Here is a 127,304-nt window from a genome sequence, read left to right as displayed (position 1 = left end):
CGGGTTCAACAACCCGTTTCATCTTATTATTTTAAGTTACCTTATGTAGGATCCTTTTCTGCAGAAGCTCGGAAGAGATTGCGTAAACTTGTCTACCGTTATTGTAGTATTAAAGTTGTTGTTCATTTTTTAAAAATAGTAATTTGTCTGCTTTTATCCAGACAACTTGCTATTTCCTAAAACATTGTGCACGTGAGTGATTATCCGACCTATTCGGTGAAATAAAATAATTACAACTTATTCCTCGACAGATCCTCATTACACCGCTGACATAAAATACAGCCGTCCGACAAAAGTCATTTTCACCAGCGCCATGCTGTTCACCTTCCTGGTGTCTGTGATCGGCAACTCTCTTGTGATCTACGTCATAACCAAACATCACTCCATGAGAACATCAACGAATTGTCTCATAATGAACTTGGCGGTTTGCGATCTTTTGACAACCATGTTTCTGACCCCTTCTTTTATTAAACATCTTTTCGCCGGAGACACGTGGTTTGGAGGGATGGCAGGGAGCCTCACTTGCAAAATATTTGCGGCGTTTGGGCTCTCTGTGTTGCTTTTCTGCTCTGTTTTCAACTTCATTGCCATTGCAGTTGATCGATTTCTTGCCGTCACTCGACCACTAACGTATAAATTGCAATCAAGATGGCTGGTAAAAATAGGAATTCCAGTTATATGGCTGATTTCAGCTCTTTTATCTATCAAATCGATAATGTCAGCAAAAATTGACTACTACGGCGAAGACGTAACGCCGAGATGTACAAATGTTGAAAGCCACTCTGAAGAAGCGTATATGTCTGTGTCTTGTTTAGTCGCATCGCTTGTCGTTTTGATTGTTCTGTATTCCATAATTGCTTTTCGTCTTTGGAGAAGAAACATTCCTGGCGAAGTTTCCAGCAATCAGCATGCCCTTGCTTTTCGTACAGCACGAAAGGTCACTGTTTTAATGATATCAGTTGTACTAGTGTTTGTTGTTTCATGGGCGCCAGCTTTTGCTTACATAATCTTATACTACATAAATGGCAATCCTATTTCTATTACAGCCATGCAATATCCCTTTTTATTTACCTTCACCTATTGGTTGGTTTCAAACAGTAGCGCTTGTAACCCAGTCATTTATTTTATATTTATCGAAAGCTTCCGTAAACGTCTGAAAACTGCTTGTTCAAGATGCTGTGCACCTCAGTTAAGACTGTCCCGTATTGGACAAGAAAGGCGATTTGAAACTGCAGAATCAATCGGAAACAGACAACCTTCGAACGTTTTCACTAAGGAAGAAGGAAATATTGAGTTGACAACTTACCGGCCTATCAACCATAGGTTTGCACCGCTATAGGTTTGCGCACAAAATGAGAATCGACATCTGCTACTAATGAGTCACATTTTTCCGCTAAATGGTCTCGGGTGCGAATGTACATGGTGTAAATTTTCACGAGCATTTTCAGTGACGTTAGAGATGGCTTATAAATCAAACAAGATACTTTTGGAAAAACTAAGGAATTATATTGCAAGAGGTTGAAAGAACTGGAAGATGGCGAATTTTCCCGTCATGCTTGGCTACGCTGTGTCACGCAAAAGAAAGCAAGAAAGACTGGAGACCAATCAGGAAATTATAATTTGATTACTTATAGTTACTTAACAAACTTCTTGAGCGTAGAACACTTGTTGTGTATGTATTGTAAGATATTCTGTGATCATTTTAGTCCATCACACAATACCAGCACTCGCACATGATTATCTTAGTCTCTACAAATACAAATACAACAACTTTATTTAAACACGGTAAAAAAGTTTAAAGCTAAAAGCTTGTGGGGCCGTGTACAAATTAAAAATTTAAAAAGACATATAAAGAGACATCCTATTAAATATTGAGAAGATAGAAAAAATTCACTATTATAATAACAATTTAAAAATTCAATAAAATTTGAAAACATCATCGTTCAGTCTGACAGTCTGCGTGGATAACGCCTCGAAGCTAATATTTTTAAGAATGTTCTTGCCTTTTACTATGTTAAAAAACGACTTAAAATTACTAGTTTTACCGCGTAGTCGTTGTGACAGGGCGTTCCAAATAACGGATCCCCTGTAAGCGATTGAGTTTTTCATAAAGTTGGTGAAAAAGCGCGGTACCACTACCTTGTAACCGTTCCTTAGTCCATGCTTGTTTTCCGCTTTTACAATGATATGGCGCATATCTGGTGGTGTTAAATCGTTGTAGACCTTGTATACTAATTTCGCTAAAAACCGAGCTTGTACTTATAAAAGATAGAGTCCCATTTCGCCTTTTCTAAAACTTCCTCAGAGGGCATATCACGCAGGAAATTAAAAATAATACGTGCGGCTCTATAATGTAAAGATTCAAGTGACTTAAAGCCGTCTTTGTTACAGTGACCACCCCAGATGGGCACTGCATAGGTCACGCCGGGCAAAATGATCTTAAAATACAGGTCTAAAAGCATGTAATGTCAGTCACAAAAAAGGTGGTAATCCTAGTCTGAAATTCAGCCGTCCTCTCGACCCAACCCCCCAACGAAGCCCCCCCCCCCCCCCCGTTGGGTCGAGAGGACTGCTGAATTTCAGACTACCGTAATGATTCGATTTAGCGCCCGAGGCGCTTATTTACTTTTGGCACCTCAAGGAGGGCGCTTATTCGAGACAGGGCGCTTATTCGGGACAGGGCGCCTATTTAATTTTTCGAGAAACAACTAAATCTTCAAAACAAAACTTTAATAAATATTAAGATAACTAACAATGACAGAAACTGTAACAGTAGCAAATTGTTGAAAGTTCACTTACTTTTAAAAGAATTGTTCGTTTTCGCAGTAAATATATGACGTCAATGACTTCAGTAGGGGCAGTTATCCACAATAGGAGGCGCGTATTGGAATAGGTGCACTTATAAGAATGGGGGCGCTTACTAGAATGGGGGCGCTTATTGGAATAGGGGCGCTTATTGACAAAAACACATTCGAATGGGGGCGTTTATTCGGAAGGGGGCGCTTATTGGAAGGAGGGCGCTAAATCGAATCATTACGGTAGTGGTAATCCAAGCAACCGAAAACATGCGGTAGTCGAAGAAATTAACAAACTATGCAACCTTTACGACCTAAATGACATTTGGCGTTCTGTAAACCCAGATGCAGAGGAATATACGTGGAGAAATAAATCATTTAAAATTCAATGCCGCCTTGAGTTTTTCCTAATTTCTAAAAAACTAAATGATCTAACCGAAAATTGCAAAATTTTATACGCACCCGAAACAGATCATTCAGCAACACTGATACACGTAAAATCCGATGAGCTGAGACATAAGAAAGGTCCCGGTTTCTGGAAATTTAACCAATCGCTTCTTAAGGTGATTCCACTGAAATAGAAGGAGTATTACAAAATTTCTGAAACTTGGTCAAGGTTACAATTATGATATGAGCATTAAAAAAATGAAATAAAAAATGGGGGTCACCGCGCTAGTTTTTGTGTAAAATGGATGGACATTATAGTAAATATACGACCTGCGAGGTATATATTAGGAACCCCAGTAATCCGAATGGGGAACTAACGTTTCTAGAAAAAAGTCATTATAACATTACAGTATTACTCTAGCTCAACAAAATAGACTTTGTTCTTATATTAAAAACTATTTTTAATGTACAGGAATTAAGATAATGAAAGAAATTAAAGATTTTGCTTCGTGCGCATGTAAACAGCACTACCTGAAAACGTGTTTTTAACGGCATTAAAATTAAAATATCTCAATGTAGAATTTTAAACTTTTCTTTAAATCGCGATATATTGTAGACAGCCGTATGAAAATTAAATTAATGCATTAACAAAAGGGGGTCACCGTGCTCGTTTAAGATAAAACGACCACTTATTTCCCTACGGACCTTAGCCTGAAGGGAATCTCGTAGTGTTCTGTGTGCGCGCGCGCTCGTGCGCGCACTAAATGACGTGAAAACGTATGCGCAGCAAGGATGCGCAATGCAATTCAGTGGAATCACCTTAAAGACGAAATCTATGTCTCCAGATTGCGTACAGAAATTCCCAACTTCAGAGAAAAATAAAGCAACGTCGAGGACTTAACCCTCAAATGGGATTTAATTAAGATGGAAATAAGAGGTTTTACGATTAATACTCCAAAAATAAAGCAAAAAAAAGAAAATTAGCAGAAATTCACCTCCAAAATGAAATCAATGAACTCTACAAAAAGGCTGAAAAACAACCAAATAACAAGCAAGTTATTAACGAGATCTATCATATCAGATCCCGCTTAAAAAATATCATGCATCATAAGACAAATGGGACGATTCTTAGAAGCAAAGTCAGGTGGCATGAGCACGGGGAACGAAATACGAGATATTTCTATGGTTTAGAAAAACGAAATTATGAAAAAAAGACAACCACAAAATTGAAACTTTCAGATGGCAGTTTCACCAACGACCAATCCAAAATTCTACAGGAACAAATGCACTTTTATAAAGAAAACATCATTCCATTAGAGAATGACGACATGTTATCGTGCGAAGGAAAAGTGACTCAAGTGGAATGCTTAAAAGCTTTAAACGAGTTAAAAATGAAAAATCCCCAGGTACAGATGGGCTACAAGCAGAATTCTACAAACACTACTGGAAAGAACTGCACACCGATATGTTACAATGTTTTGATTACGCCTACGATAGCGGTAAACTATCGATATCTCAAAGACGGGGAATTATAACACTCATCCCAAAACCGAACAAAGACACTACTGTACTCGATAACCTAAGACCAATTTCGCTTCTTAATACTGATTATAAAATATTAAAGAAAGTCATTGCAAAACGGCTAGAAAAAGTACTTCGAAAAGTTATTAATCCCGATCAGACCGGCTACATTAAAAATTGGTGAAAATGTTCGTTTAATTTCCGACATCATGAACTACACAGAAGAGAATAATATTCCTGGAATCGCTCTTTTTATAGACTTCAGAAAAGCCTTCGATACCATTGAAAGGGATTTTATTGACAACTGCCTTGAAAAATTCAATTTTGGGCCGAACATCAAAAACTGGGTTAAAATTTTATACAACAATGTTTCCAGCTGTGTTCTTAACAATGGATTTGCATCGGAATTCTTTTTAGTAGAACGAGGTGTTAGACAAGGGTGTCCGTTGTCCGGACTTTTGTTCGTCATTGGCATAGAAATACTCGCAAGAGAAATTAAAAATGATACCGGCATAAAAGGCATTAATGTAGGTGAGAAAGAAATTAAAGTCTCTCTATACGCAGATGATACCACTGTTTTTGTTCGTGACCTGGATTCTGTTGACCACTTACTAACTCTACTTGATAAGTTCAAAAACCTCTCCGGTCTAGAAATTAACACAACAAAGTCTGAGGGAATGTGGCTTGGTCCATGGAAAAAGAAAGCAGGTTGATATGATACCAGGCAGTTAAAAGCGAACGTAAAAACATAGATATTTCCGGAACTTTTTAATTTCAATGCAAAATGGCGGATGTTTAGTTTATTAAAGATTTTCAAGCCAAAGGAGATGGAAAATACTGGCTTGATGTTATCTTTGTCAACGAAAACGATATTTGCTACCACAATTTGTGTTGGTCTATTGGACAAACGGATCATTTTCAAACTACATGCACTAATAAGCGAATTGGAGTACATACAAGCCATTTTTGGGTTGTAAGCCTGTTCAAAACTTCACGCGAGTGCGGTGGGGGAGGAGGGGTCAAGAGTTGGCTTATGAATTAAAAAAAAAACGTTTTTTTAAAATGCTTCAGTTATTCGATGGCTTATATATAAGATAAAACACTTTACATTTTATTAAGTATCCTCACATCTTAAAATTCTCTGCAGCTAAATGCAACTTGATTTCAAGTTGGAACGGACTGTTACTATAAGGTTAATGTTGGAAGTTCTATGGAAATCCGCCTTTCTGTCAATGCAGCAAAGCGAGAGCCTTGAATCGTTCTCAGTATTTTTATTGTTGCACGCAGATGGGTCAGGACTCTGCGCTTTGCGCTGAAAGAGCGTACGCAGGTTGCAGTTGAAACAGGTATTGTGAGGAGGATCGTGAGGATTGCATTTACGTTTGGATAAAGACTTGCATTAGTACACTCGAGGGTTTCAGCCAGAGTCACGGGGCTTTCTCCGGAGGAATGCAACCACTCTGTTTGCCACTTTAAAATTTCGTTGTCGTACACTCTCATCAGCAATGAAGACACTGAAGACTGCAAAGCGCGCGAAAAAAATGCGTTCAGCCACATTTAATGGCACCAATGCTTTTAAGCAGTTGCACAAATGAACGATTTCTGTAATTTACTCTCTTTCTACAATAAACATGTCAGAAAAGTTTGTAAGCCCGGGCTTACTGGCTTACCCAAACGTAACAGAGCTCTTAGAGAAAGGGGCCATGACTTCATACTCCCTAAAATAATCAAAGGGTCTATGAGCCACTCGCGAATGCGTTACCTAATTTGCATAATGTTTACAACACATCGATGGAAGGATGGAAGAAAGGAAGGAAGGCTAAACTTCCCCACTATACTCGTTTATTACGCATTCACGAGTAAAAACGGAATGATTCAAACGGGCTTTTTTAAATAGATGCCTTTTTGAGAGGTGTGAAAGCCAAGATGGCCGACGGACGCGTTGTACGAGCTGCGTAAATTTTCACTCCGGGGAAGCCCAGAAAGGCTTCGACATTCAAAAAAAAGCGCCGCCGAAAACTGAAATAACTCAGTAAAGCCTAATATGGAAAATATCGTGTGCGTTATCCTGGCCTTTTGATGTCGAAACGGCAGGTTCGCTCGCCGAGTTGTGTAGAAGACCCGACTCCGAAGAGAAGACTAAAAAACCAAGAAAAACCCGACATGACTTCGAGCAAGGATCCCGAAGACCAAGTCTCTTTGAGGATGATTATGGACAAGCTAACCTCTTTAGTATCAAGAATGGAAGACAACTTTTCACAAATGCACTCCCAAATGTCCGAACTAAGATGCGAATTCAAAGAACAAATTGACGGTGTCAAAGTCAATATCAAAGAGATCGAAAAATCCCTCGAGCACGCGTGGGCAGTGATCGAAGACGTCCAGCAGGAGGCGAAAACGAATAAAGATTCAAAAAGATCTCACCAGGACATGCTGGACAAGCACACATCGACCATCCAAGAACTCCAAGCGGAGATAAAGCAAATGCGTGCTGAGAACGATCAAATGCGACCATCACTCAAAGAGACCCAAGAAAAACTTATCGCTTTAGAGAACTACACCAGAAGAGAAAATCTGAGAATCATGAACATTCCAGAAGCAAGAGAGGAAAATTGTTGGGACATAGTTTATGACATTATAGAGAACGAGCTAAAGTTAAGCACCGAAGATATCAAGTTTCATGCAGTACACCGTGTCGGTAAAACAGCGTCCCAAACTGATCAAGACAACTCTACTCCACCGCGCCCGCGACCGATAATAGCTAGATTCGTTAGCCGAGAACACACAGAACAAGTTCTATTAGTAAAAAATCGGCTAAAAAGATCAGAAAGGTATGAAAACGCCTACATCACCAAAGATTATGCACGGGCAATACAGGAGGAAAGAAGATCTTTAATTAAAGCTATGTTTGCCGCAAAGGAAAAGGGACGAGAAGCTAAAGTCATCAACCGAAGCCTGTTTATTGACAACCAAATGTATGACATTAACTCTATTCCGGCCGAATTTAGACCAGTAGTCGTTTGAAATCCGTGCCAACCAAGGTATGTTTTGTTTTTCCCTTTAATTCCATCGCCGAACGGCGAAAGATTCCATACAGCCAAACGAAGTCGCTGGGTATTCCCTGGACTTCCAACCTCCGCGAAGAAAATGTACGTAAATGTATTTGTGTTTATGTGTAGTTTTTTAAGTTTGCATATTTTGTGTTTATTTAGCGATGTTTCTGTACCAACTTATTTTCGAAATGTTTTTTTTTTGTTTACCCACAATGTATTCCTCGGATCTCTCAGCTCAGAGTAATAACAATGTATTTACGCTTTCCAAGTTGCAAAGGGTAATTGCTCTGTACTGACGTTAAAGGAATCAGATAAAAAGAAGAAGCATCTTTAGCTATCTTAAAGACCAAAACTGTCATTTTTATTTTTTGCAGGAAATTTACTCCGAGCCAAACGATGAAAAAATTTGGAAAAGCGAGTGGGGTGGTGACATTTTCTTTTCACACGGTTCTACACATAGCAAAGGGGTCTGTATTCTTATAAATCCTTCACTCAGATTAGCTTCACCAATCAAAAAGTCCAGCAAAGACCAAGAGGGAAGGATTGTTTCAATCAATCTAACCCTGGAAAAAGTCAATTTCTCGCTGTGCAACATCTATGCTCCGAACAATTCACAACAACAACAAGTGTTTTTGCATAACCTGAATGAATATTTAATGAACAACACGGATTTAGAGAATCTCATTATAGGTGGGGACTGGAATGTCACACTGCAATCACTAGACAAAAGAGGTGGCATCTCATGGAAAGCATCTACCTATAGAGACAGCCTAATTTCAATGATGGAAGAATTAGAACTAATCGATGTCTTTAGGAAACAATACCCGCGCAAACCGTGTTTTTCCTATATGAATCAAAAGCGTTGAAAGTAAGTTCAAGGATAGATTTTTTCCTTGTCGCACGACCCTTGGCCAATTGGGTTTTGAACATTGAAACCAAGGCGTCTATTGCGCCGGATCATAAAGCAATAAAACTCACTTTAAAACCTCTAGGAGTGAAGCGAGGACCCGGATTATGGAAGTTTAATAATTCGCTTGTTGAAGATGAAGAATGCGTAAAACTGATAAAAGAAAATTATCCTATTATAGGTGAAAAATACCGACAACTGGAAGATAAAAGATTATGCTGGAAGCTCATTAAAATGGAAATAAGAGGCCTTACCATTGCTTTCTCGAAGAACAAGGCTAAAAAGCAACGCAAAAGCGAATCAGACCTTCAAATCCGTCTAGAAGAGCTAGACAAACAGATTGCCGATAGCACCGACTCAGCGCTTACGAACAATGCACTAACCGAAAAGGAAATCTTAAAACAAAAACTTCAACTCTTCTACGAGAGAAAAGCGAACGGTTTAATACTGCGTTCCAAAGCAAGATGGACCGAAAAAGGTGAAAAACCAACCAAGTATTTCTTTAATTTGGAAAAGAGAAATTACATCAGAAAAAAGATATCAGAATTAGAACTTTCGGACGGGAAACCTTCATGTAAGGAGGATGAAATATTGAAGGAAATCGAACGTTTTTATGAAAAACTGTACACATCCAAAGGGAATATTGATGGCAATCGGTTCGAAAATTTCGTTCGAAACTTAGAATTACCTAAGCTGCGAGATTCAGACAAAGAAGAGCTAGAGGGTGAAATTACCATGGATGATGCAAAGAAGTTCTGAAGTCGTTTTCTAGCGGAAAATCGCCAGGAGAGGATGGTTTTACCTGGGAATTTTACAATTGTTTCTTTGAATTATTGGGCGAGGATTTAATCAATTGCTACAATGCAGCATATAAAACGGGCGAAATGTCAATCTCCCAGCGTAGAGGTACCATCACTCTTATACCAAAAGAAGACTCAAATTTACTTAATCTCGCAAATTGGAGGCCGATCACTCTATTAAATTTGGACTATAAAATCGCGTCAAAAGCCATAGCTAAAAGAATAGAAAAAGTACTGACACTTCTCGTCAATCCAGATCAAACTGGATTTATAAAACGAAGATACATCGGTCAAAATATTAGACTGCTTAACGACATCTTAGAGCAAACAGAATCCCAGAACATCCCTGGGATACTCCTTCAATTAGATTTCCGTAAGGCATTCGACACCATTGAATGGGAATTCATACAGAAGACGCTAGCTCTTTTTAACTTCGGTGAGAGTATCCAACGATGGATCTCTATTTTTTACACTAATCCGGAGAGCTCTGTTTTAAACAACGGATTTTGCACCAATTCCTTTAAACTGTCAAGAGGAGTGAGGCAAGGTTGTCCCCTGTCTCCTTATTCCTTATTTATTTTGTCGGTAGCATTATTAGCATGCAAAATAAGACAAGACAAAGAAATAGAGGGGATTCGAATCTTCAAAAAAGAAATCAAAATAAGCCAGTTCGCCGACGACACCTCACTATTATGCAGTTCAGTCCTGCAAATCGGTTCAAAGAGCGATTGAAGTGCTAAATGACTTCGGTGACGTTTCCGGTCTGAGACTGAACCCAACTAAAACTAAAGCTTTGTGGCTGGGGCCATGGAGAGACATCGACGATGAGCCTTTTGAATTCCAGTGGCCAAAAGATCCAATTAGAGCGTTAGGAATATTTATATCCTACCATCAAAAACAAAACGAAAAAAAGAATTTTAAAGCGAAAATCGACAAGTTAAGTACTATTCTCGATCTCTGGCAGTCCAGGAGTCTTACTTTATTCGGCAGAAGTCTTATATCTAAAAGTCTCGGAATTTCACAACTGGTGCACTCCATTTCGATTCTTGATACACCCCCTGAATATATCAAAGATATTAACTTTCTTATCTTTAGGTTTATTTGGAAAAAAAAGCAAGATAAAATAAAACGTAAACTAATGGCCCTCGACTATAAGAATGGAGGTCTGCGTGCACCCAGTATTGAGGTTATGGTCAAATCACTTAAACTAGCATGGATCTCAAGACTGTTAAAAAATGAGCAATCAGGCGACGAATCCTGGAAGGTGATCCCTAACTACTTCTTGAACAAATATGGCGGTCTTAACTTTTTGTTAAGATGCAACTACAATGAAAAATTTCTGAAAGGTACCACGTTACCTCTATTTTATAGGTCTATCCTGCAGTATTTTTCGGAACTTAAAGCAGTCCACAAATGTATGAACGGGCAAGAACTAGTATTATTCAACAACAAAGACATTTTAATTGGAAACCAAACCATATTTTACAAAGACTGGTTCCAAAAAGAAATTTTTCTCATACAAGATCTTTTAAAAGAAAATGGCAAATTTTTTACTTATCCGGAATTTGTCCGAAGATACGAGCTTAAATGCAATTTTCTAACCTATATGCAAGTTGTCTCAGCAATCCCAAAACATTTAGTCAAAAAGGCAAGGGAAAAACCTCTAGACAAGAGCACCTTTCTAGCCGTAGATGCTTTCCAACTCTCGCCCAATACTGTAATAGACCTACTCAAAATGAAAAACAAAGATTATTACTGGCTCCTAATTAACAAAGACAATCACGAGATAAAAGCTGAAGTGAAATGGTCTCGAGACTTACATTCGCAAGAATTTAGACTAGATGATCTCTTCAGCCGTGTTAAAAATGTTTGCAAAGAAAACAAAATGAGAGCATTTTATTTCAAACCTATTCATAGAATAGTGGTGACCAAAAAAGAGCTTTTTTCTTCGGTATAGAAGACGACATGTTTTGTTTATTTTGTCAAGAACCTGACTCAATAAGTCACACTTTCTTAAATTGCCGCTGGTCAATTCAGTTCTATTCGGAGGTTATCAAGTGGTTTAACAAAGAAAATGACACCACCTTCTCGCCAAGCCCCTTAGAAATTCTGCTTGGGAAAAAATCAAGCAATTGCTCTCAAGGCTCGTTTAAATTGTTAAGGAAATTTAATTATACACTCCTGTTCGCCAAATACTATCTATATACACAAAAACTACTCAAAAAAGAAATAAACACGAAAGAGTATATTAGGAAACTCACTTTCAAATATCAAATTGAAAAGCTATTTTGAACAGTTATCGACGCTGTTCTCCAGCCCTCCCCACTACTCTTACTGTTAGTCATAAGAGGAATACTGTGTGAACACTCCCTTTTTGTCTTTCGTTAAGGTGTTCATGTATGTATTCTTATTTTAGTGACGTAGGTGATACTTTAACTGGCTATCTCTTAGAACGCAGTAATTTTTGCATTAGAATTTTAAAAACATTGTCAATTAATCAATGGTTGTAAAACAAAAAATAAAATAAAAAATAAATAAAAACAAGTAAATAAATAATTACTGTAAATACTAGTGTAAACCGCTGCTGTTAATGTAATTCCGCTCCAAGTATGTAATTTTATCTTATGTAATTATGCATCGACGCCAGATACCGCTAGAAATGTATTAAGTAATTCTACTGTAAATAGTGTCACTGTATTGTATTTTAACAACCGTGTTGTCTTGTAATTTAAGAAGTATTGTTAATGTATTTATAGGTTTTCTTTTCTTTGTTTTGTCTTTGTGTGTACTGAAATGAATAAAAAAAATAGATGCCTTTTTAAATTTATTTCTTAAAATCTTTCTTGTAATACAAATGATAGGTTTTCTTTTGCTAGTTTACCTTTAATAGTTTGTAAAGCCACACGTATGTTGTTACTGATTTCTTAATAAAGACTTCTACTAAAGGCAGCAACACGCCTGCAAGATTTTCTTCTTCTTCTTCTTTCCTTTAAGCCATCGGTAAACAATTGATTTACTTTCACGGTCATGGAGGGGGAATTGCGAGCGCATCCGTCGCACCTCCCCTTCCCCTTCCTACGGGCATGCGTCAATTAAAAAAATCACCGAGGGAAAAGCCCTGGGAACGATCGCGAGGTCTACAACAAGAACAAAATAATTCGATTGAGGTGCTGCTGCTGAGATATTTTTTACATCGTCTACAGAAGTTCAGATCAACAATGAATTTATTCTAGGCTTTCTAGAGTTCGCATAGAATTAAATGGTCCCGAACATTTTATTTAACGGCAGGAGAAGTTTCGAAAAATACTCATGTTCCACACATTTTTCTTATAAGCTTTGTTAGACTTTTTTAAATATCAAAATTGAATTATAACTGGAACATCACAGACATTTTCATGATTTTTACGGTTAAGTGTGAAATCCGAATATTCATTTATACCGAACATTAATTTACTCCTAGGGGAAACATACAGTAGATCGGCTATCTACACTCAGTGTGATAAAAGTCATAAACTGAACACCTCATGATCATGATTTATTTTTTTAAATGGCAATGCCGAAAAATTTGGGATGGCACATAAAAATAGTTAAATCCGCGCCCTAATGATCTTTGTTTGCCAATATGACCAGAAGACATGTTTTGTCAGTTCAAAATTTATCACTCCTTGGCGAGTAAGGTCGGTATAAAAATGATCAAAGGCTCTTCGTGCAACCTTATGGTAATTCGATGAAGTGCCGACCGTCGCATTTTGTTCCAAATATTTAGGTGTCTAATTAAGTAATGCAATCTCACTTTATTTGCGTTGAATGTTTTATTTTTCCACATGAGTTGCGTCATTGATGGTTCGTGCTCTCACGTGTCGTAGCGCTATTCAGTTTTCACCACCAAAATATTTACTGATTAGACCCTTTTCAGCATTAAGCAAACTTGTTTTGTGAATATGTTTACTTTTCTGTCAGCACGTATAGCGTTATTTTTGAACAGCGGATAAAATTTGAAAGAAAGATACGCCAGAGCACTTCGTGTTTCTGCTCGACTCAAAAAGATAGAAAAGGGAGGACGTGACACGAGATGACGTGACGCGAAACAAAAACGTGCTGTGGATGTGGTGTTAACTAGAACACGTCACATGGCGAGCTAATAATTTTTGAAGCGTAACTACATGTAGCTCATAGCTGATATCAGTAATGTCACAATCTCACTTACTTTGCCTTTGAATGTTTTCTTGAATGGGTCATTGATAGTTTTTTCTTCAAATAAGCGTTCAATAATGTAACACAGTCTCACTTTATTTGCCTTTGAATGTTTTATTTTTCCATGGGAATTGCGTCATTGATGGTTCGTGCTCTCAGGCTTCGTAGCGCGAATTCTATTTCATCACAAAAATATTTAAGTGTAACCTTTGATCCTTTTTAGCATTAGGTAAATTTGTTTTGTGAATATGTTTACTTTTCTGTCAGCAAGTATAGCGTTATTTTGAGCAGCGAATAAAATTCAGGAGAAAGATGCGCGTTTCTGTCCAGGGGGGTACTCCGGCTTGTAAATGACGGGGATGATCGAATGGAGGCAAAACTCAGGACCCAAAAAATCCTTCAGTCTTCCGACATTACCCAAAAAAATCCCTGGACCAAAACTAACCCCCCAAAAAATCCCTTGTCAAATTACCCCTAAATTGCCAGAAGGGCAATAATATAACACAAAGAAAATCATAAAAAATTGAACGCTCGTGTTTGTTTATTCATCATACCATAAATACGCCAGGGCCGCACCAAGACACATTAGTTCATTTTTAATACACAACAAAATCCCCTATTTAAATCAAGTCACCCAAAAAAATACTTGCCAAATTTTCCTACCCAAAAAAATCCCGGAATCGAAAATTTCAAACCCAAAAAAATCCTTCGATCATCCCCGTCATTTACAAACCGGAGTACCCCCCCCCCCCCCCCCCTGGGCGTTTCTGCTCGACTCAAAAAGATGAAAAACGGATGACGTGATACGAAGATAATGTGACGCGAAACAAAATCGTGCAGCATGAATGTTGTGTTTACTAAAACGCGTCACATGGCAAGCGTAACTACATGAAGCTTATAGCTGCTATCAGTAATGTCACAATCTCACTTCATTTGCTTTTGAATGTTTTCTTACGTGAGTGGGTCATTGATATCGCATGCTCTAAGGCACCGTAGAGCGAATTCTATTCTCTTTTATCATCAGAGGATAAATTCATGCATTTAACGGTGAACGTGCATTTTTATCTTGTTGAAGAAGGCAACAGTAGTGGCCGAAACGTCCAAAAATAATATTTTTAGCCAGTGTCAACTTATTAATTCGAATTTTTAACATGCATGGCTACAACCCGAACATTTTTAGGTGCATGTGATCGTCTTTCGTTTTGTTTTGTGAAAATTCAACCTTGTTCCCTGAAAGAGAGAGACCCTGGGAACGAGGTTGTAGAGTAATTTGTTTTTGATTGACATGTGCTGAATGGCGTTTTAAGGAACCTTTCTGTCAGCACGTTCACCGTTAAATGAATGAATTAATTGCGGTTTAATATCAGAATGGAGTGAGTGAGTGAGTGAGTAAGTGAGTGAGTGAGTGAGTGAGTGAGTGGTCGAGTGAGGGAAACACGTGACTTCGCGAATGATCACTACAACCTCATTACCATGAGGTAAAAATTGCGAATAGTGGAAACTTTTTCGTCTGGCCACAATGAAACAGACTCAACACAGGTATGTATTAATTCCGCATTCTGTCTCTGAATAAACAACAAGAATGGTTATTCAAAATAAAAACTCTTTGCCTTCACTGAGAGGAATCGAAAGAAGATGACACTGAATAATTTGCGGAATATTATTGCTTTCTATTTCTGTTTAAGTTGGAGGTTTTTGACACGTTATTAATTGTTATTCAAGCTTGTGAGAAGTATATATACTTCAGTACAAAATGTTTCTAAACGACTTTTGGGATTTTTTTAATATAAAACAAGACAGAGGCTGAGCTTTTCCTCGAGTACTTTTCAATTTGCATAACAGTTGATCAAAACAAAGTCTCACAACAAAGACAGAGAGAAAGCTATTTTGTTAACTTTTTGGAGCCGTGGAGGCCTCAACTTACCTCTAGAAACGTTCGGAAATCATCATGTTTTTTTTTTCATTTTGTTCGAAATGCTGAAAGCAACAACGAGTATCATCATCCTCTGCTTATAAATCTTGCACAAAAAATATCGTTAACCTTTTCAAAACTGTCTCCAAAGGAAGTAAATTGCCATAAGCTTATTTTTCAGAAATATATACGAAATCGCTGAAGCTCAAGAAAATGACGTTGATATCATCAGTTGTAATCGTTTGTTTTTTATCATGATATTCCGTACGACTTTCAATAGAGACTACTACACCTTCAGTTTGTGTACTTGGTGTCTCTTTGGTCTGAAATTAAAAAGAAATGTTAACTATTTAGGAACAGTATCTTGTAATCTTGAAAGCTTCAGAAATCCTTATTCCTTTTACATCGTTTGCTTGTAATTTCAAGGTTTCCTGTGCTCGCGTCAAAAAAGGCCCGATAAGAAATACCAGTACTGAGGGTGAATAAGCTCTTATAGAGAATATTATTTTCTCTTTCAAGTGTTTAATTATATTACGTTTTTCATTGGTTATATATTCTGCTACGTTAATTTTCAAATTCTCAACCTGAGAGAGTTAGCCAGTGCGGTTCATCCTTCATTCGTGCTCAACCGAAATGTTGCGCAGTAAATCACTCAACGAGAGATCCGCACATCATGCAACGCGCAAGGAAAATCTACGTGGGGCACTGGTAACGATAAAATATAATCTAAATAAATATAGAGGAATTCGATGGCACCGACATAGATTGTTTATCCCTAGTTACTTTATCTTCTCAATAGTGTGACGACCGTAGAAAGCCGGGCACTGATTTCCACATATTGTTGTAACTAATTGCAATTCATCTCAACAGATCCTCAGGACACCGCTGACCTAAAATACAGCCGTCCCACCAAAGTGATTTTCACCAGCGCCATGTTGTTCACCTTCCTGGTGTCTGTGATCGGCAACTCTCTTGTGATCTACGTCATAGCCAAACATCGCTCCATGAGAACATCAACGAATTGTATCATAATGAACTTGGCGGTTTGTGATCTTTCGATCACTGTACTCAGACTCCCTCGTTAATTGCAGCGCTCCACACAGGAGACACGTGGTTTGGGGGTACCGTGGGGAACTTTACTTGTAAAATGATCGCTTATGCAGATTCTCTTTTGCTCTACTGTTCTGTTTTCAACTTGGTTTCCATCACCATCGATCGATTTCTTGCCGTCACTCGACCACTACAGTATGTGGTCCTTGGTCCGTGAGGTCCTTGGTCCGCGACTTTTTCGAATATGATTTAATATTTCCTCGATAACTAAACTTCGGCAAAAAATGAATGTTTCCAATGATTTTTTGACTATTCTTCTTTGGTATGTCAAATTTTCAGCTTTTGTACTGTCGATTACGGTGCGAAATCCACGCTTGTCAACAGACAGGTAAATTTGCCTTTCTTGAAATTTCAACTTTTCGCGGGTCCGTGAATTACATGGTCGCGTTTACTAAGCTAGTGCGTAGATAAAACGCAACGGGAAAACGTGTTTTTTTGGAGAACAGGTTAATAGATCAACTGATTTCAGCAGCTGTGAAGAGATTTGCTGCAGAGTTGCAAATTTTCGATTTAGCGACTAATGAAAGTTATAAACAATTTTCGCACATGGGTCCTTGGTCCGTGACCTTTGACTGTGAATAAAAAAAATTGTTTTAAAACAACGATAATTCAGTAAAGTAATAAGCACCGGCTGCACACATTGGTCCTACGGCATTTATCCTCGCGTCGAATGTTTCAAAATAAATTTGGAAAGTTTTAAAATGAAGAAATAAATACGCGGGTTTGTGTCGGAGACTTCTGTCTGAAAGAAATCTCAAGAATATACGGGTGGTTTTATACTCGCACCTCACAACGACTTCCAACAAGACTGAAGCTTAAAAATGTCAAAAATAGTAAAGAATAGATTAAATATTGCTAAAATGTTGTATCTTTTTTGAAAATTATCGCGATTCATAGTAATTTTCAGGCTGTTTACGTGACTCGCGGAACAAGGACCACATCTGCGGACCAAGGACCTGCGAGCACGTTCACTGTTTTTTGAATTACACGAAAACTATTTTAGTTAAGACGTTGTCACTTTGTAATTATAAAGACAGACATAAAATCTATCTTCAAGAAAAATTTCAGCCCATCGGGCTTTGATTCAGGTAAGATATTCAAGTTTATAACTTTTACTCGCGGACCAAGGGCCACATACTGTAACGTATAAATTGTCATCAAAATGGGTCGTAAAAATAGGAATCCCAGTTATTTGGCTAATGTCAGCTCTGTTATCGATTAACTCGGTATTGATAACAAAAATTGTTCATGACAGAACGCCGAAATGCATTATGTCTGAAGACAGCTATCAAGAACATTATATATCGACGCCTTGTTTCATTGTCTCGCTTCTAGTTTTGATCGTGCTTTATTCTATAATTGCTTATCGTCTTTGGAGACGAAAAATTCCAGGCGAAGTTTCCAGCAATCAGCATGTCCTTGCTATTCGTACAGCACGAAAGGTCACTGTTTTGATGATATCAGTTGTAATAGTGTTTTTTGTTTCATGGGCGCCAGCCTTTGCTCTTGTATTCTTTAACTTCATTGATTCAATGTTCGCTGAAATGTTGGCAATGAAATACCCCTTTTTGTTTGCTGTCAGTTATTGGTTAATATTAAACAGCAGCGCGTGTAATCCGTATTTGTATTTTATTTTTATTGAAAGCTTCCGTCAGAGCCTAAAAAGTGCTTGTTTCAGATGTCGTGCTCCCGAATTAAGACAAGAAAGGCGAATTGAAACTGAACAACCAATGAATAAAGGGCAAACTTTGAACAATTTCACTCGGAAGGAAAGAGCTATTGAGTTGACGGCCTACACCACTGTATAACCGTCCTAAGTTGCGCCCCTCAAAGAATCCCCGGCTTATTTGTAGTCATAAATAGACGGTGGCAACTATTGCTGTCAGACACGCTGCTCTCGATTCAAGGTCACACACAGACCTCTGAGCTTGATTCCTCACATATCAAGAGTCGATCAAATCCTGGTCGAGTAGTCGTAGCCAGACGCATGGACCCCAGATTTCTAAACTCGCTTTTTGTCTTGTGACGTCATGACTACGTCATGACGACACAAGATAATACTACAGGGGACAAGGTGCATTCCATGCGTATTTGCTTTCTGAGGCCGCGGAATTTTCCCGCCATGTCAATATTTTTCCCGCCATGTCAAAATTTTCTTTTTTTAGTAAATGCCGAAAAATGCGATCATCAGATTTAAACAAAACAGATGCAGACTTCTCAACCTCAAAGCACTGGAAATCGGACAAAAATAACTGAAAGAGTCCTTAAACCAGGCGCTAATCAAATGACTTGTTACTCTGTTTTTTCGTGAGATTTCTGTTTCTCGTCGTGAGATTGAAGTGAAAACCGTGAGTCTCAAGACAAAATCGTGAGACTTGAGAGGTCTGCAGATGCTGTTTACACTGACAGTTGCGTTTTTTTTAAGCTTTTTGTTTGTTTTTCTTAGTGATAAAAGCAATCACACGAGATTCCCACCATTCTAGTCATATTAGTCAATCTGATAATAGCTACCGTTTCGTGAGAACAATGTGTTTTATGATTTTGATACAGCAATAGGGGAAAAGCATGTCTTAAACAGGATTGCGCCTTACAGAACTGTAGGTATGTCGACCGACAATATGTCAGGAAAACCTTTTTTTGCCGTTTCCATTTTTGATTAGATCCTATTTCAAAGATGTAATCCGTAGTAGTCGAACCACATGTGTGCTAGCTTAGGCAAGTTAGAATTTGTGCTGATTAAACTAGTTCAAAACAACTGATCCCGTGGACATTATTTTCCTTGTGTGTCTTCAATTTGAGTATTACTCGAAGACACACGCGAAAGGTCAACCATGAAACTTTGCTTGGTAGTGTGCGTAAGTTTATTGAAACGTGAGGCTGAAAACGTTCTTATCAGTCACAGACACAAAACAACAAAGGAGAATATGTGACTTTGTTGACCTTTTTAAGATATTTAAGAATTATCTGTGACAGATAAATGCTTATGAATCTGTGTGTGTCTGTATTCTTTTTGTGCTGTTATCGGAGTCCTATAACTGTTCAACGGCTACATGCTGGAGTGTACTTTGAATTTAAGTCAAGCCTACTTTCGGCTGCTTGGAAAAATCGCTTTTGATAAGGTGTCGGAAACAAGTCGCGTGACAATAATAAGTACAAACATTATCCGCCTGACAGAAATAGCAACGATCAATTAGTATGAATCAAAATGGACGCTTAATTACCGTAATTGTGATCGGAATGGATACTATTAAGTCATCGATTTCAAAACTTTAAGCATGTAATCTTATACAATAATTAAAGATAGAAACTTCATGGACAGTTACTCAGAGTTTCACGCACGAAGCGATCATCAGACTGTGTCGTTAGATGTGGTGAAATACAATTTAAACTACGTTCATGGAGGACGGTTGGAACGATCCTGTCTCTGATTGGCTGTGTAGTACTTGTTTTCGTGCCTGCACTTGGTAACAAGCTCAGATCTTTTGTTCAAGAAGGTGGATCTGTCAGCTGATAGTATGCAGAGCTTCTCCGTCAGACACAAATTGCAGCGTGACGGGTTTCCCCTGTAAGCGCTTGCTCTCGTGACAATGGACCACTTGATCGAAAATTCGGTGTTGTTGTCTTTCAGGTCCCAAATCTTATATATATTTTTTAGTTGGATTTTAAGCCTTTCGCGTGAGAACCTTTTGTAGTTGGAATAAACCTTTGTTTTTATCTTTAGCTGTGGAATCGTGAAGTTCAGCGCAAGCATTCACGACAAAGGTTTCTGAATTGACAAGTGAATCAAGAGTTTCGTATATCGTGTTGTGAATGTCACAACTTTTATCGAGCGACAAAAGTAGCTTTAGTTTTAGTTTAAATTTTAGGGGTGAGGAGTCTAAATGTTTCTTTATTTTAGATGCACGCTTTTTAATTTTCGATATCTTTACAAGCAATAAATAGACGTGAAAAGCGGTCTATTTTCAAATAAATTAAACTCTGAAAAGAGTCACAAGACACTAAGCCCAGAGGGCTTTTGATTATCTTGTTGGTGATCAACTTTGCTCAAGTTTGAGCGAGCGTTACACCACATACAGCACAAACTGCGCAAACTATAATAAATATAAAATAATATCTGTAATATATAAATATAATATCTGTAACTACTAAAATGTTACAACTTTATTTAAACTGAAAGCGAATTGTAATAAATCCCTTTACCCACAATGTAATAAAGATTTGACGCAAAATGTAGTCTGAAGAAGGGTAACGCACTCATTTCTAGTACTAATATCGTTTTACTTGGACTCTTTCTTTTTTTTTGATAAGAAGTGTAAGAATGCCAATCTTGCTTTGCTTTGCTAGGCCTGTTTCTGGTTGTTATTGAATTAAGTATTAAATAGTTTTTGCTAAAAAAAAAAAAGGAAAACGGGGTTACACACACACACATTTTTTTGATATTGCTTTGGTCTAAAAGAGTGCTGTTATTTCTAAGAAGGCTAAGAATCCACTAAGAATCCACTAAGACCACTTACAAAACACACCGTGATACATATCTGCGTTTTTGTCAGTACATGGGATACAGCCCTGTACCTGCCCAGCCTGATCACTTGCTGCAATATGCCGCTTTTCTCGCCAGGAGCCTCAAGGCTGCTTCTATCCGGAACTACCTTAATATTATGGGCTTACTACATAAAGAATTTGGCCTTCCTAACCCGCTACTTAATAACTGGCCTCTTAAATCGCTGCTAACTGGTATTAACAGGGTCAAAGGACTAATGCCTAACCAAAAACTACCTATAACACCTGATTTATTGCTACGCCTTCACAGCAAGTTAGATTTTACCGCTAGCCTTGATGCCTCATTTTGGGCTATCTGTCTAGCTGCTTTTTACGGCATGTTTCGCAAATCTCACCTCCTACCTTCAGCCGCTAATAAATTTAATCCTTCTAAGCAATTAACAAAGGCCAATTTTAAGATCTTCCCTTGGGGTGCACTTATCACTATTCGATGGAGCAAAACTATTCAATTTCGAGAACGAATAGTGGAAATCCCGCTACCATACATACCAGGTTCAGCGCTATGTCCAACCACAGCCATTATCAATGCCTTTCGGTTTACATCGTCTTTCTCTACTGCGTCTTCGCAAGCATTCAACTGGGTTGACGACTCTCGCATGATCCATAATTTTACCTATAGCCCCTTCATCTCCAAGTTGCGGCTCCACCTCTCCTCGCTGGGGTTCGACCCTAAACTTTACGCTGGTCATTCATTTCGCAGGGGGGGTGCTTCCTTTGCCTATCAGTCAGGCGTCCCCATAGAACTAATTAAGGCTCTTGGCGACTGGCGTTCCGACACTATTCTAATCTATTTAACCATGCCTTTAACAGTTCGTTTACATTCCGCTAACATGCTCTGCAAAGCTATTTTACAACATAACTCACATCACTAACTAATTTTATTTTATTTTATTATTATTATTATTATTATTATTATTATTATTTTTTAACCTTTCACATTCCACTCACCCTCCACCTTGGGTTTGGGCCTTTAGTTATCTTATTTAACAGTGATTGTAATATAGTTAAGTGAAGTTATGTATAATTATAATAAACTGCCTTATAGCGAAAATAGCGAAGTAAAAGCGAAACTGGAAACTGCTAAAGGCCGAGCTCTACGGCACTGCTGCTACGATAGTTAGAAATGTACAATACACTAGTCACAAGAGCTTTGTAAAGTACAAGTATGTCGACATAACATTGTGTAATCATGCTCGTGGATCTATTTTATTGGCTAGTTTAATGTCTTGTGATTTTCATGACATTTACAAAACTATTGCTCAATAGAACTGCATGGTCCGACCAGTGAAACTACTGAGCCGTCTCTTACTGTCTAGATTTATATTAATGGTATTAATATCCATTATAATTCTCGGCGGCTACCAAAGTCCAACCCCTCGTCCTCGCCGTGGTAGCTGGTAACAGGAAAGTAGGGGATTGCCGTCCAGGGCGAAGTATGGTGGAGGATTCGTTCCTCCGGGCCGCTACGGTAGCCATGAAGGCCTGCACGGAACCCTGAAAACCCCTGGCTAACGGGGCTCTGGTGAAGTTTGAAGGGCTAATCACCCATCAAATGGATATTAATGATTACAGAAACCATGGGAAACATGCACAAAATCACATCTGTCTTTGGAGGAGAGAATGCCCCTTCGGGGGCTAGTATGACGCATCGCTGTGAAAGCCGAAGGGAAGCAGCGATGCCGACCCCTCTCCTTACCCCGAAGACAACCACACTATTTGGCACGTGGAACGTCAGGACCATGTACGAAGCAGGTAAAGCTGCCCAGATTGCTGCTGAGATGACCACTTACAACTTGTCAATCTTGGGCCTTTGTGAGACAAGATGGATCGAGTCAGGCTGCATAAGGCTGTCAACAGAGCAGACTGTCCTATACTCAGGTCATGAGGATGCAAATGCTCCCCACACAGAGGGTGTTGGATTTATGCTGACTCCACAAGCTGCGAAGTCACTCATAGGATGGAACCCAGTATCATCCAGGATAATAACAGCAAGGTTTCACACTAAGATCGGAAAAGCCACCTTCATTCAGTGCTACGCGCCGACGAACGAAGCTGATGATGAGGCAAAGACTGACTTCTATGAGAGGCTGCAAGGTGTCATAGACAGAATAGCTAGAAAGGACTTGATAGTGTTGCTCGGGGATTTTAACGCAAAGGTGGGGAGCAACAATACAAGTTTTGAGACAGTTATGGGAAAGCAAGGTCTTGGTGAAATGAACGAGAGCGGAGAGCTGTTTGCCGACTTTTGCTCCTTCAACAAGTTTGTCATCGGCGGAAGCGTTTTTCCGCACAAGAGGGTACACAAGGCGACTTGGGTCTCTCCAGACGGCAGAACTGAGAACCAGATTGACCATATCTGCATATCATCTAAGTTCAGAAGGTCATTGCTTGATGTTAGAGCAAAGAGAGGGGCCGATGTTGCTTCAGACCACCACCTTCTTGTAGGCAAATGCCGTTTGAAGCTGAAGAGCTATAACACTGGCATGCAGAAAATAAGCCATAAGTACAACATCAGGATGCTGAAGGACGATGAGATAAAGAACAGATTCCAACTCACCATCTCCAACAAGTACCAAGTGTTGGCAAGCCTTCAAGAAAATGAAGAGCATCGGGAGGAAAGGGAGAACCAAAGCACAGTCAACGAAATGTGGCAGGCCATGAAAAATGCATGGAAGGAGACGTGTGAGGAAACGCTGGGAAGAGAGCGCAAACAGCATAAGACCTTTTTGAGTCTAGACACCCTGAAGAAGATAGAAGCCAGGAAGAAGGTGAAGGAGACGTTGAATCACAGCAGAACACGAGCTAAGAAAGCAGAAGCTCGCATCAGATACTCGGAAGTCAACAAGGAAGTTAAACGTAGCATCAGAAACGACCGAAGGAACTTTGTGGAAGACCTCGCGCGACAGGCAGAGGAGGCATCAGGCAGAGGCGATGCAAAAGAGCTGTATTCCATCACAAGGAAACTGGCAGGTGATAGAAAGATCCCGGAAAGACCTGTCAGAGACAAGAGCGGAGAGTTGCTCACTGACCAAGAAGAACAGCGAAAAAGGTGGGCAGATCATTTCAAAGAACTACTCAATAGACCTCCGCCAAGCGAGCTGCCTGACATACAACCAGCCAACACACCTTTGCAGGTCAGCGAGAGTAAGCCAAGTGAAGCAGAGATCAAGAGAGCCATCAGACAACTGAAGAATGGAAAAGCAGCTGGTCCCGATGGCATACCATCAGAAGCCATCAAGGCAGATCTAAACACCTCGACCAAAATGCTGTATGAACTGTTTGGCAAGATCTGGGAAACGAACGAGATACCAGATGATTGGAAAGAAGGCTACCTAATCAAACTTCCAAAGAAGGGAGATCTGAAGGAATGTAAGAACTGGAGAGGAATCATGCTGCTGTCAACGGCCGGAAAAGTACTGAATAGGATAATTCTGGAGAGGTTGAAAGTAGAGGTGGACAAACGGTTGAGAGAAGAACAGGCTGGGTTCAGGAAAGATAGGTCATGCACAGATCAAATTGCTACCCTGAGGATCATCTTGGAACAGTCTTTAGAGTGGAACTCTCCTGTTTATGCGACCTTTGTGGACTATGAGAAGGCATTCGATAGCGTTGATAGGGAAGTGTTGTGGAAGCTGCTACGCCACTATGGCATCCCAGAGAAATACATCACTCTTATACAGAAGACCTATGAGAAGTGCACCTGTAGAGTCATCCACAACGGAGTTCTTTCAGAACTGTTTGAGATGCTCACTGGAGTGCGCCAGGGTTGCTTGCTGTCGCCCTTCTTGTTCCTGCTTGTCATCGACTGGATAATGCGGAGGACGACAGAAAAACATCAGGATGGCATACAGTGGACACTCACGACCCGGTTAGAAGATCTTGACTTCGCCGACGACATTGCCCTTCTTTCACATAACCACAGGAGCATGCAATCCAAGCTAACAAGACTGGCAAAGATCTCAATGCAGACGGGCCTTAGGATCAGCAAATCCAAGACGAAGGTGATGAGGGTTAACACCAAGAATGCAGATAGGATAGAACTAGATGAGGATGAAATCGACGAGGTGGAGGACTTTGCGTACCTTGGAAGTAACATCAGCAAGGACGGTGGATCTGATCAGGACATACGAGTGAGGATCGGAAAGGCAAGAACTGCATTCACCATCTTGACACCTGTTTGGAGATCAAAAGTGATTTCCAGAAAGACCAAACTACGGTTATTTAATACCAACGTAAAGTCAGTCCTCCTTTACGGCTCTGAAACGTGGAGAGTAACAAAAGCGAACTCCACCAAACTGCAGACCTTTATCAACAAATGCCTGAGATCCATCATGGGCATCCACTGGCCAGAGGTCATAACAAATGAAGAGCTTTGGACAACAACTGAGCAGGAAAGGATCAACATCCAGATAAGAAGGCGAAAGTGGGGTTGGATTGGGCACACCCTCAGGAAAACAAACTGCAATGTCACCAAGCAGGCACTGAGATGGAACCCACAGGGGAAGAGGAGCCGAGGCCGTCCCAGAAACAGCTGGAGGAGGACGGTAGATGACGAGGCGAGCAAAGCAGGCTACACCTGGACGCAGATTGAAAGGATAGCCCAAAACAGAACACGATGGCGAGCAGTGGTTTCCGTGGACCTATGCTCCATGGGGAGCGAAAGGGTTTAAGTCAAGTCATAATTCTCGGCAGGAGAGCGCATTTCACTGCTTGTTGAGAGCTCTCGTCACTTCAGTGTTCACTGACTCCCTTACGCCTTTTGAGAGCAAAAGCAAAAACTCAGTTGCCTCTGTGTAACTGGGCAGTTACGTTTATCCAATAAAACAGAGAACATCCACACAGAAAGTAAAGTAATTAAGTTTGAGGAAGTTTTTTTTGTGATCAAGTTTTGAGTTGATGTGCGTGTAAGTTACTGTTTTGACATTTAATAAGGTCCCCGCACACATCGTATATATCTTATTATCCTCTTCCCTAGAGCTTTTCAGGGTTTACAACACTGGTTTTTACTTTGCAGTTTACAAGTAATGAAGGAATAAGTAATGATGCCCCCTTTGTGAGCGTGAAATTGAGATAGACTCCACTACACCGAGGACTACGTCCCCTGTTCTTTACGAAGAGTGCGTGGGTTCTTCGACGTCCCACAGAATTTAGTACATGTGCAAGGCTTGTGAGGTGGGGCTATGGTTTATTGTCCTTATCTGAGAAGACTATATCTAACCATTTGCAGATGTCATTGCAAAGGCAGCATATTGTTTTCAATTATTTTAAGACCCTTAGTGTTGGTCCAGTCTGTGAGCTAAAAAGGAAGGACTGAGGAACATGTCGCAGGGACATGTGGCAGCAACATGTAGCAGGGACGTGTAGCGGGGACATGTAGCAGCAACAAAATCACAATGTGTACACATGCAAAGAAGAAATGTAGCGGGGACATGTCCCAGAGACATGTCGCAGCGACACGACAAAAAAAGGCACGTCTCCTCATGTGTGCTGATAACTTTTGGCTCTTGCAAAGACTGTTGCAAAGTTCGTGTTGCATGAGCCAAAATTATCAGCACACAAGAGGGGACGTGTCGCCGCGACATGTCCCTGGAACATGTCCCCGCCTAACCTGAATTTCAGACATCCCTCTCTGGTCGCCTACTCCCAGAGAGGGATGTCTGAAATTCAGGCTAGTCCCCGCCACATTTTCTTGCGTGTGTACATATTGTGTTTGTTGTTGCTGCTACATGTCCCCGCTATAATAATACGTCCCTGCTACATGTCCCCGCTATAATAATACGTCCCTGCTACATGTCCCCGTTATAATAATACGTCCCTGCTACATGTCCCCGCTATAATTATACGTCCCTGCTACATGTCACCGTTATAATAATACGTCCCTGCTACATGTCCCCGTTATAATAATACGTCCCTGCTACATGTCCCCGTTATAATAATACGTCCCTGCTACATGTCCCCGTTATAATAATACGTCCCTGCTACATGTCCCTGCTATAATAATACGTCCCTGCTACATGTCACCGTTATAATAATACGTCCCTGCTACATGTCACCGTTATAATAATGCGTCCCTGCTACATGTCCCCGTTATAATAATACGTCCCTGCTACATGTCCCCGTTATAATAATGCGTCCCTGCTACATGTCCCCGCTACACGTCCCTGCTACATGTCCCCGTTATAATAATACGTCCCTGCTACATGTCCCCGTTATAATAATACGTCCCTGCTACATGTCACCGTTATAATAATGCGTCCCTGCTACATGTCACCGTTATAATAATACGTCCCTGCTACATGTCCCCGCTACACGTCCCTGCTACATGTCCCCGTTATAATAATACGTCCCTGCTACATGTCCCCGTTATAATAATGCGTCCCTGCTACATGTCACCGTTATAATAATGCGTCCCTGCTACATGTCCCCGCTACACGTCCCTGCTACATGTCCCCGTTATAATAATACGTCCCTGCTACATGTCCCCGCTATAATAATACGTCCCTGCTACATGTCACCGTTATAATAATACGTCCCTGCTACATGTCACCGTTATAATAATACGTCCCTGCTACATGTCACCGTTATAATAATACGTCCCTGCTACATGTCCCTGCTATAATAATACGTCCCTGCTACATGTCCCCGTTATAATAATACGTCCCTGCTACATGTCACCGCTACACGTCCCTGCTACATGTCCCCGCTACACGTCCCTGCTACATGTCCCCGTTATAATAATACGTCCCTGCTACATGTCCCCGTTATAATAATGCGTCCCTGCTACATGTCCCCGCTACACGTCCCTGCTACATGTCCCCGTTATAATAATACGTCCCTGCTACATGTCACCGTTATAATAATACGTCCCTGCTACATGTCCCCGTTATAATAATGCGTCCCTGCTACATGTCCCCGCTACACGTCCCTGCTACATGTCCCCGTTATAATAATACGTCCCTGCTACATGTCCCCGTTATAATAATGCGTCCCTGCTACATGTCCCCGCTACACGTCCCTGCTACATGTCCCCGTTATAATAATACGTCCCTGCTACATGTCCCCGTTATAATAATGCGTCCCTGCTACATGTCACCGCTATAATAATACGTCCCTGCTACATGTCACCGTTATAATAATGCGTCCCTGCTACATGTCCCCGTTATAATAATGCGTCCCTGCTACATGTCCCCGCTACACGTCCCTGCTACATGTCACCGTTATAATAATGCGTCCCTGCTACATGTCACCGTTATAATAATACGTCCCTGCTACATGTCCCCGTTATAATAATGCGTCCCTGCTACATGTCCCCGCTACACGTCCCTGCTACATGTCACCGCTATAATAATGCGTCCCTGCTACATGTCACCGTTATAATAATACGTCCCTGCTACATGTCCCCGTTATAATAATGCGTCCCTGCTACATGTCCCCGTTATAATAATGCGTCCCTGCTACATGTCCCCGTTATAATAATGCGTCCCTGCTACATGTCCCCGTTATAATAATGCGTCCCTGCTACATGTCCCCGCTACACGTCCCTGCTACATGTCACCGCTATAATAATGCGTCCCTGCTACATGTCACCGTTATAATAATACGTCCCTGCTACATGTCCCCGTTATAATAATGCGTCCCTGCTACATGTCCCCGCTACACGTCCCTGCTACATGTCCCCGTTATAATAATACGTCCCTGCTACATGTCCCCGTTATAATAATGCGTCCCTGCTACATGTCCCCGCTATAATAATACGTCCCTGCTACATGTCCCCGTTATAATAATACGTCCCTGCTACATGTCACCGCTATAATAATACGTCCCTGCTACATGTCACCGTTATAATAATACGTCCCTGCTACATGTCACCGTTATAATAATACGTCCCTGCTACATGTCCCCGCTATAATAATACGTCCCTGCTACATGTCACCGTTATAATAATACGTCCCTGCTACATGTCACCGTTATAATAATACGTCCCTGCTACATGTCACCGTTATAATAATACGTCCCTGCTACATGTCCCCGTTATAATAATACGTCCCTGCTACATGTCACCGTTATAATAATACGTCCCTGCTACATGTCCCCGTTATAATAATGCGTCCCTGCTACATGTCACCGTTATAATAATACGTCCCTGCTACATGTCACCGTTATAATAATACGTCCCTGCTACATGTCCCCGTTATAATAATACGTCCCTGCTACATGTCCCCGTTATAATAATACGTCCCTGCTACATGTCACCGTTATAATAATACGTCCCTGCTACATGTCACCGTTATAATAATACGTCCCTGCTACATGTCCCCGCTATAATAATACGTCCCTGCTACATGTCACCGTTATAATAATACGTCCCTGCTACATGTCACCGTTATAATAATACGTCCCTGCTACATGTCCCCGCTATAATAATACGTCCCTGCTACATGTCACCGTTATAATAATACGTCCCTGCTACATGTCACCGCTATAATAATACGTCCCTGCTACATGTCACCGTTATAATAATACGTCCCTGCTACATGTCACCGCTATAATAATGCGTCCCTGCTACATGTCCCCGTTATAATAATACGTCCCTGCTACATGTCACCGTTATAATAATACGTCCCTGCTACATGTCCCCGTTATAATAATACGTCCCCGCTACACGTCCCTGCTACATGTCACCGCTATAATAATACGTCCCTGCTACATGTCCCCGTTATAATAATACGTCCCTGCTACATGTCACCGTTATAATAATACGTCCCTGCTACATGTCCCCGTTATAATAATACGTCCCTGCTACATGTCCCCGTTATAATAATGCGTCCCTGCTACATGTCCCCGTTATAATAATGCGTCCCTGCTACATGTCCCCGTTATAATAATACGTCCCCGCTACACGTCCCTGCTACATGTCACCGCTATAATAATACGTCCCTGCTACATGTCCCCGTTATAATAATACGTCCCTGCTACATGTCACCGTTATAATAATACGTCCCTGCTACATGTCCCCGTTATAATAATGCGTCCCTGCTACATGTCCCCGTTATAATAATGCGTCCCTGCTACATGTCACCGTTATAATAATGCGTCCCTGCTACATGTCCCCGCTACACGTCCCTGCTACATGTCCCCGCTATAATAATACGTCCCTGCTACATGTCACCGTTATAATAATACGTCCCTGCTACATGTCCCCGTTATAATAATACGTCCCTGCTACATGTCCCCGTTATAATAATACGTCCCTGCTACATGTCCCCGCTATAATAATACGTCCCTGCTACATGTCCCCGTTATAATAATACGTCCCTGCTACATGTCCCCGTTATAATAATACGTCCCTGCTACATGTCACCGTTATAATAATACGTCCCTGCTACATGTCCCCGTTATAATAATACGTCCCTGCTACATGTCACCGTTATAATAATACGTCCCTGCTACATGTCCCCGCTACACGTCCCTGCTACATGTCCCCGTTATAATAATACGTCCCTGCTACATGTCCCCGTTATAATAATACGTCCCTGCTACATGTCCCCGTTATAATAATGCGTCCCTGCTACATGTCACCGTTATAATAATACGTCCCTGCTACATGTCCCCGCTACACGTCCCTGCTACATGTCCCCGTTATAATAATACGTCCCTGCTACATGTCCCCGTTATAATAATACGTCCCTGCTACATGTCCCCGCTACACGTCCCTGCTAGTAGCTGCTACTTGTCCCCTCGATCAGTCCAGTGTGAACAACACATGATTTTGTCGCTGCTGACCGCTGCTACATTACTGCTAGGCCGGGATCTATCCGGGCCCTGGGTAAGAGAGAGGAGAAACAAACATGGCGGCGGATTCTAGGGAATCTCCGTTGACGTTTATTTCTCGTCGATCTCCAGTCGTTTCACTGCATGGAGCGGTAGCTTCAAGTCAACCACTAGCGACGGAAGTAGGAGTAAGGATTCTAAAAGCTGGTGGAAATGCAGCTGATGCGGCAGTCGCTGTTGCTGCGTGTTTGAACGTCACGGAACCTTGCAGCACTGGAATAGGAGGTGATGCTTTCTGCATGTTCTTTGATGCTGAAAAAAAGACTGTCAAAGGGATCAACGGAAGGTAATGATTTACAAGCACAGTGACTTTGCAAAGTTAAACCACATTGCTATTGAATGCCCCCCCCCCCTCCCCCACTACCACCACCACCAACTACCACCACCCCCGGGCAACCCCGGGCATGTTAACTTTTAAAGTTTTAATTGTTCAAATTCCCATCCCGGATCAAAAATGGTTCAAATGCCCCACCTATTGGTCACAAAAGAACATGATTGATCCTTTTTAAGCTAGCAGTCCTCTAGCTCCTTGATCTCCAACATGATAACGATCAGGAGCCACAAATTTGTGGATTATAATTTATAATTTATTTATAAACACAAAATCGAGGCAATTTGTTCAAATTTCCCCACCCCATATGGTTTCAAATTCCTCACCCCAATTATAACCACCAAATGTCAAATTCTGCCAGTTCATTATCGTGATTGCTCATGCAAAGCATTGTCTGATATTCCTTCAAACTTGAGTTTTGATAACCAGTTATGCAACATTATTTTTATACCCACCAGAACATGTTTTTATCAGGTTGCAACAGGCAATACAGGCAGGGTGTTTAGAAAATTTCCTCCAGCCTGCACTCGATGCATAACATTGCAACATGAATTACATGTGTTGCAAGATGTGCATAAACAATATTAGTGTGAACGTCCTTAAATACAAAGCATGTTTATGATGCAAGACACTATTCCAAAGAGCAACTGAGCTTATTTTTTCGACTTTTTTGCTTGTTTACAAGCGAAAGTAGGAGAATAGCAGTTATGTTGGGCAAAATTCACATTCTTGTTAACTCTCAAGGGACTTTTTTAATTTATCAAGGGACTGTTTTAATTTCTCAAGGGATTACTTTCCGCTGTGGGTGATCACTTGCGATCTCGTGGAAAAAACGTGACTTGTCACATTTACAAACATTATATAACAATTTTAAAAGTGACATGTCAGCTTTCTTATCTCAACGCATGTGTGTCTGAAAGGCGATCTATAAAAAGCGGTGGACAAACAATGGATTGCGTAACTAACGCTAAAACACGAATAAATAATCACTAGCACTTACATCGTTTAAAAATTACAAACGTCAAAAATAAACCATACCAAAAAAACTCGCTCTTTTCAAAGATATTATTATTGAAGTTAAAACAAATGCAAGAGATGGGGGCTTCTTTCAGCTTAGGAGCGGTTAAAAATTAGGCCAAATTTAGTCACTACAAGCGCCATTCTATTTCGTCATCAGCCTAGGTCGTTGGGGACGTGACCTCGCGTTGACATCAATGTTGCATGAATCGGCTTTACAACATGCGATCGTATCTACGCAGTTTGAGTGGAATTTCAGTCAAAGACAGCAAAATTCTTTCGTATTTCATCTTCAAATATAATTCGAAATCATTCACTGTATATATGGCTTTTGTTTAATTCTTCTTAAGCCCACGAAGAAGCTGTCTTGATATCCGACCCTCGCAGAGCCTAGACAAAACTCAGCTTGAGTGTATCGATTTGTTTACGCCACAATTATATGCGCAATGTTTTCTCCGACAGTAGTTGGAATTATCCGTATTTTTTTCGTGCTTTTTCGTGGAGCAATCGTAACGATACGGCATTGAACAGCGGTCTACCTATAACAATTCAAATATGGCGTCGCAAAACAAAGCATTGAACGCATATTTTGCTGTTTCATTTTCTAATTTCGCTGCCGTAATCGACTGCCTCGAAAGGTCCTTGCAATTTTAAAGTATAGAATTGTCAGATCTCTGTGAAATTTGCACTGTTTGTTTGTGTAATGTTGAGGAATATGTGTATAAATACCCGGCACGGACGAGCCATTTTTGACAAAATTATATGGCTGCATTTCCTCCGCGAAGATAGGAAATTGTTAAACTAAACTACAAAGCAACTGAATGATAAGTTTGAAGAACAATGCACAGGATAAACCTTCGACTCATACTTCATGCAAAAAAGTCGGTATCTCGAAGAGACTTTGATTAAATTTGTAATGCCTTTCTAGTGGGCGTGCTCCATCTAACCTGACACTGGATCTTCTAAAGAATAAAGGTGTTGTGAAGCCTGGAGATAATCACCTCCCGTACAACTCTGCTCACTCAGTCACTGTTCCAGGAGCTGCTGCTGCTTGGTGCGATACAGTGGAACATTTTGGCAATGGAAAGGTCAGTGTACTGTACATAGTGGGAAGTCATGGAGGCCTATGAGGGGTATCATGGTCTTTGCGAGCATTTGCGAGCATGTGAGCACAGCGTTTTTCTGTGCGAGCACGAGCATTGACAAAAATTAGCCTTGAGAGCAATGAGCACTTTTCAAAAACCTACCTCCACTAAAAACCGAGCATGCGAGCACTTGTAAAAATGTCGAGCACAAGCAAACAAGCACCTACTAAAATTTTGCGAGCATTGCGAGCACTGCGACATTTTGAGGAACCATTCTTGACTCCTCCTATGGACTCTAAATAAAAGGGCTGGTTTCTTGAACCTAGGCTCCCAGGCCTAGGCTCAAGTGTACAAATAAAGAAAGCTGTTTGTATTGTCTGTGTTTTGTTTACTAGTTATCAATGAGGGATATCCTGCAACCAGCTATTGATCTAGCAAAACATGGCTTCCCTGTTCACCCTGTTGCTGCATACTTTTGGCAGAAGTGTTGTTCTTGTCTTAAAGATCCTGCAAATAAACATGGTTCAGATATGCTGTTGAATGGACAACCTCCTAGAGCTGGTGATGTAATGGTGATGCCACTTTTAGCTGAAACATTTGAGGTAAACATGTGAAACAAATTATTTTCTTCAAGATTAAGCTACATATAATACATTTTTTCTTACGTCCCTGACTGCTGACTTTTTAAAAGGTTCTGCTAACTTAGCTTGTGTTGAGTATTTTTAGTACTAATTGCCCCATACATGTATATCATCTTGATCCTTCTCTAAAGGACCATCTTTGCCTTTTAAAAGACCTTTAAAGGATTTAAAGGAGCTTTCTTGTTCACGTTTACAGGGCATTTAAAATAGTCCTGTCCAGTTGCCTAGGCAAGTATAATTTCCTCTGGTGCGAGTAACTTTCCGAGCCTCTCTTTCCTCTTGCCAAGGCAAGTCATCTGCTGACTAAAATTAATCATAAAAAAATTAAATTTAGATTAGTATTCAACTGCCCCGTGGGCAAGCAAAATGTGCGAGCTGCCAGAATTCAAAGTTCATTTAAGCCTTGTGTTTAACAATGACCTACAAGTACAGTCAGAAAAGGCTACAAACAATAAAGGTCAATTTTTTTTTTAAAATTAGATCATATTTATTATGTGATTTTCATTTTCCCTTTTCAGGGGCACCCAGACCAATTCAGTGAATATCTGTTCGGAAGACCTATAATCACCTACGATTTTCGGATTAAAGTGTGATAAAAAAAGGAGATTTCTTTAGCTTCAACTTTCGTGACATGAGAAAAGTGATGCCTGTTGTTTTCGGAGAGAGAACATGTCGTTTTGGGAACGAAAAAAGGCCAACTACGATTTTCAAGAAAGCATCAGCAGCTCGTAAATTTGGTTAATAATATTTCGTTCCCTAAAATTTTCTGAAGTTTGAAAGTTCAGCTAGCGTATCCGAAAAGATATACTTTTCTTAGCATTTCAAATTAAGGCTTTAAATAGCATGAAAAGGCCACTTACAACATATTTCTTGCTGGGTGCCCCTGCTTTTTGTCCCAATTGAAGATCATGCACAATTTTCTGCTACCTATTATTAATATCTATAGGAATTGTGTTCAAAAGGCAAAGATGGGTTCTACAAAGGACGCATAGCCAAGGCTGTTGTTGATGTTGTGCAAGAACATGGTGGAATGCTATGTCTTGAAGACTTAGAGCAACATCGCAGCACTTTTGACCAACCTATCTGTACTTCTTATCATGGAATCAATGTTTGGGAAATGCCACCAAATGGACAGGGAATCACTGCACTCCTGGCACTGAATATCCTGGAGGGCTTTGATATCAAAGGTAATAGATTCTATTGATAAAATTAAAGATGTTATTAAAACAACACTGCAAATTTGAATCACTTTTTTTGTTACGTGTAATAGCTGAAGTAGCAGTATCATTAGCAGTAGCAGTAGCAGCAGTAGTAGTAGCAGTAGCAGCAGCAGTAGCAGTAGCAGCAGCAGTCGGCTGAGCAGTAGTAGCAGTAGTAGTAGCAGCAGCAGCAGCAGCAGAAGTAGCAGTATTAGTAGCAGTAGCAATATGAGTAGCAGTAGTAGTAGCAATAGAGGTACCCGAATAAGTGCGGTAATTACTATTATTGTTGAGAAAAAGTTTATATTTTAAAAAGACTTTCAGAGGTAATGCAAACCGTTGGTTTAATACTGCAAAGCCAGTTTGGCCATCCAGAACAACTGCGTTTGGGCAAGTAACTTTCTCTGCCCAATTAGCTTGCTTAATGAGCAATTTATCTGCCGACTGACTTCTTAACATATGATGATCAACAAAGTTTGGTACATATCATATAACCAAGGGTTGGTGAGCTTGGGGGTGACAGTAAACGTACTTACTACATGGACATTAACCATTGTGCTGGAATTCAAAGCCGAAATTTTTTTTAAGCATTATATTTGACCATTAATTGTCAAAAGTGTGGTCAGCCGCCTTATGGTGAGTTTGCTGGTCTCTCAATCATTATGTCGTCTGGTTTCTACCATCTATCTTTCTGGCCAGGGCCATTGGCACCTCATGCTACTGGAAATGTCTGAACATAGTGGCCTTGTGGGCAGCTAGGCTTGAATGCATACTTTACCTTTAGCAAAATAATGTGTAGATTAGGAGTTCTGAATTTGCATAGAGAACTTACACCATTTGGAGTTAATAAGAGAACAAAAAAAAAATGATTGTGAGCCAGTTCCATGTAGTGCAGATTTTAAATGTAATTATTTAACATTATTTTCTTTTCTCCTTGTTAGGAATGGCACACAACTCTAGTGAATACCTTCACACTGTGATTGAAGCGCTGTCATTAAGCTTTGCTGACACTTTCTGGTATAATGCCGACCCAAGCAAAGTCAGTGTACCAGTGAATGGGTTGTTGTCCAAGGAATATGCCACAATACGTCGAGCTCTTATCAAGCCAGACAGGTTTGTTATTATAATAGGTTCTTCTTTGGGGGAGAGGAGGGCACTTTTAACTAGTTAAGCGCCATGCAAAACAACTTCTACAGAATACATAACTTTAGTTCACATTTGGGTATATACAGTGTTATCACTCAACTCTCACTATAACGGACACCTTCGGTACCACAATTTGCTGTTCGCCGGGAATGAAGGTTTCTGTTACTATCATGCATAGGTTTCTCTCTAACAAAATAATTACCCATTGGGAAATAGTTGTAGTTACTACCAGTTGATCACTGCCTCTTATGTAAAGTGTACATTTACGGCACAGGGTATTTTAGTCCTAAACTGTATTAGAAACTCATTGAATTGCCGACTCTGTAATTGCATTAACTGTCCTTAGAAAAAAATTCCACTAATCACTGAGTCTTTTCCATGGAGAGACAGATTCAGCCAAAAACTTCCATATTAATGACATATCACCACTCTCTCTGTAACCTGGTCAGAACTCAGTAAGTCGCTTTTTGCTAGAATTTCAGAAGTCTTTTTGCAAGGTGAAGTGAGTCGGTGTTGGGAGATGTGCAAACACAGAGAAACGTTACATTGTATGCAAAACCTGCAAAAGAGGGTGTCTTCCCGTCGCTACTTGTCAGGGTCTTAAACGGGGAGAGGGGCAAGGGGGGTGGAACCTGGAGCACTATCGGTTTGCTGCTTGGAGCCCTACTATGATTATTTTGCCACCGAGCATGGAGCCCTGAAAACTTTTGTCGTACAGCATGCGGGACCTTTTTTGCAGAAAGGGGGAGCTTTTTGCTCTCCCTGGAGCCCTTATTCCATTTTGCACCCTGAATGGTATTTTTCTATTGACGAGTTTTTGTGTATTTGGTTTACAGTGCATTAGAAATCTATCAGCGAGGATCACCTTTCAGTGGAAGTGACACTGTGTATTTCAGTGTGGTTGATGATCATGGTAATGCGTGTTCATTCATCAACAGTAATTACGCAAATTTTGGAACAGGCCTGGTTCCTGAGGGATGTGGATTCACTCTTCAGGTACAGTACCGCCTAAAATCACTTCAGCCGTGAGTTCCACGTGGTGAAAACGTGTGTAGTGCACGAGGTTTGCACGTGCGTCAACCTTGAAGGGATAAACTAATCGCGAGCAAGGCGAAACCGAGACGTTCCTCCTATTGCTGTACGTCATTGTTTTATACGTGTGGGTGTTTTTTTATTGTTAAAGAGATATTAACGGTAACGTGAACAAACACAAAGAAATGTAGCGAGCATGTAACCTGAACTACATATAGCGTTTAAGCGCACGACTTACGATACGTTATTAAATCTTTTCTTGTACTTTATGTCTTAAATTTGATTTAACTTCAGCGGTGTAAAACATATTCCATTTCGCTTGTCTTGGTAATAACAGTTTGTCCGGTGTTACTGCACATCTTATTCCTGGCTAACTAAAGGTCTCCTATATTAAAAATCTTAAACGCTTAATAATCCTGGCTACCAAGTCTAAATTTGTTGCAAAATGGAACGCCCCTTTTCAGCAACGTTCCCTGTTTATACTAATATATAATGTTCTTTTTGTAACAGAATCGTGGAGCTAACTTTTCACTCCGTCCTGAGCACCCGAATGTTGTGGAGGCAAGGAAGAGACCGTACCACACTATCATCCCAGGAATGGCCACACAGGGAGATACTGGGGAGTTATATGCTTGTTTTGGTGTCATGGGAGGCTTCATGCAACCACAGGGACATGTTCAGGTAATTCTCTCACGTTTAATAACCTTAAGTTTTTTTTGAATATTATAAAAATAATGAAAAGTAAATCCTAACTTCCGTTTTACCAAATATTGAAGAAAAACAAACAGCACCGCGTAAAGTTATTACCCAGACGTACAGCATGAACAGAATAATAAAGATGTGGTAGTCAACGTGAGACAGTTTTGTTCAAAGTTGAATAAAACGATGGACAAAGCGACAAACTAAAACAGGAAAGTGATCGCCTTTAGTCCCTTGAGAATAAACTGATTTTTATTAGCATTTCTGAACCAGACAAAGAACTCTGCAAATTCACGTGTTTTTCCTGCTTTTTCTTCTGCTTTTTGAAGGAGCGTGAAGACATTGATTACTCAAGAGTAACCCAGAGAAAGGCCTCAGCAATGTAACTCCAGGCTCAAGCAGACAAGAGTCACGAGACTTGTCAATTCAGTTCTTTTGATTGTAATTTTGTTGTCCTTACACCAGGTCCTGCTCAATATGATTGATTTTGGAATGGATCCTCAACAAGCCTTGGATGTGCCTCGGTTTTGTATCAATAACGAAGGGCAGGAACTTGGGACCGTTTTCTTGGAGGAAGGCATTTCAGAAGTCGTCGCGAGAGAGCTCGCGGAGCTTGGGCACAATTTTCTTTACCCTGTATCTGGACATAATAGGAGTGTCTTTGGCCGGGGGCAAATAATTGCTCGCAGAAGTGCACCTGGCAAAAGTGGTCCTAGCAGAGACGTTTACTGGTCTGGGTCTGATCCCAGAGCAGATGGTTTAGCCATTGGATATTGACAAAACAGAAATATCTTTAAGATCTAGTCAATTATAAAGGAAATCAAGAATAAATCCTGTTTAAACGGTGATAAAGGCGTCTGGACATTTATGTCCATGAGTTGCTATTTACTTCAAAGCAGTGCAACTAGTACGACATAAAAAACAACTGACACTAAAGGGTTTGTTGATTAATAAATAGCCTTTCAAGCTTAAGAGGAATGAATGTTTGTTAGATAGAACAAAAATAAAACAGTGAGTTTATGATCCATTTAATCCTTCCTATTATTCCAAAAGCAACCATTGACCATAGCTCGCGTTGTATTCCCAAACTACTATTCCAGACATGCTAGTCCCGAAAGCCGGTAACCATGCATACTCCCCGAAATTTATTTATTTTACCGGGCGCACAAGGAAACAACAGGTGAGGATAAGAGCATCAAAGCACACTAACAATACAGTCTCAGGACAAACAACAACCAGGGGACCTCAGCTAATTGACGTATAATGCCAAAATTAAAAGAAATCATAACAATCTTCAAAATCTCACAAACAAACTGAATGATTCTATTCACCCATATCTGTAGTGTTAGGTCTTTCTCAAGCCCAGAATAAACTGCAGCATAACCCCCCTTTCCCCATTACTGTAATACCAACCGCGATCGAAGTGAGAATTCATTGGCTTTTTCTTTTCACTTCGTTTGTACACAACTTCCAAGAGTTTCTTGGGCAATAAATTATTTTAAGCCTCGTCTTTATAATAAAGAAAACAATTAAAATTGCTTATCACACAGAGGAAGATGAGTGATGTTACATTTATTGATTTTTTCCTTACGAAAGCACAGAGAATTTAGCCCGAGTTAATTCGAACACAGTAATAAATACGTCCTGGATTCGTTTCGTAATAAATAAAGGACATCTTAACTTGATGACACTGCAACACGCCTTTCATTGTGCTAAGCTGGATACATTTGATTCACCTCGAGAGAAGTTCGTATATTATGTTTCTCTTTCGATCTGTTTGCGTGGCCTAACTAAAAGCACATATACAACGTATTTTGCAGTTCCAGCGTTCTATTCCGTCGATTTCTACATTCGGATGCTGACACGCGAATGGATAATTCACAAGCAGGGACAAAATCACGTACACAAGAGAATGTAGCGGGGACATGTTGCAGCGGCACGTACATGTCGTGAATGTTTCTGCTACATGTCGCTGATGTACCGGCGACATAATAATGTCCATTCGTGTGTCGGCACCTTTAAACTTGTGTGTGTATTTCGTTCAACGAAATTCAGTTTGACGTCTGAATTTATAAAGCACGGATCATGTCCACAGTGGGTTTAAAAGTTAGGTTTAGCTCATAACAGGTTTGACATTTGAACCGAGTCTGACTGAAGACTGAACCATGCAGTGCTGACATTAATCTTGACCAATATTAGGGAAATGGTCAAAACTATTGTACTCAGACAGGACCCACCACTCTGCAAAAAGACAGGTGGTCTCTTTGTGTACCCCTCCTAGATTCAAACCTCCTTGTGCCATTTCTGCAGCAAGGCAAGCTTCATGCACACCTAATATGAAAGTCTTAACTCAAATTTTAAGGCCAATAGATTTTGTCCATTTGGCTAATCAGACAGGTGGTATCTTGCATAGCCCCCTACCCCTACACAAGGAGGGTCCTCGTCGAGTACACTTGTTATGACCACTTCCTTAACAGTATCCATAACCAATACCTTCATGTATCACTTGGCGTAAGCTACCATGACAACATTATCTCCTCTGATAAACAACTGGTTTACATGACGATGCCTAAATACCAAACGCTTGTTATGACCAATAAAAAGCGTCTTTGAAAGAGTTCGGTCTATTTCGTTAGAGTTTTTCTTGGAATTATCCAAACAAGTATGTTCATCTGCGCTTTTCAGTTTCTTATCACTAGCTGGGATGATTTTATTTTCAGAAATATTGAGCTTGTAGGGAGGTGGTTGATTCTCTCTGTTGCTGTTAAGCTCGCCAAGTTTCGCCGAAGGTTTAGAAATTTCTTTCTTTTGGCAACCTTGAACAGGAATCATTTTCTTCCTCGAGTCGCAATCTTTTAGCTTCCCTCACTGCTGTGATGCCTACGGCTCTGGGACGCTTTCTAGGGTTCCCTGTCCGATCCTTGTTACCAAGTTGAGGCTGTACTTTCGCCTTGAAAGTATCATTGGAAGGCAACTTTTTGATAGCTTTTCTTGGCGTAATTCGTGGAGATACTTTGATTGTAGTCTTGGCCTTGGAAGTAACGTTGGAAGGCAACTTTTTTAGAGCTTTTCTTGGCGTAATTCGTGGAGAGACTTTGATTGCAGTCTTGGCCCGCATCGGTTTACCTTTAGCACTACAGCCACGTTTCAATACAACTCTACCATCCATTGTTTTTGTTTCATCTTTCGCTTTGGGACGTTTTCCAGCCTTGTTTTGCACTTTGCCTTGTGAAATAGCCATTTTACTTTCTTTGTCATTTTTGTTGTCGCCTTTCGAATGATTAGTAAGAACGGCGGCTTCCTTCGCCGTTGTCTCGTTTTCAGAGTGAGGTTGTTGACTGCTCCCAATTGACGACTTACTTGGGTGTTTATTTGTTTTGTTGCCACAGAGAGATACCTTTGCTGACGGGTTAAGTTTTATCTTCTCTTCTGTATCACGTGAAGGCGCATTTGCCTTTGCCCTCGATACAGTGTGCGAGTCTTTTGCCGTTTTCTTGTCTTCGCCGTTACAACTACTTGTCGATTTTGTAACTGAAGTGTCAAGTTCGAGTTTTGATTCCATGCCCTTGATATTTGTTTCATGATCCTGAAGACTGCGTGTCTTTGTGTTTTTCTTGTCTTCAGTCATACGAACATCTGTAGATTTTTTCGTTATTTTCTTGGGGACAAGAGGAGATTTATCGGTATGATCTTCTACCTTGTGTCTCGAGCTTACTGGGTTTGTTTTCGTGACCTTAGCATCACCTCCTCGCAGAGAACTGTGAGACTTTCCTTTTACTTTGTTTGCAGTCTTAAGACTATTTCCTTTTGTCTCATCCCTTCCCTGGTTGCTTCCAGGTTTGCCTTCATCAGAGGTTTCAGTCACTCGCTGTCGTGTCTCCCTTCTTTTTACTTTAGAACTATCCTGTAGTTTACTGCCCTTAACCTTCGTTTTGTTCTCATCTTTCTTGGTATCACGCACAACTTTTTTATGACGAAGCCCTTTTTCGTTCTCACTAGCAGCAGAACACTTCTCCGCAATATCATTTCTCTTCATACGCTTTTCAACTGGTCGTGTTTCACGAACACGGCCATCTCTCGTGTCGCGTATGCCAGCAGATCTGCCTTTCAGTGATGGTCGCGTTTTACGTGCTTCACTAAGCTTTGTCCGCAAATCTGTGTTGTTAAAAGAAGCTCTTCTATCACTTCTTGAACTTTCAGAGACCCTCCCTCTTTCCTTAGGTACATTTTGAAGTAGTCCACTTGAAGAAGAATGTCTTTTAGGGCACGGACTTTTTTCCTTGCTACTGCAAACATTTTTGCCGCCCGTGAGCTTACTTCTGAGAAGACTTATTCCTCCTTGTTGTTCTTGTGATGATACTTCATCATGAGCCTCTACATCGGAATCAGATGAAGACAATTCACCTTCCTCCCTTTCCTTCTTGACTGGCTTTTGGGTCTTTAAAGTGGCGTCTTCGTCTGAGCTAATTTCACCTTCTTCTTTCTCGTCATCTACCCTCTGTTGTGATTCATCGACTCTGTTTGTCAGTGGAACACCTGCCTTATCTTTTGTTTGTTTATCGGTTTTTAAGTTGTCACAGGTTAGCTCTGTTTCATGCATAGGAGGGATGCCTTTTTCTTCGTGTTTCATGGACGAGTCTTCTGATGTTGAGTTAGAGGCTAACGTTTCCGAAACAATGCTCAGGCCATTCTCTTTTTCTGGGAGATTTCCCACCTCACAAGGAGAAGTGATAGTATCTCTTTTATTATCCACGTGTGCAAAGTTTCGAGCGCTGTCTTTATGAGTCGAAGAACTCCTGCAGTGATTCTGCTGTGAATCAAGTGATTCATCGCCATCAGGTTTGATCTCTTTGTTTCGACCTGAACAATCATGTACAACTTCTGCTTCATTAAACCGTGTTTCGATTTGACCTGTTTGTGACGTCTTTATTTGCTCTTTTGCTAATATTTCCTCTGATTCCTCTAATATTTCCTCTGATTGTTCGTGTACAGGCTTTTGTTCTAAATCGTATTGTCCAAACTCGTTGCTAACGATTAGCTGACATTTGTTTTCCTCTTGGTTTTTCATTGATGTGTGTCCACTGAGGCTGACTTCTTCATCTTTGTCAAGTACTTTATCAGAATTTAGATCCAAAACTAAACATTGCGGATCACTTGGTACTGCTTGATAGTCAATGGATGAAGTTTCAGTGGTCTTAACGTGTTCTCCAGAAACAGAAGCAGAATGTTTTAAAGAAATACATGTATGATCCGAGCGTTTACCTTCTTCAGATGGAATGCCATAGTTGGTCGTGGCGATAACGGGTGCTTGTTGAGTGCTAACAACTGCATCTTCTGTCGCGTGTTGATTGATATCAACATCCTCGCTTACTTCATCTAAACTACTGTTACTCATATGTTTTTTGACACAACTTTCTAAAGCAACATCTAAAGCCAAAGAGGTAGATTTTGTCTCTTCCCTTGGACAAAAGGGGAGGTCTTGCTTGTTACAAATGAGCGAGAAACTCGAGTCAGTTTGCAGATCTATGGAAGACAAAGTCGAGAATGATGGCAAGTGCATCTTAGCTGTCCCGCTAGTTTCTGCAGTGGCACAACTGGATGAATGCGTATCCACTTTCTCGCAACTTACGCTAACTTGTCTGCCTTCTCTAAAACGGAACGCTGGAGAGGTTTCTTGGAAATTGGATAAGCTAGTTTCTTTATCAGCTAAGCCATCGTCAACTTTTGCGGAATTTGAAAGTTCACTCACTGCTATTTCGGTAGCTTCATGTTCCCTACCTTCCAGACGTTCCAAAGTTCGAGTGTTTCCGGAACTGTTCTCGACACATGCATCCATACTTCCCATTTTCTCTTCAACATCACACGTCATCCTCTCACTTTGTAACTGCGTCATGCCGTGCACGTTAAGTGTTTGATTTCCATTCTTTACTTTCTCTTCTGTGCAATCACTTTTCACCTCAACGTGTCTCGCCACTTCATTCTTCTCCTCTTCCTCCAATGTACATTTCACCCGGAAACGTTTGTCGACCTTGGACAAAACTGGTTCACCTTCAATCAAACTTGATACATCGTCTACTGCTCCTTCACCGCCTGACCCATCCAGGCTTTCTTCAACCTCCTTTACACGTGTTATGCATTCATCGTTATTGTGAGTTTGTTCGTTGACGTACTTTTCACTCTCTCCAAATTCCAAACCTTCAAGTGCTATCAAATGGGAAATGTTGTTAGATCCAACAGTATGTTCACTCTGTTCTCTTTCATTTTGCAACTGATTTTGTTCCTCCGCGAGTCTAGTGTCACTATTTTCGTTAACCAACCGACTGTCATCTACAGTAACAACAATGTTCTCCTCAACTGATAGCTCTGCTGATTTACTACAGGGAGTTACTCCTTCACTGCCGCATTGCTCTACTTTTGATGATTCGTGAAATGTCTTCACGATATTATAGGTGGGAAAAGAAAAACTACTTTCATCCGACAGATTGAACTCCCTTTCTTTAGCAGACGTTACAAAAGATGGTTCAACGGTCTTAGACAAAGATACATTCAGATACATGAAGTTTTCAAATCTTTCACCGTTATTCTCTCCGTCTGTATGACACAAGAGCATGCTTTCATTAACAGCTTCCTGTTTGTTTGCTTTTACCGAGCCACAGTGTTGAGTTTGTGTGGCCTCTTTCTCATCCAATACCTCAAATTCGCCAACCGGAACATTACACTCGCTAACGCCTTTTCCATCATCAAACTCACTTGTGCAAGTCGGATGTATCGATTCAGGTTTCATAGTTTGAGAATCAGAATCACTCGTCTCCAACACTGGACCAATGTTTACCTTTGAATCTCTGATATCAAGATAGCATTTATCAGCAACAACTGTTTCTTCCTCTGAAAGAAGCGAGCCCTCAGCGTCGCCAAAAGGAATGATAGAAGTTTGTAAAGCTACACTAAGAGCCCTTGCGGAAGGCATCGATGATTCTTCATCGGAAGTGTCTATAGGAAAGTCACAAACGGAATTGCCTTCAGGAATGTTATGGTCTGTAGAGGTGACATTCTTACATACCGTGGCAAGTAAAACCTGCGGCTTAACATCCTGGGAATCAGTTACGGGCTGAGTAGTAGACGCCATATGAAGGCCATTACTGTCGATTTCCATACTATCAGTTCCTTCTTTGTCACATGATTTATTTGCTGGTGAATTGAAGACTTCGTTTGATGACGTTAACGAAGAGGAATTTTTGTCAATAGTTATACGGTCGCTCATTTTGTCTTTTGTTTCGTTCTCTACTGGTGGTTTCGCCTTTTTCTTCTTCTTTTTCTTCTTTGTTTCTAGAGACTCATCTTTTACCTCTGGTTGTTCAACTCGTTCTTCCAAAGTGTAAACTTCATCGACATCGAAAAGAGCCTAGGAAATAGAAGTAACAATTTCTTTATTAACAGTTTCACGTTGACCACTATTCTAAGCGATTCTCCCACAAATAAACTGGTTTTAAATAAATTAGAATCTCAACATTACGTAAGACTGTACTAGCACGACATAAGGGAAATAAAGATGGGCAGAACTGGAAAGAGATTGAAAATCCTCTGATTCCTATCAATACTCAGAAATTCTCTTACATGTAGTTTGAGATATACAAATGTGCAACATTTTTTCCTTAAAGATGTATGATTCAGTATCTATTACTTGTACGTAATGTCATGTAATTTGATAATGTTAATGAAACAACAAGTACATTAATAAATATGTATTTTTCAAAAATGACATGAGCATGGGACAAAGAAAAATTCTGAGTCCCCAAGGGGAATCAAACCCATGGCCTCCCAGATACCAGTTGGGCACTCTAACCAACTGAGCTACGAGAGACTTGTGGTGGGCTGGGCCAACAAGTACATTTTTGTAACAAATGATTGACAAGAAATTTTAAAATATTAAAAATAATTGTAAAACTTGATTACTGTCGTGACACTCACCAGATTCATATGCTTGTCAAAAGCAACCAGGTATCCAGCTAAGACACTGCGCAGTCCCTTGTATCTCCTTGTCCACACTTTGACTCTGCGCCTCTCGGTAAGACAAGTGTGAAGTATACTAAATGGTCCTTCAGCAAGAACTTACGAAACATAAAAGAGCAGCAACTAAGTCAATATTACAAGCAGGAATTATAAATAAATTCTATTTTTAAAAACATAATGGATAATGATTTGATTGGCTTAGTGCCCACTGGATGTCTGCATTATACCATGCCAGACAAAATGGTTGACAAAACTTGTGTTCGGTCTTTCTTTTTTTATCTTTTTTATAATATAAAATTAGCAGCCAAGAGTTACCAATATTTTGTGGTTATTTTAAATAAAATGATTATTCTTTATTGGATACTTGTTGAGATGATTACAGCCAACTACATCCTCCTTGGCTATCTACATGAACCATATCTCACTATCCAATGGGTGCTCCTTGCGTGACTATTAGTTAAACCAGAAACCCATTAGCGTTGATATGTGTTACTTCCTATGATTCATATTGTATATTTGAACCGTTTGCAGCACATTTGTTTTCATTAAGAACCATATTTGGAAAATCATGAGAAAAAATTAACCTATCAAAATTACAATATTTGGATAAATTCACAGTATGCACTAGCTTAATTTCGAACAAGCTTGGTTAACTAAAGTTAAATTTGGTTAACCTCTCCTGTTTTATCATCAATAAGTAGTCTGGAAAACTCTACTTGGAAACACTTAATGAATTTCTTTAGTTTCTGTAAGAAAATTATGGCGCTTAGGTCAGAATTCAAGTAGCCTGCAGAACAGGTGGATTATTTTGCGGGTTGCGCAAAGCGCGACATGGCGACTGCAAAGCACAAATGAAAAATAAACCACCTGTAGACTGAGATATTCTATTTACAAGATATCCTTGTAGGCTTCAGAATTTTCTCTCTGGAAGGACAAAGTCTGATAGACATTCTGTGAAAATGTAGATGTAACTTGCATTTAATTGATGTCATGCCCAGATGATAATAAATATCTGTTGCAAGGTGTGATCTTATCACAGATGACACATTTATCTTTATACGGCTTTGCCAAAGGCTGTTGTTGGTTTTAGAGTGACATTCTGTGTTGTAAAGGTTATGCTTCTCGTAATTATTTGAATGAGCGCTTTGTCTATTAAGCTTGATGATTAGGTTTTACTGTCTACCTCATCTGTTTCGTGTTACGTTGGCACCACAATATTCAAATGTATATTTGAAATTTCATGGCATTTATCGCCACTGTTCACTAACACGTGGATTCTCAAAAAGAGCTGATAAATCAAGCTTTTACCGAAGCCTGTCGGTTGCAGACCCAAAACATCCTTCTTTTCTTTTCCTTTAAATCTTCAACATGCAGAAGCGGAAACAAATTGAGTGTGGAAGGGAACGCTTTGATCCCCTTTTTGTTTTTTCACACATTTAACATCACGTGGCTTAAAGCAACTAATCACCGAAAACCGTTCCTCAGGCGAACAGTTGGAAGAGCAGTATCAATGGTGTGCCTACAGGCGGTTTACTTTTCCTTCCTGCTTTGCACTCTTTTTTTTTTAATAAAAAAGATAAGGAGTTCTGGCAACCCGAAATTAACCACTAGGTTAAAAAAGCCGGGTTGTCAGTTTACAAATTGAGTAGTCGCCCTCACGCTTAGTGTGACCCGCAAAATAAAGCGCTTGTTCTGCAGGCTAGGATTCAAGTAACTCACTGCAAACCCGAAAATGTTTTTACATGTGTCATTATGCATATAAAGCATCTGCATACAAACTCTTCGTGTTTCCAAATATGATACTTGGCAAAACTGAATATTCAAATGCTGCACATGAACGTGTGTTACCCATTCAATCCCTTATGAGTTTCTGTTAAAACAAATTCGAGTGGAGCAATCAAATTCAAAAACAAAATCAGTAGGTCATGGGAATTGAGGATCTGATCATTTCAGAAACATCTTGACCAAGAACTAAATTCTCCCAAGGAGAATTATAGAAAATATGAGAAACTGCTAGAAAAATTAATATCTGAGTTAAGATGAAAAGGATCAAATGACTAGCTCGAATGACTAGCTCTGTTGAAGTCCTATAGATTACATGTATAAGCTACACTGTATATACTATAGAAGTATATTAATTAATTATTCCAGGAGTGTGCATTGGATATGAGTTGGTAGATAGTCAACAAGGCATGTAGTGCCAAGTTGACTATAACTATCTCATATCCAACAAGCACGAGTGAATTTTTTTTTATTAATTATTAAAAACACAGAGTTTGGGCTAGAATTTGATTACTAAGGGTCAATTTATCCTTTTGGGCATTTTTCATTTTAGAGGGTGGCTCAATTTTAAACAGGTATGGCCTCTTCCTGAAGAGCATCTTCGTGATCCTTGAAATCTTTATGCCTCTGAAGAGTTGATGTTTGGAAATTTGTTCAGCCTTCTGATGCAAATGGATTTGTCTTCTGTAATTTGCGACAAAAATCAAAACAAAACCTTGTTCCATTTTCAAAGTGCAACCATGTGTGGTTGCGCAACCAACATGTCTGAAATGACTGCGCATTTGTAGTTTTTGTTTCACTGCTTTCATAAGTCACTTCCTTTTCTTTGATCTGTTCTCCATCGGTTAAACTAACTTCCGTATAATTTTGTAAAACCTCTGCCTTTGAGGGGCTACGTGCTACGCTTGAGTGAGCATGTGACATGTTCACCAGACCACGGTGAGAGCAAGACCTGGTGCACAAAATGCTTTGGTGACAACTTCAGGGGGAAAAACACAACTTTTTTTACACAACTTCAGGGGAAAAAGCCACAATTTTGAACATTTTGCATGCTTTGTAATTCATAATTTGGTCTGAAAATTTGTAATTTTTGAGGTCTTTTTTAAATGCTGAAAAATGCTAAATTTCATTGGTGATTGCGGGATTGGTGCAATGGAAAGCAATGGCTCAAACCCTGAAAACACCCAAAAATTGCAATATTTGAGCTCCATGGCTGTTCTCACTGATGCATACACCTACCATTTTTGTATTATAGCCTGTAAACCAATCAAAACCAAGAAATTGTAATATACCATGGCCAGTTTTTAATATTAAAGTAAGCTTATAATAATATATAATTAATTAAAAAAGTGTCCTTTACTTTGGGAAGCTGTATAAGTGCTAATTAAAAGTTAACTAAGAAGTGAAGGGCTTCAGGGTCAGCCCTTACCTTCCATCCTCTGTACAACATCCATCCGTTTCTTCTTTCTTTGTTGTGCTTTGAAGGCTTCCTCGACCAAAATAAATTCCTGCAGTTTTGAATCATCCATTCTGACATCACTCTTTTTCTCTGATTTTGTGTTCTCTATGTTGCTTGCTTTAGACTCGGCGATGGCCTGGAGTCTTTCTTGTAAACCCTCTTTCTCGGCTGGTTTGTATTCTGGTTTTAGATTTCTTGTTCTAGAGGCAGCGTGCCGCGATGAATCTTTAGGCTTCACGGGTTCACTCGACTTCGTCTTTCCCTCTTTGATTGCAAGTGCATATTCTGCGAGGTTGTTAAATATCTGTATATTGGGTACTGGTGGCTGAAGGTCTGTGGCGTATAGAGCCTTTAATGCGTCGAAATTTGGAGATAAAAAATCCAATGTTCCATCCATCTTTTTTGAAGTTCTGGCCGCCATCTTGATAGCTGCATTAGTTACCAGGCCTTTCCCCTCATCTGGGAAAAAAGCGTGACCGGCAGCGTGACCGGTCAGCGTGACCCCGACGCTTGACTACAGTTTGACTCTCGGTGTACGGTGGGTTATGGGATAGCCGCCAAGAGCCAGCGAAAACGTTCGAAAATAATTTTACTAACGAGATAAAAACGTTTTCTAGGTCTCATTGAAAAAAATAATTTTGGATTTTCCCAAAGAAACCACCCTAATCTTTTCATCTATCACTGGCCAAGCTCAGCTACCAAAGAGCAAGGGAATTCAAATACTGCGATTGTTCCTTTTTTCTGGTACCTTTTTCCATAAATGTTATATGAAAGGGTTGCCCCTTTTGTCAAAAGTCGTAAATATATGAGCAAGGGTTTGGAACTCGGGGCGGAGGTTTTCCAATTTCCAGTAATGAACCTTTGTTGAGTAGCACCCTCCCCCTCCCCTATCACCGGGGTGTTGCTATGCTCTGTCTCTTTGCTGTCGCAATTGCTATGAAGCGACTTCAGCAACCATACTTCAATCAAAATTTTGTAACAATCACCGGATCTGTCTTGTGGGAGGCACCGTGGTGCATTAGATATCTAAGTTTCGGGAGTATACTCATTGTAGGTACCGGGAAATGACAAGTTCTGTTACCTACAGTAGCTTACAGTTGTTTACAATAAACAAAGAAAAAAATAAAACTTTAGACCTAATAGCAAATAAATATCTAGTATATATGTCACGATTTTTCATTGTAGTTATTTGTAATCTAGGGTAAACTCTGTCCCTTGGCAAAACTTGTCAAGATTGCCTTGTGTTGAAAGTTGAAACAATAGAGAACTATTTAGGTTGATGCATAATTCATGTTTAAACATATTATTGTTTCTTTGTCGAAAGCAGTCATCATGGGTTTCTTGTCCTTCCGCTGGTTAAAACGAGTTGCTTCATCGCTTGTATTGCTTGGTTTGGCAGTGGCCATCATCATTTTATTGCTTCCTGGAGAACACGAAAAGCATCGCATTCAGAGAGATTTAAACAACACTCTGGTAAATTCATTTATCAAGGATGGAGGACTTCAAGACAAGAACATTACTGTGGCAGTACGTCATTACGTAGCTTAGCCCCGCCATAAAGATATGAAGTCGATTGCGGTCAGTTTCAAGTCGGTTACCTGGCCTCTGGAAGAGTCGAACGATTCCTTCCATGGCATTTTGTGATCGCCCAGAAATGAATACAAAGGACTACTCATCAACAAGAGTCACAGAAACTGAATTATAGACCATGTGCGAGATCAACAGACGGTTGGATGCCACCATCTTACATATAAGTGCGAAAGAAACTTTACCCGCACATCAGTTAAGTAAGAAAATGTCACCTCACTCGTTGGCTCGTTCTTTAAATCTTTATTCTGCATTGTATATTCATCGGTCGACTGGAATTGGATTGAATAAATTTCTAGGATATGAATAATTTTTATTGGCCAATTTTCCCCAAAAAAAATTGTATCTGGGAGAGTTACAATCGCTTTTTCTCTACGTGTACTTGACCAAAACGAAGCACTTAAAATAAATAGTTCCAAAATAATCGAGAACTAATTTGCATGAAACTACAAAGTTGTTTTGTGAAACGAAATACTGTATGTAAATTCAGTTGTAATTGTTTCGGCGTGCAAATAGACAATAGGAGACCTGCAATTAATAGTAAATATTCTGGTCAGTATTTAGCCGTTAATTGGTTGCGTGACGCCGAAATAATTGTCGGTCTGAAGAGTTGGAGGCGTATTTTGTTTTATTTCTGCGGTGTTAATAATGACTACTTAGGGCCTGTTTATATGGAGGAGAGTTGTCCCTGGTAGGAGGGTTACCCTCCATACCGAGCCACCCCGGGCGAGAGAGCTTTTCATACGTTTCTTTATAAAAGCTTCGAACTGTTTATATGAGAAATTGCAAAGTTGGCTCGGGGGCAGGGTGACCCTGGGTGGAGGGTCACTCGCTTTGAAGGTAGGGTGACCCTGGGGAGCGAGCCAACTTTTTTCCATATAAACAGTTTGATTATTTTTGCCTCGCCTACCAGGGACAAGTTGACACATACGGAGCATGCGCAAACGCAAAAATCAGCGAAAACAAAATTGCAGATAAATTGAAATCGAAGTCGGTGGTAAATTAGTCCAAAAAATGGTCTTGGTCGACGATTCAGCGTTCCTGATTTTAGAAAAAGCAGCCATAACAGATGTTTTAAAACAACTCTCGCCAGTCTTTTGAACCGAGAGGGCCAAGTTTGGCTCGGTCAACAGGGACAAATTTTTCATATAAACGCTCGTTAAAAGATGGCTCGGGGGAGAGGGTAACCCTCCTACCAGGGACAACTCTTTTCCATCTAAACAGGCCCTTAGACTGACGAATATGCTTGAATGAAACTGAAATGATGACAGGTGAATAATGCCCTTGGCTGTTACTATGGAGATAAGGCTTTCTTTCATGAAAGATCTTTTTGGAAAACGCACCTTTTATACCGACATTAAAGCATAGCTGGAAAAGGTATAGCTTGCTAGTAGAAGGCCTGTTTATATCATTACAGAAAATCACCCTGAATCACAAAAGTGATCAAAAGTTGTCTATGAGTTACTTTGTGATTGATAAAGGAACGGAAGAGAAAACAATTGTCTCAGTGAAAGCCTCAAGAGAAATCTTACAGGATTATTAGGGTCAAAAAGATTATAAGCTTCTGAACTGTTTATTGTAGAATTTAAAAACACTAAGGGAAGTGTGAGGACCTAAGCCCGGCGGTCTCGAGAAAGCGGCGGGAATTGAGCCTGCAGAAACAACTGCAGGAACACACGGCTCCTGCAGTAGTCTTATATTTTCTCATCTTCCCGTTTCTAGTTTGTCGTTCCTGTGTCAGTTGTCAAGTTACGCAGTGAGTTCTTTACTTTGATCATGTCGATTATTTCGGTTTTCAGGTTGTTTCTGGCGACATCAGTTTAAAAAAGGAAGGAACAAAGTTTTTCTTCTTTGAAAATAAAAGAAGGCGAACACCTTGCAAAGTAGAAGGAAAAGTTCATCACAGTGTTGTTCTCACCAGATAAAAGTTACTCGGTTGATATAATTAATTTGCTTATTTTGTTCAGGGGCCCGGGTCCTCACCATTCTTTGATATGGATCAGTCCAGTCTCGTTGAAAGACTGCAAACAAAGGATAGACGGTACTTCATGATCCGTCTGATCCTTCAGTCCTGGCCCTGATCATGAACTTATTTTCTCAATAAGAACTGTTTCTAATTAAATAAAGGTAGCTTTTTCTGAAAAACTTGCGTCAGTTATCTTACGCCTCTTTTCTGGTTACTCTCTTCTTTTGGTCTTTTTTAGCAAGTGTTACTTGTTAAAACTGTTAATATTTTAATATTAATATTTATAGGTTAGAATATTTACATTCTTGTCAAGTAAACAAAGGCATAAAACGCCCTTTAATAATTCAGCCAACTTAAAAATAAACCAAATGTTTCAAGGTCGCCATTTTGCCCAGTTTTAACGACTCTTGTTGGTAAATGGTCGTATTTATTTTCGTTTTTTCTTTTACCTCAGACCGTCCCAATAAAATACCTCGTTTTCCATCGCCCGACCGACCAATTTCTTTTCTAAAAAGCAATAAGGGAAGGAACATAAAAAAGGATTCATAAAGTAACTCTGATATCTTAATCACAAACGTCAAATACCCGGCCTTATTAAAGCCATCCCCACACTTCGAATTATTAACTTTGTTTTGTTTTCTTCCTATTTACCCTTTTTCCTTTTTTTTTTTGCCCGACGTACCGACGGAAACGAAGCATTTTCTTGTGATGCCTTAGTCAACTGCGAGTTTGAGACATAGGTTGATGTTTGAGGCTTCATTCAATTTGGTTCATCGAAACAAATTATTCACCTATAATAGCGTGCAGATGTAAAAGCTAATAAGTTGGAGGTTATAAACACTATGCAGGTGTAACCCCAATTGCCGGAACACGCCAGTAAAACGCAGTGCGTTATAACAGACAGTTGAAGTCAATTTTACAAGTTTACATAAATATCTTATCGTTTCGAGTTACCTTTCTCAGTGAAGACACTAGAGATAAAAATGTCACTAGCAACGATATTCAAAGTTTTGTTCTCTATTGTAATCGCTTCAAACTTTGTTGGCAACTCGTTGGTTATCTCTGTTGTTTCGCTGCATCGCAGAATGCAGACTCCTATGAACTGCTTGTTAGCTAATCTGGCCTTAGCTGATTTGTTCATCGGACTTTTCTTTATTCCAAGAGCACTTCTCAATGATTTATATACACACCCCGGTGGACTGCTTGGAGATATGTTATGCAAGACGTTGACAAATGCAAATATAACTTATCCAGCAACCATTACATCGATATTAACACTGACGTTTAGTACTTGGGAGAGATACTACGCCGTGATATATCCTCACAGCTCTCGTGGACGAATCAACATAAAAAAGCTTCGCTTGTTGGTGGCAGCAACATGGGTGATTGCGTTTAGTCTTGAGCTTATACCTTTCACGACCTTCAAGTTCGACGAGCAGAAGAAGTCCTGTTTCTATGATTGGTCAGTAACCTTGTGGAAGGTAGATATCGTCTTGTGGTGCATTGTGCTCGGTCTGGTGCCACTTGGAATCGAAGCAGGCCTGTACTCACGCGTGGTGTACCGCTTGTGGGGCATAAAAGCGCGGGCCGTTGAAATCTCCCAGCGTTCACTTTTGCTGCAGAGGAAGAGAATGACGAAAGTTGTTCTTACGGTAACCATTGTGAACGTTGTCTTGTGTTTTCCAATCGATATTTACTACTTTGTCGAGTGTTTCGCTGGCAAGTCGATAGCTGTTGATGCGGGTTCCTGGGCGCCAGTCTTCAAATTGGTCTCCCATCTGATGTTGATTCTAAATGCCTCAATGAATCCAGTGATCTACGCTGCTAGGGATCGCAGGTTCAGGCGACACATGTGGCGCTTGTTAAAGGCTAGATGCACGAAATGACCTCGCTCACCCCTGAGAATAAATTTACTTTAGCTAAAGAATATATTTAATAGGAAAGGCATCGTCGCTTACAACGGAAAATGATATTATCATAATACAAACTCATTCAGACTGAAGTTGATACAAACAATAATAACTTTTCTTAACCAAAGAAAAAAAAAACGTAGAAACTATTAGTTGAAAATTAATCCAGTCCCACTCGACTCCCTTTCTTATTGAGAGCATTAGTTGTTGTTGTAATAACGGTTTGGAGGTCATCTGCTCATCGTCTTTATGTAGACATATGCAAGCCCGCAAATGTACTCCCTTCTTTCTATATTCAATACCCACTTACATTGTACAAGTTGCATTTGTTCTGGTTTGTATATTAGTTTTTTTTTTTTTTTTTTATTTTTTTTTTTAAAAAAAAAAAAAAAAAACCTTCCCCATTTCTCCTTCCCCCAAACTTCCACTCGTGTTTCTATAACTCGATAGAAACACGGAACATGTTTTCTATTTCTTAAATATTATCTGATATATATAAGTACATCGTATTATATATAGATATATTAGTCGCTTTGTACTTGTTGCGTTCGACAAAGGAGAACGCATACTAATCACGTTGTTTTTTCCCAACCCAGTCACGTGGGTATCGGTCGTAAGCTGGGCCATTTCAGGATTTTGACGCCATCTTGGTGTGGCTGGCTGGCTGGCTGACACATGGCCCCGATCTCATGCAGAACAATATGGCGTCGATTTTGGAATGTTTTGCTTGAAGAAATGACCGAAATTACGTGTACCTGAAGTTAAAAAAATATTCAGAAAATGACATGGCAAGCATAACAGGGTTTTATCCAGGGAAGTAGAGTTTTATTCCGCCACCGAACGTCGCTAAATTGTAGCCGTTCGTGGAAAGTTGTCTCACTGGTATTTTTATTTCTCGCTGACACAACAACAGCGATGAAAGGATAACAGGCTTAGGGCTGGTAATCCATGTACTTTCGACTGTGCTTTTGTGTGTGCTATCTTCGTTCCTTTGCCTTCGCTTATTTCGAATATTTTTCGCAGTTTTCTCCAAGGTAAGCTTAAGTGAAGTTGTATCTATATTATTCGGAGCATCAGTGACAAATATGACTAAAGCTACTTGTCAGAAAATGAGAAAGCTATTGTATTTTATGATTGGTATCAAAATGTTTGGAATGTCTACATTTCAGTTTAGTAGTCTTTTGTTACTGTTAGTATACAGCTATTTCAATAAACGTTGTCGGGTCAAAGCTAGCAAGGCATGCCGTTGGTGTTCTGGGTTCACTCTTCATCACATTGTTCGCGTGGCGGTTGTTCTTTCGGGGCCTTTCTTGCTTCTTTCCTGTCCTTCTCTGCCTCTTCTTCTGTGACTCCCTTGTTTCACATGTCTGATGCGTCATTTCGCGTTGTCAGTCACGATTTTTTGTTTCCACGCGCAGTTCTCTCTTCTCTCCCTCCTCGTCTTGTCTTTCTTCCGGACCGATGAATAGCTGTATATTACAAATGACTATTCCTGTTTTCACCGTTCCCATATCTCTTTTTCCCATGCCTTTTCTTCCGGATTTGTGCGTGCTCGTCCCCAGAGAATTGACATGCTTTTGTTCAATGTATTATGGGATCGTGAAAAAGCGAATACGAACATTTTCCAGAGTATCTTTTTGATATACATTGTACTCTACTTGGATTCATTAAAGACCTTTAGCCACTTCGCTTGGCACAATCAAAAGGCTTTATTCTTCTCTTATGGTTTAGAAAGATGGGTTGGTACAAGCAGATCAGGTTTCATCAGCTTGGCAATGTCACATTTTCTGCATGGACTTTTAATTGTAGTTTAATTGCACATCACAAACAGACCTCAAATATCAAGAAAATATGAAAACATAATATCATACTTCCCACCCCTTGCCTCCAGCTTTCCCTGCCTCCCCCCTATCATCCCACCCTACCGAACGCACTCCCCTAATTTCCAGTTACTACAAGTTAATTTTTCGATAAGTCTTCCGTTACCAAGTATGTTATTGACCAACTACACGCCGATGAAGATTTGAGGCCACGTGACAATACACACATGCTCAGCATGAAACTATTTCACTTAACTTTGTGACAATCAGAAGCCGTGTCTCGAGATCGATGACGGCGTCTAGGGTGGTGCGACATATTCAACACTTTCACACTTTTTCAGCTAGAGATAAATTGCAAAACAGAAAGAAAGAGTCGGATAGCAGCTCACGTGTCAATTTCGAGTCATCTTTGAGCCAGCCTACCTTTTGTCTCGTTTTCTCTTTTTTGGCTATATTGTGTGATTGTTGTAGTCATGATCCAATATCATTGCCCGAGCAGTACGTAGGTGATCGTAGGTTCATTTCGGTTTCCCGCCGGATGCTGCAAACAATGCTATTACTCACTTATTTCAATTTTTATTCAGTACAGTTCACTGTCATAAAAATGAAACACATGAACTGAGCTAAAACGTCTTCAACTTACAAGGAAATGTAGTAACCACAACAAGTTTTTGGCTTCTTCGTATGACAACAGCTCATAGAAACAATCACCGCTGTCACTTTAAAGTCAACTAACTGTAATTTGTTGAAATACCATGACAACTTGTACTGTGATTTGGAGTACCCATACTGTTGTTGTTTGGACATCAGAATTCAGGAACACTTCAGGAGACTCACTGGCCATGGATAATTTTTGTTAACCAAAAACAACACTTCACTCTTGAATGTCCTTAAGTAGTAAACGCAACCTCGAGTTTTATGCCTGGTTGAAAATCAGCTCTTTTAATTTGTTACCACAAGATATATTTATTCTTTAATTTTATTCAAAAACTGTCCCTTGTATCCTTGACTGTTCTAATAAACTACTGTGTAAACTGTAGCCTCAACTCGGAAGTTTTTCACCTTCAGTTCGTGACCCCCTCCACCAGCATTTCTCATAAACCTGTAAAAATCTACCGCCTAGGCTTCGGCTACGACAGGGTGATCTGAGTATATCTCTTTATATGCCTCTGTTTTGTGTTGCTCTGCGAAGCCAAACAAACGTGGGTGATCAGCAATCTGCATATGTTCTCCATTAGCAGCCGGTCGCATTAATGTGATATATAGTTCGCCCTTCCTGCTGCCTGAGCCCCGGTCTCGCCACACAACGGAAAGTTGCAGATCTTTCACAGTGCTAGGAAGTATCGGTCCGTCAAAATACAGTTCAGGAGCCGAGTGTCCATCGTTGGGACCGGAGATTTTAAAGTCTGGTCCTTTCCACAGTTCAGTGGCGAGAGTAACTTCAGGTATCATGGCATGCATTCGTCGCGATGTTCTACCTAAACGCACTATATCCTCTGGATGAAGAAAACTAATTATACGTTGCAGTACTGAGGAGTGAAGTTTCTCCATGTAAAGACAATACTTCCAACAAACGTTTATCAAAGGCTCGCCTCTGCTCGAACGCTCGCGAAAAGTTTCAAAAGTTTCGTTTTACTGAATCTGGCTTTACCGAAATTTTTCTGCGAAAGTCGCCCGGCCGGAAACCGAAAATCAGTAATTTCTATTTCAGGAGCTAAGACACTAAACACTCGAAAGTGTTGGATAATCTTCTGTACTGAAATACAAGCGCAAAGATTTTTTATTTCGTGTACTAAATTCCCCCCTTTAAAGTAAGGCTTGCTTTGTTTATATCATACAAAAATAACAATCACAACGAAAATACCAATAAACAACGAACATAACAGGCTTCAGCGAAAATATAAAGTCTAAGCAATTTGACAAAAATAATGAAAACAACAAATTTAAACTTCCACGAAAATACATTAATCTATGCTTTTGAAGTAGAGGTTTGTTAGTTTTGTTACTTTACATTATTATTTTCGTTTCATCTGCGGGACAAGCTATTTTTATTGTTGTTTTTGCCATTGCCTGCGCATTTCTGGACCCTTCTGGACCCTTCATGGCTACCTTCATAAGCTATCCATGCTGAATCAGCATTAGAAATCCCATGCTATATCAAAAGGCGTAATTATCAACTTCGACCTTTTCACAAAGACAAGTTCATCGAACTTACTCCGAACTCAGAAAGCTATAGGAACTCATTTTATTGTAGAACTATCAGAGAATGGAACGCCTTACCTAACGATGTTTTAAGATGTTAAAAAAGTCAATTATTCAAGAACGCTCTTAGATTAGAATAATGACATTTTAATTAGGTTCTAATTTTTAATACAAATTAACTTGATGTATAGGTATTTTAATTTTTTATTATTATTATTTTCCTAGCAATCTTTTTAAATTATGTACATTTTTTTACTATATATTTTTCATGGTCTTTAACTCCCCCTTGCTTTTTTATTTAATGTCTTGTAGTGGTGGTAGCATGCCTCCCTTTGCAAGACTTCCCACAATGTAGATGTAGATCTCGCATGCTAAATGACATCACATTGACACTCTTTTGTTTATATAAGTTCATAAAGAATTGAACTAAATACAATGACAATTCTTGTTAAAAAGTTAATGTCATCGAGCTTGTTTTTTGTGTGTTAGTACTCAAAGCTAAAATTAATGGTGTCCTTATAGATTATACCGTTTAACAACCTCTTTTATGTCGTGAAGATGGAATCAGTGGGATCAAGAAGAGCCACCTAGTGGAAGATCCCACTGTAAATTCCCATTTATTTTATTTATTTATTTTTATTTATTACCATCTGATTACCAATGATTAGGAATGCTATAAGTGTAACATCGACTGATACAGTGGGATAGTATTGCCTTATTAAACTTTAGGTGCTACAACTGAAGTGTTGAAAACTGTTTGAGTCCAAAACTTGAAGTACATTACATTGTTTACAATACATTACTTACAGTCATTTTTCCTAACTATGTGGCTGCCTGCATTAAAGGGGCAGTGTCACCAAGAATTGGTGCTACTTGAAAATCCAGTGAAGCTATTGGTATTACTGAACTGGAACCCAGTAATAGTGGCCTGGCTTTGCTAAAACGCACTGGTACTAGTCACGAGAATTGTTAAAACCTGGCGTGGCTACGGTCGGGTAAGAAAGAAGTGCATGGCCTAAAAGTTAAAAACATCAGGCCGACGTTTTCAATTTTGACATTGTTAATTACTTGGAAGGTAATCACTTAAAAATCATTGTTGTTGAAAGGCTATTTTTGTTTATCAGTGCGTGCTCCCTCGTACTTCTGACATAGTTTTCACCAAAACTTAAAAGATTTCTCGTCCTTCAAAACTTAGAAGATTTCTCGTCCTTCAGCGGCATCTTGGGTGAAAGTAGATAAATCAATCACAGTAGCTTAGGCCTCACTCGACTGACTGATTTCTTTTACGGTTTAAGTCACGAAGTCATAGTTAAACAGTTAAACACCCCCAAACGAAAATTTGGCGAGGGCTCAGGCCCCCACGTTTTGGTGCCGAAAATATCGCAAGCACAGCGTAAAATTGGTCTGTCAAAATATACCGTCTGATCTCGTGATCTTTTCACAAATCGTTTCAACAGGATTATTTTTGCAATTGGTGAAGTAATATGCTGTGAGACTTTCAACAAGCCTCCACGTTATCTTTGACATTGGCGACTTTAGAGCCTACATCTTCCGCCCTCCGATGACAAAGGAGCTACCCAAGGAGAACCATGCATGAAGTAGGATCGTCTGAAATGTCATTAAAAAATTAAGGCCAAAACTTGTTAAATTAAAGGGATTTCTTTCACTGAGAACAATCGTGAAGAAACCGATGACATCTTGTCTGCTGACGAGTTTTTATTTTTTATTTATTATTATTAATTCAAAACATTTCAATACATTTATAATTTAACACACACACAATTTAATTTAAACTAAAACTAAATTACTACACCATTTATATGTACAAACGTATTAGCGATAATAGCGGCTTCCAAAATGGCTTAAATTTCGTTTCTTCACTTTTAGAGTACGCTATTGATTTTTCTACTTTTACTTTTTTATACAAGCTAAAGAAAGAGAGAAATATCTGGAGGTTTATGCACTAACCTTTGCACAAAAACATGTCTTTTGGCTAGAAGTATAAAATAATTAAAGACATGGGAGCTGAAAGGATTGTAACCAAACATTATTCCTAATTCGTCAAACAAAAAATTCTCTTTGTTTTGATTGTTCCACCAAAAGTAGACCAAAGTTGCAAAACGCTCCGCCGCCTCTGCGTGGAATAAACATGATAAAGAAAAGTCCGATGAACAAATCAGCTAAGGCCAGATTAGCTAACAAGCAAGTCATAGGTGTCTGCATTCTGCGGCACAGCGAAACAACAAGGTAACCAACGAGCTGAAAAACACTTTTTTCTTATGGTGAATTTCCTTTTCTAGTTTTTAATGTAGCATTTTTTAAACAATTACACTGGTTACACTTATGCTGTAAAGTTCATGTTATATGCCTAAACTAGGCTTTCGTATCTTATTAACGCCCCCATAAAACCGGACCTTTAATTGCGTGGAGGCTGGGGAGGTTGTTTTAGATCAGAGCCTATCGCGTGCCAAAAGATAGAGGACAACCCACCCGCATGGCCAAAATATGGATAAGCTATATTTTTTCCAGTTCATACCAAAATGACAAAACAATATATTTTATGTATTGATCGTTCTATCCAGCCTAATGTTAACCTTATAAAAACACGGTTAGTTAGTTGCTACTAGACTACTCGTATCCATCACCCTTCCACTTCGACGGCATCCATTCTTCAATAAGCACCACATACGTTTCCTGAACGCACGATCCTGTGCTGCGTATATCACTGGATTAACTGCAGAATTAAGAACCAGCATCAAATGGCTGACTGAAAAGGACACAGGTTTCCACCAATCCGCTGTCGTAAAGGTGTCACCAGCGAAGGTTGAAAGAAAGTAGTGAATATCAATTGGTAGCCGCAAGATAATATTAATAATGGATATAACAAGAACAGTTTTTGTTAGTCTCTTCCTTTGTATCATCAGTGAACGCTGGGAGATTTCTTTGGACTGGTCCTTTTTACCCCACAAGCGGTACACAACTCGAACATACAGGCCTACCTCGATTCCAAGAGGCACTGAACTGAGGCCGATACACCACACAAAGACATCCGTTTTCCACAAGGCTTCTGACCAATCGTATATACAAGAGTTCTTCTGCTCGTCAAACTTGATGATCCAGAATTCAAGGGAAGCGTAACCGAAGGCAACAAGCCAAGAAACAGTAATCAACAGACGAAGTTTGTTGGCGTTGATTCGTCCACGAGAGCTGTGGGGATACATGACGGCGTAATATCTCTCCCATGCAATAAACATTAGTGTCAGCATTGAAGCCACTGCAGCCAGATAAGTAAAGCAAGCATGTGTCAACATCTTGCACAAGAAATCTCCCATCCAACCGCCAGGATGTGAATATAGATCATTTAAAAGTGTTCTTGGTATCAAAAAAAGTCCGACGAAAAAATCAGCTAAGGCCAGATTAGCTAACAAGCAGTTCATAGGAGTCTGCATTCTGCGGTGCAGCGAAACAACAGAGATAACCATCGAGTTGCCAACAAGGTTTGATGCGATCACAATAGAGAATAAAACTTTGAAGGTTGTCTCAAATGCAGACGACATCCCTAAATTATTTTTCTATTTCGCTCAGAAAGTATTGCTCAATTTAGAATTTGCTCACTGACTCCTTTCCTCGTTTTGAAAAAGCACAGTAACACTGATCTAGCCAGCTTCATCCTTCTGAGCGTTTGGATATCATTCTGTTTACCGAGCCGGTTTCTTTTAGCGCTGCTCTACCTCAGAAAGCAAGCCAAAACAGGTGAAATAGTTCGGATCACATCTGAGCGTGTGTATTGTTAGAAAAACATGTCATTATCTCGACCAGTTTTTGTCATTTTTGATCAAAGTCATGCAAATATTGTCATTATTGGCATCAAAATATGTCTGCGTGAACTTACCGCCTTCTTCACAATAACGTACGATCGAGAAGCGAAACTTTTCAAATCAAAGCTGAGAAATAGTAGAAAAATAATTAAGTATTTATTGTACTTTTGTGACCTGTAACAACAGGGAACACAATATGTTGACTTCAGAATACAAGAAGTGTCCAGGAGAACATCCTGCCGGCTTCTCTGTTGGAGCAGCTGAAACGATAAAAATTTTCTTTTAAAATGGTCAGGAATAAAACAAATACTTCAAAATGTCGTATAGAAATGAAAGCACTTAGTCAAAGTCGAGGATATTTATTTAAAAGTATTCAACTGTAAATATGTATGGTTGGCATATTGATCATGCAGAGCGAAATGTAAACAGTTGTCCCTCTTCTGTGTTCATTATGATAATTTCCAAAATGATTTAAAAAAGGAACGAGGTATTGGAATAACAACTAAACAAATGTTTGAACGGCTCTGTTGATGAATGGTAAAAATCATGATACGATTTTAAATTCAGTATTTGCTTAATTTTAGTTCAGAGTTTGATCGAGTTTGATTTACTCTTCGATGTTTTGTTTAAACACATCCCTTATGCTTCTCTACGCGAAATTTTTTATTATTATTATTTAATAACTTTCTTTGCGTTGGGCAAAACAAAATTACTCCTTTTACTTCTTATCGTATATTTTTAATTGATCCATTTGAATGCTTTGTTTGTCATGTTAACCTTAATAGTTAAAAAATAATTCACCCATTGTTTTTATTCTTTGATAAAACGGGCACCAAAAAAAGGGATGGCATAAGAATGTTATGGAACGACCACACACATGAGGCCTGCAAACAGTCGACGAACACATGATGTGTTCGCCAGTTGACTAGTTTGTCAATCATTTTGACTATTCCAATTAACCGTTTCGTCATTACGCCCCACTAAGAGGCCTGCGGCTACATGTTAAAAGAATTTTTACAACATCGGCCTTCAGTGAATTGTTTAATTGTGGTAGAGCAATGTAATTGAGCAATGTAAGTTCGTTTGCGTTTGCTTTGATTTTGCTTTACCACGCTTAGTAATTGGTTAAAAAAAACCTCGCGCTACTTTCTCATCCAATCGGAAGTAAAACCAAAACTATTTGCGTCCAATTGTGGCTCGCTCGCACATGTTTTTTCCCGCCTCGCAACGAAGTTAGCTTCTAGTGTTGATGGGTTCAGTGTATTTTCTATGTCCTTTGTGACCAAAAAACTGATTAATTTGGTTTTGGTTTTACGACACTCAAACGAAAACCGCTCTAGTGGCAATGAATTGTCTGTAAACAAAATGTCAGTATCATTTTTTTACTGCTTTCTCGACGATGTCGCCCACTTGGCAATGATAAAAATAAGTAATACGCTCTTCTCGCAACAAATGCATAGGAAAAGAGCAAAGTTCTTACCCAAATTTCAGTCTTGGGTACGTTCTTATAAAAGTATAAGAACGTACCCAAGACTGAAATTTGGGTAAGAACTTTGCTTTTTTCCCATTTGTTGCGATAATGCACATGCATGCACAAATCGGAATGAATCATTCAGAATCAACGTAACCTTTATTCAAATCCCTTATTTGAACAAAGTCTATTCCATTCAGCTGAATGCTTTTCGAAGTGATTACTGCAAATTATACCACATTTTGTCATCAAACTTGAAATAGGACCATTTTAAGTATAAATACTAAGAATTTTCGAGTCTCAGCTCCAAAACTTGCCTCTCACGCAGTCGTTCTTAGGGGCGATCCTGCGTGGGAGGCTATTCCAAAACAGACGTAGTCCGAACTAAACCAAAAGCAAGCTAAAAGCAAGAGTCTGTTCTGTCATAGTTGGGTTCCTACAGAGAACAAAACTGCGAGGAGCTCACTGAGTTACAGTATACCACATGGAAACCAAACCTTAAACCTAGTTGCAGTGGCTAATGCTTGTCGGCTTGTCTCTACTATTCCAGAAGCAATACAACTGTGAGCTGTAATGCGTGCAGCAGAAAACAACAAGCAAACACTGGCAGATTACGCGTTAAATATAGTAGTAAAAGTATAGTAAGTAGCATAAAATACACTTAAGTATTAGTTTCATTGATGTCGATATAGTGTAGATATTCTTCCAAATTTGGAAGTCAGGTCTTTCAGTCTTTGAGCCAATAAACATTACTTTAAAAGAAAGCGAGGTGTTTGGGTCATGGAAATTGTCTTATGTTTTGTGCGCAAAATTTGAAATGACCACTTTCATCGTGGAACGTGAAGTGCTAAACATCCGTCGGAGAGCTTTGATTTGCCATAATAATTCTTTGTAAAACAAAAATCAAGTTTTAAGTTTGTTGTAAACACACTGTAGTTTCGAGGCTATTAATTTAATAAAATGACACGAGAAATGGCCGTTTAATTCATTTTACCCAAGACATGATCAGAACTTTCTTTTCAACTCTTAATTTAATAGAGTGACGACAGAAAAGAAGCAAAGTTGTGGACGAAGATTGGCCGAAACGAATCGGGTAACCTGAGTATCAGGCCTTCCTAACGGGAGGGAGGGAGGGTAGGGAAGGAAAGAGGAGAGTAATAGTAATAGTAATAGTAATCTTTATTGCGCCTTACTCTCAAAGGGGGTATTGGTCTGTTTACAACAAAGGTTTTAACATTTACTAATACATTTAAGAAATAACAAAAATTTGATTCTTATACAATTCATAATGTCAATATATGTAAAAATTAAGGAAGGCCTGACACAAACGCTTTGATTGGGTCATGTCGAACATCCAGATTCTGGATGTGGCGCTGATTGGGTAATTCACAATGGGCCCAGACGTCACACCACCGGATATATAAAAATTTCACAACGGCGTCTTCTATGAACTGATGTCCACGCGAACGAACAGATCCGAACAGTGAGCGAAAACTTTGCTCGACGTTATTTCAGTGTATTTACGGAAGGCGACGACTTCAAAACGGCTCTTGAAGGCGCTCTACAGTTTTTCCTGGAATTAGGCGTATTAGAGGACAGAAATTATGCCTCGAAAGCTGCTTGTGGAACGGAAAGACGTCCTCGGAGTTTTAGCAAATTAAAGGTGACGGGCCTAACACGTCTCCTACGTTTGTACCCTTGCCGTTCTGTGTTAAATTCGGTTTTTCGACGTAATTTGCTTCTGACTTCTTTCTGAGGGGCACTGTTTTATTTGGAGGCATTATGTATTAAATAGAACCGTAAGATTGTGGCCAAGGAAATGTCTAGAGGTCTTGCATTAGTCTGCGCTGCGTGGTTTCCTGTTTGTTGCACACTTCTTTGCCACATGTTTTGCTAGTTTTATACTGTTTGTTTTTGCTCAATTCTATTTGTAAGATATAATTTAAATTTTCGCCGTGGAAGGACAAGATATATGTTTCGTGAAAACGTTGATTACTTGCATTTTATTGATGCCGGGATCGGCATAAATAAATACTGTTGCAAAATGCATTGTGTCTTATCACTTATATCTTGGTCCGGCTTCGCAAGTGACAACCGGAAATGGATTTGATTGGTTGACGCTTATCACGCCGTGAGGGGGTGGAAAACTGGAATAAAAGCGTCTGTGTCAGGCTTTTCTTTCCTTTCCCGCTTCTACCCTTTCTCCCTTCCCCTTTAGAAAAGCCTGATACTCAGGCTACGAATCGGGCGATAGACTGGCCGGAATATTTTTATTTATTTTCTTTAAATTCTATTTCAAGACCATCTGCAGCTCGTTTAAACACCTTCAATGACATGTCACATTTGAATGTGACGTTTATGACGTACTTGCTTCGTTGCCCAATTGCATTTTAATAAGAAGTGTCAACAGTTTGCTCAACGTCTTTTCCAGAGAAGCTTTTAATAAAAATGTGAAACCTTCTGACATATATATCTGCCCAACAAATTTCAATCCTGACACTTTTACACTCTAACAGCAAACATCTTTTATTAAAAATTTTAAACTGCCCCATAAGAAATAGGCTATCAACTACAAACTGCACTGTTATTACAATAAGCTGTACTATTCAAGTTCTTTATTCAGTAAAGAAGCCCTGGCCTTTATGAGAGTTGCCTACCAGTAACTTGGATTTCTTGAAGATAACAGCAATATACTATGATTGTAAGTATTTTATCAGGCATTTGTTCATTTCAAGTCATTAGTTCAATATAAGTCTCTAGAAATGTCTCTAGATTTCTGATAATGTATAATATAATCCAGGACAAGCTGAAAGATTGAGTTAAAATAAAATGAAAGAAAGTCCGAATAGTTGTAATCTCATTAATCTCATGACCAAATATTCAAGTCTATAAAATATACATAAACAGTGGAGTAAAAACGCACGAAAATACGGTTTTGTTGCAAAACTATCAGCAGGCGAAATTTACAAGATGATATGCAGAGATTATATAGGTTGGTGGAAAGATTATTTGAATAAGAAAAGTTTACGGCTAGCTTTCGGGCTAGTGTTACGGCAATGCCTCTTTCAATCAGGGTCACTGTCAACGATGAAGGTGTTGTTAATATTTCCCCGGCCAGGTAGAAATCATTAGACGGCTGGAATTGGGTTGTTTTGGTTCTGAAAAAGACGGAAGATTGAATGGAGCTTTGACGTGTTAGAAGTTGGGACAGTCATTTTGGTGGCAGATTATAGTGCTGGCTTTTTCACGGCGGCTATGTCCTAGTGTTCATACCAATAATGTTCTTTCTGTTTTTTCCAACGTAATTCGCATTGCAGCCGGGACAGTTGAATTTATACACTACGTGCGATTTGAGTAGAAAAGTTGTTGGATCCTTCGTGCTCATGAAGAAGGGAACATGGTGATCTTGTACGTTATGTAAATGTTTTTATTTGGTGATGAGACATTTACAGATATTCCTGATGCATGACTTAGTTAATCAATCACCCTTCTTTGCAAAAAAATGTTCACTTTTGTCCTGAAAACTCTTTGTTATCATATCATCGTAAAATATATTACATTGACTGTAAATGCATAATGTTGATTTAGTGTTTATTCTTTACTTTGTAGCTCGCAGTTTTCCAACAGCAAGGATTTGAACATTTCACCACAAGCTAAATAAATGGTTTCGTCTTTAACAGTTGTACGCTCGGTGAAACTGGGAATTCTGGTCCCAACAAACCTATTTGGTAATTTCCTAGTAGTTATGGTCATCAAACGCACTAGAAAGTCCCTGCGAAGTCCAATGAACTACCTGCTTGCAAACTTGGCTATAGCAGATATAACAGTGGCTATTTTTATGGTCGTGGACCAAATATTTTTCCATGCGGTCCATCATCCTGCGGGAGTGGCTGGTGATTACCTGTGTAAGGTCCTCACTGGAAAGAACCTTACCTGGGTGGGATCTGTGGCGTCTGTTTGCACACTGTTAGCCATTGCTTTTGAAAGGTGATTTACTTTTCCTATTTCTTTATCTGCCAACATCTAATTTCATCGTTAAATTAGGAACACACAATCAAGTAGCATAGTTAGTTAAGCAGAATTCGATTGGAGGAAGAAAAGGTCCTTGAAGCTAACGGTCAAATGGTGCAAAATAACACCCTGCTGGTAAAAACATTGTTTATTTCACCACGAAAAGGTCAGGAGCCTTAGCTCAATAAAACGCTCTCGTGAAAAAAATGTTTAAAAATTACAAATAAAAAACGTTTAAAAAAAGGTAAAAAGTGTATATGTACAAAATTTAATTATGCAAAGAGCAAGCAAAGCGCAGGGACATCCAGTCATGCTAGCCTTTTTTGGTTTTGGATGTCCTAGTATGTAGCTTGCTCTTTAGCAATGTTTTACTTCGTACCACGGACAATAAACCTGCTAAGTTTTAATTCTAATTGAATTTTCCTCTGCTCCTTTACGTGCAGATGTGTTTTAGTTGTTTTACTGGAATTTCTGCACCTAGCTTTGGAATCTACTTTAATCTAAAGATAATTTCGACTACACTATTATTTAATGAATAAACCACTTGTACAGTGAGTCAATAATGAGTTGCTGAGTTGAAAAAACCGAACTAAATGTAGAAATGAAAAATAACACCTCAGAAGACTATAGGAAAAATTCGGATTGCGTCTATATAATGGCCAATTCCGATGTAACAAAATTCTAACTTGAATAAATAGTTACCTTATTCAACTTTAAACTGATTCATGTTCAGCCTTAGATAGCCTTAGAATTACATTCAGTGTTTTCTAAGATATATTGATAAATGTCATCCGTTCCTAGGTTCTACGCGATAGTCTTGCCTTACCACAACAGATCTAGAGGAAGAATGACAAACAAGAAGATTTGCCTGATTGTGGTGTTCTGTTGGACATTTGCTTTATTGTTCAATGCGCCGTTATTTGCTGTTCGTAAATTTAATCACGACCAATTAGAAACTGGGTACTTCTGCAGAAGTTACTGGCCAAATGAGGAAATAGCGATCGCGTACAACTATCTGTGGGTGATTTTTATCGGGGTTATTCCAGTTGGTTTAATGTTCTTTTTTTATGGTAGGATCGTACATAACTTATGGTTTAGTCAAAGCCAGGTTACTGACGAAGCCCAAAAAGCTCGTTTAAATGCACGAAAACGAGTCACAAAAATACTTGTGACGCTGAATGTTGTTTATGCATTGTGTTGGTTTCCTAACTTGTTGTTAAACGTCATTAGTTATTACATAAACAACCCAAGTCTTCAATCCATGGGTTACCTTGTTTCGGAACTGCTAGTTCTATTAAATTCCAGCATAAATCCGTTTGTATACACGTTACAAAGCAAGCAGTTCCGCCAGGCCGTTAGGAACATTGTTTGCTGTCGCAGTAGTGTTGTAGTAATGCCGCTTGGTACAGCGGGTACCCAGAGCACGGCAGCTCCAGCTAGTTACGTACACGCGGAGTGTGAAGCATAAATACGTTTTTTGAAGTAATGAGCCCCATGATGTTTGAGGCTCGGTTTAAATGCCTCCATAATTTTCCAAAACGATTGTCTTGACCGAGTTGGAAATTGTCGCTATCAATGTGCTACCATCGAGGAAATTTAAGTGAAAGCTAAGAACTTATGGACACTGAATAGCATTAGCCATCCACTGAATTTACGCCCATATGGGACTAATATCTACAAGGAAAGAAAAATAAGTAACCCACTAATGTCTTTCAGACATTAAAATGTATGAATCTTACCGTGTTCTCACCACTGAAATTGTTGCGCACAACATTGGGTACAATTTCGAAGGAGAAGAATCACTTTCTTAATTCACGGCGTGCCTGCTAACTAGAAAACCGTACACGCAATTGTAGGTGGGTTAAAACAATCAGCCATTACGGCCTATTTTAACCTCCCAACTTCCTGACAATCACATTCCATCAAACATGACGATTTACCGCTCAGCAATGTTGGGCACAATGCTGCAACGCGTGGCAATGTTACTTCAATACCCAAAGTCTTAAAAAATTGTACTGGAAAATGAAGGCCATCATCATCATCAAGATGCAACATTCTTGAGGTAGTCCCTATAAGGGGCTTAAGTCATTCAATCCAATTAATTTGCTTTCAGTGCATTAGAGGAAACCTGAACAGTTAGCAAAAAAAAAGTAAAGTAACTCGTTTTGTTTTTCCACAGGTAGCCCAAGCTCGATATCTTATGATGACCTTTGCATTGTTACGTAATTCGAGCGATTTGCATATTTACAAAGATTTGTAATGGGGAAATAAATAAATTTCCAGGGTTCAATTGTAGTCTCGTCACGTATCAGTAGCCTTGAGATCCAGGCTAGCCGCAAAGATTTAAATAGAATCTCTGGGTCAGGGGCCCGCAGTCCCCCATTTGTGTAATCTTGGCACATAACATTTCTTTTGATCTTATCTGGTTTCTTGTTCCAAATAAAACCAAAAATAATAAAAATATATTATTATTATTATTTTAATTTTAATAATCCTGTAATTTAAAAATTCTGAGGGTAATAATGAGCGCTGTAGGCGTTAGTATGAGATAACGTTGTAATCAGTTATTACTGGCCTCATCAAGTCAAATACTTGTTCGAAGTAATCGATGATCAATGAAAAATCAAGATATTATATGGCCTGAGGTGAAGCATTTTAGGTAATTCGTGCTGTAAGCCAGTCTGTAGTCAGTCAAGAGATAATCTGGTCTATATCACTTGACTGAGTTGGTTGCGTTATTGAATAGGCAGAAAGTTCTAAGAGAAGAGTCTCTAAAGCCCCCCACTTCAAGTTACTAGTCAGCCCCCCAGTAAGAAAAATGCTCCGCGGTCCCTGATATTTTCTTTTAAAATGCAATACTAAAGACATACTTACTGAGCTTAGAATGCAGTTTTTCATGATGGGTTCTTTAATATCGGAAACTAGGAAACCAAGTGAATGTTGTCGTTTGAATTTTTCTTTGGTTTAAAAATTTTCAAACCAGTTTGATTTATATTTCCTTTTGGTTTAGATTTTGATCATGAATATGAGATAATGAAAAAAAATTAACCTGGTTTGAAAAAAATTGAACCAAACAAAAACTTCAATTGTCAAACAGCATGATCGCTTTTTCAACGTTTAATAAATTACTGATACTGTATTAGAAGGACAAGTGACCTAGAGTTTGAAAATAAGAACCCGAATGCAAAAATAAAAACCTGAATGTGAATCCGATGAAATGCGTTTCATTTTGGTTGTTTTTTGTTTTATTCTCATCGTTTGGTTTATTTATTATTTCGCCGTCCATAAGCAAAGAAAAATGATGAGTACCTTAGATTTACTAAAAAGATCTCTCTAAGGTGGGCAACCGACAGCAATTGTTAAGTAAAATTCTAATTAAAAAGAATACATTCAAAAGAGACACTAGCTAGAAATGGAAATGTCTTTGCAATCAATAGATTATAATCTGCTGTACAGGAAGAGGCATTGTTTATTACCATCTGACAAAAGTAAACAAGTTGCTGTTAGACTCAGAACCCTCTCTACAATTTCCCCCTTACTGAGCGATAGTTGCGACATTATAGCCTGCCTGCAAAACAGGTGGTTAAGCGAGGCAGAGCGAGGAGTGGGTGGGCTTCTCTCTCGTGTTCGCGCGCTACGCCCCGCAGAACCACCTGTTTACGATATGTGTTTTGTGATTTTTCCCGTGTGAAGGAGGGTAACGATCCTACGAAATAGCTATTTTCTTCCAATTTTTGGAGGACACAAGGATCGTAGCGATCGCAGCAATCCTATGGAAACGAAACTTAAGGCCGGTGAAAAGCTTGGACTGTTCCCGGGAGTGTGAGCCTTTTAGAGTATCACACTGAGCAAAGAAATTCACGAGTCAAGCTTTGTTCGACTTGAAGTCATATGGTTCATTTCAAACTAATAAGTTATTGTCATTAAACTCACGTGAAGTCGAAAAAAGTGAATCAATATAATTGCCCAAAACGGAAAGACAAGCTACATGCATAAGAAAAGTTTTAATAATAATGAATTTGCAAATAATTTTAATTAATACATCTATTTTTGACAAACGCGCGAAGTTTGGTGTATACTTTTTAGAACACTTTAGTAAACGTATACCCAATTAACCGTTTATCTTAGCGGTCGGTGTATATTGTCATATTCGACCGCTAAAAGAACCAATCAGTATTCTTCTTTTCATTGATCCTGGACCCGTTTGACAAGTAAACTGATTGCAGTCTGTTTTTCTCTCGATATTTAGTAAGGGAGTGCGAGGTTAGGGAGGGTTAAAGACGCGTGAGGAAGGAATGGGGCGAGACAAGAGTGCGCGCGCGATCGAGGAAAAACAGACTGCAAACTCTTGTATACTTTTTGAGGACACGGGCTTCCTGTCAATCAAATTGGTTCTCGCGGGAGTAACCTTGGTAACCGACTTAAGAAGGAATCATGGCAAACTTTAGGCCCCGTTTACACGGGTCCGGACAAATTTTTGCACGGACGAATTTTGTACCTGGACCGCCTGTTTACATGGATCCGTGCAAATTTTGTTACAGATTGCAGTGGTAATTACACGGAACCGTGCAAATTTTAGACCAGTCGCGGCATTTGAATGGCTTTTTTACGTCTCTGTTGTGATTGTTTATCGCTACTGTTTTAAGCCAATCATGTTGCAGCTAATGCAGCACGCGGCAAATCAAACATGGCGGCAGAAGCGGCAGAAGCGGCAGACAAGAACTTTACGTGGTCTGATGAAGAAATTAATTTGTTGCTTAATGTAGTTATAGACTACAAAGCAAGAAAAGCAGGGGAAGGAGTTGATTGGGAAACGGTCATGAGCAAGTACGAAGACGTAACCAAAATGTTTTTGGAAAAGTACCCTCATAACGACAAGGAGAAATTCCCCCGACGTACCGCCGCTCGTCTTCTCATATCTGTGAACTGCTTTCTGGGTTTCTTTTGCCTCAATTTTTTAAATTTTTAAAACAAAATGTAACAAAATAGGGGCATAATGCAACAAAATGTTTCATTTTTGCTAAGCAGCCAGGCAAAATATAACTAGATTCCAGGCCTTAACCGCGCTATCTGTGCAAAAAGTTGCACGGTTCGGGTGTTTACACGAGTCCGTACGAAATATGGAACCGTGCCGGTCAAAAATTTGACCTGCTTTTTTCAGGTCCCAAACTTGCACACTTAGCCGTTCAAAAATTCGTCCAGTTCCGCCGGTCCCGTGTAAACGCAAGGTGGAACCGTGCAAGTTTTTGTCCGTGCAAAAATTTGTCCGGACCCGTGTAAACGGGGCCTTAGATTCTCCGTGGGCGATGGAGATTTCGACATGTGCTCCCAGCGTTCACTGAAGTCTGAAGCCGGCTGCGGCTATAAATTCACTTTCACGAAACAGAATGGCTGAGAGCGTTCCGCTTCTTTAATGCAACTTTGCACTGCGGTCCAAGATCTTCGCTTCGGAGTAACTTTCTCCTTCAAGGCTATTTTATTTGTTTTACAATAGTTTTTTACTTGTAACATTTATAGAGAAATTATATTTGTAGGTTGCGCGCGCGAATGGCGTAACGGAATGTACGTGTTTGCGTCAGCATAGTTTTTTGTTTTACAAAATCCTTTCTAAAGAGCGCCTGAATTCCTTCAATATAAGCACGCACCACTTGAGGTCTTCTTATTAATTTCGTGGTAAAGCTGGACAATCTAAATCGTGAAATTTATCTTTTGGTTTGCGAAAAAAGGGTATTTGCAATAATCAATAAGCAGCACGCGCACAGGGAACGGCAGTTGATGGCGAGAGCATTCGTAAGCTCTGCGCTTTAAAATCCTTGATTTGATACACACGGCGATGCTTACAGCTGCTTGTCGATGACCACTTGATTAAGACAGACGCGAATTCTCTTTCGTGTATTTTCACAAATGGAAGATTGCAGTTTTTCCAAAACCAGTGGACAGGTTAATTTCAATGCTATGCTATTACGCAACCTTCGCTTCCCGCGAAAGTTATGTAATTTGGTATGAACTGACCAATCAGCAACTCCGTTGCTGGACCAACGGAGAGCTGACGGATATCCTCAAAAATTCCAAAAGAGTCCGTAGTCTGTCTTTTCTCGTCTCGCCCCAAGCCCCCTCTCATCCACCCGCCAGTTCAACCAGTTTGCTCGCGTTCCTGATATAACCGCGCGCTCCGACCCTAAGAGACCTAAGAAAAAAGGCAGACTACCAGTAGTCTATTTGACAAGCCATACATTCCTGAAAAAAATGACTACAACTTCAACGGATAACACGCTAATAATACAAACATCGAACATTTGTCTGTTCGTGTTGGGTTCCGTAAAAGGGACCTAAATTTATTATAAAAATATATTAAAAATATAAAAATATCAGTTTGATGCTAAAAGACACCATTTGTGAACTTTTAATGGCTTAAAAGCTTTTTCGAATTTTCATCACAAAGGCTGATAAATTAAATCACCTTGAGGCCGCTATACAGTAATAAGAACGAAACGTAAAATCAACTGAAATTGCGCAAAACGTCGGCGAATAATTACCTACACGATTTTAGTCCAATCATAATCTCTCAGCAAAAAAGTACCACCTCATTGTAAGTTCTTAAGATTCCCCCTATGTGATACTTTCTTAAAGCCAAATTCAAGCAAAACAATCAGTATAAATAAACTGAGGTGATCCGAAGGAACTTTTCTTGATTCATATACAAAACGACGCACGTACGCCTGACTGTTTAATTTTCATGCTTAATCATGAAGCATGAAAACAGTGACGTAACCATGGTAACTCGCTTTTTTACATAATTACAATATTAGCATTTTTGTCAACCTACACAATAAAAACTTTATTATTCTCATCATTGGGTATAATTAAGAGTGCATTTTATTAAGGATAACCTGTAAGAAAGCACTTAGCAGCGAGCTAAGTACGAAACACAAACTTAATTTAACAGGCGGCATTAACGTTTCGAGATATACGTGAATCGCATTTTAATTCTTATTGCAATGTAGAATGAAATGAGTGTCTAATGTTTTTCCTGTTCCTCGTCCACTTTGAGTTAACTGACTTTCTTTTGCTAAAGAAAGCACAAATTTGGCGTAAAATCATTACTTTGGATAGCCCATTGGTCGATAAAACCACATTCATACTCTGGTGGTGTTTTTTTTTTCTCTTCTTCTTTTTTTGGGAGTAAATATTTTAATCCTGCAGTTAAAAGTATGCAATATAGTGTAATTTGATAACAGCCCTCCTCTGCTCCCTGCCAGAAGCAATACTTTTTTATCTGCCCAAAATTATTGTTTTCATGTTTTTTTTTGTAAGGAAAGATGGCACACTTCGACGAGTGTTGAAGTTGTGTCATTGATTACAGATTACAGTGATTCTTTATGGTACGTAGAACTCAGAAATATTCTCGCCTTGTCACTGACTTAACTATGTCTTTCATGTAGAACCTTCCTATAGCGGCCTCCCTTTTAGCAGAATAAACTCGCCGATGTAGGGAAGTCTCAATAAGAGTCAAGTGTATTGAGCGGCGCACGATCGCGACAAAAAGAGAGAAGAGAAAGAAAGCCTGGCCGTTTGTTTGTTTTACCGTATTTAGAATAAAGCGTAAAATACTACCCGAACTCGTTTTTTAATTTATAAGATTTTAAAGACTTTAAAGAGCTATTAAAGAAGCCTTCGACAAAGACTTCTGTGTAACCAGATAGTACCGACTCGCGGCCCCTGACAGTGAAATTGTTTCTCTTTTCAGGTCAGTACCGCTTGTTGTTTTTATTTGTGTTATCTACTCATCCACTATTCTTTAAGAAAAAAAAAATACTCGGCCCTCAGTCACGGAGTGTTCATTCAACTTCCGCTCTGATATTCTCTATACACACATGAATATACAGTTTATCTCAGATTGGCTAGGCTAGTTTATTGACTATACACACAACACAAGTTATTCATGACATTCAAACTAGCTTCGGTCATTATGAGATAAAGCGATATTGCAGTCACTGTGATGTCAAAACAAGCATGTCTTTTGAACGTTCCCATTGGTGAACTCATATAATCATCAATTTAATTATATATAGACTTTCATTTGCAGAAACAATTATTAAGGTGGTGAAGCTAATTTATTCAAGATGAATTAATGCTAGTATTCTTATTGTTTGGATGACAAAACGTTATCTGGATAATGAAAACAGCGGAAAACAGTGAGAGTTATTTTGCCAGTTTGTGAGGCTTGAAGTGGGAACGCGATTTAGCTCCCGAGAAGGGTTCTTGAGGACATTCAAGGTATTCATACTTTGGCGGAGGATAAAGGAACTGAATATTTTTCGGTGATTGATATTTTTGCTTTTTCAATTTACCACAACCATAAGTTGAATGCGTGTTCATTCAATTACTTGCTCTGTATGATCGTGTAGAAAAAAGTGTTTCTGTTAGGGAAAGTAGTATATATTATCTGATACTGAGCAAGCGAGGTAACTGATTATACAAAAGAAGCGGGACAGTAAAAACAATTCGACAAAAGCCTTATCCTAAGCGTTTGTTTATTTTATTCACAAGGTAGTTTTCTTATTAAAAGTGTAAAAAAGCGTTCTCTGGTTTACACTTTTAATATGTCTTATCCTGGTTGCAGTTCAATTTTTAAGGTAGTATTCTGCATGAGCACATGATATCTTCATATTTGGTCGTTTTTTTAGTGTAATTCCGGGGTTTTACAAACATTGAACAAAAACGAAACATAGAGAGAAATCACATGGTATAATTAATATGTGTTGAATATTGTTTCCTGAAATTTCAGATATTTTCCAAAACCCAGGTTAATTAACAGTGAAGAAGGCAAAAACAAAACACATTTCCTAGCCAAAATATTAACAAGCTCGCATTTCTATGGCCTCGAATTTATTTGCCTCAAATTGTATCAATGGAAGTTTTGTTTGAATGAATAAAGAATCGTTTCTCGTGCCGGTAAATTATAAAAAAGCATATTTCCCATTACTGTCTTATTTCACTTACTTCATTATCAAACAAATAACATCCGCCAGTATTTGTAGATACCAATTGGAGCGAAAGGTCTTTTAAAGAAAGCATCGTTTTGTCATGCATATCACACCCCATTTCTGGGGTCTTGCGCTTGAGCCAAACATGATCATCACATTTTTATAATGAAATCATTTTTTCCACCGGTTCCTTTGACTAGAACATCTTTTTTATGAAAGAACTTTGTCAATAACAGCCATTTTCCTGATCATAAAATTGATTCTATAAACATGTTTCATTAAATTGAGATAATCGTCGAAAATACTTCCCCTGAGCGAAAACATGGCAGGTAAACATTAATAAAATTTGCAATTACTTATTTATTGACATACATCTCAGTGTATTCTCATGTTTCCACTCACTTCTTGAAACTTTTTTCCAATTGTGTTGCTTTCTTGTGGAAAAAGTGTTAATCATGCATGCGGATCACAACAGACCCGAAGCTCATGAAATATTATTAGCAAACAGGAAGTTTTAAATCATGAAATATTTACTCAGCAAACCCACCAGGTCACGCTCAGGGTAAAAAAAATGCAACATCATGTGTGTTTGCATGAACGAAGCGTACTAATGTTTCTAAAGGACCCTTGCTGCCAATGTTATCTTTAAGTTTTCAGTTAAAGACCCTATAGTTTTTAGAGCTTAATATGCCTTCAAAGCAATCCAACTTCTTCCTTGACTGCTCAATATTCACGTCATATACGAAGTTCCTGTTCTCAATTCCATGCATAATTTTAACTATCATGTTACTGTCTTAAGTCACTGTTGTTTATTCCTTCACTAAGGTAAGGATGGAGACATCGATTTATATTCTCTGTGGCATGTTTTTACATTTTCTAGCCTATTTGTCGCAGTTTATGTTTATTCGTTTCCTTGTAAACAACCGTTTAAATAGCCAAGCCGCATTATTATTACATTTTACCACCCAAACCCAAACAGCCTTAAGCTTCAAACAAAGCTTCCTTTCGTCCCCACTCAGGTTTCGTTGCCTTGAAAAAAAAGTTACTTTTCAGTGACTTCTGTCAATCAGTTTGAGGGAGTTTTGTGATCCCAAAATCACCTGTTCCGAGACACAGCTTTTTCGTCACCAGTGAATCGAATATTCTAAACTAATTCCGTTTATTCTTTTCTCATAGAGTTCTGTCAATCTTTGACGCTCAGGACGTGCTAGGTTGGGTCCGGCTTGGAAATGTCATCGACTGCAGATATCACCTTTAAGTTGGTCTTCTCGTTGATGATCACAATCAACTTTCTTGGCAATGCACTGGTCATCTTTGTCGTCCTGCGAAATCGGAGAATGCAAACTCCTATGAACTATCTGCTGACTAATCTCGCCCTAGCAGACCTCTTATTCGCGCTGTTTTTCATTCCACGAAGACTGCTCATCACAGAATTCAGACACCCTACAGGATGGGTTGGGGATTTCTTGTGCAAAACATTTACACACGCAAACTTATCCTGGATGGCATCAGTAGCGGCGGTAATAACATTGTTATTTATTGCATGGGAGCGATACCACGCCATAATCCATCCACACAACTCTCGAGGCCGCATGACAAAGGGAAGGCTCAGAAAATTAGTCATTATTACATGGATTTCATCGGGTTTTTTTCTGCTGCCCGAGACGTGGGTGATACGTTATGACGAAAAGAAGCGAGCCTGCATTTTTGACTTTCCTGATTGGCTTGGTAAGGCGGACGCAGTCATGTGGCTTTTCGCCATCGGCCTATTCCCGCTAGGTGCTATGGGTATTCTGTATGGACGAGTGGTGCGGCGGTTATGGTTTACAAATGATCACACCACAAGTGTGTCCCAGAGAACAATGCTGAAGTCAAGAAAACGTGTCACTAAGACGGTATTGGTGATAACTGTCGTCCTGGGAATTTCTTGGCTTCCAAACCTTATTTACTACTTTCTCGAGATGTTCCTACTAATAAATGACACGCGGACAATAGCGACCAACATTGGTTCTTCTGAGACACTGTTTCGCGTTGTTTCATACGTATTTATATCAATAAACTCTACTATAAACCCTGTCATATACGCTACACAAGACAGGACATTTCGACGTCACATGTGGAGCGTACTAACGAGATGCTGCGGAACTCGTAACAATAAAGTATTCGGCGATCTCAAGGAATCAGGCGTATGTGTTACAGTTTCAGGAGCAGGGATTGCTCTGAAGGGAGTTGGTATCGAATGTAAACTTGAAACGGACACACAAGGCGGCAACCATCTAGAGTATTGCACAGAAACGTAAAACAAAACCGTTCTTGTTTGCTAATGAAGTCGCCAGGGCCCTTAATACGAGCCTTAAACTATGATTTCTTCAGTTTCTTGTTCCATGAACTTAATAATTGTTCGTGGGTGTCCGATACTGATTTCATGAAATCTAGTGTGTTCAAATTGATTAACAATCCATATCGCGCAAGCTTTGTATAGTGCTCTTTTGAAATCTAATCGCACGACGGAATTTTTTTGTGTGCTTTTCGTTGGTGATCCGTAGTTTGCAATTTTTCCTGGTCTTTTATCTCTTGAAAATTAGTGATACAAAAAAGGCTGTTTTAGGTCGTACGAAATTAAAAAAAGGTGACATCCAAAGCTGGGCGCGCTTTCGGACGGCCGCCTCCAATCTAACAAAGTTCGAGTCTTTCATAAAGGGAAAGAGATAAATAGTTAACAAAAAAAATATAAAACTGTTTAAGGTTACTTATTTAAATAAGCAAAAGACTGCGCCAAGTTGTATACATTGTAATCTTTTATAAGAACCAGATGTTCCGTTTTTATCAACTGACAGATCAAAATCGGCAATTCGTCTCTTTGCGTAGTCATGAAGTTTTGCTTGTTATCTTCTGTCGGTTTTTTATGGGTTTACAGGGGAGTATTACCAGTGCAATAGTCAATACGTTTTCGACCAATCAAAATGCAGTTAAATAATGCAATGCGATTAAACCTAGCGTTATGTGCAATGAATAAAGTTGAGAAAATTGTTAGTTTCCACGTTTTCTTAAGTGTTCTACCTCAATTTTTATGATCAGGAATGCTCACAGCCATATCTCGCGTGCAAAAAGCCAAAATATCGTCGCATTTATATTAAATGAAGAATCTTTCATTTGATGCGAATAATAGCAATAGCCTCACGAGGCCTAAAAAAGCGATCGCTTACAAAGATTCGTCTCCCAAGTAAAACACCGCTACTGTAAATGTACAAAGTACCTGCAGTCATTATAATTTGTGTTTTCATCATTTTGTATTGACATTTTTGTGACCTAATCTCGGCAAATGAATTTTTCATACTTAATTGCCGAGCATGCGTAGTCGCGTCGTGTGTCAGATTTCTGACACATTTGACGCGAGCAAAATCCGACTTAACGACATCAGCTGTATTTCAGACCATTTCAGCTATAAAGCTCTGGCATTATTTATACAGTATATTTTTTAATGGTCTACTTAAACAAAAAAAAAAAAAGGGCGCGCGCGGAAGAGTATAGTCAAATCAGAGTTTTATTATATAAAACAAATAGATTCCATTTTGCCGTGCGTCTGTTCAGTTATAGATCACAGATGACGTCAAAATGTGGTAAGAGCAAAAAAAGTGGCCTACGAGCCGCTAGGGCGAGTTGGCCACTTTTGTTCTCTTACCACATTTTGACGTCATCTGTGATCTATAACTGAACAGACCCACGGCAAAATTGAATCTATTTTTTTTATATAATAAAACTCGATTTGGACTATGAACTCTGATCACGCGCGCAGTCACACCCTCGTGACGTCATCTTCGTCTGTACTCTATGATCATAAGTAGACAATCAAAATGCGCGTAGAATTCAGGTTATTATATAAACTCTTATAGACCATAGAAATGATATCATAAAGTGCACAAACCTCAAGTGAAACTACGAGCCGTTAGGCGAGTGGTTTCACTGCAGCGTTTCACTGTAATGGTTACGCTGCAAAGTTAAAGGGGGCTTAACTGGCTGAAGAATCCAGTCAGGGAAAGTAAGCCGAGGGATGAACACTTCATTAAAAAGAAAGCATTATTTTTTACGGTACTGGCTGCATAAAATAAACATGTCAGTTTTGGCTTAAAACGTCGAGAGAATAAATTTTACCATGGAGCACTGAACAGAGAAATATGACAAAAAAGCTACAAATTCTTCGACTAAGTCTCTTGGTCTAACGAAAATTTATATATTTAACTTACAGGGATTCAGGTTACACCGTAAGGTTAGCCATGGCGTGAAATGCTTTGCAAAAGCTATTATTTCGGCCGTACCTTATTATAGGAATAGAACGAAGCATTTTAACAACGCGAACATAATCTACGCGAAACAGAATTAACGCTAATTTTCGAAAAGTTATGTATGCATCCACTTAATTAGCGCAAAATTCCGTGTGATGCTCGTTTACACGCAAGCCTCACGGCAATAATATCTAAAGCTACCGCGCTTTTTACAAGACAGGACAACAACGTCCTAGCTGGGGGGGGGGGGGGGGGCAGTTGCCGCCGCCAGAAAAACTAAAAGACTAAGAAAACTAAATTTAAAGAAAAACTAAACTAAAAAAAATAGTTGTCTCCGCCAGAAAAACTTGCCCCCGCAGACAAAAAATCCTACGCACATTTTGCACAAGAAAGTAGAAGAAGTGTGCGGTTTCTTTATTTACCTTGGAGATAAAAAAAAAACATTTATATAAAAATTAAAATGACGATTTTCGTCGACTGACTCTGCGGAGAGGTAGTCTACATGTTACTTTGCTAGAGATAAACGTGGCCTAAAATAACGATGCAGTAAAATAGTCTGATTTAAGTTAACAATGAAGTAAATTAAGGTGCATAAAATTAACGCGAATTTTTAAAATTTGCGTTAATAACATGCATCGTTCTATAATAAGGTAACAGAAAGCTACAGGTTTCGTAAGCTAAAACGAAGAAAATGTTGTCAACGTTGGCCGCTTAATTAAGAATATTTACAAAGCTGGTCACATTGCCTTTGGACTCATCACATATTTAGTAAATATCTCAGTTGGCTCCCTCTTAGTCATTCATGTCAGGTTTGATATTTTTACTCAAATATTCAGATCAACGTTTTCTGAAATTTTAACAGAAAATGTGAGGAGAATCAGTGTAGATTCGTATCTTTACCTCTTGAATCCGTAAGCTGGTGGATTTACAATGCGACTAAAATATCAAATTAAAGACGACCTTATTTGTAGGTAAGACAATTAAGGTTAAAAATATTTACTAAAACAACAGAAAAAAATAACTTTTCCTTTATGTGAAGCTGGCTTCCATAAAAAAAAATTAAAGTTGCTCCAAATTTGACAGCTACGTCCATGAAGCCAGACTCTACTTCATCGCTAAATGTGTAATGTATGGATAAAGAGAGATTAAGTAGAACTAAATTTCAGTATGAGAAGAAGGCTTTTTTAGCTGATCCATATCTCACATCAACATGTGTATTTCATCACCTTATTTTCATTTCAGTGTAGGAAATTGTCGAAGAATAAAGCCACCCATCCCATTGAGGAATGTAAGCTTGATTCAGATTTGCGCGACCACAGTTGTTGAACCACCAGCCTGATGCTCCGTTCACAACAGCACAGCTTCCGAGGCCATTTTTATCATTGTCTCGGTCAGAAGTTGTGAACTGCATGCCGTCCTGCTCAAACCCTTTGACGCTGTCATGGAACGCATCAACGATGGTTCCCTTGGAGTACACCCCGACGCTGAGACGGTAATTGTCCTCAGGACTGGATATGGAAAAGTTTTCATAAACGGCATAACCCTGATGGTTGGTACTATCTCTGAGCTCTACTCGCAGCTGTACCGGAGTTTTTGTTAAACGTGACAGATGCTTATTTCCAAGCCAGATTGAGTTAACCGAATGACTGAAGCCTGCCTCATATTCCGCCCAAGTTTTTGAGAAAAGAGTCGTGAATGGACTTGAACGTCTTTGGAAAACAGTCCAGCCTCCACCATCAGTAGTCTGATCACACCACACTACAATTCCATTATCCTCATCATCCGGGGCCACTTGATTACTTCCGTCTTTTGTTACCCCGAGCTCAAGTAATTCCTTGCAGCTGCGAGCTGTGAAGTACAAAAACATTAAAATACAAAGTAAGAAATGGATGAAATGAAAAACAAAATGTTTGTATAGCGCGCGGTCAAAACAAGGTTATGAACGGACATCACGTTCCATTTCTATATGTATTAAAACCTGTATTCTTAAATAAAAAGAAGCACATGACGCTTTTACTGATGTAAACTATTGTAAATAATAAAACTTTGAGGGTTATTGATATTTATTTTAAGCAGCTTGTTAATAATACTTTACTATGAGAGAGCATTGTATGTAAAATTGACTTCATTCCATTAATTATTTTAATAATGAGTGTTTCATTTAACAAATTTGAAACACTAATTATCTTAAGGTTTATTGCTGCCGATACTTTGCTTATGTTTACTGAGGTACATGTTCGACTTGACAGTTTCTGTGTATCTATTTTTTATATGGGGAAAGCTGGACTGGCCGGATTCTTTCGAAAAGCTGAGATCCCCATTTAACCGGGCGGAGTGACTCATCTTACAACTGAAGACCCTCAGAGAATCTCTGTCAGTTTCATTGGAACTTCCAATAAGATATTTATAGAACCAACATTTTTTTAAACTTTCTGAACACAATGTGCAATGTTCATGCAAGGCAAGGAACGTTCTACCGTGGACTAAACTGAACCAACAAATTCCTCCAAACCTATGCACCGAAAAATATCTCCCCGGAATTTTAACAGAACGATAACAGAAGCTAATGGTACGTGTTCGAGTCAAAGGTTAACATGTTCATCACATCACACATTCGACATTCATGTGGAGTGAGTGTACCACATGCCTTTGGGTCTTTCACATTGCTTGCCGCGGTACATCTCAGTACACTGACAGTAAAACATGTCTCCGTAACACGTGTCCACGCATGTCCCGCCATTATAGCATGTGTACTTTTCACATCCAACACCCTTCTGTAGATACAGAAATAAAAACAAGTATCAGAAATCGTATAACAATTTAGAATTGACTGTTTACCCGACATAACCATTTGGGTGGCCTTCTGGATTCATATGTAAACAAATCAATACATAAGAACAGTTCGCTGCCAGGATAAATGAACAATAAACTGGTTGTTAAGGACATAAGGATGTTTAGCCAATGGCCATGTATTTCTTATATAAAGGAAAATGAACGTCTTCTTGTTAACAATGACGAGAAGCTCAAAAACAGTTGAGAGTAATGTTATATAATGATATATTCATGCAGCATGGGTTTGAATTCATAAAACATGGAGTACTTGGCGACGGAACCCATGGAGAGGGAGAAAATGACAAGGACGAAAACGAAGTACAATAACTCCTGGGGAAAACTCTTTCCCGGGCGTACTCATTCTTATTTTTTCCTATTTACTCTTAGTTCTTTTGTGTTTCTATAAATTAGAAAACTATTATTACGAGCTTGTCCTCAATTCGAAAATAATTTTGAACACAGTTGAAAAAGACTTAAAATTTAGTAACATAGCTCCTAAAGACACCTTTTAATATTATTTGAGAACAGTTCTCACGTGTAAAAATAAACACAACGCTCCTGTGATGTTAAAAAGTAGATACATACCTGTCGTTTGTTTAAAGATCCAAAATACTGGAAACCATCTTTCTCCTTGAAAGCTGCTGGCCTGCTCTCCTTGGTTTGTGAATTGAGTTCACAAGTTTGTCTTTTAGTATAGTTAGCTTTATACTCGTAGTTGTATGATATGCAACCCTCATAACTCAAGCATACTCTCCCGCAGTCAATTTCATCTTGCACTTGGTGTCTAAAAAGGAAAATGTCTGTTTAGAGTGTTATTTGGCCACTTCACATAATATAAAACTCTATTCTACAGTAACGAAGATCTTGATACATACTCTCACTTATGTTTAACATTATTCCATGAGCGGACGTTGATATGTTTTCCATTATTCCATGAGCGGACGTTGGATATGAATTGATCCTGAGTTGGCTATAACTATATATCTCATATCAAACAACGCGAGTGGAATAATTGTTTTATTGAAAACACCCAAAGAATTGCAATATTTGAGCTCCCCGGCTGTTCTCGTTAAAATGAGGTCACGTACCATTGCCTGCTAACCAATCAAAACTCAGGAATTGCAATACACTATTGCTAGTTGTCAACGATATAAGATGTATACAGCTAATTCGAGAAAAGTTGTCGGAAAAAAGCACAAAGCACAAAAGTGCACGCGACAAGACCGAAAGGTAGTATGGGTAGAAGTAGAGAGCTACTGCACGTGCTGAATACTAATAAGATGGCGACATGACAAACGCGAATTTGCATGTTTTCTTTCTCTTCAGACGTTTGGAAACAAGGTACTTTTAGCCACGCTGAATTTTAGAAGAATTTTCAAAACTCAAAGACATGCAACAGTTAAAGTTAAGCAACAGACAAAGGCCTCCTGAGAGGAAAAACAAAATCTTCACGTGCAAAAATACAGAATTGTACATTTCCTAGAAGACAAAATGCAAAATTCCAGTGAATACCCAGACCATCTTTCGGTCTTGTCGCATGCACTTTTGTGCTTTTTTCCGACAACCTTTCTCGAATTAGCTGTATAGCGACATCTGATTTAGGAAATCATAAGATGTAAACTTACTTAATACGTGGAACGGAAGACAGGTTCGGTAAATAAAATCAAATAGAAGACTTTATATCAAATGAAGCTACATTGCATCATGAGCACACCAAGTATATGTTTGTTATCAGAGTTTACGTATGCAACATTCTGTGTTGCTTTGCTGGCCATAACATTAGCGGTGTTAACGCTAAATGTGGAGGGCCTCTGAACTCTTCCTTAACCTGCGATCACCCACTCCCTCCACTACGATCTCAGAATGATGTGGACGTGTGATAACTAATCGTTCAACTGAGAAATAGTAGCAGTCCCTTTTGATCTATATACATACGTATCTAGTTTGAATCCCACCAAAGCTTTATCTGTGAATTTAACAATGAAAAGAAAAAAACAAATTAAACATGACACACGCTGTCTCGCGAGACAGACCTATGCAGAAAGAACACTTTTAACACAGGCATGACCTTTGGATTTCCTTTTTACAATGGTCTATCTGTAATACGTTTTTATTTTGTTTTAATTTGTCGTAAATAAATTGGTATTGTATAGTATAATAGTATTGTATTGTTTAGCCTTGATGTTCGCTAATAATCCAGGGAATTTATTCAAGGTTTTAATTTCTTTATTTGTGTAATTTAAAAGTGCTTTTTCACTGCTAATGCATATTGTCTGGAGTTCAACTTTACTCAAAGTCACAATTAAAGGACAAAAAACAGAAAAAGAAAACCTTATTGCAAGACTTCTAAAGGAGAAATCCTAATTAACGCTAGATAAGTTTAATCGTGCTCGGTCTATATCTCTACTGTAAGAGTTGATGAGAAAGGGAATACAATCAAATGGCGTATCTTTTCGTGACTTATTATACCTTCTCCTGATGCTTGAAACAGTCCTGTTCTTAGGCACTGACCCCGGAACACTTCTAGTTCAGAGAGAGTGAACTGCACTGTGAACACTAACGCAATCGTGTAGACTGCTACAGGCATGACTCCAACTAAACAGCCCTGAGAAAGGACGCAAAAACAGCTTGGAATCAGTGCCGACACACTATAACTCGCTAGCTTAAATAAAATCTGTTAAATCTTGCCTGGTACTCAGTGATTAGTTCGAGTTTAGTAACAGTAATAAATGCCAGGCGCCTTTATTTCTGAACGCGATTATAAAAGCCGAAAAAAGAGCACCTACGATTGCAACCGTGAAACTATTTTAACCATCTATGTAAATTCTAAATCGAAAAGGGATTTAAAGTTGTTGAAAACAGGCAAGGAAAACACTGTTATTTTACATATTTAATAATTAATAACAAAAGGTGAATTCCAAATGAGCAAAGTTAAGATTAATTGCAGGAGGAAGCGGCTTCTACCTTTTGATTAACATAGAAGTAAGATAATAAATGAGCAAACAAAGGCGACATCACTTTAATCTACAAATAAGTGTCAAAAAAGTTCAATAAATGAAAAATAATATCGCTACAGTTTTAAGGTTTATTGCCAAAAAGTATTTACCGACTATGAAAACATTTTCGGAACCTTTTGTTCACAGTTGATAGTTTTGGTTGATGCAGTATTAAATTTGGACAGATGTGACCTCGCTCGAGTTCCCATGACATTTCTTTTATTTTTATCAGTAAAAGTTTTGCTTTATAGATATAAAAGGAGAATAATTCATATAAATATTTTTCCAGTTACAAGTTACAAGAAAGACAAGAAAGTGCTATATATATTTTTACAGCAAACGTGAATTAACAGAGGGGATAGCAATAATAATAACACAAGGAGGAAAAATAGAGCGCGCGTCTTTATTTGAACTAAACTTAAACCTTTTATTTCGCAGCACCCCCCCCCCCCCCCCCACCCGGAAAAACAGCGCCGTTGCTATAAAAATGTCCCTTCTTGTCTTCTCTTGTCTTGTCTTGTCTTGTCTCGAAGAATTTATATAGAGCAATCTTGGATCGATGTTAACTAAAAGTTTAAACATCTCATGAGCGCGTTCAGGTCGCCTCTCGACTTCTGAGGTATCTTGCGTAAAGGCAAGGTTTTAGGGCCCAAGTAAAACCTATAGTCTAGTCATTTTACGCTGTCTTTACGTATTACACATCTACAGCCATCGCACTGTGCATTCTGCGGCGCGGCTGTCGTTGCATTCGCTGTTGTGGTTTGTTTCCACTCCCTATCAACTTAGCTAAAGTCTCCTACACAAGATCAATACAGAACATTATATCATAAAATGATGTCGGCAAAATACTTGTGTGCTATCCATTGTCGACTGGAAATCCCGGGGGGTCTCCGGGTCAGTGACGGGGATGTCGTGGGGCACTCGGACCCATCCCTGTCTCCCGACTTACCCAATCCCTGGACCACGCCCTCCTGTCATCCCCTATCCGCCCGCCCACTGTGCCCTCCCCTTTCTCCCCACCCTCCTCCCTCCCGATCCCCATCCCCTCCCTCCTCGGTCCCCCTGGGCTGGAAATAAAATCCTTTAGCGATTAAAAATTTTTATTGAAACTTACCGTCGTGATAGCTGCCTTCCTTCGCCTCCTTTCAATTTACAAAATGATTGTTTTTCTATACTTAACTTGTATTTTTCTTTGAAAAATTAGCTTACTGTTAACCGATATACAGATTTAAGGCTCCGGATTTTCATTGTTCAATAGACAGAAAGTCAAACGGAACCTAAATGGCTTCTTAGTTATTTTTCTCGCGAAAGCTTTGGCGGCAGCGGACGTACGTGTGACAAGGTGTCAATGTTGCAAAATTATGATGAGTACTGGACGCAGGTGTATTTGATTAGATTTCTATTTCAGAAAGGCGGGAATCATTCTACTGCCATCCTTAACCAGCATTTAATATTTTGAAATAATTTTAAAGCCGTTTAATTTGCGGATATTTTGCTGTTCTTAATATTAAAGCTAGTTTCAAAAAAGAGAACAGTTGGTAAAAGTACAGAAACCTTTTTAAAACTAACTGAACGTCATGTTGAACAAACCAAAAGGCGTCGAGAAATTTTACATGTAATTACGGAACTGTGACGAAAATTCTGAGTTTTAGTGTGATACTGTTCTACAAGTTGATTTAAACATTGATCGTTCTCAATTCTTTTTAACTTTATATATAACTTAATGTGAGGAATACTTTTTTATCTTTAAAATTTAAACTGTATCTAATAGATGAAATCGAGAACGTAAATAAATTGACTTAATGTTATTATAGAGTGAAATGGAGACTTGGATGAAACGAAGAAATGAAAACACGTTCTCAAGTTGTGTTTTTTGTCAGTTGTTAGAGTTTCCAACCGGTGTGGAGGGTCATGGATACGTTGGGGAATCTGAAATTTATTTTCTGATTTAAAAGAACTAAAGAACGCTTTTTCATTTATTGACTTAATGTTGTCCACTTATTTAGTGACTTGAATAAATTAAAACTTAAAATTTTGATATTTTAAGGTAGGTCGATATCACGTGACCTGTTTCAAGACTGGGTGCAAAGTGGCAGAAAGGTTTAGCAACGGAAATGTATTCACAAGAAAATGTGAAAAGCCAAAGGAAGAACAATTTGTTATCAAATAACAATATTAACCGGCTGACAAATCAAATTCAGGTATCAGGCGCCCATCCTCAAAATACGTTCAGTTCTTACCTAAAAAATGCAAATTTGTGCACAGGGACCCACACAAATGATATGGAGCGACTGTTGATCTTCAAAATTACGAAGGAATGTCTGGGAAACGTTCGAACGTTCCTATTAGCATGAACTATAGCCAGTAATATTCACATTTATGTTCAAAATATACGTTAACCTCCGTTAAGTTACCTCAACCGTTGTCCCTTGTCGTCCTTTTAGCTCAAAACGGCATACCGTAAAATTCCGGTTAAGCCCTGGGCTTATACAACTTCGTAAGGGGTTTTTGGTGGGCTTATAAGCGGAGGGGCTTATATCCGGGAGGGCTTATAAGCGGAATAAAAAAAACGTTTCGAAACGAGCCACGGGAGTGTTGATCGAATTACGTCTTTAAGTTAAAAACGCATAATAAAGCAACATTTATCCATGTTCAGTACTGCCATCCGGCAGAGGAGGGGCTTATATCCGAGGGGGGGGGGGGGGCTTATAATCGGATGTATTTTTTTGTTTCCAAGTAGATGGGCCTATAGCCGGGAGGGCTTATAAGCGGGGAGGCTTATAACCGGAATTCTACGGTATCTTAGCGATCTAGTAGGTTTTTGCGATGCTGTCTACTGTAGTATGTACAGTAGACAGCATCGCAAAAACCCACTAAATTAAGATATTTAAGTTGCCTTCTTGTAAATTATCATTACATGACGTCCTGTAATAGAGCCGAAATATTGTATTTATATCCGTCTTCTTGTAATAAACCAAAACTTAATTTTTGCACTGATATCATCTTCATTTTGTATTCGAAATTTAGATGGATCTGCATTACGGTACAATAAATGATATTTATAGCGAAATGATTTAAACACATGTATTTAAAAAATAATACACAAATCTGCCTTGTTTTAACAAAAGGTGCCCGGCCGGCTGACAGAAAGGCTTGAAATTCACCAGCAGCCATCCTCCCTCCCCCTGAGGTCCCCTGGCTAGACCAGGGGGCTAGGTGGAGTGCCTAGTCAAGCCCGGTGACAGTCAAGCTGCTACAGGGCTGCAGCGCGGTTCGCGATCCACCTTTTGTCAAATCAGTGTAGAAATATAGGAAAAAGAAAGAAAACAATTAACAACGGACGGGGTAGGGTACTCGAACTCATGGTCTTTCGGCCTGCTCTCGATAAGCAGACATGATGCTGACGCACTGAGCTATCAATGAGTACAATAAAGCGGCAAACTCTTAAAGCGATTCTTTCTCTTTTTCCTTTTTTGGATGTATTAAACCGAGTGAAGTAAACTGAAGTTTGGAAAGTTTGAAATGATTTTTTTGGCAAATCTTTAATTGTCAGTTTGCGTTTTCGATTCTTGTTTCATAATTAATTTTTCCAGTTAAGTGGCAAATGGCCACTTTAATTAGTAAAGGACATGATCCTATAGTAGCCCAAGATTGTTAAATTAGAATTGAGCCAAGTTGAAGGTGAGTCTAATGTTGGTTCTCCCATTGTTTTCTATTCGCTGACAGAGCATGATCAAGCGCGCGTAGCTCTCTAAAGGGAAGATTTTTCTTGATTTTTGGCTTAAATAACATAAAATTGAAGGCTTTGTAGAGTTTCTACTAAAACAATTAGACAATTCGCCCGTGTTTTCTATGAGCGATAGTCAACGAGGAGCACTATTCACTCATAGAAAACTCGGGCACTTAGTCTAATTGTTTAATAGAACTCGATCGGGCGCGCGTTGCCCTTTAAAGGGACTTTTTTCTTGATTTAATTCGTAAAAGTACATTTTTTGGACTGCAGTTCTTTAGAGTTTCCGCTAAAACAATTAGACTATTCGCCCTCGTTTTCTTTGAGCGATAATCCGGCTCGTGGTCTTATTGTTAAATTTAAATGAAGACAATGACAAATGCCATTATAAAATAAACTTACTCATTTTATTATTTCCAACGTATATCAGTAATAAATCTCTTTTTCTTTCTTTTCTGTTAACAAAGTTTCTCTTTAGAAAATATACAATTATTTCACAGCACAGTGTAATGATATGTACCTGGCTGGTGTAACATACCCACGCTTGAACGCGTGTAAAACAATCAATTTTGTGTGATATTCAAGCAAAGCTCTCATCGCACTTTTCAAAATGTGCAAACTGAGGCGATAAAGGTCTAGCAGCAACAGTTTGTTTATCAATCATAATCAGACTGCGACTGCAATCATAACTCAATACTGAATGCAGACAAAATTTTGTTGAGTATAATTGCTCTGTTACTATTAGACTTTCTAAAAGAAGTTTGCTTCTCGTTTCCGGTTTGGTGGTTTGTAGGCAAGTCTGTGTTACTATAACAAACCTTGTTTAGATGCCAGTCAAAGAATGATCGGTTAGAAAACGGCATTTTCAATCTATTTTATAAGATTAGGATTTCCTCCCGCCGCACAGTACTGATTTGATAAGAGTTACAGGAATCGTACTGTGAAGATTTCACCAACTAACATGTTACCTCTTATTATAACATAAGCAAGCGTCAGAATTCCAGCAACGACGAGTCCTCTAAAATCTTTTTAACGGTGGTTGTGTTATTCTGTAAACAATCAAAAGTAGGATTGCTGGAACAAAACTGGCACCCACGTCATGCAATGATTCAGAAAGCACTACTGACATTACGGAAGTTGTAATGTAGACCTGACGTGTATTAGGATAGACCGTAAGGATGTTCCTACTCATAATATGGAAGTTATGATAAGACCGACAAATTTCGACCATTTGGTCCTTATAAAGGCTTGTCTCACTGCCCGCTACACACTTTAGAAGTTAAGCAGGTTTTTCCGTGTTAGAATCGATTGCAGCAACCCACTCTTGTCCGCACTCTTCCAGTTTCTTTCGGCGAGCGGCCTTTCTTATCTTCCTTTCAATTGGCGATGATGGCGGCTCGTTAGCCAAATCTGTCCCATTTTCTTCAGCTGAGTTTAAATCAAGCTTTTCAAAGTCTTTCTCAACAGGAAATTTACACATGTATTCCTCTGACTCGTCACTGGCGATAGGATAATCACGTGGTCCATCTTCCTCCTCCTTGCCTGAGTCGTTTCCTTCTTCAAAGGATTCCATCCTTTCATACTTGTGAACAGTTCGTAAAGCCAGAATGTTGACTGGAAAATGAACCACTTTAGTCGGCTTGGACTAAAAAGGAAGAAACAACAGTAGTGTTTTTCTTGGATGCAAAAGACCACAAAAAGGAGGCATAGTGATTCTTGCAATGCCATCATTGCGCAAACAAAAGATATCATTTCAATTTGTTGACATGACGACTGGACACTTACCCTTCCTTGCTGAAAAGCGCTGGTTCACTACTATTGGGATATGGGATTTTGATTGAATAAAGATAATCGACGGAACCACACATACAAAATCAAAAGCATCCTACAATTAACCGACGCTGTCAAAAGTTGTTAAAATTCCTTAAACCCTTACACTCTAAAGAATGTCCAGGTTCAAATTCAAGAAAGATTTGGCCAAGTTCCACTGACCAGTAGCTTCATTAAATAGTTACACCTAAGTAAGGACCATCTTGTACAGCATAATAAATAATACTACATGAAAGTACTGCATTACAGCTTTCAGCTGAATAGCCACACAGTGAGGTTTCACCCATAGAGTTAAGAGTAATTCGCGAAGAATGAGAAGAACACTACAATCACTCACCGGAGCGTTTGGATTTTTTAAAATGGACCCTCTTCTACGAATAACTTCACCAGGAACCATCACCAACTCGTGATCAGATTCGACGACAACAGATGGCTGTGAATCCATGGACGCTACCTCAGTCGATGTATCTTCGGAGACTTCCGAGGTTTCCTCGAGTTCTTCCGATGGATTTCCGATGTATGTAACTGGTGGCGGTGATTCGGCAGAGATAACAGTGACCTCTATGTCCGATGAGTTCTGTTCCTGGTCGTGAGCATCGTTGGGATGAGCCGTACTAACATAAGAACTTTGTTCGTTGTGGTCTGAGCGAAGTGGATGGACTACGGCGATTGGTTGTGTTGCATTTCTTGTGTCGGGCGTGGCTAAGCAAGCGAAAACAAAAATTAATAATCTTTTATGTGTTTTATATTACATCAAAGCCAAACGGGTTTAGGGACCTGGTAAACAGGTAGAGGGTGAAACAAACCTTGAGATTCATGAAGTTCCGTTCCTTGTTTCATGTTTCCGCCGGTCGTAAGACAGGGCACAGAGCGTCCTGACATAAGAGACATAAGCGTGGACTCAAGCTTTTGAACTGAAGGTCTTCTCTCAGGTTCTACCCAGCACTGGAGCATCAATTCGTATCTGAAATATAACTTGCAATGCTTACACTTCTGAATACAGCTGATACCAGGGTAAAGCATCTGAACCCCTGAGTCGCTCCTCCTTGCGAACTGAAGATTTGTAACAGTAGCACAGAGAATGAGGTAAAGGCTGTAAAAAACAGGAGACTTTACGACAGCTCTATGTCACCGTCACAGTGCTTTCCACATACTATGACGGCAAGGAAACAGCACGGTGAGACAGACAGACACACAGACAGACAGACAGACAGACAGACACACAGACACACAACAGACCACCCTGCGCCGTATGCCCGAAACGTTTATTCATTTTAGTTTTTTGACACTTAAATAGTTTTTTCAAATTCCTTGACTAAGACCACCCGTGATCTTACACATTACGATACAGGTGCAGTGCCGTTGTAGTATACTACTTAATAAACTCAAGAGAACATAGCATCAACTAACGTATGCTGTCTGCACAACTTGTTTACACGTAACAAAACTTCACGGGATTCACATTGATTTGAGGTGTAGATTCTTACTTACAGTAAGTCCAGAACATTTCCTTTGTTGTGTGGTTCTGGCAGCTGATAGAGCCGATCTTGTATCACACTCTGTAATACTTCTTCATCTGATAGATGTTCATATGGCTGTTTGCCACCTTCCACAATTTCCCAGAGTGTAACTCCAAATGACCTGCACCAATACATCAACAAGTTAACAAATGCTTGGAAGCGTGTACAAAGGTAAATAACGAAGCAACACATTGTTCCTTAACGTGCCAACTATCAACTTGATAAAACAACTTACGATTGTTGCGTTTTACGCCGCCGTCAATTATCTTGGGATATGTCTCAAGAAACAAAATAGTTTGTTCCAACGGGTTCAAAAGGTCACGTCCTTTGGTAATGATTGGAGGATTTTGATTCATTTGGTTTGTGTCTCTTTCTTCCAGGCTACTTTTGTTGTAGTGATATTTATGATTCACGGCAGCGTAAAACACAATCATTAGTTAGGTTTAAAACTTCAGACTTCGCGTGTTTTTGAAAGGCGCAGTAAAGGAGCTGAGAAAACTATTCTACCATAGCCACTTACCACACATTTCCATGGCTTGACGGGGGTTTAGTCACCAGGCTTCCATCTTGCTGAATAACCACACCCTCTGGTGGTAACCACCTGACAGGGATGGTGTTAGGCGCATTTGGTCGGTTATAGTAGTCATTCTGAAATAATACACACAACGGTGTCAAAACCCAGTCGCTACTGCCGTTACCGAGACGGCGATACTGTGCATAATTAAATTTCTCATTGTATTCGACAGCGTGCTCTTGACAAGTTGAGGAGGCTCCTGGGACAGCATTTGCACGACAGTAAAGGGCCAAAAGTACGACAGAAGGGTGAACTTCACTGGGAAAAAGGATGACTACGAAAGCATTGACATACAGTCGAATCCCGATAACTCGAACCTTCAAGGGAAATCGAAAAGGTTCGAGATATCGGGAGTTCAAGTTATCGAGAGTAAATTAGTAAGAAAATGACCTAAAGGGGAATCGGAAAAGGTTCGAGTTAGCGGGAGTTCGAGTTACTGAGGGTTCGAGTTATCGGGATTCAACTGTATACAAATAGACACAAACCTTGTATACGCATCTTGAAATTCCATAATCTCCAATTTTTACAGACAAATCAGGAAACACCAGGCAGTTTCGAGCAGCAAGGTCACTGAAAAAATGACAAATCCTTTCGTAAGAAAAATGCGGGATGACTTACGATATATCGTCATTTGGTCACTGTCAAAAAGGACGGAGAACAGCGAATAAAATCTGTAACACGTTTACTGTAAAAGCATTACAGCTCTCATTTTACAGCGTTCTCCTTCCTTTTGACAGTGACTGCAATGGTGCGCAAAAAGCATATCATAGTTTGCAGCATTACAGATATTGAGTGCAAGTGCACTTCTCAAACAAAGCAACTATCAACGTGATAAATGATCATCGCAGTGAATTTCCAATTTAAGCAATTGGAATAAAGAAGCCTGAAAAAAAAAAAAATTCAGGGCTTCAACGGGATTCGAACCTGTGACCTCCGCGATACCGGTGCGATGCTCTACCAACTGAGCTATTGAAGCCACACATTTTTATTTTATTTATTTATTTTATTTTTATTTTTTTTTTCAGGCTTCTTTATTCCAATAGCTTAAATTGGAAATTCACTGCGATGATCATTTATCACTTTCATATCCATCCGCAGTTCATATGTGAATTATTTCATATACATTACATCTTATCAACAACATATTTTACATCGTGTAATGTTCCCTTTGAACACAACCTTGGCAAGTACTGACGTGAACAATTAGTTTAACCCTATCCAGACCGGGGGGGGGGGGGGGGGCGGAAAGTGCCCGCGCTGACTTTGAATGCTTATAACTTTTTCAATATTCAACCAAACGCTACCAAACTTTGCGACTTTATCTAAAATCTATCTGGGAATAATTTGATAGGGTAGGTTGTTGTGTCAGGAACTTGACGTCACCATGGCAACGGCATTTTTACAGGCATGTTTTCCCAAATTTGTAATTTTCGTGTTTTATTAATGAAAAATAACCTTTAAAGCAATTATTTTCACCTTTTAACGGGTTTTAAGCACATTTTTATTGGTTTAAGTATTTTCCAGTAATTTTGGGCGGTTTTCTGACGTTTTGGAAAAATTTCCAAATCCAAGATGGCGGATCCAAGATGGCGGCTGTTTTGACATGATGACGTAATTGTCACGTGATGTGACGTCATCATCCCACGTGACATATACGAAAAGATAGATTTTGGAACATACTATATATCCTGTAAGTTTCATTCTGATTGCTTATATATTCTGGAAGTTACGGAGGGGGGGGGGGGGGCGGAAAGAAAAAAAAAAAAGCCCGGTCTGAATAGGGTTAAAGTTAGACATGGCTGCAGATTACGGTAACTTGTAGGCAGACTCTGTAATCACTTCAATCTGGGGCAATTATCTACTTTATTTCATCTTGACTATCCACGTCACAGCAATAAAACACACCTGTGGTAATAGTAATTGGCATGTAAGCAGTGAAGACCAGACGCGATATCAATAGACATGCGCAAAGGCAAAGGAACACCTTCCCGCTTCTTGTCACAGCGCTGCTCCAATAAGAATTTTTTCAAGTCTCCCTGTCAACATAAATAAACAAATTAATACAATAATCACATGGATAGTTTGAAACAAATAATATACTACTTACCACAGGTGTATGTTCTAAGATGACAAGGAAAGGCTCCTGTTCTGTGGCTTGTCCTAACACACTCAACACGTTCTTGTGTTCAACGCGCCTAGTAATCAGAAAAAAGATTAAACATCAGAGAATGAAACACAGCTAATGACCAGGCGCGAGACCTGTATGAATAGTTTGCTCATCCACAATCTAGCGAGCCAATTTAAACCTAGCACGTTCGAACAACGGAAGCGGTCGGTGGGAAAATCTTAATAAGGAGACTTGGCGTTGCTTTACACCTTCGCTTGCAAAAACCGTGGGCTTAGTCGATTGCATTGCCTTACTAAGGCAATCGGCTTAGCCGATTGCATTGCCTTACTAAGCTTAGTTTTCCTAAAGACAGTACAATGAGGAATGAAGGAAGACGCTGCAGAAACACCGCGCGTCAAGAAAGTACTAAAATACATCGCGTCCTTACAAACCTTAAAACATCTGTTTCCCTTAGGAAAACGTCTTTCATCTGTGAATTAGAGCTTTTTCGTAGCTCCTATCAGGAAAAAGATGGAAGCGAATTAATTGCAGGGCAAATGTAAATGAAACTTTTACCGAGTAGAGTTCTCTACACAACTTGATAACGAGCCCTCTGCAGCTAACCGTCATATGGGACATTAAAAACAAAGCGACTTCAACCAGTCATTCATACTTGACTTTCCTTTGTTTTAAATGTTCCAGAGCGTAGCTTGCTCTCCAGCATGGCGGATTTTGTACCATGTGACCGTTACAATATCGACTTACAATATCGACTAGTGATGTACGATCAAACACTCACAACTTATGACGGTCATTAAGGAGAATTCATATTTGGACCTAACTTACTTTAACAACCACTTTTGTTCTTCTCCATCCTGGTTTTATTCGATACGCGTCTGCTTCGTAAACCTTAAGAAAAATCAATAGCTTGTTTTACAACGGCCAACAGAACAAGTTCTTTACAAGATAACTGTATATCAAGCTCAGTGCATTGAGCGATTTGTTCAGCCGGCTTTCCAGCTCCCACTGTTCCGTTCAGTCGAGCGAATTTAGTGATCGCTTACTAAACACAATATCGTAGAAATGATCCCACATAAAAAACAATAACAAATAATAAGGTATTAGAAATACCTTAAAGAGGTTGACATTTATGGCTTTATAATACCTAATGGTAATTCAATGAAATAACAAAAAGAGGCAAAAGCTGATTTAAGAAATGAGTTTCTTACTTATCATGTAAAAATGTATTCTTGAGGAAACGATACTGTAACAGTGTGACAAGTCAGTTAGGAACAACTGTAAGCCGATCTTCTAATAAGAGAGCTATCCATTGGAGGTACAACGATTCGCTGGTTATCTTTTATTGTAAATTATTGTACTCTAAATGACAAACCTTTCCAAACCATCCTGTCCCGAGATCGGTCCCGAAAACCAAGCGATCCCGCGGAAACATATGTTTATAAAGCAGACTGTAATCTGAAAATAAATTTGACGAATCATTTAATAAGATTTTTTTTCTTCCAGTTATCGTGTCGCACATTCGTTCATTGATGACGGTAGAATGACGCACGCTACCACTGCGCGCGCTTGTACGCTGCGTGCAGACGTCGTCTATTTCCTCTCAGGGTCGGAAAAACATCCTTGCCGAAGTTGTTCAAATGTTTGCCATTTATCCAGGATTCGGAAATTGATATGGTTTAGAATTGGAATTCGTTTGAAAGGGGGGTGTAGACTACGCTACTCACTGGATAGTGACTTATCCGGTAGAAAGCACTATCAATCCTTGGAACAACCGGAACGAGGGGATAGAATGATGACGTAACCACCAGATAACTGATTCTTTTTTCATTATAAGCCTTACGATGAATGTTTGCCTTAAATCTCCTCAAGGTCGCTTGTACTGCTAATCGCAATTCAAAATCAAATTGGTAACCTGGCGTACAACTTAATAGACACACTCAACCTTTTCCTCTCCCCCACTCAAACCTAAACACAACACGCCCATGTAAACACCAACGGCAATTTCAAAGCAGTTTTAAAATGTCAAAACCACTGCGAAATCTCCACGCAAGCTCGTAAACAGCATAAGGAATTTGCGGTTGCCTTAAAAACGCTGCAGTAAATATTGACTTGCAAAAAGTCCCATATTTGTAAATCAAGAGTTATTTCCTTAACCTATCTCGTGTGAAACTCAAGTTAAGCAATGTGAAACTGATCCAGCTTACCTCCATCTTTTTTGCCATCCTCTCGGAGAGGTCTGTAACCCAGCACTGTGACTCGACCATCAGCCTTGTCACTTGAAGAACTCTCTGTTATTGGGTTACTGAAGCCCATTATAAAGTCATCTTGAGTTCCCTGGTCATCATTTCTCATAGTGCGGTAACGACCGCGAATTAGGGCAAGCTGAGAAAAAAAAAAAGTTAATTCACTGTAAATTTATGTTCACTTTCCGAAATACTATGCATGGCTTCCTTCCAGATAAGTTCAAAAACAAACGCTTATTTATTTATTTATTTATTTATTTAACTTGATGTGATGGGTAAAGAAAGAAAAAGAAAGGAACAAATGTTCCTAAACACATGCCAACGTACCATAACACATAACAATTCTCTGTCCCTCCCTACAAGAAAAAAATTTCCGTCTAGTTGTCGAAATACAATAGAATTGTGCTAAGTTGTTTTATTCATGTTATAAAAACTTCTTCGCAATGACAATTTTTTGGCTTAAGCTTACATTGCACGACGCTGCGATGACGTAACGGATAATATTTATCGAAACTTAAATTTGAGTTTGAATTATGGAAATCTATCGAGTGGTACAATAACATGTTATTCTTTCCTAATGACACAAAGATCCCGAGGTACAATTTCAATTTTTTAAAGTAAAAACTCTTTCAATCAGTTACAGCTCTTTAATTATTGATTTTAAAAAAATATTTATCTTTCACGGCTGTTGTGAACATGCAAAGTCAAGGGAATTGACGATGAAACTGCGTCGAGTTAGCGAATCACTTCTGCTCTGCCATCTTCAAATATCATTCAGCAAATCAATTTAAATTTTTAAAGATGAGTCATGAAGTGTAATACACCGTATTTCGGTTGAAAACAATAACTATTCCGATGTTGTAGCCTCTTCGTTCGGAATGCTTTCTATTTAAACTGCAGAAATCTAAATAACCGAAAGCACAAAATTCATAAAGATGGAGAAAACAGCGAGTCTTTCAAATGAAGGGTAAAGATGGAGCACCAACAATTTCAAAATGCCAATTCAAACATACCGGACACATGACTTGATCGACCGTCCGTACGCAGTTTCCTTTGTTATTCCAAAATTAGCGATGACGAACTCATCCTTAGCGACTTTTCCAGCAGTTTTGCTCTCACAAAAAATCCGCAAAAGACGCTCGAAATATCAAGAAGAGTCTCTTTGGTTCTTTCGGAAGATCATCTGTCTATAAGACGCACAGTGACATTGTTGTTACTTTTTGTGTTCAGTAAACTTCAGATCTTTTGACACACGAAACCCCAAGAGTTGTTCACAAAGAAACCACACAGAAGCACCTGTTTGCAGCTTGGTTTACGAAAAACACGACTATATCATACACGAAGCCAATAAAACCAAAATCAACGCGTACGGAAGGACTGCAGGGAAACTGAAGAACTAATTCAGTCCAAACAAAAGCTTCACACAAATGCAAATTGTTTTTCCAGAAGTTAAAAAGTGACCAGGTTTTGTTTGCTTGTTGATTAGCATTGTATTCATTGTTTGCATTCCAAGGTGTTACAATCGTATCCTATCAGGCCCGAGAAATCAAAGCAAAGCACTCATGATATAAAGAAACACATTTGAATTCACCGTGTCATTTGTGATTGTCGCGTTGCTCAAAAATTAATATTATGAATTTACTTTTCTTAAATAGTTTAAAGACAAAAAGGGAAAAAGGAAACATATTTATCCCACAAAGCCTTAGTAAACTTGCGTAAAAAATATATTCCAAACTGAAAAACAACTGAAGCAGAAACATAAATGTAGACATATCCATCATTAGTGTTTTTGCAGAACCTAAGAAAACGATTGCTAGAAACATTTGTCAACGAAAGTTTTCAAGGCCAAAGGGAAGATGGGGGGGGGGGGGAGGTGATGAAAGAAAGAGGAGGGAGAGGTAGTAGAGAAGGGAAGTTGGCAAGGAGAGGGAATGGGAAGGAGGCACATAAAAGTGAAAAAAAACTATCGTCAATTGGATGAAGTGTGTCAGGAACACAAGAAAAACCTTTCGGTAAGTGACATTTATATTAAAAAAAAAATCGAAAGAAGGAATCGAAAGAATTGCGCCAGTTATCACTCATTCCAAAATAACGCATTCGTCTTTTACGGTGCATGCAAAAATTTTGTGCATCTGACTGTCAGCTGGCTAGTCTAGAAGACTCCCGAGTTTGCACTTGCTAGATAAGTCTTAATCTCATCGCGAAAGGGTAGTTGCGAAAAATACAATGCTAAGGTACGTTACAAATTGCTTTCTATTTCATCTTGAAACCCTTCAGCCTGAATTGCTATCATACATTTAAAAAATAGGGCCCCAATGGGTCCATGTGTTTTGCTGCTAGAGCAAAGCCTTAGCAAACATGTTGATGAAAGACAAGTGAGTAGAAATTCAAATCCAACGTCTTTTATTATCTGTCACTTGTGTGCAGGTTAATAATTGCACTTTATTGTACTCACTTTGTGTTAATTCAATCCTGATAATTTTAATGATAATAATAATAATAATAATAATAACTTTATTAACGTGTCAAATCTGTAGTAGCTGAGGGGAAAAGTCCCCTCTACTAATTGTGGACACCTAACCTGACTAACTAAAAAACGTAATTAATATATATATATAATAGAAAATATTTATATACAAAAAAAAAAAAAAAAAAAAAAAACCTAAGTACAAATATATTAAAATTCTGTTTCTTTATCTATATTAAAATATAAAAATTAAAATTATGTTAAAAAGTAAAAATTATGTCATGGCTGGCAGTCATTCTTGACATAGTTTGCATCCCCGACAGTCACTGATATTAGCAGCCAGCGCAGTGAGGTCCCGACCACGTATACCGCATTTGAATTGTTTTAAAGATGGTAAATTTCTTAGTATAGGTGTGAGAGCATTCCAAAGTTTGGGCCCTAGGTATCGAAGAGAGTGTTTGCCAAATGTTACCGAAGAGAATCGGGGTTGAACAAATTCAAATTGAATTCAAATTGAAATCAAACACAGCAAACATAATTTAATTACCAGTGAGTTAACGAAATGTCTTTGAAATCATTGTCTCTTTGATAAAAAACAGAAAGACGGGGTTGAACGTAACGCAAAGTTCATTTTGAAAGCGAAAGTTTACAAATAATTATTATCATTCGTCAGTCATCCCTTCACGCATGAACACACGTCGAATTGCAGTGTCTTCACAACAAGATCGGAAGATCGATAAGGACCAATTTTTGAATAATCGAATTGATTCTTCGAAAGTTCGTTTTCTTAAAGTTTTAGAAATTTGTGAAGTTGGAGGATTCACTGAGGACTGCGTAGCCGTAGATGCAGTGGCTCGCTGGACATCAAATTCTATTTTTCACGCGGCGTTTAAGTAATCTTCACAAAATAAACATGTGGCGCCAGCGCGTCTGGCAGTCAAAAATTCATTTTTCAAAAAACTTTCCCTTTCCAGCTATTTTTAGCGGGGCTTATAGTACCTACCTGTCAGTGGTAGAAAAGCTGAAATTTAAGGATGAACTGTTTATTAAATGAATACCGTGTTTTTAATAACTAGTAAACAAACTGGTCGCACGCATTTAAACACGAACTGACGAATGTTGCATTTAATATTTCTTTGTTTTCGACGGTGTGAACCACTGAATAAGTTTCTTTCCCATTGTGATGTTACTAGTATTAATTCGTTTCTAGCTGTCTTTTATATAGCTCGAATACAGCTACAATTAGCGGTGCAGACCAGCATGATGTTACTATATTCCTTTCCAGCTGTCTTTGCGTGACAAGTTACACGTTCATACATTTTATTTTAAAATATGAAGTTCAGAGTTAATACAGTACTAGTACGCTGTAGACAGTGTAGACAAGGTGAGGGTAAGTTTATTTTCAAAGCGAAAGTTTACAAACTGTGCACTAACCGGTCCTTCGGAGAAAATATTTATGACCTTCGGCGAGGTTCCAAGTCTTCGCTCTTTTCGTAAATGATGGAAACTGAATAATTTTCTCATAAAACTGGAGTGGTCGCGCCACAGTTTGTTTTCTTTCCCAATGCGATATACTTTTAAATCGGTTTTCTGTTTTCCAACGTGTCGAACGTGGTTTGCGTTCGAATACTTTGGCCCGTAACTTCGAATGCGATCGGCGCTACGGTTCATTGGTTTCGATTTTGTTTGTTCATGGATTTGATTGACATCGGTAGTTCAGATTTCTCCTTTGTTACGGCACTTACACCTTACGGCACAAACTTCAGCTCTCAATGTGTTTTGCTTGCAGCCATTGCGGCTGCAGCAAAACACAAAAATACGAGTGGGTCGGAAAATTTGTAGGCCCGGGCCAATGGGCCTATGGGCTGGAGGGCTGGGTACGCCCCTGATACAGACCTTTGCACTGCTTCTTGTTGGCAAAGTATCTGGTTGTTCCTGTCTTGAAACAAAGTCAAACCTTTTTGAACTAAATAGCATAATAACCGAGACTGCTTGCCATCCTGCATGCAAATGAGACTGACGCTGTACATGTCTATAAACCTGCAACACCTGCAGGTAATAAATCTAAATACCTTGGATATCCAGACCGGTCCAGAGGTTCTTCTGTAATATCGATATATGAGCAAGGCAATAACCACCGCTAAAAACACAGCACCTAGCAGGATCATTGCCACCAGAGTAGCGGAATTTGGACTGTCGCCCATGCTGCTGTCCCCGCTAACTGCTGCTGATGATGGTGGTGTGACTGAAGTGGAACTGTTTGCAGTGCTTACCATTCTCTCACTCTAGTTGACAAGTATTAAAACAAAAAGACCAATTATTAACTACACTTACAGGCTCAAACAAACCCCGATTAAGTTTATTAATCACTTTAAATGAAGGTTACAAGTTAGTTTTACTAATTAGTTCTACTAATAGCGTGCGTGGCCGGCGTTCAAAGGGGAAGGAGAAGGGGAGTTCGAGCGCAAAGTGCGCACCTCGCGCTTCGCGCTCGAACTCCCCTTCCCCCTTTGGTTCCACAAATGAACTTCTTGCCATGCGGTTCTCAAAGAAATTTGAATTTTTGTTTCGGGTGCTGCTCAGACTGAGGGGCCTGAACTGGATTTTGGCAAATTTTTCACTGGTTAAATGAGATATAGGTCACTGGGACTGGGAATCGCAAACAAAAAAAATGCAACTGGGAATAAAAATTGGAATAATTTGGCAAAACAATAGGCTGGGAAATGGGATTTATATTCCTTCCCCCTCCAGACTACTTGGAAGTATTCAGAAAATATACTGCAACTGAAAAAGTTGCTGACAACATTCAATCAGAATTGAACTTTTTTTATATTTCCCAAATTTTCTTTTTGCTAGCCTGTATCACATAAAGCCTGTCAGATACATTGTATACATTCAGTCACATACATGGATGCTTGGAAACTTGTTTGATTTCTTTCTCTATTAATAAAGAGGTCATTTGGTCATTTGGGGCTGAAATGAAAATGGGAAAGACGACTGCCAACTTTGAGGTGGGTTTTCACCCAAAAACATGAACCATTAGTTCACATAGCTCCCACTCTCGCTGCTGATTTCTAGACATTCGGGTGTCTGGAAAACCTGAATAGCGAAAAGCGAATAGTCGCGAACAGCGAATAGTACGAATAGTGCGAATAGTCGCGGATAGTGATGAATAGTCACGAAAAGTGACGAATAGTCGCGAATAGTGACGAATGGTTGCGAATAGTGGTGAATAGTGACGAATTAGAGACATGTAATTCCCAGTACCTCGCAACAACGTGAGATTTTCCCGCTCAGTAAAAATGGATGCTTGGTAGGAAATAATTAAATTACAAATGATAAACGGAATTTCTTATGTTTTATATAAAAATTACCGTTGAAAAAGTGTCTTCATTAGCTTATTATTGTGTTTTTTGTTTTCTTGCCGGTGATCGACAGCCCCAGGTAGAGTCCAAAAACAAAAGGGGAATAAAATTTATGCAAGCAAGCGTTGCGTGACGAGCCTAAACAACGGCTGGGAATAAGACTGGCTTTGGTGTTGTTGTTTTTTATAACACAACTTAATTCTATTGTTTTTTCACATCAATAAACTAATTACAGAACACTTTTCTCTCATTTGTATTTTATTGTATTGCTGATAGAACGTGCCTCGGATCGCGATTCATGAGAACGAAATGTGAGTAAATACAGTTTATGGTCGGTCAGCATTGAGATATAGGCTTAATAGATCAATAAAAGTGATTCATATAGTTACATCTTGACTTGCACTCTCTTTTAGATTGAGCGGGCAGCATATCATATATAATTTGCTTGAACTTCTAGATTGCTCTGTGCGTGTGGCAGTAAATTTTGTAAAAACCCTGTAGGCTTAATTATTCACTGCGACTATTTACAGCTATTCCTGACTATTCGCGACTATTCAACGGCTATTCGTGACTATTCGCGACTATTCGTCACTATTCACAACTATTCGCTATTTGCTATTTGGGTTTTCCAGGCACCCCTAGACATTCTGTTTTCACTGACAGTGAACATTACAACAATTTTGCTATATATTGTTTTGACGGGCATTGTCCAGCAGCCATTCCTTGACTTATTTCATCCCATACACATACATCCCCAAGACGTTATTTGGATCGAGTACTGGTTATCTGTAATTAGCTAGTGAACTCTTTCCAATTGTTAATTGTGGATTACAGTTTAGTCATAGTTGATGTCTAATGTGAACACAGCTTGTAAAATGCCTCTAGCGGCCTTCTTATCATTTTTAACGAATGGTAATGAGGTATGAAAATGACTTTGACTTCCCTCACTCAATCACTCACTCACTCCATTCTGATATCAAACCACATTATTAATTTATTCATCAACGGTAAGCGTACTGGCACTTTTTCCAGTGGTAAATAAAATCGCTCTACGAAGCCTGAGAGCAATGTCCCATTCATGCAACTCCCATGAAAAAAGAACACAATCAAAGAGGCAAGTGAAGTGAGATTGTGACTAGCAGTTTTGAGGTACATGCATTTTTGCTTGCCATGTGACGTAATTTAATTAATGTTTCAGCTCACTGTGGAACAACATGAGTTCAATGCAGCATGTTTTTGTTTTGCGACATGTCTAGTACCTTTGTTTAATCGTTGGCGACTTCTGAACAATTGTGTAAATCCTCTTGAAATAAGTTGAGTAGCTCTGATCTGAAGAGAACTGAGTCATTTTTGGTCAATTGATCTGCCAATGAGTTTCTTGTGGCCTGTGCGATCTCCAAAACCATTGTCCTTAACACCAATTCTAATTAATGCCTTGAGAACCATCTCTTGAAAATATTTTTGGTTCAAAAGCCTTGGTAGCCAATTTTTAAAATTCCAACTGTTTTGTATACCCCGGACTTGACATGATTTCTTTCGAGTGAACGAAGAATTCATCAAATGCCGCCATGTTTACTTGCCTGGATGGCAGAGTTGGCGTGGCTTAGTAACCAAGCCCTGGAATGTTATATTCACCTCCAAAGGTGAATATAACGTCATAAACCAGAGCTTCTTGACCAATCAGAATGTCGTATTCTTATATTCACCTTTTGAAATTAGACTAAACCGGTAATATACGTTTGACAGAAAAGTACCAGTAATTTAAAACTCAATTCAGCGCATCCCACTAACAGTTAAAAAATGCTCAAAGGTTAGACTTTATTTTGGTGGTGAACAAATTACGGTAATAGAATTTGTATTACGAAGCCAGTGAGCACAAAGCATCAGTGACGCATTGAGATAACTCCTATAAAGAAAACATTCGAAGGCAATATATTGAACTCTCATTTGGTAAATAAAGGGAACGACGGCACTTCATCTAATTAACATAAGGTTGCTCAAAAAGCCTTTGATTATAAAGCTGAACACAAATTTAACTTTATTGTTAATAATGCATAACGGATCCCTTTTCTTATCAATAGTTATGTTCACAAAATGATTTGAGTGTGTAACTTAGTCTGAGACACATCTTTTTCCTCCAGTTTGGCCAACCATCCACACTAAAATGGCATTTTCAGTCACCGAAAGTGGATCTTTTCGAAAACAGTCTCCAGAGTTAAGGTCATTGCCCCGAAATAAGACTGAACATAGATTTTTAAACAAACTTTGTCTACTGGTTTATTACTTCAAGGGAACTTAAATTTTGAAATAAAAAGAGGGGGGGGGGGGTCACCAGATTCGTTTAGGAGCAGGAAGACCATGTATATTCCATATAATTCCTTTATAATTCCTCTGCGAGTACTGGCAAAGTACACTTTTTTAGCGATAATTTATTTTTCAAACACATGAATTGATCTGTTTTCATTTTACAGAAAGAATTTGATCGCTACACCCAAACTATGAGAAAAAATTGATAGGTCACCAGGCTCGTTTAGGAGAAAGTGACAATTTACTTCTCTCGCGGACTAAGCCGCCTAGAAAAAAGCCGCCATTTTGTTGATGTGCGCGCTAATTACGCATAAAATTCTGCGCAGTAATTAAGGATGGCCAATGCAATACAGGGCAATGACCTAAAATCGCTGGCTAGGTGGTGAGGTGTGGACGGCAAAAACAGAGCTTTCCGAAAACACTAACTTCAATTTATGGTCATTTTCTGTCAATAGCTCTGCACATGTTATAAATCTTGGTACATTTCCCTTACTGTTCTCTGAGCAACGTCAATTCATGAAATTCTGTGTTCTGTGAATTTTTGCTCAAGTAAACATGCATTCTCTACCATTCATTTAGGGCCGATGCTGTGTTTCGTCTTCAAATTTATCCAGAGTAGTGTGGACAGTGAATTTATTAAATCAAAAATGATACAAAAACGATAGTGTGGATGGAAACCATTTAATCTGCTTTCAGGTGTATAAACACTGTTTCAGATTTGTATAAACACTGTTTCAGATTTATCTGGATTAGTTTGGATGGGCCTTAGTGTATACAACTGTATGGTTATGGTGCTGAGTTGAATTTTATTATATAAACTGCAGTGGTATAGTGAGTGATAGCAAATCAATAAAAATGGTATAATAATTAATAATAATAATAATTTAAAAATTTATATAGCGCTTTTTACATGTGCTGATCAAAAGCGCTTTACAGTAATTTCACTAAAAACAATAAAAAGAATACATATACATAAAACAACTAAAACCTAAAATAAAATACGGTAAAAATTTAAAAAGATACATTAAAATGCTGATCTAAATAAAAATGTCTTAAGTTTACTTTTAAAAACACCAAGTGTTGTAATAAGACGCAGGTCGGCCGGCAAACTGTTCCATAAAGCCGGTGCCAATGAAATGAAGGACCTGCCGCCAAGTGTAGGGCGCATTGTCTCCCATGGAACAATTCTAATAATTATTAATAGGCTACTATTTGAGCGTAGCGAGTATGAGCTCGCTTGCTTAACTTTCACCAAATCTCTAAGATAAGATGGCGGCGCAAGACCATAAATTGATTTAAAGGTAAGAATTAAAATCTTAAACTTAATTCGATGAGCAACGGGAAGCCAATGAAGCTCGTAGAGGGCTGGAGTTATATGTGAGTACTTTGGTATGTCCATAATTAGTCTTGCAGCGGCATTTTGAACACGCTGTAGTTTGGATCAAAATTTGAAGATTTGGCAGTCCATACATTAAGCTATTACAATAATCCAGTCGAGAGGTAATAAAAGCATGAACAATTGTACATAGACTATCAACAGATAGATATTTCTTAATTCTCCTTATATTATGTAAATAAAAGAACGCACTACTGCATGCCTTGCTGATATGTGTATACGACATGGACATTTTTTCATCAAACCAGACTCCCAAATTTCTAGCACAGGCGAGAGACCTTATGTGAGGCCCTGCCAAGGTAAATTCCGACAAGCGACATGGCCCAAAAGGTAGCGACAGCATACTAATAAAATTGCGACAAACAACAACCCTTATGGAAAAAACTTAAATTCCGACAAGGACAAGTAATTTCCCTTCAATTTAATTACCGACAGCGACATGAAGAGCGATAAAACAGCGACATGGCACATATTTAAATTTATACAAGCGACACGGGAACCCCCCTGGCAGGGCCTCTTATGTCATTATCACCTATCACACATGTGTGGATAAAAATGATATCCACACACATGTGTGATATTATTTTTGACCAATCAGCTCACAGAGTTTACCATATTGTTTCAATGTTCAGTGAGCCAAAGTTTATCAATCGATATTAAAGATTTTCGGATCTTCCTCTGCAATCTTTGGTAATCTTCAAAACTCTTCGGTAAAGTTTTCGGAAAATGTTCGGCAACATTCTTACGACCTTTGGACAACATTTTGAAAATCTTCGGAAAATGGTCGGAAATCGTCAAAAACATTGTAATTAGTAGGTTTATATAATAAACAGAATATTATACATGGCTGCTTGGAGTTATGAAATTTATCTTCCTGTGTTTAAATTAATATCCCACTCATTTGCTGCGTTCACTCGTGACATATCTATTTGTACACTCAAAGACAAATTTCATATCACTGTGCAACCATGTATATCCTCTATGCAATAAATGGGGAGCATTTTCTTGACAACAAAATTATTACACAGTTCAGAGTTTTTTGATGACAAAATTACCTTAATTTTCCTTGAGTCGGTATTTCATCCCCGGGGGGGGGGGACTCCCATATTAAAGGGACGGGGATGCTCGTCGGAAATTTTGAAAAGAACCCCTAAACGAGACCAATCTGGGCGTGGCTCAAGCTATTTTAGACCCCTAAAAGATACCAAAATTCTGAGAAAAAAACTTATATTGGTATATTTCTTCGTGTGTAACCCTAAACGAGACTCTGACGGCTAAAAATATTGTCATTTTCTTGCCTTTTCCCCAGAACACCCTAAGCGAGACCCAAAGTCCGAAATTTATACCCCTAAGCGAGACGACGAGCATCCCCGTCACTCTCATATGGGAGTCCCCCCCCCCGGGATTTCATCTTCCTGTCTTTATTCTTTCTAATACTTTGATTATATGAATTTTCTTCTATGGAAGGGTATTTCGATTCCATGTCCCTACATAAATGTCAATGTTTAACATTTCCCCAAATTGTTTAGCGTAGCGAATTCTTAGTTATCCCTTGGGAAACCAAGGGTTAACTATAAAAGTTACCGTAATATGACATGTTTTAGGAAATTTAAAAGCACTCAGCTCGCAAGCTAGGTCAAGTCCATATTAAACTCGTATGTTATTTATGGAAGGTTTTGTCTCTTTCAGTTAATTTACTCTGGTGATAACACGCTAGTCAAAATACAACAAAGAAATAGAAATCAACAATTGTCGATTTCACGATGTAATCAACATTCTACAAAATCATACATGAAGCGCTATCCATAGTTTTTATTGATAATCACAAAATTTTTAAAACATTTTCTCCCAAATGACCAAAACCAATTCGGTAACCCACAGTTTTGTGTCAACAGCTGAGGTTTTATTGAGCAATCGATGTAAAATTAACGAACCAGTTTTTTACGAATATTGCATGAACATCATAGACAATAAGTTGATCCGTTTAGCGGTACATGTATATAAACAGTGGCTAAAAACAGTGGTTCTTTTGGGTCAAAATGTGATTTAATTTCTGCTCATCCGTGTGAATTTTTAATCTATTTTTTTTTTTAGTCGCCCGACAAAACTCGATACTCGATCGACATAATTCGTTTTCAAACGTCTGCACATATATTGTGCTATAAAGATATTCGAGTGCACAAAAGTAATGAAACTCATGAACTGCGAAGGAATATATTACTAAAATCTGCTAAAATTACAACAATATAGCTACCTGAAAGTTGACGCGAACTTCATGATCTCGTCTCACTTGAAAGCATTTATCGCCCTCTTCCTTCACCATTCGAGGCGTTTTCCTCCATTTGAGCTCGAAATGTGAGTGGTTGTGTGCAAGATCTAGTGGATCATATCTGCTGAGTTTGTCGCCTGTGCAAAAGAAAGTCGGAAGGTGAATGCAGCATCACCTAGCTTGGCATGAAACAAGAGAAGGCCAAGATGATCGAGCAACACTTTCATCCGAGTGTCAAATTGCAATTGTTAATTACAACACAAACATGTCAAATTCGGTGATCTCTCGACTTGTCAGGAAATGAAAATCGTTGCATCAGAATATTTTAGTCGGAATAAGTTAATTTTTCAAACGCCTTTCGGCGTTGTTTATGTCGATCAGTTTGTGCCTCAAACGCTAAACTTTGAGCAACCGACATTCACTTATTTTTTTTATTTTGTATCTGAAAGAGTAAAAGGCACTGTAAAATATACGGGAAAATATATTTAAAAAAGTTAAATATGGCATTTTAATCATTCCTAAAGGTTCACTGTTTTTGTTTTTCTTGCGGTCGCATGAAGCGATATGGAGCGACTGCCTTGACTTCCTGTATTCGTGCCAAATGACCTGATTTTATTCAAAACAACACGAACAAAAAGTTGTTGTTGACAAAACATGCAACTGCTTGAAAAGTGACTAAATTGGCACTGTATGGTATCATCACAGTGTATTTTTTTAAAAGAAGCTTAAGATTTCTGAATAAACAGGTCTAAAATCACAGGTTGCCCCACAAACGAAGTTTGCAACGATCGCGTTTCAGTTTCACAAGTACATGTACTGGCGTGACCCAAAGGGCCCTTGTTTTCAATTACGACTCTTGACAAGTCGTTAAATTCTTGAACGTGATAGCTTCTTAACAAAAGAAGCGAAAATATATGAAAACATAAGTTATAAAGACTCTTACCTATCATCATTTCGTGGAACAGAGCGCGCATTTCTTTTAATTCTTGTATCTTCCGTGCTTTGTTTAGATCTGTGTCACGCGGGTGTGATTCCGATTGTCCTTTCCACGAGAAAAACCTGATTCAAACTGGCTTAACAGGACGCAAACTTCTTTGTAAATTTCTGTTCGTTTGTTCTTTGATGATGGAGTGCCTCGCGAATGCTTCGTGTTTTTCGTGTTCTGTGTGTGCTTGCGAGTTCTGTATGCTTGCCGTTTCGCTTCTGGAGCTTTAATCCTCCGAATAAAAAAATCAGAATTTAATTAGGTGCCCATGCAGAAATGAATTATTCCACGTCCGCATCCGGCCAACACGAAAACAATGACGTAACCAAGGACAGGTGCACGTGAAATACGCCTTGCTGATCATGACATCATCGCTAAAATACGTGTTTACTTCAACCTCGCAGAACAAGCTAGTAAACACTTCAAAAGTAGTTTTATTGCTTTTCTGGGAAGTAAAAAAAATAACTTAAACTTGAAGTATAATAAATTATTACAGAAAATACTTATACCCTGATGAGGGACGTGATTTTATTTTCTTCCATTTATAATAAACAAGGATATGCATGAAAGCAAGTTTTATCTTTGAGCAAAATTTAAATTACTCTAACTTACTCTATCATTACAGTGTTTTGGTCCGACCTGCCCACGGCATCGGCTCATGGCTTTTCTACCAAAATTTAATCCGTCTCAGATTACGAACTTTATTAAAATGTTTTCTCTTTTACTTGCTGTGCCTTTAATATTGCCTACAAGGGTATAGTCAATGAAGCGCAATAAATTACGCGATTAGCTGGGAGTCACCACATCAATATTATAGCGTACGTCTTCTTTTGGTCGCTTACTCCCGAGAAGAGACGAAGCGACCAGAGAAAGAAGTCTGAAGTTCAGGCTGCAATACTAATAGATCGTGATTGTAACGACGGAGAATTGAGAAAATAGAGAAGCTGTGAAAAGCTATCGAAATTGACATGTAATATCAATATTAAATGCTTCAAAAGAAAACTTTACCCACAACAGATATTTAAGAGCAGATAATACTGTTTTAATTGTAAACATGATAAGTTTATGAATATTCTCTTTGGAATTGCTTCCAATGTCCCGTAAACAAGTGCAAAGCAAAGTTAGCGACCGTGATTGTGAGCGATCCAAACGGGTTTTTTTTTTTCGAAAATTGGCACACAGGTAGGGGTGAGGGTAAAAAAAAACGAAAATTGCGAAAACCACCGAAAATTATATACAAATATTCTTATGGCTTTGTCAGCTTAAACTTTTTAGAAGTTTACTTCGCTACTCCAAAAACAGGGATAACTCACTGTGTAGAAACCTAAAATAACAGTTAAAGTCCGCTATGCGTACATGTGTGGACTTCCATTATGAATTATTTCACTGTACATCTGTCTTGATTTAATAAAAGGTGGCTACAGTCTGGCTGTCAAGAAAATTGAATGGGGTTGAGATTTTTTTTTTCTTTTTTTTTTTTTTTTTTCTTTTAAGGACATGGGAGATTATTTGGCTTACTTTCAGTGGAAATGAAGTGCTTTCAATTTTATACTCATGGCTTTTATCCCTTCTACCTACCTACCCCCCCCCCCCCTTCCATTTACTTTTGGTTAGTTTACCCAGGCTCCAACTCGCCATATCTACCGAACTTTGAATTCTAATGGCGCGCGCTGACTTGTAGAACAGAGGTGATCTAGTTTTTCATTTTGCTGTCTAAAGGAAGTTTGCCGGAGGACATCATTAAGTCCTATGAAGGTGGAAGTCTAACGATTTGCAAGTTTTGCGTCGGCTGTTATTGTACCTTAGAACAAAGCTTTAACGGGTTGAACTCTTGACTCGGTACAGTTTTGCTAGGTACAAATAGCGTTGTGCTTGCTTTAGACGGCAAAGGTCTTCAGCCACATCAACTAGGACTCGGAACTAGACTTTAGGGCTGATTTGAAGGCGGTCATGGCGATATTCGGCTTGAACTCTTCCTTGGCTGGAGACTTAGAAAAATTCTGTTGTAATGTCCGGGGGTATTGGTTCCCTTTATAACGATTTTTTCCACATCCGGGGTATTACATTGTGAATAAGATGGAAAGGTTGCAAAGAGCGCAGCTGATGGTCGAAAGGAAATCACTTCAAACCCTTATGTGAGTAGAATTCTCTTCATTTGATGATTATTTTGCCGTTTGGCTAAGCTAGCAATCAGAGCGGCCTGTGATTCGATAGTCAGCAGCAATTCGATATGCGGGGTTTCCGGCCGTGAATTGACATGAACTATGACCGAATGGTCTCGCTGAGTCATGAATTATTTAGTTATTTTAATCCCGAATTCGTTGAAAATGAAGCGATCGTCGATGTAAAATGCTTTCTGATAGTTCATTTTAGACCATGCATGGATTTAGAAAGCTTTAGTCCATCTCTCGCTCCGGCGCTTTAAAAATTTGTTTTCATTTGATGTTATTTCATGTTGTAAACAAGTTAATTAAATTGGTAGAATTCCTGATTTGAACAAAATGCCGTAAATGCAGTCTTTTTGGTTCATAAAGAGATTTATTAGAGTAATTTACGTTGAACATGAGCTACAACTAGTCGATTCATGCAAAGCTTCTTGCAAAAATATGTTTTTAGACAGGGGCGGATCCAGGATTTCTCAAAGGGGGGTGGCTGTTTACCAATATTTTTGTTTACTATATTGTTCAAGCCCCGGTTTGTTTTTTTTATGGTGGGGGGGGAGGGGGGGTTCGGGCTTTTAGGCAGTTTTTTGAAAGTGGAGTGCAAATCATTTTGGGTCTGTGGCCCATATTTAGTGAAGCCAAAGCCTCCTTCCCCCTAGGGGGGTCTGGGGGCATGCCCCCCTTAGAAAATTGTGAAAAGTTGAAGCCTCTTAGACGTGATTTCCGCGATTCTGAGCAGCTTTATACAGCTGTGAATTAAGTTATTAAAACACTGTTTTTCCTTGATAATTTGGCAAAATATTCTTCCTTCAACTTACCTTGAGTTATATTTCGGAGAAAACGTCTACTTCTTATGAAATGAACAGTGATTGAAATTTAAAGTTTACAAGCCAGGAACTTACAGGAAAGAACAGATATGCGTTTTTTTGCTCACCCACATGCGTGAAAATTTTTAGCCCTTGGCAAAGTGGCATGGGTACAACTTTGGCGACTTTGCTTGCTTTTGAAATCGTTTCAATGCGAAAAAACGGTACGAAAGCTCGCTAAAAAAGATGTAAATGGAGAAGAAAATCATTCCAGCAAGGCTAAAACAACTCTTGAAAGTTAAAAGGAATCTAATTGTTCTAAAATTATACACACATGTTTTGTTACATTAAGCCAGAAGTTCATAAAACAGGCCTTTTGAAAATCTCCTATTTTGGAAAAATGGCCTTCCTTAACTTTGAACGGCCGCCTGACTATGAAAGGTGGATGGACATTGTCCTTATTTTCTATTTTAATATGTTTATTTTTATTTTTCTGGTGGATCAAGGGGGGTGGCTAGCCACCCAATCCACCCCCCTGGATCCGCCCCTGTTAGAACTAGAGCTGTGTCAAAATCTTTAGACACCTTTTATTAAATCAAGACAGACATATAAGCACTGAAATCTAAGTTGACAGTCATTTGGAATATCACGAGTGAACAACTTAGGCCCGGTTCAGACGCCGATCTTTTCATGAGCCGAACCTAATTCCTTGAATTAAGTACAGGAAAAGATCGGCGTCTGAATCAAATTAGAACGGCTATTTCAATTTGGAACGGCTCACCCGTTCTTCCCGCCTGGCTTGGCCGAGAATTTCGCCTGTGGAACGCCTTTGGAACGGCTTTGATTCAGACGCCGTACTTTTCATGTGCCGATCCCAATTCATAAATTATTATAATGTATTTTGCCATGTATTTATAATTCATATTTATATTATAATGTATTTTGTATTAGGAACGGCCTCGGAACGGCCAAAAAGTACGGCGTCTGAATCAAGAGGCGTACTTTTGTCAATTTGGGTCGGCCCAAATTCGAATTGAGTTCGTCTCATGAAAAGCACGGCGTCTCAACCGGACCTTAGAGTTTGCAGTCGAATAATTCGAGACACGAGACGAGAAAACAAAGAACTTATCAGTCGATTACATGTAATTTTTCACAAGACTGAAAACAAGTACCCTTCACTTCGTTTCAAGGAACACCTTAAGTTGCCGTTGCCGGTTTTTGGGATGTCACGCAATGCTCCAACACTAACAAAATTGGCGTTCTGTCCGCCAATACAGTAGCCTGAATTTCAGACGTCTCTCTCTGGTCGCCTGCTCCTGAAATTCAGGCTACCAACACAGGTGAATAAGTCTGCAGTGACTTTTAATGATGTTACCCTAAACACGAGACCTTGACGGCTAAAAACATCGGTGTTCTGCAACTAAACACCCTAAATACTACCAAAATCAGTATTCAGAAAAAGACCGTGACTTTCCCGTCCCGTTCATATCCCCCCCCCCCCCCACCGTCACGTAGTTTACGACAGATGACATTTTTTCACGGAAATAAAATCCCAAAATCCTAAAAAAGCTAGTTTTTGAAACCAAAAGCCTACCCTTACCGCTAACAAGAAAGGATACTTATTTTCATTCAAAAACAAATGTTGCGTGCAAGCACGTGAACTGTCTCAGATCGCCTGTGTAAACAACTCCTCGATAAACTTATTTTCTTTATTCAATATGCGTTGCTGCCGTTTTATAACCTTTCTGGAAAAAGCACGTTTCAATAAGCTTTCACTAATGTATAGTTTCTTAGTAGCTTGCCTAGAAAGGCAGAGTAATATTTTTTTCGTCAAGAAATATTCGCTGTTCTTTAATTTTCGAGTCGGTGGTTTGCATTGAGGAGCGGCAAAGGACTCAATTTCAACCAACAATTAAATTATTTTGTCGCACAGTTTCAATATGCAAATTTTACGATTTGGTGTTATTTTTATACTTTAAGGACAATGTTTTTGGGCAGTTCTGAATTCGACATCATTCATGACTTGAGAGCCAAATGGAGTACGTAAATTATATTCCGGAGCCCAAGACATGTAAAACAACATGATCATCGAGCTTGTTTTGATGACTCATTGCGCATTCATGCTGTGTGTATTTTCGGCAACCGATGGTGTTTCGCCCTTTTCACATTTGACCCACATTTGAACACGGAGAAATATCCTCCTTCCTGAAAGAGTTTCATCCTTTTAACACGGAGAGTTACTTGTGCCTCTATAAATACGAGTTTCTTCTTTTTCAAATTAAAGGAAATTCACTTCGACTCTTCGCGAACAAGTCTCTTTTAGGCAGTTGATTCCTTAACTCGCGGCGTCGCTTTTACGAGACAGTCGAGACCTTACACTTGCCACAAGTCGACTCTTTTGAGCGACAAAGTCGCTTCTAGATTCAGGAATAAATTGCGACTTACTCGATACTGATCGAATAGTTCACTGCCTTGACTGCTAATTACATCTCACCGAAACTTCGGATTCTCCGAACACTATCGAATCCTTCCGTAAGCACTTAATTGAATTACGGAAAGTGACCCCCCAATCGGAAAAAACTGCATGATAACAATGTGTGGAAATCCACACAAAAACCGTATTGCGTCAATAAAGAAGCCAAGTATCTCTGTCGCTAGTCTACCACAGATAGTCAGGAGCCCATTGCTCCTGAGATAGTGAGATAGATCAAGGCTACAGATACTTGATTCTAGACGTGATATCGAGTGTTCAACACACGAAAAATGTTTGCCAAGACAGAAGTAAGCTTGTGCAATAAAATGGGCCTTCACGGTTTTCGGCGCCATCTTGACGAGCAGGCAAAGCGGGTAGAAATTTAATTACAGTGTTTGTATGGGAATCCGATGGCAAATATCTTTTACAAAAATTGAATTCTGGACAATTTATGAATTGTAAAGTAAAGATGCTAGGTAAAAGTTTTTATTTGCTAAGTTTGAAGGATGTAGCTGGGCTAGAAAGCGTTCAGTTACGTTTTTGTCTCGTGTCGTATGACGTTGTCATGACGACACGAGATAATTCTACAGGGGGAAAGGTGCATTCCATGCGTGTTTGCTTTCTGAGACCGCCGAATTTTCCCGCCATGTCAACATTTTTCCCGCCATGTCAACATTTGCTTTGTGAGGCCGCGGAATTTTCCCGCCATGTCAACATTTGCTTTGTGATCTGAGGCCGCCGGAATTTCATATCAAAGAACAACAAAGGTCGCAACTAACGCGCTAGTTTATCAAACTGTAGGTTATGAGTATTTATTGTAAAGGGCTTATTATTTTTTTTTCTCTTTGTGAAACTCCCCACAGCTTACTGAATTTGGGGGCCCACGCTTCAAGACGTTCGTGCGTTTCTTTCTCAGTCCTGTCAGCAGACTAAACGCGAGGTTTTTTCGTTTTGTATTTGCCGCAGCAGCAAGTACTTCGACATCACTTGCAACTGAAGACTAAGGCGATGGCGTGCTTCTTGCCAGTAGAATTGGTGATTGCATGCGAAGTGGATCATGTACAGGCTCTGGACCTGCTGGCAGGCTTCGCAGTTCACCTGGATGATAAAATGTGGCGCTTGACGATGGAAATGGCCAATGTTGACCGCCGTTCATTGGCTGATCTGGATTTGCTCCTCTTGCAAACCGTCGATTTAAGTTATCGCGAAAGGAACAAAATGCGTGACTAGTGGTTGTGTGTACGGTGGCGTGAATTTTCTTTTTACAAAAACAAATGAGCGTGTCGCACAAGTCTTGTGTGTTCTGATAATGCATTTGATTGACATTCAATTTCCCGAAATTGTTTTAATAGTTTAATTAATATATGATCGGAATTTCCGTAATAGATAGCTTAGCATGTGTTTAGATGAACGCCTTTGTATCGAGCGGTACATATCTTGTGATTCCTTGTAAGCGAGAACAAAAAAAGAAAGAAAAAAAAAAACAACAAATAACAACAACAAAGAACGATACTAACCATACTAACCATGAAGTTACCGAGGTAAATAGGTAGGCTTTTCAAGTACCCCGAGATAACTGCCTCGTACCCAGACGCCTCTCTCTAGTTTGGGGACATGGGCTTCTCCTTCCCGTGGTCCCTTGCGCTTCGCGCTCGGCACCAGTCACTCGCGCTTCGCGCTCGCTTTGTTCTTTGTCGGAGAAAGAAAATCGAGGCGCCTGAGGAGGAGGCAGCCGAGATAAAATGACCGATTGCGAGGCAAACTCAAAGATAAGCAAATAAAACTAGGAATTTCATAATGAAAGTGAGTGCTGGCTCGAGGAATTAACGATTACACTACATTATTTCTGAAGTTTGGAGGTACAGTATGTTAATGAATGGCTTGTTTGGAGTTCTGGATTTCATTTTTGGCGATTATTAAATGAAGCAGATGTTCTCCCTATCTCCAGTAAACATTGCAAGCATTTAATACACATGTAACGTAACATAATGAGAACCTTTCGCTGTTCTTCGCTGTTACTGAAGCTATTAAAAGAGTAATTTTGTCGTGCTTCTTAAAAGTTGGCCCAAGCTTCAGTTGCAATAATATAACCGCATTCAATAGCATATTCAATGTTTAACACAATCGTAATGGCATAATAAAAATAGAGCACATGAATTTTCCATATCTCCCTAAAAATCAAACAATGGTCTCGCGACTGAAATAGAGAAAAATTTACACAGTCACATGCCACAAGTTGTTACTCAGAGCAGCTTGCAAAAGCGGGAAAATAGCATTCCATTTCGCTTTAAAATACGCCCAACGATATAACGGTGTTCAATACGTAATAAAAGGTAAAAAGTATAAAAAAGGCTTAATAGAAGAACTTAGCAGATGCTGTTCCCTATCTCCAAAAACACATCGGAAGAATTTCTGTAACGTTACAATGTATGGACCTTTTGCTGTGACTAAAATGTACTAAGACTTTCGTCCGGGCTGCTTAAAATTCGGCCCAAATTCGGTTAACAAAAAGAAGCATTCAACAGCATATTTACTTTAAACAATTATTTACTTTATGCTTTTAATAAACGCTACTTCACGCAATCGTGTGACAAACGATAATACACGCTATCGTGTGACATAATAAAAATATACAGAATCGTACGCCGCATGCGCTTAATCTGACATCCAAACTTTGGCTCCGAACCGCACACACAACACAGAATACCCAACACACACAGGACTACCAGAATAGTGTGCTGTCTCGCTAAGGCGAGCCAGCAATAAACAAACAGAGAAATTTGAAATTTAATATGATGGCGCGAGGTTTAGATTTCCGGAGGTCAACTAGCCAGCGTAGCTTGACGTTCTAGTCAGTCGGGGAGAGCGAGAAATCGCGCCCGCCGTCGCTTTGCTCGCGCGCGCGATTTCTCGCTCTCCCCGACTGACTAGAGCGCCAAGCTACGCTGGCTAGAGGTGTGTTTAAGGCAGCAAAAACGTGGTCTTTCTTAGAATGTGGAAAGCTAAATGGCTTGCTGATTTATAAGTATAAGTACGGTGTACGATGAGTATCATGCGTTAAAATCTTGAAAAACACGAAAAAAATCTTGAAAAGTGACATGAAATCTTGAAAAACACGAAAAAATCTTGAAAACAAAGTGAAGAATCTTGAAAAACGCGAAAAAAAACTTGAAAAACGCGAAAAAATCTTGAAAACGCGAAAAAAATCTTGAAAAACGCGAAAAATCTTGAAAAACACGAAAAATCTTGAAAACGCGAAAAAATTTTGAAAACGCAAAAAAAATCTTGAAAAACGCGAAAAAATCTTGAAAAACGCGAAAAATCTTGAAAAACGCGAGAAAACTTGAAAAACGCCACACAATCTTGAAAATCACGCGAAAATCTTGATATAAACGCTGGAAGCTTGAAAATTATCATGAACGGGTCAAATGAGATCTTGATCTCACGTGACACGACGTGCTTGTTGAATACATGTCTGTTAGGCCAAACACGACTCCCGTTGGCCGCTTAAAGTTAACCTTCAGTCTGTTTAATTATGGATTTTACGTTCTCTAGATCTCTAGAGCTGTTTCAGTAAAAATATTAATGCCATTTTGTTTGCTTGTTCTGTGGCATGTTTAGTTAAAAGTCGTTTATCAGTCCTTTGAAAGAATATTGTTGTCTCACTGTCTGGAACGTGTATCGGATCAGTAGACCTCTCGAACATAGCCTGCAGAACAGGCGGTTTATTTTGCGGGTCGAGGCGCGAAGTGCTAGGTTTTTATTTAGCGGGTCACGCGAGGGCGAGCGCGAATGAAAAATATAAAAACCGCCTGTTCTGCAGGCTATTTCGAACAATGATTTTGTTTATCATAAGCGTGCGGTCAGCTCGCAGGATTGTGTCTTTTCAACGGATGCGAAGATCTAAGATCCGAGTCCTTTCAAGGGTAATGCAGTCTCAAAGCATTGTGAGTTATTTCAGTTTTTCAAGCTCCCCTTAGCTTGGGTGTTGAGATTTGTACAAAAACGGCAAATCGAATGATTTCAAATAATTGGACGAGACTTTAGGAGCAACTGATGAGTTCCACTAAAGAACCGAAACTCGAGTCTTGCTTAAGAATAAAAAAATTGCCAGAAGAGATCATCGTTACCGCATCCTGGAGACTTCAAATGCAGTAATCAAACTGTAATAGAATTTATTTGTTGGATGCAAGTAACGAGACACAACGAATAAAAAAATGGAGGCAGTTAGTTGAGTTCCAAAACGCAAATCTCAACCAATACTTTTACCGAAACAGCTCAAAGGTAGTAGTGTTTGGCCTAACAGACATGTATTCAACATGCAAGCACGTCGTCTCACGTGAGATCAATATCTCATTTGACCTTTGTTAATCTTCAAGCTTTTTCTCGTTTTCAAGATTTTTTTCGCGTTTTTCAAGATTTTTTACCGTTTTTCAAGATTTTTCGTGTTTTTCAAGATTTTTTTTCGCGTTTTCAAGATTTTTTCGCGTTTTTCAAGATTTTTTTCGCGTTTTCAAGATTTTTTCGCGTTTTTCAAGATTTTTCACTTTGTTTTCAAGATTTTTTCGTGTTTTTCAAGATTTCATGTCACTTTTCAAGATTTTATGTATTTTTTCAAGATTTCATGTAACTTTTCAAGATTTTATGTATTTTTTCAAGATTTCATGTAACTTTTCAAGATTTTAACGCATGATACTCATCGTACACCGTATATAAGCTTTTTTTGGAAATTTGGCGTTTTATTAAATACCGTGAACACAAGTCAAGGAAGGTCTATAGTGCATTTTCCTATATGTATTTCGATTTCATCTCTTATAAACGGAGTCTTCACTTTCTAATTCTTCGGTGTCTGAAACACTGACATAACAAAGCAGTAGAGGACTATCGAAACAGTATGAATAATAAATGCGAGATGATGCTAGCAAGCACCCTCGAATTATCCACTTTCGCATTTCGCGCGGAAAACAGTATGAAAGATTGACCTTGGTAAAGAGTTAAGTGTGTGACCGCAAACACCTCGGTAACGTATTCCCGCGTGAGTTTACCTTGGTGTTATTTACTTTGCGAAAACGTTCGTTACAAACATACCGGAATTTTCTATTTTCAGCGTTTTCGTCACAAAAAACATGTATGAAATACAGTAGAACCCCTATAAGCGGCCATCCTCGGGGAAATGGCAACTGGCCGCTTAATAGAGGTTGGCCGCTTAATAGGGGTTCGTCAGAAATTAACATAAGACATTTTAAAAAGGTTTCGTTTCTTCAATACAATATAGCGTGAAAAGGAATAACGGAATCACATGAAGACGACAATAAACCTGTGGTTGAATAATTTTATCAGCCGTCACTTTCACTTTTGACTCTTATCTGTCCGAGCTTGTTGAAAACAAAACCAAACATCGTAAATTACATTCTTACTGGCCGCTAAATAGGGGCAAAAGCAATAGAAAAACGCTTATTGGGACGGCAAAAAGGTGACCGCAGCCGCTTAAGAGGGGTTTTTCTTGACAGTATTTTACTGACAGTAGTTTCGGGACTTCAGTAACTGGCCGCTAAACAGGAGGTGGCCGCTTAATAAGGGTTCGACTGTACTCTATTTTCTGATATTGTTCTTTGATCGTTTAAAGAAAGGGGGCAATGAATCACAAAAGAAATGGAAAACAGCGCAAAACGGTCGGCGCAAGAAGGTGACGTAGGGGACGAGTGATTCGAGTAACCCTCAATTCCTCTTGCGTTCTTTTGCGTCGAAAATAGAGAGCACGTTTTTTTGGTAAAAATCATAAATAATATGTGTTCTGTCATTTTGTTTTCCCGCGTGTTTTCATTAATTTTGTCTTCCCGCTTGTTTTGTCATTCTGTTTTCCCGGGTGTTTTGTCATTTTGTTTTCCCGCATGTTCGCCACTTTTATTTCCCGCATATGAAAAAAGAAGACTAAAAATGATCTCAGCAAAATGTTCCAAGTCTCTGCTTTCCCCATCCCCGGAAATGGTATATCTTCTAAAAACACCTTTCTTTTTAGTGGCGCGAAAGTCTTTAATGAACTCCCTGTAAATATTGCAAGCGTAGATAACATACTAGCTTTTTACAGCTTAGCATAACATTTTCTTTTATAATAACTTTTTCTACCTGAATGACCCACCCTGTTTAAATAAAGTTTCATATACTTACTTACTTTCGTAATGATTCAGTATACTCACCCTGTAATGAGCTAAAAATGAGAAAAAAACTGATAATAAACAATACTGGACGATTGCTATAACCGTTTTTGGGTGTCCTCAGTCACCAAACAGCTTCATTCTGATGTCGAGTGCACGCTTGTCTTACTAAAGAGAAAAGATGTAGTCTCCCAGTGAATGTTGTGTACTCCTACTGAGTGGTAGCTGTCAGCAGTCTGTAAGTGTTCTTCACCAAACAGTTTCATTCTTATATCATACGTGCGCTTCTTGGACTCCAAAGTGGAGATGTAGTTGCCCAGTGAATGTTGTGTAACCCCCTACTGAATGATAGCTCATAGCCATCTCTGAATGTTCTTCACCAAACAGTTTCAGACTGATATCAAGTACAAGCTTGGATCCGGCTCCAGAGCAGAGATGTAGTCGCCCAGTGAATGATGTGTAACACCCCTACTGAATGGTAGCTGTCAGCTGTCTCTGAATATCCTTCACCAAACAGGTTCCATCTGATATAAGCGCACGCTTCTTGGACTCAAGAGCGGACATGTAGTCGGCAAATGAATGCTGTGTTACACCTACTGAATGGTAACTGCAAGTGGTCGTTGGATGTTCTTCAGCAAACAGTTTCCGTCTTATTTCAAGTGCATTCTTCTTGAACTCGAGAGCGGAGTTGTAGTCTCCAACTGGATGTTGTGTAGTCGCCACTGAAAGATAACTGTCAGGAGTCTCTGAATGTTCTTCACCAAACAGTTTCCGTCTGATATGCTTCTTGGGCTCAAGAACGGAGATATAGTCGCCTAGTGAATGTTCACAGCCTCAATCTGATTTCGAGTACACGCTTCTCTGACTTAGAAGCTTCTGAGCAGTCCCATCTCCTGTGTTGAATGGCGGCTTGGTCTAAATAGATGTCTGGAAAAACCGAATAGCGAATAGTCGCGAATAGTATGTGATAAGTCGTGAATAACGGCCAGCGAATAGTAGTTGGGTAGTGACGAATAGTAACAAATAGTGAAAAATAGTTGCAAATACTAACAAATAGTTGCGAATAGTGACGAATAGTCCTGAATAGCGACGATAACGAATAGTGACAATTCGAGACCAGAATACTCTTTACTACTGATCAAAGTCAATGTTTTACATTGATCTGTTTACTTTTCAGCATATACCACATTCTTCCTAATTTGGAATGCCCCTTCTTTATAATCCTCTGCACCCTTAGCGTATTGAAACTGTCAAGTTGAGTTTAAGACGAAATAAAACTACCTGGTAGAAAACTAGCCTTTGAGCCTGAGAACTTTACAAAAGCAAAAGAAACAAGACCCAGTCAATACATCAAAAAGGATTATAAACGAACGATCGTTTTATAAAATTATAGAACGAAAACAAGCTGAACACCAAAACGAGGCTTTACCTCGTGGTTTTAACACTGAAATCACAAATTACACATATTGAAAAGAGTGACACGAGACAGCCCAAAGGGCCTTTGATTACTTTCCCCATACATTTGTCTTTATTTTTTCCGCAGGATTGACGCTGTTCGCGGGAAAAAATATAGACAAATGTATGGGAAATTAAAAACGTCACTGAACGCTTTCTAGCCCAAATACATCCTTCAAACTTGGTGGATAAAAACTTTTTCCTAGTATCTTAACTTAACAATTCATAAGTTATCCAGAATTTATTTTTTGCAAAAGATATTTGCCGTCGGATTCCCATACAAACACTGTAATTTCTACCCGCTTTGCCTACTAAAAAAGTACTATACTCGTCAAGATAGCGTTGAAAACCGTGATATAAAGGCCTATTGTATGTGCTCTGTATTCCGGAAATCATTGATAGTTAGGTGAACAAAACAAACTGAAAGTATGATCACAACAAAACCAGAAACCAAGGGTGCTTACCATTTGTAAGAAAAATCCGGTTGGTGTGACCGTTGCATAATGGTAAGCGATTTTCCGAATATGCCGACCAACCGGATGAGATTTCGCTTACCATTATTCTACCAGGCGTTCCATCCCGCTCACTCGATCAAGCGCCAAATTCAGTGTTGTTTTCTGTCGATATAGCTGAATATTTTGAGGTAGAAAACAAACTTTTCGACGAATAAGATGGGCTGATGCTGTTTACTGCCGTCAGCTGTTCCATGAGACGCGATTTAAACAGAATACAAGGTTATTTTGAGGTAACTGTTCCCACCTACGCACCGAGTGAATTTCGCAGTCGAGTGAAAATTGGCACGGCTGAGCTAGATCCTGTCCCGAGAAAAAATATGAACACATGAACAATTCCAACGTGGAATACCAGAGGCAGGCAGCTTTTATCTCCTGTTAAAAAAAGTGCTGACATTTCTATGGTCGAGGTGAACATACACGTTCTAAAAACACAGTAAATACGCCATATTGTATAAAACACGACTAAAACCGCGCGAAAGTGCTAAAAAGGGCCTGGAAACGGAATATTCGTTCAAATGGTAAGGAAATTTCCGATGTTCCGTTCCGAACGGAAAAAGTGGAGTACCTCTAGAGGTAGTCCACAATTTCCGAATGGAATTTCCGGAAAATTACCTTACCATTTGACTGTAAACCGAAATTTCCGGATTTTTTGGCTAAATGGTAAGCACCCCAAGTCTTGGCAAATCCGGGCAGAAGCCGGAGAATTGAAATTATTATTAAAAACCGTCCTCAAAGAAATATGCCACAAAATAAGGCCTGTAAGTAGTTTAGTTAAGTACATTCGGCTTCTGGTTCTAAGCTCTTAACATCGAAAACGATGCCATGTTACATTAAGAAGTTCATTTTAAGATTTCAGTTCCACCAAATGTTACTTACCTTTCTTTGTCTTGAGTTTTGTAATCTTTTCGATACATACCATGCTCTTTTATGGCTTTTTCGCCCGTTCTATCATTCTATTTCGTTCCCAGGAATAGATACGCTGCGCTACATTTGTACCAAAAGCGCTCCTGTTAGGCATGAATAGATTGTGCTAGTAAATTCCGGAAAAGTTGCTTCACAAAATACCCAAAAGTTGCTCTAAAGTTGCTCAAATATCAAAAAGTTGCCACCAAAATTTAGAAAAGTTGCTTGCTCTCTAGAGTGAATTTTGCGTTTTCTAGAACTTGAAGCGCTTGCAGGTTTACTAAGAGTTGCCCCAGCGTCTATGGCAACCTCAATGGGGTCAATTTCTGAATTATTTCCATATTTAGATAGATAGATAGCCGCTGTTCAGATTTCGTGGGCGTAAAGCAAGTGTTATTTTATTGTCATTTTATTGTTTATCCTTAGTTTTAATAAAAATCAGTTTTGATAAAACCAGTTTTAATAAAATCCTTCGAAATGAAACGACCTTTTATGGTTTGGATTGGTTTTATATCAATTTGTTGCTCAAAAGTTGCCCTAGGTTATTGGTACTACAAAAAGTTGCTCAAAAGTTGCCGAGCACAATCTATTTATGCCTAGCTCCTGTTAGCCGCCATCGGGAGCCTAAGCATACCCCATCTCTTGAAGTTCTCTTCTAGATCAATCT

General features: G+C 39.1%; 11 protein-coding genes and 1 pseudogene across 15 annotated transcripts in view; 7 read left to right on the top strand and 5 right to left on the bottom strand.

The window, feature by feature from the left end:
• The window catches only part of LOC144632028 (substance-K receptor-like), a 6,302-nt gene extending 4,620 nt beyond the window's left edge, over nt 1-1,682 (top strand). The window contains exon 2 of the mRNA XM_078490614.1: nt 252-1,682. Coding sequence (XP_078346740.1) covers nt 252-1,339 — 1,088 coding nt within the window. The 3' untranslated portion in view covers nt 1,340-1,682. The remainder of the gene's footprint in view (nt 1-251) is intronic.
• Nucleotides 1,683-16,202: 14,520 nt separating this feature from the next.
• LOC144633431 (substance-K receptor-like) lies at nt 16,203-18,487 on the top strand. Its single transcript, XM_078492307.1, has 3 exons — nt 16,203-16,212; nt 16,440-16,592; nt 17,808-18,487. Exons 1-3 carry the CDS (start codon nt 16,203-16,205, stop codon nt 18,485-18,487), a joined length of 843 nt encoding a protein of 280 aa, XP_078348433.1.
• A 4,329-nt stretch (nt 18,488-22,816) lies between these two features.
• On the top strand, nt 22,817-25,912 carry LOC144633430 (uncharacterized). Its single transcript, XM_078492306.1, has one exon. It carries the CDS (start codon nt 22,817-22,819, stop codon nt 25,907-25,909), a length of 3,093 nt encoding a protein of 1,030 aa, XP_078348432.1. The 3' UTR covers nt 25,910-25,912.
• Nucleotides 25,913-31,033: 5,121 nt separating this feature from the next.
• LOC144632575 (glutathione hydrolase-like YwrD proenzyme) lies at nt 31,034-39,168 on the top strand. The gene is made up of 8 exons (XM_078491248.1): nt 31,034-31,356; nt 33,347-33,506; nt 33,899-34,105; nt 35,091-35,331; nt 36,285-36,456; nt 37,326-37,485; nt 38,032-38,202; nt 38,686-39,168. The coding sequence occupies exons 1-8, from the start codon at nt 31,088-31,090 to the stop codon at nt 38,995-38,997; spliced, it is 1,692 nt and encodes a 563-aa protein (XP_078347374.1). The 5' UTR covers nt 31,034-31,087; the 3' UTR covers nt 38,998-39,168.
• Nucleotides 39,169-39,791: 623 nt separating this feature from the next.
• LOC144632574 (uncharacterized) lies at nt 39,792-50,306 on the bottom strand. Its single transcript, XM_078491247.1, is given in 5 exon segments — nt 39,792-41,023; nt 41,025-45,622; nt 46,189-46,328; nt 49,442-50,084; nt 50,133-50,306. Coding segments are annotated over 4 exon segments (5,490 nt in total). The 5' UTR covers nt 49,893-50,084; nt 50,133-50,306; the 3' UTR covers nt 39,792-40,722.
• A 3,701-nt stretch (nt 50,307-54,007) lies between these two features.
• Nucleotides 54,008-54,910, top strand: LOC144633429 (QRFP-like peptide receptor). The gene has a single exon (XM_078492304.1). The coding sequence runs from the start codon at nt 54,008-54,010 to the stop codon at nt 54,908-54,910; it is 903 nt and encodes a 300-aa protein (XP_078348430.1).
• A 2,220-nt stretch (nt 54,911-57,130) lies between these two features.
• Nucleotides 57,131-58,378, bottom strand: LOC144632557 (uncharacterized; annotated as a pseudogene).
• A 2,304-nt stretch (nt 58,379-60,682) lies between these two features.
• Nucleotides 60,683-62,845, bottom strand: LOC144632561 (QRFP-like peptide receptor). Its single transcript, XM_078491233.1, has one exon. It carries the CDS (start codon nt 62,511-62,513, stop codon nt 61,566-61,568), a length of 948 nt encoding a protein of 315 aa, XP_078347359.1. The 5' UTR covers nt 62,514-62,845; the 3' UTR covers nt 60,683-61,565.
• Nucleotides 62,846-66,539: 3,694 nt separating this feature from the next.
• Nucleotides 66,540-70,758, top strand: LOC144632584 (galanin receptor type 1-like). Of its 2 annotated transcripts, XM_078491259.1 has the most exons (3): nt 66,540-66,946; nt 67,855-68,232; nt 69,058-70,758. In XM_078491259.1, the coding sequence occupies exons 2-3, from the start codon at nt 67,907-67,909 to the stop codon at nt 69,722-69,724; spliced, it is 993 nt and encodes a 330-aa protein (XP_078347385.1). In that variant the 5' UTR covers nt 66,540-66,946; nt 67,855-67,906; the 3' UTR covers nt 69,725-70,758. The 2 variants fall into 2 exon arrangements, with proteins under 2 accessions (XP_078347385.1, XP_078347386.1); XM_078491260.1 differs by lacking the exon at nt 66,540-66,946 and having other exon boundaries at nt 67,815-68,232.
• Nucleotides 70,759-76,412: 5,654 nt separating this feature from the next.
• Nucleotides 76,413-80,232, top strand: LOC144632382 (QRFP-like peptide receptor). Of its 2 annotated transcripts, none has more exons than XM_078491014.1 (2): nt 76,413-76,577; nt 78,420-80,232. In XM_078491014.1, the coding sequence occupies exon 2, from the start codon at nt 78,473-78,475 to the stop codon at nt 79,541-79,543; it is 1,071 nt and encodes a 356-aa protein (XP_078347140.1). In that variant the 5' UTR covers nt 76,413-76,577; nt 78,420-78,472; the 3' UTR covers nt 79,544-80,232. The 2 variants fall into 2 exon arrangements, with proteins under 2 accessions (XP_078347140.1, XP_078347138.1); XM_078491012.1 differs by having other exon boundaries at nt 76,425-76,533.
• An 866-nt stretch (nt 80,233-81,098) lies between these two features.
• On the bottom strand, nt 81,099-88,659 carry LOC144633005 (fibrinogen-like protein 1). The gene is made up of 6 exons (XM_078491780.1): nt 88,469-88,659; nt 86,828-86,963; nt 86,294-86,324; nt 84,944-85,142; nt 84,174-84,300; nt 81,099-83,374 (listed from the first exon to the last, which is right to left on the bottom strand). Exons 2-6 carry the CDS (start codon nt 86,943-86,945, stop codon nt 82,749-82,751), a joined length of 1,101 nt encoding a protein of 366 aa, XP_078347906.1. The 5' UTR covers nt 86,946-86,963; nt 88,469-88,659; the 3' UTR covers nt 81,099-82,748.
• Nucleotides 88,660-91,468: 2,809 nt separating this feature from the next.
• On the bottom strand, nt 91,469-126,643 carry LOC144633004 (serine/threonine-protein kinase LMTK1-like). Of its 3 annotated transcripts, XM_078491777.1 has the most exons (15): nt 112,127-112,497; nt 111,169-111,320; nt 103,919-104,131; nt 99,341-99,518; nt 98,509-98,591; nt 97,962-98,024; nt 97,568-97,632; nt 97,116-97,203; nt 96,914-97,044; nt 95,494-95,578; nt 94,955-95,082; nt 94,406-94,555; nt 93,721-93,878; nt 93,252-93,616; nt 91,469-92,729 (listed from the first exon to the last, which is right to left on the bottom strand). In XM_078491777.1, exons 1-15 carry the CDS (start codon nt 112,155-112,157, stop codon nt 92,364-92,366), a joined length of 2,256 nt encoding a protein of 751 aa, XP_078347903.1. In that variant the 5' UTR covers nt 112,158-112,497; the 3' UTR covers nt 91,469-92,363. The 3 variants fall into 3 exon arrangements, with proteins under 3 accessions (XP_078347903.1, XP_078347904.1, XP_078347905.1); XM_078491778.1 differs by lacking the exons at nt 111,169-111,320; nt 112,127-112,497 and adding an exon at nt 126,611-126,643; XM_078491779.1 differs by lacking the exons at nt 103,919-104,131; nt 111,169-111,320; nt 112,127-112,497 and adding an exon at nt 100,393-100,889.
• Between the last annotated feature and the right edge of the window lie 661 nt (nt 126,644-127,304).

The sequence above is a fragment of the Oculina patagonica genome, chromosome 12 (assembly GCF_052425735.1).
Source record: "Oculina patagonica isolate OP01 chromosome 12, crgOcupat, whole genome shotgun sequence".
Classification (NCBI taxonomy): Eukaryota; Metazoa; Cnidaria; class Anthozoa; order Scleractinia; family Oculinidae; genus Oculina; species Oculina patagonica.
The sequence above is the reverse complement of the archived record's forward strand: the minus strand, read 5'-3'. Positions and strand labels throughout refer to the sequence as shown.

Coding starts and splice junctions, on each gene's coding strand:
- LOC144633431 (XM_078492307.1), top strand. Junction 16,593..17,807: donor CATGAGAACATCAACGAATT/GTATCATAATGA, acceptor TCGCGGACCAAG/GGCCACATACTGTAACGTAT.
- LOC144633430 (XM_078492306.1), top strand. CDS start 22,817: ATGGGAAACATGCACAAAATCACATCTGTCTTTGGAGGAGAGAATGCC.
- LOC144632575 (XM_078491248.1), top strand. CDS start 31,088: ATGGCGGCGGATTCTAGGGAATCTCCGTTGACGTTTATTTCTCGTCGA. Junction 35,332..36,284: donor GGAGGGCTTTGATATCAAAG/GTAATAGATTCT, acceptor TCTCCTTGTTAG/GAATGGCACACAACTCTAGT. Junction 36,457..37,325: donor GCTCTTATCAAGCCAGACAG/GTTTGTTATTAT, acceptor TTTGGTTTACAG/TGCATTAGAAATCTATCAGC.
- LOC144633429 (XM_078492304.1), top strand. CDS start 54,008: ATGTCACTAGCAACGATATTCAAAGTTTTGTTCTCTATTGTAATCGCT.
- LOC144632561 (XM_078491233.1), bottom strand. CDS start 62,513: ATGTCGTCTGCATTTGAGACAACCTTCAAAGTTTTATTCTCTATTGTG.
- LOC144632584 (XM_078491259.1), top strand. CDS start 67,907: ATGGTTTCGTCTTTAACAGTTGTACGCTCGGTGAAACTGGGAATTCTG. Junction 68,233..69,057: donor TTAGCCATTGCTTTTGAAAG/GTGATTTACTTT, acceptor ATCCGTTCCTAG/GTTCTACGCGATAGTCTTGC.
- LOC144632382 (XM_078491014.1), top strand. CDS start 78,473: ATGTCATCGACTGCAGATATCACCTTTAAGTTGGTCTTCTCGTTGATG.
- LOC144633005 (XM_078491780.1), bottom strand. CDS start 86,945: ATGCCTGTAGCAGTCTACACGATTGCGTTAGTGTTCACAGTGCAGTTC. Junction 85,143..86,293: donor GTGGGATTCAAACTAGATAC/GTATGTATATAG, acceptor TTTCCTTTTTAG/ACACCAAGTGCAAGATGAAA. Junction 84,301..84,943: donor GATCTTTAAACAAACGACAG/GTATGTATCTAC, acceptor CTGTATCTACAG/AAGGGTGTTGGATGTGAAAA.
- LOC144633004 (XM_078491777.1), bottom strand. CDS start 112,157: ATGCGCGCTCTGTTCCACGAAATGATGATAG. Junction 104,132..111,168: donor AAGTTCGCGTCAACTTTCAG/GTAGCTATATTG, acceptor CTTGTCAACTAG/AGTGAGAGAATGGTAAGCAC. Junction 94,556..94,954: donor TCAAGCCATGGAAATGTGTG/GTAAGTGGCTAT, acceptor GTATTGGTGCAG/GTCATTTGGAGTTACACTCT.